Source organism: Mustela putorius, unplaced genomic scaffold (assembly GCF_011764305.1).
Source record: "Mustela putorius furo isolate JIRA1106 unplaced genomic scaffold, ASM1176430v1.1 tig00003836_pilon_pilon_pilon, whole genome shotgun sequence".
NCBI classification, from domain to species: Eukaryota; Metazoa; Chordata; class Mammalia; order Carnivora; family Mustelidae; genus Mustela; species Mustela putorius.
In genome coordinates this window covers 1,942,066-2,086,244 of record NW_025421989.1, presented here as the reverse complement: position 1 = coordinate 2,086,244, position 144,179 = coordinate 1,942,066, and the positions used below count along the sequence as shown (strand labels likewise).

At 46.6% G+C, this 144,179-nt stretch overlaps 1 protein-coding gene across 1 annotated transcript; it reads left to right on the top strand.

Annotated features, from left to right (window-relative positions):
• The first annotated feature begins 38,125 nt into the window (after window positions 1-38,125).
• PRKX (protein kinase X-linked) lies at window positions 38,126-115,492 on the top strand. The gene is made up of 9 exons (XM_004768294.3): window positions 38,126-38,568; window positions 66,307-66,475; window positions 80,486-80,749; window positions 94,702-94,821; window positions 100,856-100,951; window positions 104,052-104,109; window positions 106,368-106,445; window positions 108,232-108,380; window positions 110,942-115,492. Exons 1-8 carry the CDS (start codon window positions 38,394-38,396, stop codon window positions 108,355-108,357), a joined length of 1,086 nt encoding a protein of 361 aa, XP_004768351.1. The 5' UTR covers window positions 38,126-38,393; the 3' UTR covers window positions 108,358-108,380; window positions 110,942-115,492.
• Window positions 115,493-144,179: the final 28,687 nt, after the last annotated feature.

Genomic DNA, 144,179 nt, shown 5'->3' with positions numbered 1-144,179 from the left:
TTGGGGAAAAAGACCCAGAGATAATATTGAAGGAGGGTCTCCATAGGCTAGACTCATATGTTCCAAGTTGTTCTCCTCTGCTCAAAAACATGTGGCTGCCTCCTGCAGGTCTATGAGCTCAGAGGGCTGGCGCCTGGGGTGTACTCAGGAAGCATTCCTTAAGCACCACCTACCATTATCATCATCATTATCATCTCCATCATCATCATTTATTACAACCGGTCTCCCAGGATGGACGGCACATGGGGACTGCACACTGGACCATGATTCTTCGAACAGGGAAACAGCTTTTACATTCATTCCACTGACATGGAACCCATAACCCATAACTCACCCCAAGGAAGGTAAGTTTCTTTCTTTTCTTTTCTTTTTCTTTTTTTTTTTTTTTTAAGATCTTATTTATTTGGGTGGGGGAGACACACAATCAGGAGCAGAGAAAGAAGGAGAAGGGACCCCAATACAGGATTTGATCCCAGGACCCTGGGATCATGACCCACGCTGAAGGCAGATGCTTTACCAACTGAGCCACTCAGGCAGCCCAAAAAGGTAAATTTCTAAGCCTAGAGGACTCTAGGACTCTAGAGGACTCCATACATCTCGCCACATTCAGCATATCCAAGCAGAGACCCATGACTACCTTTCCAAGACTGTCCCATTTTTGTGCTTATTAACTTGAAGCATTTTATTCCTTCACACTCCCTGGGATGTAGTACACATGGACAGTAAATGCATCTCATCATCTTTTCTTAGTGTCTCTATGAAACTCCCACCGCAAATGTCTCCAATGCATTTTAGCTCAAAGGTGGGGAATAAAATCGCATGGCTTCTCTTCACGACCTTAGCATATCTGTCTCTGAGACGAAGTGAAACACTTAAAATCAGGGAGCACCAAAAGCAGGCTAGGCATGAGTCCTCATGAAAACCATGTTCATCATGCAGGAGTGGGCCAAGAACAATTCATTGTGTTTGGCAACAAATGAGGGGAAAATAAGTGAGTTACTATTTATCTGTATAGAGTCATGATAATTTCCCTCCCCCATGGGATCCATTCTTGGTAAAATTGAGAGTATTGTACTATATATTTGAATTTTCTGTTGAAGGAAGGAAGGAAGGAAGAAAGGAAGGAAGGAAGGAGATGGAGAGGGAATAAGTCACCACACACTGAGACGTCAATGTGAAGAACTAAGTACACTTTTCACAGTGCGTGACTCTGCTCTCTCCTCCTGGAACCTTTGTCAAACAGACATCAGCATTCCTGGATGTGTCCTTAGAATCTCCATTTTCATCAAGTTCTTGCCGTCTAAGGTCCCCTTGTGGAGCAATCAGAGGGAGCTGGGCACCTGACCTACAGACCCCTGTGTTCACACTCGCCTACAATGTCCACTCACAGAGGCACTTGGAAAGCTTTCTTGTTCACCTACAATTTGCCTCCTTTTACTCTTAAACTTGAGTTTTATTCTTAGCAAAGGGACACATGTACCAAAAGTAAAGAAGACACCAATGGATGTCTTCTTTGTAGGCAACTTCTCCTTTAATTGTTTTCCTCATCTTTATCTTAGGTGCTGAAAAACATATTTACTCAGACATCTCTTGTTTTTGTGAAATATAGCTGGTGTTGATTCGCTTCCTGTTTGGTAGAGGATGGCTTTTGGTTTCTTACCCAAATGCTATTTTATCTAGCCTTGGCGTGCAGCACATACACGTACACACACACTTCGTAGCCACCTTCCTGATAGAACTGATTACAACCTTTACTAAACTAATACTCAATAGTTTTTTTTTTCTTTTTGCTCTTAGTACTTTTGCTTTTATTTATTTAGTTTTTTAAAATTAATTTATTTATTTTCAGAAAAACAGTATTCATTATTTTTTCACCACACCCAGAGCACCATGCAATCCGTGCCCTCTATAATACCCACCACCTGGTACCCCGACCTCCCACCCCCCCGCCACTTCAAACCCCTCAGATTGTTTTTCAGAGTCCATAGTCTCTTGTGATTCACCTCCGCTTCCAATTTCCCTCAACTCCCTTCTCCTCTCTAACACACCTTGTCCTCCATGATATTTGTTATGCTCCACAAATAAGTGAGACCATATGATAACTGACTCTCTCTGCTTGACTTATTTCACTCACCATCATCTCTTCCAGTCCTGTCCATGCTGCTACAAAAGTTGGGTATTCATCCTTTCTGATGGAGGCATCATACTCCATAGTGTCTATGGACCACATCTTCCTTATCCATTCTTCCGTTGAAGGGCATCTTGGTTCTTTCCATAGTTTGGCGACCGTGGCCATTGCTGCTATAAACATTGGGGTACAGATGGCCCTTCTTTTCACGACATCTGTATCTTTGGGGTAAATCCCCAGTAGTGCAATTGCATGGTCATAGGGAAGTTGTATTTTTAATTTCTTGAGGAATATCCACACTGTTCTCCAAAGAGGCTGCACCAACTTGCATTCCCACCAACAGTGGAAGAGGGTTCCCCTTTCTCCACATCCTCTCCAACACATGCTGTATTTATTTAGTTTTTTAAGTAGGCTCTGTGCCTAGCCTGGAGCTTAGACACACGACCCTGAGATCAAGAGTTGCAGGCTTCACCAATGGAACCAGCCAGGGTCAGTACTTTTGGTTTTAATTGCTACTCTTAGTAATTGCATCTTTTTTTGTTGTTGTCACTTGCCTCTCGCACCATCACCCCAGCTTACTATAACACTGAAAATCCCTTCTGAAGACACAAGCACATCAGGACCCCTGTGGGTCCCCACCGCTGGCCTTTTGGGAACTTCCATCCTCCAACTGCGTGGGCCTCGGTCTTGGCTGCCCATTGTGAGAGATCAGACACGTGACGGTCTCTCTGTTGCTCACTTCCCGGGCTGGAAAAAGGGAATATGTTACTATAATGTAATATATTGTTCTATATTATGTTATGTAGTGTATTATATTACACAGCCATATGCATTATGAAATCCCCCATTCATTGGGTATCAGTATTAGCTTTGTCATCCTGAGAATTCCAAGAACCTACCGATCTCTCTCCCCCAGTGGCCACCCTGTTTCCTCACTCCTGTATTGTTATGCATGTTCTAGTACATTCTGCATCTGAGAGAATGCCAACCTCTGAATCATATTGAGCCCCTCATGCGCGATCATTGGTCTGATGGTTCAGCCCTGCACATTTCCCCCCAAAATGCTGACAACATGTAAGGTTGACTTGGGATTTCCTTGTCTCCATGACCAAGCACAATCCCCTTTTCAATTCTTGACCCTTTGCATGAGTCTTTGTCTATCTCTGTCTTTTATTGAAGTCTTCTTCTCTGCATTCTTTGTGCTCTGAGATGCCCTTCCCCTTCTCCCCGTGATGCAGACCCTTGGATGTTCTCCTTGGCAACAGTTCCAAGACGTTCCCCTGCAATGTCACTTATCCCCTCTTCTCTCACATGTGCAGACAACTTGGCTTTACTTTCTCTTATTTTCTCTGCAGTGTGTCTGAGGCCAGGAGCAGTATTTGGGCTTCTGGATGCTAACAAACTCTGATACTGATGGATGAGGCCCACCCCCCTCAGAAGCATGTTCTGATTATCAATATTGTGATACACTGGCCTTGGTGATGCCAGGGTGTGTGGAACCTTGGTGGTGCCCTTGTCCACTTCAACTATGGGAAGTTATTGGAAATGCAGGTTTATAAACAGAAAAATGGGGAGTTGCTGTTGAATATGGATGGTTTAAGACAGTCATTTATTCTGTCTCTCTTCCTTCATCTGTCTGCCTCCATCTTCCAAGACCTACGTACTCTGGAATAAAGAGGAAACCAAGGATGGAAAGAATGTGTAAGGAAATAATGGATAATACATGACTTTTGGAAAGCCTATGGCTGATGAGCTGAAAGTAACAACATTGGTGGCTGGAAGGAAATGAGAAGAAGGAACATCTAGTGACAGGCAGGGGAGCCAAGGAAAAACAAGATCTACAACTCTGGAAAATCACACAAATCACAGACAGACCCTGGGCAGAAAGCAGGAGATTTGCCAAAAAATCCCACCATGTTCCTTGCAGCCAGGTGAACACATTCTTCCTAGCTTTGGCAAACTCCGTAGAATGGGTTTCTTTAGAATCAAGGACAAACAGGTAGGACATGGATTCATGGATGCCAGGAAGAGTTGAGGACAAATGAAAGATATTCTGCTGGAGAAAATTATAAGTAATGAAAGCCCACCATTCCTGGGTTGATACCCTCAAAGGATTGGAAACAGGGACTCAATCAAATACATATATACCCATATTCAGAGCAACATTATACACAAGATGCTCAAGATGGAAGCAACCCAAGTGTCTGTCAATGGAAGAAAGGATAAATGCAATGTGGTCCATCCATGGATACCATAGGACTCAGCCATGGAAAGGAACAACACTCTGACACCTGCTACCCCATAGAGGGACCTTGAAAACGTCATCCTCAGTGTGAGAATCCAGACACACAGATGCAGAGTACATGATGCCATTTATGTGAAACACCAAGATGGACGTCTTGGTGGCTCATTTGGTTTACTGTCTGACTCTTGATTTTGGCTCAAGTCATGCTTTCTGGTTCTTGAAACTGAGCTCCAAGTCAACTTCACACTCAACGGGAAGTCTGCTCTTTTCCCTCTGCCCCTGCTCCCACTTGTGCTCTCTATCTCTCTGTAAACCAAATAAATAAATCTTAAAAAAAAATAAAAAGAAAGATCTAGAAAATTCATACAGCAAGAAAGTAATGAGTCAGTTGGCAGGATCTGGGGAACAGGGAACACTTAAATGAGCTTAAAACCCCAGATTTGTAGATGGAAAAAAATTTCTGCGGGGAACAATTACTTAAATGAGCTTAAAAACCCGGATTTGTAGAGGAATAAAAATTTTCTGGAGCTACATAAAGGTGGTAGTTGCCCAATGCTGTGATTATACTAAATCCCCACTGAATTGTTCACTTTATAATAGTTTTCTGTTATGAATTTCCCCTAATAAAAGAAAAAGAAAGAAAGGCTGCATACAAAATGTTGTAATGCCCCTTCCCCTGCTCCTACTGGGCGTCCAGAAAACATTTCTGTTATGACTTCCTCCACAAGGAAGTAACTGACCCAAGAGAAAAGTTCCAGAGAGAAGAAAATATGGAAGACACAGAGACACACGTCAGCAACAGAAAGAAGCTTCCAGTAAAACATGAAATTCTCAGAGAACTAAAAACACCCATTCACTACAAAATATACTATGAAGTATTTTTTTTTTTTAAATGGAGTAAAGAAAGAACTCTTGGAATTTACAAGGCATGGTGAAAATCAGGATTGATACAATGTCTAGGATGATAAATCATGACAAATAAGCAACTCATCCAGAAAAGAAAAAAAAAAAAGGAAAGTAATAACTCAGAGAAAGAAAACAGAAAACAAGATAAATCCCGTCAGCCTGACATCTGAAAAATAAGTTTTAGAAAAGAAAAAAGAAAGATGAGTTGCTTTTTTGCCAGGGAATCTCCATCTTTCCAAAGGGTGACCAACGTAAAGCGTTCCGTGTGGCGTTTGAAGAAGCTTCCTGAGAGGCATGCGTCCGTCTCCAGCTGCACGGAGGCAAGGAGGTGCCGTCTTTCTGGGAGAAAAGTCTCTGCCCACCACCGCGTTGGTGTCTTCAGCTCCTCCGTTCCGCTCTTTTGTGCATGTGCCTTTGTAGATTAAATCTGAGGACAGCCACTGTCTGCGGGCATTAATGCCAACACGGATGCCACCTTCCAAAGACAGCCCGTGGATACACAAGCGGGTCCTGGTCACAGGCTCTGTTCCAAGCTGGAGACACGTCTGTATCTTAATGTGATTTCTGAAGCCCATGCTGGAAAATGGAGACACACGCATTGTAGACTTGCCTCATTGGCTGCTTGGCTGGTTGGCATTCCTCCAAAGACTCAACACTGCCAGGTCATACTGGCTGGGGTTCTGCTGGCTCAGCCATGACTGGTTGGAACCCCACTGAGTGTTTGGGTCTAAAACCCATGTGGATCTTAAGATGTGGGCAGGAACTTGTCCTTTGGTCCTCAAAAGGGTTTTGCCTCATATATGGCCATAGAATAGAAACACAGTCACCATCCTTAATATCAGTAATACAAATCCATAAAAATAACGGGACCTCACCCCTCCAAGGACAGTAAGAGTAGTGGGGTTCACCTGCTGAGCTGATTTGTGGTAGTGACTTAAAGTACTGGACTCAGAGCCAAAACAAACAGGGTGAGCCCATTCGCGGAGGATTCCAGATGCACCCAGTGATAGACTGAGGCTGAGGTAGCATGGGCCACCTTATGGACACTTTCTTCTGGGTCTGTGGTCCTTTCTGCCATGTGTATGGTGCTCATTCTGATCTTTTATGAGGATACTCTTTAAGAATCATCATATCTCACAGAACCAGCACAGAATTCCAAGTAAGGCCGCTCTGGACTAAGCTGTGTCCCTCCAAAGACATATGGTGAAGCCTCAACCCCCTGTGTGTCTCTGTTTGGAGATGAAGCCTTTAGGGAGTACGGAAGGTTAAGTGGGGACATAAGGAAGGCACCCTGATCCCATAGGACTGTAGCCTTATAACAAGAAGAAGGCACAACTTTCTCCCTGTCCCCTCTGGCCTGTGCAGAGAATTGGCCACACAAGAACACAGGGAGAAGACAGTACCTACACTCCAGGGAAAGAGTCCTCCCCAGGAACTAGGCCAGCCACACCTAGATCTCGCACTCCCAGCCTCCAGAACTGTGAGAGAATCAAGGGGTTGTGTAAGCTGCCCCATGTGCGGTACTGTTTGTGTCTTTTTTTTAAAAGATTTTTTAAAAAAGATTTTTATTTATTTATTTGACAGAGAGAGATCACAAGTAGGTAGAGAGGCAGGCAGAGAGAGAGGAAGAAGCAGGCTTCCCACTGAGCAGAGAGCCCGATGCAGGGCTCAATCCCAGGACCCTGAGACCATGACCTGAGTCGAAGGCAGAGGCTTTAACCCACTGAACCACCCAGGCGCCCCTACCTGTTTTTGTCTTTAAGACCAACACCGACCCTTACACACCATAAGCCCACTGGGCATGGGGGGTCTATTTAAAAAAAAAAAAATAGTGTTGTGACATGGTGGGAGAATATATTTGCAAATGACACTACAGACAAAGGACTGGTATCCAAGATCTAAAAAAAAGAACTTCTCAAACTCAGCATCCAAAAAACAAATAATCAAGTCAAAAAATGGGCAAAAAAAAAAAAAAAAAAAAAAAAAACATGAGCAGACACTTCTCCAAAGAAGACATACAAATGGCTAACAGACACAAGAAAAGGTGTTCATCATCACTAGCCATCAGGGAGATTCAAATCAAAACCACATTGAGATACCACCTTACACCAGTTAGAATGGCCAAAATTAATAAGACAGTGAACAACGTGTGTTGGAGAGGATGTGGAGAAAGGGGAACCCTCTTACACTGTTGGTGGGAATGCACGTTGGTGCAGCCACTTTGGAAAACAGTGTGGAGATTCCTCAAGAAATTAAAAATAGAACTTCCCTATGACCCTGCAATTGTACTACTGGGTGTTTACCCCAAAGATACAGACGTAGTGAAAAGAAGGGCCATCTGTACCCCAATGTTTATAGCAGCAATGGCCACAGCAAATTGTGGAAAGAACCAAGATGTCCTTCAATGGACAAATGGATAAGGAAGATGTGGTCCATATACACTATGTAGTATGATGTCTCCATCAGAAAGGATGAATCCCCAACTTTTGTAGCAACATGGACGGGACTGGAAGAGATGATGCTGAGTGAAATAAGTCAAGCAGAGAGAGTCAATTATCATATGGTTTCACTTATTTGCGGAGCATAAGGAAGAGCATGGAGGACATTAGGAGAAGGAAAGGAAAAGTGAATTGGGGGAAATTGGAAGGGGAGATGAACCATGAGAGACTGTGGACTCCGACAAACAAACTGAGGGTTTTGGAGGGGAGAGGGGTGGGGGGATGGGTTGGCCCAGTGCTGGGTATTAAGGAAGGCATGGATTTCATGGAACACTGGGTGTTATACGTAAACAGTGTATCATGGAACGTTGCATCAAATACTAATGACGTACTGTATGGTGACCAACATAACATAATAAAAAAAATTGGTGGGTATGTGTGTTTAACCTCCTCTCTGAAGTGCCCACAAACCATTTGGGGAGAAAAAAAAGTGATAGATACAGAAAGAGAAAACAAAACAAAACAAAACCAGAACAGGTGTATTGCAAGGGAAGTGAATGATAACCATCTTTGTTAGAGCTCCTGGTAGTGTCTGAAATGGCCACCGTGATCATGCCTCCTGGGGACACAGACAGGGCAGGTGTTGGCTGGAAACAGGTACAATCCATCACATTCTGCATCTGATGAAACCCTCACTGTACTCTCTGAAGGGAGTACTGTTACTCTGTTCTGTCCTGGCCGTAGTACTCACTACAGAGGGATAGAATGGTATTACTCCCCCCTTCCCCACCCTCAGTGCAGGTGGTGAACCCCATGAGCACAAGAGCCAGGTGTGTCTACATCACAGGTCAACACTTTTGTTGTCAAGGGCAGATTGTGAATACAGGGGAGCATATGCGTCCAGAACAGGATCAGAACAGGATGCCCTGTAGGTATGTTTTCACTGATGGAAACAGACTCTTTTGTCGCATGAACATATTCCCAATATCTAAGAAAAAAGATTGTGCATGCTATGGTCAGGGCATGTTAAGGTCCAAGGAGAAACCCAGGGGACCGTCATGGTGATGAGTGAGCACAGGGGTGGGAACCTGATGCTGTCCCGCCTGGAAGATTGAAGGCAGAGATTCAAATTCAAAATTCAAAAATCAGAAAGATCTGATAAAGGCAAAGTCAACAGGATGTGGTAGTAACTGTCTTCCAAAAAAACGGAAGTAAGGTAGTGATCACTTCTGAGTTAGGACTCAAGAGGGTTGAACAGAAATGTGCTTTTTTTTTTTTTTTTGATACTGAGAGTGGGAATTAGATTGGGGAGGAGAAGTGAAGTAGAAATGAAATCTCTTTTTTATTATTTTTACTGAATAAAAATCAAGTTTAGGTGCTAAACATGTATAAAGAAATAAGAATTAGTGCAATCTTCCAATGACCTTTTTAAAATCATATGCTCTTGGAAGCACATCTACTTGCTTTAATGTCCAAGACTTGTGCTCCACCAAGACCACCCAATATGCCCTGTTTGGGGAATTAGTTGAATTTTAGTTTACCTTATTAACACGTGAAACTAATGGAAATGCACACTTATCAAACGAACCATGAATTGTTTTTCACAGTCACAGAGTTGAGATATTTTTAGAAGAGCTTTGCATGACATGAAGTCGAGTTGACATCTTGCCTAGAGAAAGACCAAACTCCACACACTTGTCCAGTCCCATGTGGGATATGTTCCTTTGACAATGACAGAAAGAGAAAAAAAAGCTGCCTCTCAACCTCTTCTGTCATGAAGAGTCTTTCTCCATGCATTTTTCTCCACACCTGGGGTCCTCTCTAGTTCTGGAGTTCTGGTTGACCTCATGCTGCATGGCCATGATGTCATAATCTCTGCCAAATGCTTGGCCACGTGATAGAAATGAATCAGTTGATAGAATTATTTTCTTTTCATGCACCACTGAGTAGACAGTATTTCAGAGAGTCCAAGATTTGTAAAAGGAATGCACACATCCAACACCACAGAAAGAAAACACACATCCTACATACATTGTAAGCTTCTTGTGTCCCTCCGATCCCTCAAGGATGATAGACCTAAAATTCACATTAATCATTAATTTGTCTTATGTACAGTTTTGTCACTGGGCCATCATCTTGGATCTGCAAATTATATTATGCATATGCTTTTTATCTTCAAATATACATCATTATGTTGCATTTTCTCTTGCAACATGATTATCTCTATAATATTGTCTGTGAGCATTATATTGTTGAAGGACTTGGCCATATTCCTTTAATTTCATTTTTTGTCTTAAATTGTCCTTAACTTCATGACTTGTCTTTACAGTCTATGACTCCAAAGTCTGGATATCCTGTGATTTACTTATGCATTCTTTTTCCTCTCCATGACCCTTTGGATGGTTTTCCATTTTTTGCTATTATAGACATCAACGCCATAAGCATTTTTGCATAGGGTTCCTTTGTAAGACTTTTTTATGGGAAGTCTTCAGCAGAATGGCTCCTGTTTCCTAAGTAATGCCACATGGTTTCCCCCAAGTAGTTGTACCAATGCCCACATCTACAGACAGAGTATGAGAACCCCCCTGCCTCCACATGTGTGCCCTGCTTTCACTCTTTGATGGCAAACGTGCTTTTAATTTTGTATCCCTTGACTAGGGCTTAGCAAGCCACTTCCCTCTGTTTAATTCTGATTCAGATCTCCTCTTCTTTGAAATGCCACTGGAGACTCTTACCCATTTTTCTACAACCACGTGGTCTTTCCAAGTTGACCTGGAGGAGGTGTTTACGTACAATGAACACTAAGCTTCTGTTGATTTTTTATAGGAAATGTGTTCTGCCACTCTTTGCAATGTGTTCTCACTCTTTTATTGGCGTCTTGACACAAAGAACTTCTTGGTTTTCATGGAGTCGACCACATTGGTCTTTGCTCAATGGTTTCTGCTTGGGTTGTGTCTTGGGTGAAGAAATCCTGCCTTCACACGAGGTCATAAATGCATGCATTCATGTTTTTTTTTCTAAAAGGGGTTAAGTTGGGACGCCTGAGAGGCTCAGTTGGTTAAATGGCTGTCTTCGGCTCAGATCATGATCCCAGGGTCCTAGAATCGAGTCCTACTTTGAGCTCCATGCTCAGGGGGAAGCCTTCTTCTCCCTCTGCCTCTTTGCCTGCTGCTCCCCCTGCTTGTGCTCTCTCTGACAAATAAATAAATAACATCTTTAAAAGGGTTCAAGTTTACCCTTTCATATGTAACTGCTTAACTTGGATAGTGTTGAGTATTAAAGCTGGGGTTTACTCCCTCTGGACAACCCATTTTCTGACCACCATATTAAACATTACTTTCCGACGGACGGTCACAGACGAAATGCCTCCCTTCAATGGTCTTCAATCCCAGTGTCCATGCTACCAGACTAGGGCTTCTTGGAAGGAAACTCAATATTGGCAGAGATAGGCTCCACCTGATTTTTCTTCCTCAAACTTATTTCATCACCATTCCCCTATTTTCATACAAATTTATTTTATTTTTAATTTTTTTTTAATTTTTTAAGTAATGTCTGTACCCAATGTGGAGCTCGAACTCACGGCCCTGAATTGGGACAGTTATCCATAGTATACCCGCATTTTCCTTGTAAACAAGCCTATACCTGAAGCTATGTGTCCTATTCTTGGTATGATCCATGGACACATTCTATATTCTTTTTTTGTGTGTGTTTTTTGGTAAGATTTTATTTAGTCATTCGAGAGTGAGGAAGAAAGAGAGAGAATGAGAGCATAAGCATGGGGAGGGGCAGAGGCAGAGAGATAAGTAGACTCCCCTTAGAAAAGGGGACCAAAGTAGGGCTCCATCCCAGGACCCTGGGATCATGACCCACGGTGAAGACGACACTTAACCAACAAAGCCTCCAAGGCGTCCCTCCCTTTTTTTTTTTTTTTCCAAATATCACCAAAATTTTGTTGATTCCACTCTTTCTATGTTATTCAATATATTTTAAGTTTTACTACAAATTAAATTTTTCTGTAAAAAAAGAAAAAAAAAACCCTGATTGGTTAAAAGTATAATGTAAAAGAAAGCCAATTTTCTAAAACTAAATCTTAATTGAAAGTAAAATTAACGTCACTAAAATTTTTTTAAGTGATGTTAATTTGGGCCACATTGACTCTTTGTGTTTCATTTTGCTTCTTAAGGTAACAACTCACGTAGGAAATAATGTTAAGGTTCAAAGCCGAGGGCCAAGAAAGAATTATTGAGACGTCTTTGGTGCAAAAAGGTGGTTTTATTAAAGCACGGGGACAGGACCCATGGTTGGAAAGAGCCGCGCCGGGTCATGAGGGGCCCATTACATACTTCCAAGTTGGGAGTGTCTTAGGAATTTTGGAGGCAAGTTTTCCAGGACCTTGAGGAGCTGGCTGTTGTTGGGAAAAGGTCATTTATTACTGTCTAATAAAACCCTAATCATGAGACCCTTCAATGTCTATCGGTGGGCCCTATGCTTGGGATGACTGTCCATATCTATCTTGGAGGGTTTAGAGATAAAGGGAGTTTCCAAAGGAATTTTTTGTATCCTAAAGTAGACTTACAAGGTCCTGGGGGTTGGGCTAAGATTGCCTTTTGCCCTTAGGAAACCATTAACATCAAGACAGCTGAGTCCCTAGAGGGAGGTCACTGGGCTGGTTTCAAGGACTTGTCAGTGGGCGGTAGGAAATGTAGTAATGTTTCTTCTGCCTTCGTGTCCCACATCAATAATCTCTGCGGCTTCCCATTGCTGTGTGTGTGTTCTGTTGGTCTTCTTTTGTCCTCTTAAGTCAGGGGCTGAGCTCATTTCTCTGTGCCGTTTTCCCTTCTCTGCCATAAACATTGGGCGGCTTTGCAGAGGAATCTGTCATGGGACCCCAGGTGCACACACACAGGTCCCGGGCCTCTGATGTGTGTACCAAGTAGCCAAAAGTGGAACTTGAAAATGTTTTCTTGAGGGACTGTGATGATCTCTGCCAACACAAGGGCACGTGGGGCATAAAAGGTAAAACATTTGCCCCATGTGAAGGCCACTATGTTCTACCTTCTCCGCGGTGCATTTGGGGAGAAGGGGCACTTTGTTATGCTTCCAGGAAAAGATCCAGGCGTGGGCTCCGGAAGCAGGAACAAGATGTCCCATGTCCCTTCATGCGGAGTGTCTGTCGTTCCGGGACAGAGAAGCAAGCAGATGGAAATCAGCGCTCCAAAGATCTGTCACCCCAGGGCTAAGTGACCCAAAATAACACCGGCAGGACCCAAGTGGGAAAACACCACAGAAGGGAATTAGCCCTTTTCTGTCCTTTGGAACGTGGCTTACTGGGCTCCTGGGAGAGGCTCCATGACTGTCCGCTTCCTCTGGGTGGAGGACAGGATGCGGGCTCCGTGCTGGCTTGAAAGGGAGACCCCGGGGGCAGAGGGCAGGGGGCAGCGGGAAGGGAACTCAGCAGAGATTTTGGAAGGGAAGCGGGACTCAGTGTCCCTGGGACGTTCCTGGGCTGACACAGCAGGAGGAAGGGAGAGCTTCTCTGACCCTGTGTCTCTCTCTCGGAAGCGTGGACTTTTTGTTATCATGCATCTGCTTCTCCCTCTGCCGCACCCCCTCATGGAAATAAATAAAGACCAAACAGGAGTCCCGTTGGATCCCATACAGCCCCAAGCCAGCAGTCAGGTTTATTTTAGCTGAGAAGTAGCACCGCACCTGCTACGTTCCCGCCCCTCGAGCCCAGCTTCCCGTCCACCATTGGCCCTCCGTGAACACAGGACACCCAAGCCAAAACACAAAACCCAAACCACACAAAAGCCTCTCCTCACCCCCCCCAACACACAAACCGTCCTAACAACACTGTAATTCCTTTGTTAGTGCAGAGAAACACCACCCATTCCTTTCCTTGCAAAGAATGTGCTCCCTTTATCTGGAAAAAAAATTCTGATTATATACTCATCAGACGAGTAATGGCACTTTTATTATGCGCTGGATTACACAGTTAGCATAATTATAGCAACCGCGGAAATCTGTATTAAAACCGTGTAATTGCTTGGCAGGGTGACACAGAACACAGCCCATTCTCTGGAAGAACGTAGAGACTAAATAAACCTACCCCCCTGATCTGTATTCGCTCACCCCAAACACGGTCCTTTCAAAATAAAGGAAGTTCCCCAGCAGTGACATGCTACTCCGAAAAGCGTATCCCAATAAAAATGTGGAGCAGGAAAAAAAAAAAAAATCGGCAGAGGGGAGACTTCTGTATGAGCATCTGGGATGTTTGGTTGGTTGCAAATAGACAAATTGTCAAGAAGGACAATTTGATCTGGGTCTGTCTGAAGAAAGTATTCTTGGAGTTTCCTCTTTAATAGAAATGCACGTTGTCAGAAAACGTCTGTGCGTCCTTGTCAGCAGAAACATCGGGGAGAGTCCATGTGCTCTGCAGAGTTCTGGGATGGTGCCATGGGGCAGGTTGAATGGGTGGCCCCCAAAATGTGTGTCCACCTGGAACTCAGGAGTAGAACCTTATTTGGAAGGAGGATCGTTGGTAGATGTGACTAGAGAAGGAGCTGAGATGAGACCATCCTAAATCAAGGTGGCCCTAAATCCACCTTATTTGGAAACAGCATCATTGCAGATGTGAATAACGGAAGGATCTGGGATGAGCCCATCCTGGATCAGGATGTCCCTAAATTCAATGACAGGAGTCCTTCTAAGAGATAGGAGAGAGGACACAGATGCAGAGGAGAAGCCATCAGAAGACAGAGATGGGAGGGATGTGGTCACAAGCCCAAGGAAGCCTGGAGCCCCATAAGCTAGAAGAACCAGGAAGGAACCCCCATCCCCAGAGCCTCAGGAGAGACCATGGACCTCCCCGCCTGGATCTCAGGGACCCTGCCCCACCTGGATCTCAGACTTCTGGTCTCCACACCTGACACAGGGTCTATGTCCAACTGACCATCTTCCTTCTAGTCATCTTCACATGGAGAAGCCCCTACCCCCAGTTCTAAAAACCAATCAAAGCACCTGCTTCTGCACAAATAAGCCGTATTCATCTGTTGGGCTGCCATGATACAATCCCACACACTGGGTGGGTTAAACCCAGAAATTCCCTGCTTCCTGGTACAAGTCCAAAGTCAAGATGTGAGTAGGGTTGGTTCTTTGTGGAGGCTTTAGGACAGACCCTGTTCCAAGGCTTTCCCCAGCTTCTTTGGGTTCACCAACAATCTTTTGCAGGTGCATTCCCCCCACCAACGTCCTCCATCTCCACATGGGCTTCTTCCTGTGTCTGTCCCTTTATGCACTGCCCCCCTTTTGTTAAGGACACCAGTCCCATGGCATCAGAGGGTGCCCCCAATTACTTCATCTTAATTTACTCCATCTGTCACCACCCTCTTTCCAAATAAGGTCATCCTCTGAGTTATTGCAGGCTGGGACTTCAACATACAGAATTTGGGGGCAGGAGGGACGCAATTCAGCCTATAACATACCCTTGATAAAGAAACCCTCAACATTCAAGTAAACAGGATGTCAGGGACCCATGGACAAACCCTATTCCAAGAGCTCTTTCCATGGTGAAGGATCCCAAAACGGAAACCCAAAGCAGCACAGCAGATGGCCTCATTTGGCGGGTTTCTAATCCTTCTGTGTGTGTGTGTGTGTGTGTGTGTGTGTGTGTGTGTGTGTAAGAGTCGTCCAGGGAGCTTGTTAAACACAGCAGCCTGGAGCTCACCCCAATTCTTTGGAATTTGACTCGCCTGGGGTGTGGTTATCTTTAAGAGTCTGCCAGGTGTTTGCCTGCAGCAGGAACACTGGCAAGTCCCAAGATACTCACGGCCCTGTGTGCCCCACCCAGGTGGCCCCGACTTCAAGCAGGAGCCCCATTAATTGGGTGCATGACCCAGAACTGGAGACACCTGGGGTCATTGCGTGGAGGTGTGGTCACAAATGTGCCTTGCTTCGGCCAATGGGTTTAATTAGTGACTCCTTTGTAGACAAGACAAGAAACAAAAATTGTTTCCAGATAAATCCAATAAAACCTCATGGATTAAAGACTGCACGGGCTTAGGAATTCCTCCTAGGTGGGATGTGACGTTATAACCTGTTTCTGTTCACTGAATGCTGTTTTGAAGTTGGAAAGACAGGACCGGGAGCTTTCACGTGCTCTGCTGTTGACTGTGCATGTAAGCATCCACTCCCCGCTCATCGACAGGAACGTGACAATGAATCACAGTCTCCTCCAGGCCTGTGGACCCCACAAAGCCCAGAATTCCTTCAAAGCACTCAGGGCCTGATCAACAAGGGTTTGTTCCTCAATTGTGAGCTTTACCACAATAGACCCTGCATCCCTTCTCTGTCTATGAGAATCCCTGAGGCCATGCATTCCGAGAGTGGGACTCTTTTTGAATTTGATGGAAAGCGGGAGGAGAAGGATGAAGCCCATGTCAGCTCCTGTCAGTCCTGAAGAGCAGCCTTTTTTATTCAGACACATCTGTTCTGGACCATAATCATGAAGAAAGGCAGAATTGCTATGATGTATATACAGAGGCAGAAATGGAAACGCAGGCATATTGAAAGTTTGCCCAAATGGACAGCTTCTTGATTTCTGAGTTGCCTTTTGGTGAACTGTTGGCAAATCCCTTTGCGTAATGGCACGGCACCTACACCTGGAACCATGCCTACAACCCACACCTGGAACCCACACCTGGAACCCACACCTGGAACCCACACCTGGAATCACACATTTAACTCACACCTGTGGCCCACACCTGCAACCTACAACAATTACTGGCACCTGGAATTACACCTAGAATCCCCCCACCTGGAATTACATCTAGAACCCACACCTGGAACCACATCTAGAACCTGCACCTGGAACCACATCTAGAACCTGCACCTGGAACCAGAATTTGTCTTGATGTCTTCTCCTTAAAAGGGTCATGCCAACAGCCACCAGACAGCAGGTAAAAACACACTCCTACCTGACTTACAGCCAAGCTCTCTTCTGGATGCTAGTACCCTGGCCTTTTTCACTTCACTTGGATTGTTCTACTTTTTCCTCATGACTGGTGCAGGCTAGCCCCTGGCACTGGGTGGGCTTTTCTTCCATACCCCCTACTTCCCTTCCTGGATGGCCTGCCCCATGCCTCCCTGACTTTCCCCTTCTCATTCTCCACAAACTCGACACCTGCTTTTTTCTTCTTCCTCCCTTGACACACTGCCTGGCACAAAATGAAAGGAACCAGACATTTCATTAAATGCTCCTCCAAGAACACCATTTCTTCCAGACAAGAGAATCAGTCCTTTGCAGAAGACAACCTGGGCTGGAACCCGGCAACCCCCAGTTGCCACCGAGATATATTTTATCCACATCCCTTCTTGACATCTTCCTCTTCCAGTTCTGCAAGGGACAAAAGGTCATAGAAACCCTCCCAGAACGTCATGGAAAAGATTCCTAATCTATCAGTCTATCCAATCTACCCACGTGTCCCAACAATTCTACTCCCAGGTAGAAAGAAACCCAACAGAAATGGAAATACAGGGGCGCCTGGGTGGCTCAGTGGGTTGGGCCGCTGCCTTCGGCTCGGGTCGTGATCTCGGGGTCCTGGGATCGAGCCCCGCATCGGACTCTCTGCTCTGCAGGGAGCCTACTTCCTCCTCTCTCTCTCTCTCTCTGCCTGTCTCTCTGCCTGCTTGTGATGTCTCTCTGTCAAATAAATAAATAAAATCTTTAAAAAAAAAAAAAAAAGAAATGGAAATACAGGTTCATGCAGAAACTCGTCCACACATGTTCACAGCAGCGTGATTCACAAGAGCCAAAGGGAGGGAACCACCCAAGCGTTTGTCAACAGATGGATAGATAAGCAACCTGTGGTCCATGCACACAGGGGAATGTGACTCAGCCGTAAGAAGGAATAAAGTTCTGACACCTGCTACAAATGTGGATCAACCCTGAACCCACGATGCCCAGCGAAAAACAGCAAATCACAAGATACCACACCTGATAGGTGTGTATTCGTTAGAAAGCTTGGGATAGGAAAATCTATTCAAGTAGAATGCAGACTAACAGTTTCATAGGGTTTGTGGGACTTGGAGTTCTAGGGCGTAGGGCTTCTTTTTGAGGGATTCTGGATCAGGCTGTGGTCATGGCTGCTCACCTCTGTGCAAGGACTAAAAAACTGTTCCCTGGTTCCCTTGGAACAGGTGCATCAAATGCTATGTCATCTCTATCTTGATAAAGCTGTTTTTTTTCTTTTTAAAGAAAGCTTTAAGAGGGCTAAAAGATAACACAGGACCAACCAGCATGGGGCAGAAAGGTGCCTTTTGTGATATAACATAACTGTTTCCCCCAGAGTTCATACCTCCTCCACTCACTCCTGAATTTTGGTCTTCATCGATTTTTATTTGTGTCCAATCACTTGCTACTGGGTGCTACCAGGTGACAAGCTGAGGCTTGATTATGGCTCCCAATTCTTGGCTCCTTTCATTTTATAGAATCACAGGAGTGTAACGGCCACCATGGTAGGATCTTGCTGGAGCTCCCGTAAAAGCAGGTGTACTATTGTGATTTGTGAGGAATATATATATATATATATATATATATATATATATATATATATATTTGGGACTTCCTTCCCCACTTCTGCTCCTTTCTGGCAAAGAGTTGCTAAAATCCTTGGAATCACTAAGCGATAAGATAGGAATGTGTCTTTTGTTACGTGAATAATGTGACTTTTGGAATGCCCAGAAGGGTGGGGGCTGGTTGCCATCATAACCAATGGTAGGATTAAAGGGACAGAAATTTATGTCCCGCAGAGAGCAAAGGGGCAGGAGGGTGAATAAACTACCAGTGGCCAACGATTTAATCAATTCTAACTACAAAATGAAACCTCCATAAAATCCCAAAAGGATGGGGTTTGGAGAGCTTCCAGGCTGGTGAAACGGGACACTTCCACCTTCCTCTGTGCCCGACCCCAAGCTCCCAGAGGACACACACTCCTTTGTGCCAGATCTCACTCAATATGAGTCCCTTCCCCCAATTGATTCTTTATCCTAATAATGTTTGTTCCTTTGCAATAAACTGATGGGTAATCTCCTGAGTCAACGAGGTTTCCTGTGTCACTCTGAAAATTAATGGAACCCAAGGAAGGGGTCAGGGAAACCTCTAGTCTAGAGCTGGTTCAGGGGCTGACACAGACTGGAGCTTGGCCTCGGAGGTGGAGGAGCGGCCTTGCAGGACTGAGCCCTAACCGTGCGGGACCTGATTCCATCTCCAGGCAGACACTGCTGGAAACAAGGTGCCTTGTAGACAGCCAGCTGCTTATCTGCGGAAACCCCCACCCCACACACTTGGGAAATGGCACCAGAATTATTTGAGCAGGTGCAGACCACACTCTTGTGCTATGATACGGGGTTCGAACACGTCCCTGGTCACGGCCAAAGAAACACAAACAGGTGATACAGCACAGGCTATCCGTGTGGCCGTCGGGTTGGCTTGTTTCCTTTGCCTCCACTCATGGCCCCAAGCGAGGTGTTGCAGAACACAAATTCAATGAAGCAAACATTGGCGTCAGGAAGCTATTCACCGACGGTGTAGCGTCCCATCCAGCAGGTATAGCGAGGCCCAAGATAGAAGGTTTTTGTAGGGAGGAGGTGAAATATGAACAGTATTACCAAAATAAAGGAAAGGTATTGTCCTGGCAAGGTCACCTTCCCTTGTGTGGGGAAGGGCAGGAGGCATTAGCAGGTGCATAAAGTCATCTTGCTTTGGTGAGGGAATGTAGACCATCTCCAGGACAGATACCCATATTGCTGTGTATCACAAAATTCATACCTGACTGACCAGTTCAGATTTAATTTATCTCTTTTCCTTCCTTCCTTCCTTTTTTTTTTTTTAAGGCTTTTTATTTATTTGAGAAAGAACACAAGTGGAGGAGAAGCAGAGGGAGAAGGAGAAGCAAACTCCTCGCTGAGCAGGGAGCCCATTGTGAGGCACGATCCCACCACTGTGGGATCAGGACCTGAGCCAAAGGCACAATCGCTGACTGAGCCACCACGGGGTCCCCCACACTGAATCTCTAGGACAAGTTGAAACTGCATTTGACTTAGGTATTAAGCTCCATTTGCTTTGGTGACTTGACCTAAGCATCGCCATTTGGAGCCTGTGGTTTTCTTTGCATGACCCCAATATCCACTACCCCTTTCCCCCACTTGGGAGACACATGCAGGAGACATAAGCCCACCTAGAAACTTAGAACCCCACCACCTGTAACCCAGCAAACATCAGAGCGGTATTTCCAGACACTTGGTTTCCAGTGTTCGTGTCTCCAGAGGAACCTGGGGCCATGTTGTTCCCAGGGACAGCGGCCAGGTCTGGAGATACTTGGGTGGTCAGAGTTATGGGGGAGGGAGTGTTTCTGGAACCCAGGCGGTGGAGACCAGAGATGCTTCTCAGCCCTGTACCGTACACAGGATGCTGCATAGCACAGTCTTCTAGCTTCCGCTGTTCCTAGAGCTGAGGCTAGCAGTCATTTTACATGCAGTAAAATTGGCGTCATTTCTGGGGAAATGAGCCGTCTGCAATTTACTTGAGCTCACTTCTGGCTAAGTGCTGTGCCTTAGACCTTCTCATCCAGAGATAAAACGTTCATGCAATTTTCTCTACCCCTTCCCGGAGAACAAAAGACCACACGGCACTCATAAGATGCCTTCCAAACGGAGCGTACAAAAACACTTAAAACGCTTAATGCTTAAGCATGCACAATTTAGACCTTTTTTCTTCCCCGTCACTTGATTTGTTGGAAACATTTGATTCCACTCAAACATCCAAACTGTATTTTAGGAAATGCATTTGGGTTTGCAAATATGTTTCTGTAATATGGGGTAAGTGCGTCTGGGCAGAACTCACAGAACTCTGGGCATTTCTCAGTGTAAAAATAGATAGTCATGCCGCTTGGCGAAATCACAGAATTTTTCCCTAAATAGTCTTCCGCCTATTAAATAATTTAAATGCGTTTTGAAAATTCCCAGAAATAAAATATTAGTTCCAGACAGTAGAGCAAATACACTTTCAAGAAAAAAAGATATCGTTTCAATATGTGGAGAATATTTTCATCAAAGTCAAAATTACTTTATGGATATCATTCTTAGCAAGCTCAGAGTGGGAAGGGCACTCTTGGTCTGGTGATCCAGTTTTTTAAAATTATTTTTGTGGCTGGTAATCTAGTGTTTAAAGATGCAATTATTTTCCTTGATGGGAGGGTCATTAATGCTGATTCTGTTTAACGATACTGAACCGGAGGGCTGGGCTGAGACCCCATCTCTGTGTCACCTGCACACATTACCTAGAACACAGTCTCCTTGGGGCTACCAACGTTTCTTCAAGTTAACCAAAAAATAAATAAATAAACAAAAAGAGAGAGAGATAGAGAGACAATGTCTTAAGAATATTGAAGAAATGATAGAATGAATACCAAAGTTCCAATAATTTCATTAAAATGGAGAGGATAAAGCCTCCACTTGGGGTTAAAATCACAGCATGTCTCCATTTAATCTTGAATCAAGGAAGGAGTGTTAATTATTTAGAGGTCAATACCACAATGACCACACCATGCACCTCACTTACCCACGTCTTAATAAAAGTCCACTGAAATAGCACCGACTTCAGTCACACACTGTTTCACAATCGAAAAGTGCTTTATTACAAGGGTCAACATAATAACCACTATTCAGTGCCGAACTTGGAATGTTTGGGCTTCTTCCTTTAAAAAAAAATATGTCTAAGCAAAATATTAAACGAATGTAGGCAGCAATGTCGCTTTGGCTAGAGCATTTGGGGCTGCTTTTTCAATCTGTTTCATGTCCGTGTGTTGGAAGGACCTCCACGGTCAATAAAAGGCAGACCAATGAGAATGAGTAAATATTTCCACCTGTGTCACGTTGAGATAAGTAATCCTGTGAGTAGTGGTCAAGGCTGCAGACACAAACTATATGAACACCCAGGACATGGGCCCTGTATGAATGATCCAGTTGGAGTCTGTGTCTACAGACAAGCCCAGAATTCCATGGGATAAATTTGACTTTCCCTCTCAGTGAAGTCCCTCCACTCATACCCATTCAACCATCCATCCATCTATCCATCATATCTATCTCCTATCCATCCATCCATCCATCCATCCATCCATCCATCCATCATGTCCATCTATTCATCCATCATATCTATTATCTACCTACCTATCTATTGATCCATCCATCCACTAACCTATCTATCCACTAACCCATCCATCCACTAAATTATCCATCCATCCATCCATCCATCCATCCATCCATCCATCCATCCAACCATCCATCCATCCAACCATCCAACAATCCATCCATCCATCCATCCATCCATCCATCCATCCATCCATCCACTAACCTATCTGTCCACTAACCCATCCATTCACTAAACTATCCATCCATCCATCCATCCATCCATCCATCATGTCCATCTATTCATCCATCATATCTATTATCTACCTACCTATCTATTGATCCATCCATCCACTAACCTATCTATCCACTAACCCATCCATCCACTAAATTATCCATCCATCCATCCATCCATCCATCCATCCAACCATCCATCCATCCATCCATCCAACCATCCATCCAACCATCCATCCATCCAACCATCCAACAATCCATCCATCCATCCATCCATCCATCCATCCACTAACCTATCTGTCCACTAACCCATCCATTCACTAAACTATCCATCCATCCATCCATCCATCCATCCATCCAGTAGCCTCTCCATCCATCCATCCATCCATCCATCCATCCATCATGGCTATCTGTCCATCTTATCTACCTATCATCTACATACCTATCTATTGATCCATCATCCATCCACCCCTACATCTATTTATCTACCTATCATCTATGCAAACATATATACACATACCCACACATGTAAATTGTACCTATGATGCGTTGAATATAAATAATACATTGTGCTAAGACAGTGGTCCTCAGTTTATAAACACACACACACACACACACACACACACACTGAAGAACATGGATGTGTCCATGGGTGCAACAGGGTGATCAGGTCACATGTTTCTAAATGCTAAGCACACAATCTCAGCCTCAACATCGAAACAGTCTAAAGCCTATTATTATCTTGCTTCCACTTAATGTTAAGGTGTTCATTTACACAAACTAGTTTCACCATGGAGGCAACATATATTTGCAGCAAATGCTTAGGTTGGAAAGAGGACGTTTGAGGTTTTCTACCTGCTTTTCCTGGAGAAAAGCCGCATTTGGGGATTCCTTTTAAAGATGTGTTTTTAGTTTCTGCATGACTCTAGGGACATTTTAAGGAATTATTGATATGAGCTTGAGATCATAGAGGAATAGATCATACACAGATTATAAAAGAATCAGCCCCCAAAGTTTCTGCAACTTCTCTAAAAACATCACACAAATGCAAGAAATTCACATAGATGCAATGTTGTAATCATGCTATGTGCATGGATAGGTAAACAAAAATACCTGAAAATTTCAAAAAAGAGCTCCTTATGCTTAAGAGCATGTTGCAAATGTGACATGATTTTTTTTTTCTTCTCATCACTGTGATGTCTGCATTGGACTTCTCGCTATCCTATTTTCTATGCAAATGTAATCTCACCTTCCCAGAATGGGGTTTTCTTCATGGAGCTGGTCTGAGTTACCAACTACACACTTGAACTGTAAATTGCTTGATTGGGAATTCTGCCATAGGACGGATAACTGGCTACTTGCTAACGTCCTAAGATTATTATTTCTTTTAAGATTAAATGGAGGGCAATCAACCCGAGGGGTGTTTTCTTTCAATGGAAATGGTGGCCAAATTAAAAAAATAATAATAATAAATTTGAGACTATCTATGAGGTTATGCCTACTATATAATTAGATTAGAATTTTCCATCGACCCATTATCTATCTTATCTATTTACTTGTCATCTACCTATCAATCATGTATCATCTATCCATCCATTCATCCATCCATCCCTCCCTCCATACATTTATCTGTATCTCCCTGTCTAGGTATCTATTTCTATCATATCTGTCTACCATCTCTCTCTCTCTCTCATCTACCTATCATCTATCTATATCTATCTATCACCTATCTATCTATCCAAACACATATATACTCACCCACCCATATAAATTACGAGTATGATCTGTGTTGAATTTACAAATGGTGCTAAGATGGGTCCTCAACCAGAAATAATATCCTTTCCATCCAGAGCCCACTGGGTAAGGTGGAGACATTTTTTGGTTGTTACAATGGGCTGGGTAGGGAGATGGTATTGGCATCTGCTGAGCGGACATGGAAGATGATGCTCAAACCCTACAACGTGCAGGTCAGCCCCTACAGCAAATGTCACTAATGTCAAGGATGAGGGACCCTGGGGCAAAGATTAGGGAGGAACTATTCAGCAAGATGCAGTAAACATGCATTGATAATAAGCTAATCTACTACCGACCCAACGTGAGAAACAACATGGGAAGTCCCTAGACAACTTTTAATGACATTTTCAATAAGCGAATGCATTTTCTTTAAAACTGTGTTTGTAAAGCCTACACACAATGAATCCCCTCCCCAACCCCGAAACCTCAAACCACGCCTTGTTTACACATCAAGGTCGGGCCGAACATGCATCTGGCTTTGTCTGCAGTCCTAAGCAGGAAGTGTTAGGGGTGGGGTTGGCTACTGGTTGGCAGAAGTCCGGGCGTCGGTGGCTTTCAGAAGTCTGGGAGGTGACGTTCGGGAAAGTGGGTGAAGCGAAAGTTCTTCTTGCTTCCCTTGTGCAAACTTTACATGGATTCACTGACTGAACACAGTTTGGGGCAGAGTCAGAGTACTGCAAAGGAACCCAGACCCGTCTCTCCACTGTCCCCTGGAAAAGGGAATGTGAAAGACAGAACAGCTGGCCCTATTTCTTAGAGAGGACCTGTCATGTCCCAGGACACACACTTATCCTGCTGCTCCTCATTAAGAAGGGGTCTACATGCCTTCCCCTGGAAGTTCAGATGGACGTACCCTGACCCCATGTTTTTGTTTGCTAGGGCTGCTGAAACAGAACACCACGAGCCAGGGGCTTAAACACAGGGAATTCATTCTCTCTCCTAGTTCTGGAGGCCAGAAGTCCAAAGTCAAGGTGTGGACAGGTTCCTTCTGTCTTCTCCTCCACAGTCTTCCTCTGTGTGCATCTCCCATTTTCCCCCCTATAAGGACATGCATCACTGCCTTTAGGCCCCACCTGGTTAATCCACCATGATCTCATTCCAACATCTACAAAGACCCTCTTTTCCAAGTAAGGTCCTATGACCACTTCCCAGGTGGGCACATCTTTTGGGGCACTGGGAGTAGGCTAGGGGTGTGTCACCCTTCAACCAAGTACATGGTCCATGAGACACGAGACCCAGACCTTACTTATGTCCAATGGCCTTGCAGCAAAATATAGCGGAATCTCAACACTTTGGCCAAGGATTGGCGAATCCCTGTCCCGGGAATTCAGATTTGTCCAGATACCTTCAGATTCCCTCATGGTGACATCTTTGGAACTGTAGACCTTCCAGATGCATTTTCCAATCCTGCTTCTTAGAGCTACTCCTCCCCTGTTGAGATGGCTGCGTGCTCTGCATGAAAAAGGTCTCCTGTCCCCCCATGGAAGGGTGGATCCATTGACAGGTGAGTTTCCCCTAAACTCTGCAGCTCACTGCACCAAATATTCTTGTCCATCTTTGGGAAATCTGAGTGTCTTTTCACTTCTTCTGGACCAATCCACAGAGACCCGCACTTTTAACAGCTAAAGCCCTACCACACAGTGTATACTGAATTTTGGTTCCACATATCTCTGCACAGCACCCTAAATTCATTCCTAAAAGTGTTTTGAGGTCTGTATTCTTCAAGGATGGATTTCACACCACAGCATGTCCCTAACCCATGAAGGTCTTTTATCTTTGTATTTACCCAAGCTTATCTGCAACGCTTACATCATCTTTCTTCCAACACACTCAGCAGAATGCCAAACAAATGATACCCGACACTCATCTTTTACCAAGAGCTGCTGTTTATTCTGTTCATGCAGCATCTTGTTGGGAGTGCTGGTGGCCTCGAGTAAACCCAGCCAACGGGTGCAGGAAGCACCCTTTGGGTTCCATATCTGAGTCTGATTCCAGGTTTGAGCTACAGATGGTCTTTTTCCTCAAGCTGTGTGGGCTCTCTCTGTTCTTCAGTCATGTCTGCCTCTACCCAGAACTATGACCATATCACCTAAAGCTGTTCTGAACGGGACTTCTTGGGTGTCATACTGCTGGCCTCACTATGGGGCACAACTACACCTCAACAGAAAACAAAGCAAACCACTTCTGTATCTTCTTCCCAAGGACCTTCTCTCTGTAGCCTTCAGAGTAGAACAATATTTCAGACACGGGGGCATCTTCCAAGATGTGCTCAGGGTCTCAGCCTCCCATGGAGAGCTTAGTCTGGACCCTTGTAGGAATGGTGACATACACAAGTTACCTCATGCAACCACGTGCATGCTGTTGGAAGGGTGTCCTTGCTGGGCATGGAGATTGCCCTACTTTGGGGGTCATTGGGCTATTGGACCACCTCCTTCATCTGGGACAACTGAACTCTTCCTGCAGGCTCTCAAAACAAAATCATGCATGTTCCATTCTCTCTTCCCAGACCAATGTCTGGGGGAATTCGGCCCCCAATGGGCATCTCAAGAGTTACATTTCTGCAGTCCTGAAGAAGCTCTGACTGGCCCGCTTCAACCGAGTCATCGCAACTCCAGCATGAAGCAACAAACGTCCACACATCAGAGGATGCCAGGAGACCTCTGTGTCCCTAGATCACTCAGCCCCAGATCCCATCTAGCAGAAACCCAGTGTTTCCTCCTTTGCACTCTTGCCCAAGAGCAAAGCTGGGTACGAACTCTAAAACCAGCCAAGAACGTTCTTTAGGCATACATCACCGGCACGGCTTCTTTTTGCTCTCCCTTACGTATCTCAAGGCATCGGACGGTGAGAACTGTTCTTACAAATTCAAAAATAAATAAACAGTAATTAGTGGCATGAGAGATTCATAGCCCATCATTTTTAGCCCCACGTGGGTTGCTCTAATTATACCCATGAAGCCACAATCAATTGGAGTGGGGAGATCTTTCCCTCCATCCAACGTAGGGATACACAGTTTTCTCAGAGACTTTGTTTCTGGATTTCGTTTTCCCTTCATGTTTGGCCTCCATCAACTCTGTAAATATGGACTGAACTGTAGGAGAAATTCTTGCCGGGATGTGCTGTTGGCTCTGTTGGGCACCATGACCCAGAGACCATCTCTCTGGAGAAACAGGTTGTTTCAGGATTTGTGTCCCCCGAGCGCCCGGGTTCTTGCTCACGACACTTTGAAGTGGGAAGAGGTAGACCAAACGGAGAGTGGTGGGCCACCAAGCAACGTTTATTGAGCAAAGGTGCAAAGCTCCCAGAGACGAAGGTGGATGCTGGTCGGTTGACCTTGAAGTTTCCAAGTTTAGGGGGTTTTTATGAGCTCTTGTGCAGAACTTTCTTAAACAATCATGGTGTGCTGAGTCATGCCAATCAGGGCTTGCATTATGAATCTGTCTACCTGTGAGGTTCATGTCCACATGCTGATGGTCTTTTTTTTTTTTTTTTTTTTGGCTCATATCTGGGGGCTTAGGTCTTAACTGTCCCATGCCCATGACACTGACCCATGCTCTTATGGTTCATTGTCTTATTTTAGGACACTTTGCAGAAGTCACTTCTGCAGAGGTTGCCAAGCAGAAGGTCAGCACTGTTTGACCTCAACTGTCCTGACTCCATATTTCCTTGTTGGGGACCCTGGTCCCGTCTCTCTAACTGCCCAGCTCACAGCTAACCAGGTGTCTGTCCCAGTTACCAGGGTGGGAGGCCCTCTGAGCTGCTTTTCCACCGAAGATTCTGTGTTCCTACATCACCTGCCTGAGTCCCCATCGACCATATGACCTTTAGCATGTCTTGGTGATGGCCACAGAGGGGCCAACACATGACCTTCATAGTCCTGGCAGCCAACACAATTAACATATTCTACTTTATTTTATTTTATTCTGTTTTGTTTTGTTTTATTTTATTTTACTGATGTATTTTGTTTTCTTTTGTTTCCTTTCCTTATTTTATTTTTTTTGTTTTTATTTTATTGTTTTCTTTTGCTTTATTTTCTTCGCTTTATCTTACTTTTTGCTTTTTTGTTTTTATTTTATTTTGTTTTCTTTGCTTTATTTTACTTTTTTTAATTTTGTTTTGTTTTGCTCTATTTTGTAATATTTCATTTCATTTAGCTTTATTTTGTCTTGTTTTACTTACCTTTGGTTTGTTTTATTTAGTTCTGTTTTAGTTTAGTTTTATTTTATTGCATCCTATTGTATTTTTTCTATTAACATAATTTAACCCCTGATATCAAGGAACATCTCCTGTCCAGGAAGTCAAACCGAACACAAGCCACGTAATGTCATCCTTCCCATCACCGTGAATCGATTCACCCTCCTCGTTGCAAAGCCATGTGTCTCTGGGCTCCCTTCCGGATGGTCTGCGGAGAGGGCTCCCAAGCCCCCAGAATGGCATCTGGTTTCCCGTCACATGACTACATCCTACAAAGTAAGGTGCTCCTTATCCACATTACTCTGAGATCTTTCCCACAAATACACGTGCACAGATCCCCTTCCTTTATCATTCTTTTAGGGCGATGATATAGTCTCTTGGAAGGGCATGCCCCAGTTTACTGTTTATTTTGTCGACTTAATGGACGCCATTGCCTGGAGCCATTTCGGGTTCACAGAAGCACACGACACCACCTGCCGACGCGTCCCACGTCCGCCTGGCCCTACACCCCGTTTCCCCTCCTACAAATACCTGTCACTCCTGGGTACATGCCTTCCCGGTACTGGACCAGGATCAGCACATCCACACCCCGAGCCCACAGCGTCCAGCAGGGTCCAGTCTGCAGGTGCACAGCCTCTGGGTTTGCCACAACTCATGGACCCAGCAAGAGGGCATCGTGCAGAGCCTTCCCATTGCCCGACCCCTCGTTCATTTCTGGTGCCACCACTATTTGCCTCTGCAGAACCCCAGAAGCCTCCCCGTGGGGCTCTCGGGCCTCTGCAGAACCCCTCGAGGAAATAGGAAACGTGTTTGCGTCTGGGGGTCTGAGCTGCTGCCCGGCCCAAAACAGGCATCAGAGGTTTTCTGCTGGAGCCCATGCCCTGTGGGGTTTTCCAACATTTCATATACACTTTATACTAATATGTATATATTAAATATATATATATATTCACTCTAGGCATATTTATATATTATATATACATTATCTGAAATTCAAATTTATCTTGGTGTTTAGCCTCAGTATGTTCCAAATATTACATGGGGACATATTTTATACTAATATATACACACTTACATATTCTGTACAAATATATATATATAAATAAGTTAATATAAATATGTATATATGTGTGTATATTTGTATAAAAATTTGTATAGATTTGTATAAATTTGTATAAATTTTTATACAAATATACACACATTATATATACCATATACAAATATACAGATAACAAAATTAGTATAAATATGTATATATGTGTGCATATTTGTATAAAAATTATAAGTTTATAAGTTTATATTATAAATTAAAATTTATAAATTTTATACAAATATACACACATATATACATATTTATATGTATATAAATATACATAAAAATAATAAAATAATAAATAATAAATAAAATAAAAATAAAAAATATAAATAAATAAATGAACAAAAATTTATAATTTTTATACAAATATGCACACATATATACATATTTATACTATTTCATACTAATTTATACTAATATATACACATATATTTTACTAATATATACACATATACATATTTTATACTACTATGCATGTATTAAATTATTCATATAGTATATCATATGTTTTTTATAATATATTACAGTATATATTAAAATATACTATATGTGTACTATATGTATATTATACATATTTATATATACATTGTTTATCTGAAATTCCAATTCACCTTGGCATTTGCCTAAGTGTGTCCCAAACACTATATGGGGACATATTTTATAGTGATATATATTATATCAATTTCTATATATATACTACTCTTATAGTATATATATTTGTATATATAAATGCACACAGACATTGTTTATCTGAAATTCAAATTTCACTGGGCATCCTGCGTTTTTTTTTTTTTTTTTGGTAAAGATTTTATTTTTAAGTACTCGTATCTCCACAGCCAGGGTGGGGTTGGGCCTCAACCCCGAGATCAGGAGTCTCACGGTCCACCGACGGAGCCCGCCGGGCGCCCCTCATCCTGCATGTTTATTTGCTCAACCTGGGGACCTGCCTGGAGGAAGAGGCAAAGTCATCCTAAGGGCGGCTAGGGCCACACCCCGGGCAGCTGGGCTTGCTTGGCTCAGGACACGCTGTCCCCTGTCCCCTCCCTTGACACGGGCTCACCGGCTTCCTCCCTCATTCGGGTTCAAATCTCACCCCCTCCCCCCGACCTAGTAGATATGCCCAGACATGGCCATTTGCATAGGCCAATCATGTACATCTCTGCACGCACACGTATATGGTATGCACAACGGGTTAATGCATACTTATACCCATGTAATTACACGCATAGCAGGAAAACAGATAATTACGGCGATCCCAACGCGCCCCTCCCGCTTGGCTATTTCTCTCTCTCCAGCCAGCAGGTCACATCCTCCGCCGACTGCCTGGGCTCATCATCCTTTGACCCCCCAGTGGGATCTGAGCCCCAGGAGATGGGGATCTCGGTCTGCTCACCCCGGTTTCATCCAAATGCTCACATCCTGAGTGCCTGGCACTTGGTAGGGTCTCCACCACACCCCGGCTTCACGGCTATGCAGTGCTGGCAGCCTGTGCTGTTTCAAGCTCGGGTGCAAAGAGCCGTCTTCCCCAAATGCCTTCATAGGTCGGGGCACGGTTCCCCAAATGCAGCCACATCAAGCAGGTGCATGTGACCACGGGGACGGTCCCTTCCTGATAATCCTCTACAGCATCTGCATGCACTCAGACTCTCCTTTTCAGGGTGCTGCGGTGTATGTTGCCTGGAAAGCCAGCCAACGTGGGGTACTGTGTAGGGCTCCCATCACGTGGGGGGACCGGACACCCAGCTTTGAGCGAAGCTGCCTGACTCCAGTGGGAGACAGTGAGTGACTTTTCTCAGGGGTTGGCACACCGGACAGCCCCATCGCCCTACCCTGAGGACCGGCTTGGGTGCACAGACTCAAGCCCTGACGACAGCCCTCCCACGGAGCATAATAGGAACACCAGCCCCAACACGACAGCCGACAGCCAACACCCAGGGCACAAAGCCTACATAGATACTTTGCACGCTAACATTTGCCTTTAAAATTAGCTTCTGGGGGCACCTGGGTGGCTCAGTCAGCAAAGCATCTGCCTTGGGCTTAGGTCATGATCCCAGGTCCTGGGATCGAGTCCCGAGTCAGATTCCCTGCTCAGAGGAAAGTCTGCTTCTCCCTCTCCCTCTGCCTGCTGCTCCCCTGCTTGTGCTCTCTGTCAAATAAATAAATATATGAAATCTTAAAAAAAATAAAAAATTAAAATTACCTTACGTACTTGTAAATTATGCGTGCTTTAAATGATCATAAATGCACAGGTAAGTCTATATATACAGGCAAGCTTGTGTACAGGTGGCTTAATACATATTAGGTTTGCATATTTATATATATGTTTATATACATTTCTATACAATGTATACATATGTTACATTGTAACATATATATTTGTATATAGACACACATATGTCTATATAAAAACATATATATTTTTTTCCTTTATGGTTTCTTAGAAAACTTTCCCTCTCCCCAAATGGTGTATATATTTTTTTATAAATTATGTAGAGTATACATTAATATATTTTATTGTCTAATTTTTATTTTTTAAAAGATTTTATTTCTTTCAGAGGGAGAGAGAGCCCGTGCACAAGCAGGAGGAGCCGCAGAGGGAGAGGGGAAAGCGGTCTTTTCTGCCGCAATAAACAAACCATTTCTGAAATCTGGGCCCTGTCGCGGGAAACCCGAGTTCCCGTGTTGTGACAAGTCCCCTTTCTCAGAATTTTGGAATCTGGGCTGTGATGCTGGTTCTTTTACATCAACTGTTCACCCCCTTGGGGTCAGGCTGGGACATGACCTTTGGTGGGCTGGTGCTAACCCATTCCTGAGGAATCCCACCAGCCAAGTTCTTTCTTCCAAGGTCAGGGCATGAGTCCGGCTTTGCTCACACCTCCATTGTGTCCTTCACGATGCATCAAGTTTCCTCCTTACGAATCTCGCCCTGATAAGTCTGGTATGTAGTCTGGTATGACTAAATCTGGTTTGCAGATAAGACCCCGTAGATGTTCTCTGTTCCTCTGCCCTGGAAATGAGGGTGAAACACACTACTGTGGCTTCCTAGCAAGACCTGACATCACTCTCAGTCCAATCTGTCACGTCCCGGAAACCAGTTTCCAGACCTCTCCATCTGGATCTCCTACGATATCATTTCTTGTGTTCTGAAGTCGGCTTCCTCACTATAGGAAAATGCGGAAACCCTGAAAAAAAACGTGGGGAAGATTCTCAAAATCCACGTACAACCTTTTTGACACGTTCCTGGCTTGAGAGGGTCACCATAATAGTGCTCAGTAGACACGCATTCACTCTCTCACTGTCCTGGAGGCTAGAAGTCTGAGGTCCAGGTGGAACTGATGCTCTTTCCTTCTGAGGCCTCTCTCCTTGCCGTGGAGACCCCGTGATCTCCTTGTGTCCACATGTGGTCGTCCCTCTGGGCGTGTCTGTGTCCTCATACCTTCTTCTTCTAAGGATCCCAGTTCCATGGGTTCAGGGCCCATCCCGCTGCCCTCGTCTTACCTTAATCCCCTTTAAAGAGCCCATCTCTGAATACAGTCCCATTCCAAGGTCCTGGGGAGGCCTCAACCTGCAAATTTTGGGGGACGCTATTCAGCCCCTAACCAGGGCTAACCTTGACCACAAAGCTGTTGCTATTCTCCAAAATTTAATCTTGAAAAACAAATTCACAGACATAAAAGGAAGAGAGCGAAATGCGTGATGGCTTCTAAGACGGTAATACTTCCCCGAACGGACATAACCACCAAAAGCGTGTAAGAATTCTCTCTTCCCTGCACACTAGCTCATCTTTCTAAAGTTAGCTGGATTTAAAACAAACAGCCACCACTTTTGTTCTTCGATACATTTTGATTGTTACTTATTAGCAACATTTTTCTTTCTCCCTACGTCAATGACCCTCAGTATGACTTTTCTGGGAAGGGCATTAATGCCCTTTGGCCAGATATCCATTTGGTTTTATATACCATGAATGCTTCCCATCAATGTATTTTAACTTTGCTTATATTTCCATAACTTTCTCACAGTTTTGAATTTTGGTTCTGTTCATCTATTTGCCCTTGTGGTTCTATTTCTGACGAGTTTAGAATGTCCTTCCAGAACCATGCAGGGATTTGAAAGCTGACCCCGAGATTTTCTTCTGGTTTCGTTGTTTGGATTTTACCTCCTCTCGACACCTAATATTCCTGGAATTTTAATTTTCTCTTCTCCTGATGCCCTCCAGGTATTTTTAGAGACCAAACAAGGAGAGCATCTAAGTAGCATTTAATCCCAAACAAGGTAACAATTTGAAACTAATGTATCCTTTATAATGGCTGGAGAAACACACAGCTCGGTTGGAGACAATTTTTCTCTTGTTACTTTGTCAGACTCTTGATTCCTTGGAAGTCAGGGCTCCATGCATGAAAAAGCCCATCCTTCTTCGGCCTTCGGGATGTGTCCTGATTTTCAAACTTTAATCTGGAGAGACGGAGCGCCTCAGGGTTCTGCTTGATTTTATCGATTCATGACTCACTAATGTTGCTGAAATCTGCAATTATTTGAGGACTCCTGTTTCCACCCTGCAATGACTTAATTGCTCGGAGCCTATCTGGAACCCATGACCTGGCCACCCAGGGAACCCTGTGTGGTGTTTTCATGGTGAAGACGGCCTTTGCCTCCCTGGACAGGGCATTTTGAAGTCAGCTTCGCCTGGTTTGAACACATGGGTTGGAGTCTTTATTGGGATCTCTTTTGGGAGGGGGTGGATGAGGGCATCTGTAAGATAAATGAGGTTGAAGCAGTTTGGAAAATGAGTTCCATTTGCATGGAAATAGGGCACCTGGGTGCCCACACAGGCCGATCCATCCGCACTGGGGTGGCTCGGCAGGGCTCACACTGGAGCGAGGCTTGGATTCCTGTGGCTACGCATATAATTGTAAAAGAAGTTTCATCACCTCTGATGACTCACGATGGGCCTGGCTGCCTCTGCGGAGGCCCAAGGGCCCAGCATTGTCACAGGACGTAACCCACAAAGTAGGTTACTGTGAGTTCCCAACACATTCAACCCACGCAGACCCCCCGCAGGGCTGACCTGCAGGACGAAATGAGAACCAAAAGCCTGCACAGCTAGAACAGTCAGTGCTGCCCCAACTTGGGATCCCTTCTTGCTGAGAAAACATTCATTGGCGATCGACCAGAACATCCAAGCCCCATTAACTGCCCTTGCAACAGCAGGTCTGAGAAACGGGAGCAGATATACCAACCATGGAAAGCCACTCTGTTCTATTCCTATGGCACAGGGGGCACCTGGTGGAGGCCCTTGTCTGCCTTAGGGGCAGAGCTAAGGAGCGGAGTCTAAAACCCTAATCCTGCCGAAATTTTCTGCCTGCCTCCAAAGACCAAATCCTAAGCAGACAAGTCTCTTGGCATCCATGATAAAAAAAGCAAACAAGCAAAAAACAACAACAAAAAACAACAACTCCCATCCGTGGCTGAGTCCAGATTCAATGCACGGCTGTACTGTTTTGTAGGATCGCTTTCCAGAAGCCCTGGGAAGGCCTCTTTTAACAAATACTGAAACCATCACATATGTATCCAAAGTATGGGTTTATCTGACTGAGTGGCAATACACAGATATACCGAACTCAAAATACACAGGGACGCGTGGGTCGGTTAAGCAATCTGCCTTCGGCTCAGGTCATGATCCCAAGGTCTTAGGATGGAGTCCCGCGTCTGCCTCCCTGCTCAGCGGGGAGACTGCTTCCTCGTTCCTCCTCTCCTCCCCATGCTTGTACTGTCTCTCATAAATAAATAAAATCTTAAAAAAATATATATGTGTATACTTTTCCATAATATAAGTTTATAATATATTTATAATTATAACCATACACTCTATAGAATATTAATATAATATATATAATACGCACATAATATAAGTTTATAAATATAAACTTAAAAATTGTAACGTCTGTAAACACAGCTGAATATGTTTTTTAGGATACATGCTTTACAATTTATAATGAAATGTATTGGAATATGCATTATAGAATGTTAGAATATACTCTATCATATACGTCTAATATATGCATACATTGTAAAGTCTGAAGGCAGCTGAACATGTCTTTTAGGATATGCAAGTTAGAATTTATTTATTTACTTATTAAAAGATTTTATTTACTTATTTGACAGAGATCACAAGTAGGCAGAGAGGCAGGCAGAGAAAGAGGAGGAAGCAGCCTCCCCGGTGAGCAGAAAACCCAATGCAGGCTCGATCCCAGGACCCTGGGATCATGACCTGAGCCAAAGGCAGAGGCGTTAACCCACTGGGCCACCCAGGTGCCCCTGCAAGTTAGAATTTATAATAAAACAAAATAAAATATATAATAGAATACATTAGAGTATATTATAGAATGCCACAATATATATAATATGTAGCATTTTATGTATCTCTATGTTGCAAAGTCTGTGAAGGCAGGTGCACATGTCTTTTAGAATATAGAGAATAAAATATATTAGAGTAGATATTCTAGGATACAGTAGAACATAATGTCTATGATATATAATGTAATTTGTATACATAGTAAAGCCTGAGAAGGGAACAGTATACTCTTTACCCAATATATATGTATCTATATATAATATATACTTCTATATATGTATCTATATACATGCATCTACATATAATATATATTTTTATATATGCATGTGTTTGTATTTACGTATGTATGTATTTACATGTTGTATGTACATATGTATTTGTGCATACAACACACACACACATGCATATATACAAACACATAAACATTTGTCCCAAATGAGGAATACATGCATAGTCCAGCTTCCTTAACTGACCACAGCTTTCTTTCTCTGGAGCTCATGGACACCTGCACAGGTGAGGGGGCTGACCTTCCGGTCCCCTCCGGGTGGACGCAGGGACTCTTCTTTCCGCATTCCCGAGCTCAGCACATCCTGCGTGCACCCCGAGGGAAGGCGGCTGCCTAAATGCAGTAATGACCCCACAGCACCTAACCTACCGGGGTTGCTCTGTGTCGTCTCCCGAGTCCTGCGCTGTGGTTTCTGAAGAATTTTTATGACCCCTCCACATGAAAGCCGCTTTGTACAGCAACATGTTGCAAAGCCTGCCCAGGATATTTATAGGAAGATGTGGGTCTTTGGCCAGTCTCACGGGCAGGAGAGGAAGGAGTCACACCAACTCTGCAACCCAGAGTGCAATTCCGAAACTTGGTCTGGAATCCTTTTCTGCCCGGGTGCAGCTGGAAGGGAAAAGCATGTCCCTAACTGACCTAGCCTTGACCACCAACCCTAGTCACCCAGGAGCATCAATCACAGTAGCCAGGGACATGGGGACCTGCCCCGGAGGCCCGTCCTGGGTCCCCTGAATCGCTCCGCAGGGCCTGGTGGCCAGAGGGCCTCCTGGTTCCAACCCGGTGCGCGGGGCCTGCTCAGGGCATGCATTTTTTGAATTCCAGCTCAAGATTTGGCAACAAGCAAAGACAGCAGGCCTCATGCCCGGGGAAAATGCCACCCACAATGTGCAGATGAGGGTTGGGCCCAAGCTGACAGCCAGGGGCCGGCAAGGCACACCCAGAGACCGCATCTGATTTCCTGTGGCCCCCTCCCAGTTGGCCGAGCCTGGCAGACAGGGCCTGGTGTCCCTAAGAACGCCCCGTCCCCGACCCCAGGACAACCCCCTCCAAGGGCGGAATGATTGAGATGCCTCCAAACCAGGTGGGGGGCGGTATGGTCTCCTTCGGGGCAGCTCAAAGTGCGCGTCCTCGGGGCCGCAGCTGGGGACTGCCCTTTCTGGGCCGCGTTTGAACCGGATGCCCCGGGACAGAGTGGCCCGATGAAGGACAGGACGACCAGTTACATTCCAGTTTCAGAGACGCCCGTGTCGTTTACTGCGCTCAGTACATCCAAATGAGGCCCGGGACATACTTACACTTCGGGGGTGTGTTGGGGGGGCGGGGGACTCTGTGTCCGTCTCAAATACAAACGCATTCGGGGCACCCTGCGTTTCTTTTCCAAAGTGGTGCCAGGTGTGTTTCAAACATCGACCCACCAAGCTGCGTGCGCTGCGTGGTTTTTTGGGGGGCGGGTACGAGGGGGACAAAGCGGTAGGGCTCGTCCTAGCTCTGAAACCTGGGTCTCCTTGTTTTTGTTTTAAAAGAAAGGTACTTTGGATATAATCATGGATTCTTAGGAATGTGCCCAGAAACGAGCGGGGACAGTGGGGAGCCCGGCGCCCTTACGCGCCAGCCCCCCGCCCGCCAGCTCGCATTTTGCATCACCATGGTCCCCCCGAGAAACCGCGAAGCTGACACGGGCCGGGTTTTTATTCGCTAGACCCGGCAGCCGCCCTCGGGGACGCGCGGGCACCGAGCGGCCGCCCGCTCGAGCGCCCCAAGCGCCTTTCGCTCGGGTTCAGTTTGATTTTTTAACTTTACTTTTGTTGCAGCCACGCCCTCGCGGTCCCCCCAGCGCGGCCCGCCTCCCACCCTTCCGGGCTGGGGCGCGGCGAGCCGCCCGCGCGTCCCCCGGGGGAGCTCGGCTGGGGATCTCAGCCCCCGGGGACGCCTCCCGCGGCGCAGCGGGCGCGGCCACCTCTCGGATCCCGGACTGGGGCGCGGCGGGGGCGGAGCGCAGGGACCTGAACGGCCCTCCCGTGGGCGGGCCGAGCCCGGGCGGGCTCCGGGGCGGGTTGGAGAGCGCGCGGCCCCGCCCAGGCCGCTTCCGCCCGGCCCCCGACCAGCGCGCACGCAGCGCCCGCGCGGGTGGCGGCCGGCGCGGGCCCCCAGGAATGAACAGGGAGTCGGGCGCCCGCGGCCGGGACCCCGCCTCGCCCCAGCCAGCCCGGGCCGCCGCGCCCCCAGCCTCTGCCGCGCCGCCGCCCCCGCCCCCGCCGCCGCCGCCCGGGCCCCCGGGCCCGCCCCCCGAGGCCGCGGGCTACTCCCACCAGCTGCTGCTGCTGCTGCTGCAGTGAGCGCCGCCCCGCGCCCCGCCATTGTCCCCGCCGCTCCGCCTGTCGCGCCGGGCCGCGGACCGGGAGGCGGGGGACGCGCATGGGTGGGCGCCGCTGATGCCGCCGCCGCCGCGCCGCCCTCCGAGGCTGCGACTCGGGAAGCCCGGACCTCCGCGCTCCCCGGCCCGGCCCCGCGCCGCGGACTGGAGCGCGCCCCCATGGAGGCGCCCGGGCTGGCCAAGGCGGCCAAGGGGGCCGCGACGGACTCCGAACCTCAGGAGAGCCGCGGGGAGACCCCCGACGGGGCGCCCGCGCTCTGCCCCAGCCCCGAGGCGCCCTCGCCCGAGCCGCCAGCCTACCGCCTGCAGGACTTCGACACGCTGGCCACCGTGGGTGAGTAGCGCGCGCGGGGACCCAGCCCGCAGGGTCGCTTGGCGCCGCCCGGGACGCTGGCGTCAGACAAAGGGCCGGTGTGCCGTCGCCGGGCCGCCTCCCTCAGCCGGCCCTGCCCGGTCCCGTCCGCTCGGGGTCTCCGCGAGGGCTGGCGGGGCGCCCTTGGACCCTCGGGCGCTCCCAGAGTTGGAGGGTGGCTCCCTACGAGCTCCCGCGGGCCTCCCCGAGTGTCCGTGCCCTGCCCCGCGCGCCAGGAGTGTCCGGACTTACAAGTCCTTTCCTCCTTCCCCAAACACCCTGGTATCTGTGCCACGCGACGTCACAAAACTTGCTAGGGGTCATCTCCTATGGGGGACCTCGCCCGCCCTCCCAGCCAGGGGCCCCTAGGGACACAGGCGGCGCCCAGAGGCAGCTATGGAACTCCGGCCAGCCTCCCTGTGCCCAGCGGCGGGATGCTCCGGCGCAGACTTGGGACCTTACCCGGGACTTGGCGGACGGAGGACAGGTGTCCTGGGGCGGAACGGGGGCGGGCGTGGGGTGGGCGTTTAGGACGGATTACCCGTGCCCCCCTCCCCGCGCCTGCTTTTTATCTTGTTGATACCAAAGTTGGCATTCCGGGGCAGACGCTGATTTCCTTTTGTCTTGTGCGGGGAAAGGCGCTGGTAGATCCTGGGGCCGCCCTGACTGGGCTAGAAGATCCCCCCTCCGGGCTGGGGCTGGGTGCGAAGGGTGCGCACAGGCCGCTGTGGCTTCTTAGCCACTCTTTGTTGCTCCCGGGGCTTGGGAGATGGGTTTCTTGTAGGAGACCTGCATGGAGAAGGCGGCAAGCCACAGGTCACCAAGGGGCTGGGGGTGTTCAGGGGCTTTTCCGGGGTCCCCTGCCCGTCTTGTGAAAAGGAGGAAGCTGGCCAGGGCTCAAGGTCACGGCCTCAGAGTTTAATTAGAGACGGACAGGCACGGCCACACTGGGGGACGGGTCTCCAGGGAAGCTGATTCGGGAAGGAGGGGTTGGCGGGCACCTTCTCTGCCGTGTGCCTCTCTGCGTCTCTCGCTGTTTACCTCCTTCCGTCTGTCTGTCCGTCCCTCCCTCCCTCCCTGTGCCCCCGCCCCAGGGGGAAGCTGGCACTGATGGGAAAGCGGGCTGTGTTTTGCAGGGCTGCAGGGTAGGACAGAAACCCAGCCCGGGCGGTCACACCGGCCGTCGGTGGAAATAGAGACAACAATGGAAAGTTGGTGGAGCACGGACTCTCCGGGCCTCGGCACCCAGCGCCAACAATCGCATTTCGTCTGGGCACATGCGCGGGGCTTGTCAGTGATGCCAGGGCTGGAGGACAGGGTAGCCCGCAGCATGTGGGCAGGCTCGTGGGCTGTTGCCGCGACCTGTTCTGGTGCCGTCCGTCCCGTGGGGCCCTGGGAGCCCTACCTAGTGGGCACAGGGCAGCCAGCCAGTCTTCTTGTCCTTAAAAATAGAACATGACCGCCTCTGGGGACTGAGAGGGGCGTGCACGGGAGGGTGATTTCTTCCACAGGCCCTTGCCTCTTCGTGAAGAGGGCGCTTCTTCTCTGAAGATAACTTCTGTGGTTCCCCCCGGGTGTGATGGACACAGGATGGGGACAGCTCGGGGCAGCTGGGGATTCCTTCAGGTTTGGCCTCTGTGTCTCGCATACAGACCCACCAGCTGGAGGTCCCGTCCTGACGTGCGGTGGGTCCCACAGAGGGGCCAGGCTGAGCTCTGCCCGAGCCGCTACAACCTCGCCTCCTCGCTGTCCTCCTGTGCCCATCAGGCACCCGCGGGTCCTGCGTGGTCCTGTGCCGTTTGTATGCACTTTTCCAGTTGAGGAACGCGTCCCACCGGGACGGGAACCCAGCCCCCACGCACAGCAAACCCACAACACAGCGACGCCCCAGACCTCTCTTTGCTTTCCTTCAGCGGCATCTTGGAACCTTCTATTCGGAAGGAGTCAGGAGGCTGCCGAGCTCTGTCCTCGCCGTACACATTTCGTCCGTGTGTTTTGCTCTTTTCCTGACCCACGTGTGGGTCCTGTGATTTCCATGCCTCACGCCTGCCTGCGAGGTGGGCCCGGACAGGCGGCTCCCTGAGGGGCAGAAATGCTGAGTCACACTCGCAGACACACGGTGTGTGGGTCTCTGGGTCTGTCCGTGTGGGTAGGACGCCCTGGGTTCTATCCGAGTTTGTTGGGCACGCCTGCCGTGGCTCTTAGACAGTCCCCGTGTCCTCAGCTCTGGACCCAAAAGGATGGATGTCCCCTGCAGGTAGATGGAGAGCAGGACGCTGGGACTATGGGCATTTCAGACCAGCTGATTGCCCAGAAATCTGGAGAGCCGGGAAGAAATCTCAGCTCGTGCTGCTGCGACATCTGGCGAGCAGGGAGGCAACCTTGGGGCGTGTCTGGGCCCCACCGTGATTTCCAAGCTTGAGAAACCGGGGTGGGAGCAGCCAGGCGGCCGCCCGGACGGGACGTGCGTGGCGTGCAAGCCCGGGTCTCCGCACTTCAGGTCCCCACGAGGACGCTTGCTTGATTCCCGTGGTGACAGACAACATGCTATGAAAACAGAATCACAGGTTTGGAAATAATTATAGACTCCCGGGGCTTTCCGGAGTCCGAGCCCGGCGTCCGTCTCGTGCAGGCTTCATGAAGCTTCCCTCCGCGGGGACGTCATTGGGGACCCGGCGTGAGGAGGAGGAGGTCGGCGTTGGTACCGTCGTGCTCAGAGGGCACAGATCGTGCGCTGTGCTCCTTGTTGTGCAGGCTCTGCTGCCGTTTTCACAAGTTTTATTTCGTACCTTTATCTGTCAGCTGACACCCCCCAAATCGAGGACAGAAATGATGCGCTCGGCACAGCGTGGTGCGTTCTCCTCCCCTGTTACCGTTGGACATAACAGCCCTGGGCGGGTTGTGTTTCCTTAAGACGAAGGAGACCTTCCTTCATGAGGGTTTTCTAAAATTAGACGAACTGTTAGAAAAGAGTATCCCCAAGGGCAGAAGTCCTACACGTTGTTCCCCTTCATTTTTTTTAAAAACAGGCATAAAATTCATAAATTTTAACATAAAGTGAACCCTTTTCCCAGGGAGCCATCCAGCTGCGTTTCGTACATTGAGAAAGTTGCACGACCAGCACGTCGGTCTGCTTCCAAGACGTTCTTGTCCCCAGACGAGACCCCCGTCCCCGTGAGCTGTCCCTCCTCAGCCCCCTTCCCCCGGCCCCCGGTGACCAGGAGTCTGTGCTCTGTCTCCATGGACTTTCTGGTTCTCCGTGCTTGATTCTGTTACCTCTTTTTTTCCCCCTTGTCTTCTCCAAGGGGGTGAGGGTCCAGTGGGAGGAGAACATGGCGAGATGCAGAGCCCAAATTTCCCCGCTCAAGTGGGAGAGAAAAATGCACCCATGAGACCAGATGAAGACAAACTGGGAATAAGAAATGGGCAGCGGGAGTGAGCCCATGATGAGCAAACACAGGCACACAACCTCCGCTGTCCTGGGGTGAATCAAGTCCCACCCCCATCCCAAATCCATGTCCTCCCCTCAGAACTGCAAGGGGACCCTTATTTAGAAGTAGGCTCTTTGCAGGTACAGTTAGTTAAGGACCGTGATGAAGTCCATTGTACTAGGGTGGTCTTAAATGCAATGACTGGGGTCCTTATAAGAAACATAGGAGGAGACACAGACGCAGAGGAGAAGCCATGTGAGGAGGGAGGAAGGGATGGAAGGGATGCGACCACTAGTCCAGGGACGCCTGGAGCTCCAGAACCTGGAAGAATGAGGAAGGACCCTCTCCTGGAGCCTCAGAAAGGAGCATGACCCTGTCCCACCTGTCAGTAGCCGCGCCCACCTTGATCTCAGTGGTCCTGCCCCACCTGGATCTCAGTGGTCCTACCCCATCTAGATCTCAGTGGTCCTACCCCATCTGGATCTCAGTGGTCCTACCCCATCTGGATCTCAGTGGTCCTACCCCATCTAGATCTCAGTGGTCCTGCCCCATCTGGATCTCAGTGGTCCTGTCCCACCTGGATCTCAGTGGTCCTACCCCATCTAGATCTCAGTGGTCCTGTCCCACCTGGATCTCAGTGGTCCTACCCCATCTAGATCTCAGTGGTCCTGTCCCTGCCTGGATCTCACACATCTGGTCTCCAGAACTAGGAGGGCATGAATTCTCATTGTTTTAAGCCACCACGTGGTGGCAGCCCCAAGACAATTAAAAAATGAGTACCCCTGCCAGAGAGGATCGCAGAGCTGACTTCTAGGCTGCTTTAGACCATGGTGCCTTAGGTCCGTGCACTGGTTTCCCCAGATCCTTGGAGGGGCACACCATCTAGCTCCAAGCTGGACGATGGCTTACATGGGTGACCTAATCCAAGCGATGGTGTTCAGAGAGCCACGTGTCCATCTCAGAAGACGGGGCATCCGTAACCCGCTGCTTGAGGAAGGTCATCCCCAAAACTAGATGCAACAGAGCCAGGGACTTGCTCACCGTCTGCCTCTGCTGCTCCCTTGTAGCCATCCTCTCCCTCCCCAGAGAGCAGTCAGGTGACTCCCACATGTACTGTCTACTTCATCTTTTTTTTTTTTTTAAAGATTTTATTTATTTACTTGAGAGAGAGAGACAGTGAGAGAGAGCATGAATGAGGAGAAGGTCAGGGAGAGAAGCAGACTCCCCATGGAGCTGGGAGTCCGATGTGGGACTCGATCCCGGGACTCCAGGATTATGACCTGAGCCGAAGGCAGTCATCCAACCAACTGAGCTACCCAGGCGTCCCCTGTCTACTTCATCTTGTCACTCGTTTTAAGATCCGCGGCTTTCCCACATGGCCAGACACCAAGGGGCGCCATCTTGAATCACGTCTGACCTTGGGCTGCTGTGACAAAGTACCGTCCACCAGGTGGCTTATAACGACCCAACTTTAGCTTTCACAGCTCTGGAGGCCAGAAACTGAGGTCAGGATGCCAGAGTGTGGATGGTTTCTGGTGAGGGCTCCCCCTAGCTTGTAGATGGCCACCACCTTGCTGTGTGGAAGGGAGGCAGGGGATGCAAGCTTCCTGGCGTCTGCTGTAAGGGAAATAAGGTCATCATAAGGGACCCCATTCTCATCTGATCTTAATTACGCCCCGGAACCTGCTTGCAGATATAAATAGTGTTATATTGGGAGCTAGTGATTCATCATGGGAAACTGGGGGTTGGAGTTGGTGCACAAACATTTGGTTCATAATACTCTCTTTTACTCCTCGTTATGTGTTGTCCTGACTTCCTTCTCCTGAACTTCTACCTTTGGGGTACAGGTGGCTGCCCCAGCACCACGCTTCCTTCATCTCATCCTGGAATTCCCAGGGGGAGGACACCCCACTCTCCATGTCTGTCTAGGACAACCCTCCTTGTCCCTGCTTGCATTACCCACATGGGTGGGGACATGGCTGATGGTCTCAGATCCCTTTCCTGGGTGAGTTCCTCTTCAGCTGGGGACACCCTGGGAGGGTGTCTTTGTCACTGGGAGAAATGGGCAGAGGCAGCACATGCTGCCTGGGTTCAGCAGTGAGGACACTTCTGACCACAGTGTTCTTTTCTGAGAGATTAACGTGTTACGATTTCTCTGAAAACCACTTTCAGTCTCTGGGAAGGACATCGTGGGGCTCTCTCTGTATTTCCCCCAAGGTTTTTTCAAGACCACAGTGTCACGACCTTCACCACCCTTTGGAGACTCATCTTTTCTTTTTTTTTTTTTTCTTGGAGACTCTGTATGTGCTGCTTCTTGCAGGGACGGGGAGGAAAGTACTGGGTAACCCAGGCTGATGATGTCGTGATGATAGACGGGGCCAGTCATCTCCCGTGATCTCACAAGGATGTCCACGAGGGGAGCTGGCCGCTGCCTCAGGGGGTTTCTGCCACCCTTCTCTGTTTGCACCATCTGGTAACTGTTGGTGGCCCAGCAGTCCCCTGCCCTGTGTCCTCCTCCTCTCCCATGGCGCCCATGTCTCTTGCCCTGCTTCAGTGAGGCAGCCAAGTGGGGACAGAGACTCTCTGGGGCTGTTTGCTGGCTCCATGTCTAGGGCAGGGATTGTCCCTTCTCCCGGGAGCATGTGGCTCATGGTGACATCATAGCACCCTGCTGCAGAGCTGTTGGGTTGTATTGTGGTGTTCAGCATGGCCTGTGTGCTGAGGGCAATGGCCCAGGAGCTGTTTATTTATTCCCTCTTACATAGGCCAGTTGGCATGTCCGTATTGGGCAGGGACCTTCTTGGAAAGCCTGAAAGTCCCCCATGTTGGGAAGTCCCTGGGTCCAGGCTCCTCAGGATGGTAGCTATCCCTGCTCACGCTGGACCCTGGATGGCGCAGGTCATAGGGAGCTCAACACAGGGGGCCCTGCTTGTTGAGTTTATGTTATCCTGAGAGCGGTGGGCAGTGACACCTGCATTTGGTGGTTTATTGGAAGTCCCCGTCTGAAGTGTGGGGGAGAACAGATCAGTGGCACCAGGATTGGAGAAGCAGTGTGCAGAGGAGGGGTAGGGGCACACTGCCCTGCATGGGAGGTCCTGCGGTCTGCCTTTTCCAGCATGAGAGGTTTGCTCAAATCCTGGAAGGTGAGGAGGCTTAGCCGTGGGGACACCCTGGGAAGACCATGGGCACAGAGGCTGGTTCTTCACCTTGAGCGGCAGCAGAATCCCCTGGAGCAGGTGGCTGGCCCCACGCAATAGATCTTCTGATACCCCAAGATGGAGGGCGCCTGAAACTCAGCATTTCTAACAAGTTTCAGTGGTGGTGCTGCTGCTGTTCTCTGCAGTGTGCTTTGGAGCTACAGGGCGACCTCAGAGCCCACCGGGCATGTTCTTGAAGCTCTCAGAGGGTTACTGTGGCCCATGTGGGACGGGACAAGCAGAGACGTGAAGGTGCAGAGCTTCTCTGTGGGACCTGTAGTGTGTGTCCTCACGTGGGTTTTCCTGGCTGCGTGTGCGAGGAGAAGGGTGTGGGTGTGTCTCTTATAAGGACACTTACACATGGTCTGTAGGATGAAGGCCCCACCCTGATGACCTTGTTTCTCCTTTGTTACTTCTTGGAGGTTCATCTCTAAATACGTTGCGATTTAGGCCTTCAAGGCATGAATTTTTGTTGGGGTTGGGGGTGGTTGGACACCAACATTCAGTCTGTAATAGTGACTTACAGAAGAATCATGGGTAACTCCATGGTTTTTGGGTGAAATATATTTTGGGGGTGAAATAATTAGAAAACTGGCACTGCCATTGGGCCACATTGGGGGAGGGTTCTGGATGGAGCGTGTTGGGGAGAGAAGATCTCTGTATCATCACCATCACCTTTATCAGTGCCTCCCCCTTCCACCTGCTGACGTTCTACCTTCTCCACCATATTGATCATTTCAACCATCATCACCATCATCATGACCACTGTCACCATCACCATCAAACTCCTCATCATCACCACCTTCATTCATCACACCTTCCAGTCAGCACCTACCCACATCCTATCACTTTCTACCATCTTTCTCACCAGTACCATCATCATCATGGCCGTCATGACCACCATCACCATCGTCACCAGCCTCATCATCGTTGTCATTATCACCACGATCACCACCTTCCCTTCAACTCCTGTCCACATCCTACCACTTTTCTCCTATCTTCAGTATTATGTCTGCCATCATTGCCACTTCTGACACTCGTGAAACTTTTCTTTGAAATCCACAGAACACCAAATTGTTTTACAGTGAACATCTCAGGTGCATTTACCACATCTACAGTTTGGGTCATCCCTTCCATCTACTTCGTAAACACGTCCATCAGCCCCAAAAGAACACCCTCTACCCACTACTAAGCAGTCACTCCCTATTCCCCTTGCCCGTGGCTCCCACCAGTCTACTTTCTGTCTCTGTGGATTTGCCCATTCTGGACATTTCATAAGCATGGAATCATACAGTGTGGAGCCTTTTTTAACTGGTTTCTTTCATTTCCAGTGGTATTTTTGAGTTTAGTCCGTACAGTTAGTATGGGTCAGTATAGTTCATTCTTTCTCGTGACTAATATTTCATGGAATGGATAAGAGTACATTTTGTTTCTCTTTTTGTGAGTTTGCTTAGAGAAACAAAGTACCAGAGATGGGACAGCTTCTACAATAGACATTTATTCTCTCTCTCCCAGTCCTGGAGGCTGGAAGTCAAGATCCAGGCGCGGCCAGGGCTGGTTCCTCCTGACGCCTCTCTACCTTGTGTGTAGACTCCGTCTTCTCCCTGTGTCCTTGCGTAGTCTTCCCTCTGTGCATGTCTAAGTCTTTTTTTTTTTTTTTTTTTAATTTATTTGACAGAGAGAGATCACAAGTAGGCAGAGAGGCAGGCAGAGAGAGAGAGAGAGAGAGAGGAGGAAGCAGGCTCCCTGCTGAGCAGAGAGCCCGATGCGGGACTCGATCCCAGGACCCTGAGATCATGACCTGAGCCGAAGGCAGTGACTTAACCCACTGAGCCACCCAGGAGCTCTATGTCTTAATCTTCTCTTCTTATGAGGCACACCTGCGGGATCCGGCCACACACCTCAATGACCTCCTTTTACCTTAATCACTTTTAAAGGCCCTGTCTCCAAAGATAGACGCATTCTGAGGTCATGGAGATTGGGACATAAATAAAAATTTTCTGTGTGGGAGGGACAAAGTTCAGCCCATTCCACCTGTGAAACTTTGCATCAGAGATACTGTGTCCTCTTGGGGGTCCCATAATGGGATAGGGTAGTGTCACCCCAGGTGGATTTGGCTCATCAGCTTACAGGGCCGAAAGCAGGATCCATTCATAAGAGAAGGCTAGAAGACTCTGGTAGTAGAGTGAAGACCCTCTCTCTGCCCTTCTCGGCAGCACCTGTCCTTCGCATCGTGGCGTGCATCCACACCCACCCATCATCACTCGTTCTTTCTCTCCGGTCACTTATAACCGTCCCAGAAAGGTGTTGGGTCTTCCATTTAAGCGATGCCCCCCAGAACCCATCAACTCAAAAGGTTCTTTGTTCATTCAAGTAGCACCTTTCCCAGACCACTGCATGGCTGGTGGGCATTCTTTCTTCCTTGAAAAGGGAGAGCCCTTTCAGATGAGAGGTGTTGCTCATTCCCAAGGTTGGTGTGTGTAGGTCCTGCTGCCTGAATGCCCCATGTTCTGGTGGCTTTCCTGGGGCGCTGTGTGAATCTCCTTCATGCTCCATTGAGAATGGCGACCCTCCAGCCCATCTGCTGTGATGTCTGTGTGACTGGGTGTATGCAACCGGGTCCCTCTGTGTGTTGGGAAGTCACCTTGGGTGACCACTCTGGATGGTCAGGTGGCCTCACCAACTTTCTAATTCTTTCTTTTTTTTTTTTTTTATATACAAATTTTTTAATGTTAATGATACCATGTGGAATTCACCATTCTAACCAATTTTGAGTGTACACCTCAGTGGCATTAAACAAGTCACACTTTTGTGTGACCATCACACATGGAATGGATAAGACTACATTGTGTTTATCTTCTTATGAGTTTGCTTAGAGAAACAAAGTACCAGAGATGGGATGGCTTCCACAATAGACATTTATTCTCTCTCTCCCAGTCCTGGAGGCTGGAAGTCCTAGACTTGCCGGCCTCCAACACTTCTCCATCCGCCCAAACTGAAACCCCGCACCCATGTAGAAGTTACTTCTGGAGAGACTGGTGCCCTTGAAGCTTTTTTTCTGGGTCTGTAGCTCATCCCTGTTTCATGACCTGCCTTTTTTATTCTTTTGCTCCTGGGGGCTGCTCCCCCCATTCTTGCTGAGGAGGAGGGGTCTGGGCAGTCGAGAACCAACCCAGTGCATGGGGTTGGTGCTCAGCTTCTTGGATTGGGTGATTGGGACAGAAACCCTGCCTCGTGGCCTCTTTGGCTCTGATCTCGGTGTTCCCTAAATGGAGCATGGTTTCATGATGCCTGCAGACCTGGCTCTCCATCCCACCATGTGCCCCACACAGTCCTTGAGGTGGCGTCCATGAAGGGCTCAGACCCTCTGTGGTGGAGGTGGTCCTTGTCCACGTACCTGGTCAGGTTTGTGTTGTGTTTTATTCCATCGTTTGATGAGGAGTGTGGACCTTCAGCCTGGAGCACCTGTGTCTCCTGTCCTCTGTGCATTAACCAGGAAGTAAGCACGGCTCACTAAAGCAGGCATCACGATTGCGGTCATCATCATCATCATCATCATCGTGATGACCATCCATTCCCAAGCATAGTGGAGGTTCATCATTTCAGGCATGGGTGCTGGTGACATTTGCCTGGATTTGGAGCTTCTTCCGTTCAGTGCACCTGCAGTCTCTGGCCAGGCTTGTCCTGAGGCTGCTGAGAGCCATCACCCTCTACCCACCCCTGCACAGGACACTGCTGTGTGATAGCTCTGGGGTTAGGGAATTGGGGCACAGGGCAGGGTCCCAGGGGCAGCCCCACTGCAAGGTCCTCTTCCCTTGTTCTCCTTCTGTAATCTCGCTCATGGACCTTCTCCCCGTATTGCTCTTCTGCAGCTGCTCCCAACAAATGACCCCATGCCTAGTGGCTTGAAACACCACATATTTTTTCAGTCTCACAGCTCTGCAGGTTAGGGTGGTGGGTGTTAGTGGGTTCATATCAAGGGACAGCGGGGCTGTGTTCCCTTCCAGAAACTCTGGGGGAGAGTCCGTTTTCCTGCTTCTTATAGCTTCTAGATGCTGTAGTCCTTCTTTGGCTTATGATGCCTTCATCCATCTGCTCAGACCAGCTGAGTTGGGTCAGATCTTCTCACGATGCTGTGTCTCTGTCTCTGGTCTTTCTCCCCTTCCTCTCTCATAACACTTGGAAGGACTCACCCGCATCACTGAGGATGTCTCCCTATTTTAGGTCAACTAGTTAGCATCTGTAAGGAACACCTGGAAACTCAGTTCTCCCTTAAACTCTCGTAGGCACAGGATCTGGGGATTAGGATGTTGATGCCTTTTTCAGGGCAGGGGGTGTTATTCTGTTTACCTCCTGTCATGTGCTCGCCTTAGAAATGGCTTCTAAGAGTGGGCTTCAGAGAGTGGGGTTGGGTGGAGTGGAGTTGGGTGGAGTGGGTTGGGTGGAGGCCACTGTGCCCTGTCCATCTGCGCTGACTTCCGCCAACGGACAAACCACATTAACAGTAAAATGCTTCCATTAGGAGGAGAGATGCTGGCTCTGATTAGCTATGCGTGTGGCTCTAAGTTGTGTGTGTGTATGTGTGAGAGAGAGAGAGACAGAGACAGAGACAAAGACAGAGACAGAGAGAGGTGGGAAGACAATGGATTCATTGGGTTAACCCACCAGTTTACACCTGTCCCCTCCTGTACCTGACTGGACCCTGACAAGGACTCATTGCGCCCCTCCCCTGGGACTCGTCCCCTTCGCTGGGCACGCCCAACCCGTTCTCATGTGACAAAGAGCCCCGGCGATGGGATGGCCCAAAGCTGGGATGAGACAGCCTTACCTTCCAGAAGCTTGTGCCCGGCCCCAGATGCATGGTCAGATGGGGGGCTCTGAACCAGGCACCAAGTTTGGTAAAGTTGGCCAGTTCTTTGTTCTGAGTGAGCTCATGCGAGGATAATAAAACCAACACAATGAGAGCTTCTAGGCAGCTAATTCCAGGAGGTTCCCCTTGCTTCTTGCGGGTAGGGGTCTCCAGTTGTACGCTGGGCGGGGTGGACCGGGATGGTATGTTAGTGTTCTTTGGACGACATCTGAATGACACACAACGTGATAGTACATTGATACCAGTGCACTTGAAGTTGTTCAGTGATCTGTCCATGGATGGATCCTGAGTGTCCAAGGCTCGCCCCAGCAGAGCGTCCTGTGTCAAGGATGGAAGTGCGTGTGTGTTCCATGGCTCGCTCTTGCTCCCCGTGCTCCCCAAGGAGGCCAAGTGGAGATATTTCAGGGTGGGAGCCTGCTACAGCCCTCAGCATCCCAGGTCCCCATGTAGGAGTTTTCTGTAGGATGCATCGGGGTAGTCCTTCCAGTCCCTTAGCTCAGCTCAGGAGTCCACTGGACCCCATCAACATCTGTTTACACCTTCCCAACCTGCTCGGTGCAGACAGCCTGCCCAGGCTATGGCCTGGGCGCCCTGGGACTCTGCCTAAGTGGACAGTTCCACGTTTGAAGGACTCATGCACCTTGGGCGTGGTGTGTTTCGTATTGACCTTCGTTCATCCCTTTCCCCACTTGGAAATCCCTACTGGTTTCTCCAGGAGGTCACCGAAGAAGACTACTGTCCCACAGACTCCCTGCGGAAATGCACGCGGTCCCACCAGGCAGGCACACCCAGCATCACGAGAGCCCGTGTCCTGGGCAGGCACAAGAGACCCTGTGTTGAGGTGGTTGGTTTGCAGTTTGCTCCGATGAAGCAGCTCTTGGAGGAGGTTCCCCAGGCAGCCTCCAGGGAGTTCTTCTGAAGTGGTTGACAATTAATTTGGTGGATGATTTCATCCCGCTGGATCATTATCCTGGGAGCCACTCCACAGAACAAAGGGCCGGGGCAGATGTGGGGCTGGGTGTGTCTGGGTAACAGCCGGGGCTCCGGAGAAAGAAGGTCTTTGTCATGCCCGGGGGGGTGGGGGGGGCCCGGGGATCTGAGCTGGGAGGGTAGCCAGAAGCGGGCAGGCTGTGCGGGGCGGGAGTGCTCACGTTGGAGGCGTGTCCCTGGGCGGTCCCCGTTGACCCTACGGAGCCAGCCGGGACGTTTGGGGACAACTCCCGAGGAGGAAATCGTTCTGCAGAGATGGCACAATCCAGGAAGGGCATGGAGCAGCCAGTCTGCCCAGATTGTCCTCTTCTCCGGGGCTGGATCCCACGGTCTTTCCACCTTCAGAAAAAAGCAACGCGTGTAGGAAGATGAGATCAGGAATGACTCCCTACGTCCTGGACGCTCGGGCGTCGTTCTTGTCGGGTGATTGGACTTAGGAAGAGTTTTCTTTGCTCCGTTTGTGCACAATTCCGTATTTTATTTTGGTGACAGATACCGGAGGGTCCATTGTGTGGATCTTTTCCAAGAACCAGAGTTTCCTCTCTTTGATTTTTTTTTTTTTCCTTCTTCTTCTTCTGTCGATTTCCTGTTCTTCATTGCACGGATTTCTTCTTTGGTGTTTGGTCTTTCTTCTGCTTCCGGATGTGCTCGCCCTTTCCCTGACTTTTCTTTCTACGGTGTCGGAAAAACACAGGTTGGCAGCCAAGGGATACAGAAGCTTGTCCCCGGAACGCGCCGCATTTCAGGACAGCGGCTCTGAGATCCGGGGGCTTGTGTTTCTTGGAAAAGAAAACCTGGGGGCGCCTCGGGGGGCTCCGTCGGCGAAGCGACTGCCTTCGGCTCAGGTCGTGATCCCAGGGTCATGGGATCGTGTTCTGCTTCAGGCTTCCATTGTTCCTCTGGAATGTTCCAGAAACAATGCCACACACTGCAGTTGGGGTCCCAGGCTCCTTAATTTATTTTTTCTGGCATTGATCTTCAAGTCCCAAAGGGGTGGTGTGTAGTTGTTCGAAACGGGTCTGACTTTCACTGCCCTGCCATGATGGGGTTCGCATGGGAATGTGCCTTAGGTCAAAATCGTGGTCTGTGGCTCCTGCCCCTGCCGGGTGAGAGTCAGGCCCGGGATGTAGCAGACGGACCCTTCCCTCGGTTTCTTGGTTCACGATGGGATCCCAACGTGCTTGCCGTCTACCTGGCTCACCTGCCTCTTGAGAAGGTGAAGATGGATTGATTGTTACCCTAATGTAGGGACTCGGCTGGGGAATAGTTTCCGGTGTCTGTCTTGGACCCTCAGGCCCCTTCCCTCCTGAAGCCTCCTGGGGGATGATGTGGGAGCCCCGTAGTCATTGGGGAAGCAGGATTGAGCTATGGGAACTGGATATCCCTGGAGATGGGGAAGGAAGGTTGGAGGGAGATGGTTGGGGGCAAGCAGAGTCTCATCATGTTGTCCAGGAGCGCCTTTGATCCTAGAGGCTGTGGCTTGAAGTGGGAACCCTTAGCAGCAGTGAATGGAAGACTTTCTACATCTGGCTGTGATTTCTCCAAGAACATGTTCTTTGGTCAAGACTTTCAGGATGCCCGGATTTCGTATACGGCATGTCTTCCCTGCATTTGCAGTTCATTGAACACCTCTTGAGTGAACTCGTTGGTTGCATGATGGCTCGCTACTATGAGCTCATCACCAAGACCAAAGTGGTTCTCCAGGTGGGGTGTGGAGAGCCTTCTGGTGACTCCATGAGTCCAGGGTCCTTTCATGGTACCATGAAGATATTTTTCATCTTTTTCTCTCTTTCTCTCTCTCTTGCCTGGGCGTGTGGCTGTTTCCGGAGGCTCCCCGACCTTGGGACGGTATCACCTGTGACCATCAGAAGACTATCATCCTTGCTGCTCTTGTGTTTTAGACATTTCTGCTTTGCTTGCTGATATGGTTACTATCTCCAGAGAGCGACGCCCACAAGCAAGCAGACATGGGTTACAGTCCCCGATCTGTTTCTGAAGGTCTTTGCCAAAGAATCTTGAGATCGGGGAGCTTGAAAACTCTTGTTTTAAACCAGTGCCCCAGTCTAAGGGGTTCTTGACGGACCACCAGCAGGGACTGACTGATGCGGAATCTTATGTCCAGAGAGCCTTCAGGGAATGAAACGCCTCACTGTGCCCCAATTATGTGGCTTGAATTCTCGTTTTTCATCTTGCGCCACCGAAGGGAACGGGTCGCTTGGTTCAGAATCGAATGCTACCAATTGCATTGCTTCTTAGGAACTCTGGGTGTCCCCATCGTGATGTAGGTTTGGGTTATCTTTGCAAAGGCATCATTTAGGCTGTTCTGAAAGTGATAATTAGCGTGTCCCCTGGGCAAGGAACTGCAGAGTTTATTTGGGGGACATTAAAAGATAGGGTGTAGTTCACATTTCCAAGAAGCTTACTAATACTGATAACTGAGAAAAGGTCATTGTGTTCAGGGTTGTAATCAAGGTGCCAAGAAGGAACTGGGATCTGATAGCAGATGTTCAGGGCTGAGTAGGGTTTCGGGTAAACACAAGTGGCGAGGAAGCACACAGCTTGTGAGGCGCTCCAGGACCAAGTTCTCCTAATGCTTTTGCTCTCCGCACCCCCAGCCTCCCTCACACATGGAAACTTTCTGAGTCACTCTTCCTGGTGTCCGTCTTCTTCTTCAGTGGGAAGAGACCGCAAACCCGGTGTTTATCAGGAGGTTACCCTGTGTGAGGCATCGAGATAAGTAAAGACATGTGATCCGAGGAAACGCAGATAATTCAGGGCACCTAAGAGAAGACTGATGAAAACAAAAAGAGGAACACAGGAGACCTTTTTAGAGTCCTGTTTTCAGGGAAGTTGGAGAAGATACTGTTCCCATCAGCGAAAATAGGATGTAACAGCGAAAGAGAAACCATTGTGAATGGGATTGCGGAAAGTTTAAATAATTAAAACAGTAAATTCCCCCAGATCAAAGGGTGTCTTGGTCCTGATTGCTTCATGTCTACTCACCATGGAGGTGTTGGCTGCCAGAGGCACAGCTCTGATCTACACCTTTCTCTTGAGTGAGCATGGGGGGCATGTCTCTGAAGCAGTATCTGTTGGGAGTCCACGTCTCCCCAAAACCAGGAAGCCCATTGTTGTACATTCCTGGGGCTGTTCTGACAAATCCCTGCAAACCTGGTGGCTTACAAGAACAGACATTTATGCGCCCCCAGCTCTGGAGACCAGAGTCTGAGATCCAGGTGGGGAGGGCCATGTTCCTCCTCAGGTCTGCAGGGAGGGTCCTTCCTGCCTCTTCCAGCTTCTGGGGCTCCAGGCACTTCTGGGCTGGTGGCCACGTGTTTCCATCTCTGCCTCCATCTTCATGTGGCTTCTTCTCTGTATCTGTGTCCCTGCTCTTCTGTGTCTTACCCTTATCATTGGATTTAGGGCCATCCTAAAGCAGAATGACCTCTTCTGGAAATCTTCAACTTCATTCCATCTGCAAAGACCCTGTTTCCAAATAACACCACATTCGCATGTACTAGGGGTCAGGACATGGACCTGCCTCTCTGGGTGGACACAATTCAGCCCACGACACCCTTCATCCTTGACATGTCCACAGGATGGTGCCATGTGGAATTGTGGACCTTCTTCCCCCAAACCAAACCACTCAGCAGATCCCTGAACACCTGCCAAGGCTTCTAGTAGATGACCGCAGCTTCTCATGCTGACACCATCCCCTGGAGTCTTGTCCACCCTCCCTCTGCTGCCCACCACCCCCCTCCACCGCCGCCATCTTGGCTCTGCATCTCCCCGTCACCCCTGCTCTTCACCCTTGGCTCTAGCCTCTGTCCTGATTGGTATCACAGCCCCCACACTGCCCTGGCTCTTCCTCTCAGTGGCTTCTATCATGACAAGGACATCTTTAAAACAAAACAAAAGCACACAGAACCCAAAGCCACCCCCACAAGCACTTCCTGTCATTGGGTGATTTCCTGCTGCCCTTGGCATGAAGAGCTCACTCAAGGGGTTTCACAGTCCCTCCCTTCTCTTGCTGTGCTCTCTAGTGCTCCTCCGAAATTCCAGTGCTCTGTGTAGCTCCCGCCTCCTTCCCTTTACTTCTTCCCAGTGACCCTCCAACGTAGTCTTCAGTCTGCTCCACTCTCCAGTTTCCATTCGAAACTTCCTCAAAAGGAAAAGTCTTGGGTGCCCGGGGGGCTTAGTTGGATAACCCTCTGCCTTCAGCTCACAGCGTGATCCCAGGGTCCTGGGATCGAGCCCAGCATCATGCTCTCTGCTCAGTGGGGAGTTTGCTCTCCCTCTACCCTTCCCTGAGCTCATGGTCTCTCTCAGACACATTCTCTCTCAAATAAATAAAATCCTTAAAAAAAAAAAAAAAAGTCTTTTCTGACCCTTACATTAATATAAGGTCCATTTGTTTCTTCCTCTACACACCTGTCGTATGGAGTCATCAAACCTGAGCAAGCTCATTAAACCCAAATGAGCTCATCAGTGTTGTCACAGCTATTACAATTGATGGTTACTGTCCATCTTTCTGGCCTGATTGTAACTAACCCCAGTGAACGTGGAAACCAGACTTAAGTTGCTCCTTGCTGCTTTGCAGTCGTGTTGAACACCTGGCACACAGTCAGACCAATGGTGGGGGAAAATGCCGGACCTCACTGTGTTGACTGGATCTTTGTTCAGAAAGTGAGGTTAGACCCTTGGGATGAATATTTTCACCCCAGGGACTGCCTAACTCATTTGTGGTCAACAGTGGAGTTTTCTAAATATTTCTAACCTGGTAGTTAACCCTTGATAACAGGAACTGAGCGTGAGCCCAATGGTAGAACTTTAAAGCTGTCTAATATGGCAGCCGTTAGCCCCATGGAACACGGTAAGAGTATTGTCTCATTAACCAGTCCGTATTTCAGATCCTCAGGAGCCCCCTTCAGTGCGTGCCTACTGGCAGCAGACAGCAGGATGGAGAAGCTTCCTGCCCTGTGGCAAGTTCTACTGGGCAGTGGGTCTTAATGGGGGACAATTCTACCCCTACTGGACACTTTGCCGTGTCTCAGCTGCAGTTTGGGGGGCTGAGATGTGGGCATCAAATGGAGGAAGCTGCCTTAGTGAGAGAGATTCTGTCTGATTTGTCTGTCCGTCCATCCATCCCCTCCTCCATTAGTCTATCGGTCGTCCATCCATTCATCCATCCATCTGTATATCTGTCCATCCATCCATCCAATTATCCATTATTGATCCAGTTATCCATCCGACCATCATCCATCTGTCCATCCATTCATCCATCTGTCTGTCCATCCATCCGTCCTTCCACCATTGATTCATTTATCCATCTGTCCATCTTCCATCTGTCCATCCATCTGTCTGTCCATCCGTCCATCCGTCCATCTATCTGTCTGTCCATCCATTCATCCATCCATCCATTTATCCATCATTGATCCTTTTATCCATCCGTCCATCATCCATCCACCCATCTGTCCACCCATCTGTCCGTCCATTATCTGTCTATCCTCTATCATCTATCAGTCCTCTATCTGGCTGTGTAATTATCCTCTAGCAATCACTTGGCAGTGGTTTTCAACGAGTGGTGTTTCTGCTCCTCTGTGGACACCTGACAAGGTCAGGGGACAATTTTGTTTGATACAGCTGGGTGTAGGGTTGCTCCAGGCATATGGTGGATGGAGACCAGAGACGCTGACGCCCCGCCCGGGAGAGTCATGCAGTCCCAAATGTCCACAGTGCTGAGGTTGAGAAACCCTGATCTAAAGGGCTGTAGTACATTTTGGAGCATTTCAGGGGTGACTATGACATTCCATCCCATCCTGGAACCAGCGTTGGGCTGCATCTAGGGCTGCCTAGCTTTTAAATTGGGAACGTGTGAAGACCCACCTTTGTTCTTCTTGGTGAAGATTCATCCAAGTGACATTCAGAGCTCAAAGCTGCAGATACCGTGCTTATAGGAACACCACAGCCGAGCCAGGAATTCCAGGCATTTCCCTTGTGGGACATTTGCTCCTTTTGGGGGCGGGTGGAAACTTCCTGTGTGTGTGTGTGTGTGTGTGTGTGTGTTTCCTTCCTGATTATCCGTTCTGTATCTCTGATAGGGGAGAGGATAATTTAGTAAATAACTTGTAGAATTGTGCTTTCAAAATGGCTGTTCTATTTTTATCTTTTGAAATAGGACAGTGTGAAATCGAATGTCAGTTGACTCAGCAAAATTCTGAGGGAGTTACTTGTTTAAAAAAAAACAAAACAAAACAAAACACAAAGCTGTCTAAATTCACACAACCCACCTCCCACCCAGAGTTGAGATGAATTAGTCCAGTCTTTTCACCTGATATTTGAAATAAATATTCTAAGTTTAAAAAAAAAAAAAAGAATCTTCATGAGATTATCCAAAACCTCTTCTGTAAATTTTGCTTATTGAGGTACAATTCACAGGCCATATGTTTCACCCTTTCAAAGTGTCCAGTTCTGTGTTTTAAGTTCAGTCACAGAATTAGCACACATTTTTTTTCAAGGACCTTGTCCCCCAAAAACAGAAGTCTGATTATAGTTGTGTACAGCAAGAATTTTATTTTTATTTATTTTTTAAAGATTTTATTTATTTACTTGACAGAGTGAGCGAGCGAGCGAGAGAGAGCACAAGCAGGTAGAGCAGCAGAGGGAGAGGGAGAAGCAGACTCCCTACTGATCAGGGAGCCCAATGTGGGGCTTGATCCCAAGACCCTGAGATCATGACCAGAGCCGAAGGCAGATTCTTTTTTTTTTTTTTTTTAAGATTTTTTTTAAAGATTTATTTATTTATTTGACAGAGATCACAAGTAGGCAGAGAGGCAGGCAGAGAGAGATGGGGAGGTAGGCTGAGCAGAGAGCTCGATGTGGGGCTTGATCCCAAGACTCTGAGAGCATGACCTGAGGTGAAGGCAGTTGCTTAACCCATTGAGCCACCCTGGTGCCCCCAACAAGAATTTTAAAAAGTGGGTTTTTGAAGGAAGATTGCATGTGTTAGATGCTATTTCATATATTATAGCTTATAACCTTTTCTGAGATTACCAGGAGGGGGAAATACCCCCTTCAAAAAAAAGTCAAAACAAAAACAAAACAGGAGAGTTTTGCAGTAATAAATTCATGCATTGTGTTATAGTAGTGAACTCTTAACACTGTGGGTTTGAACTGGGAGGGGTCACTTATATATGATTTTTATTTTATTCTAATTTTTTTAACAATAAATGCAGTACAGTACTGTAAATGTATTTCCCGTAGCATTTTATTAATCACATTTTCTTTTCTGTAGTTCACTTTATTGTAAAAGTACAGTAAATAATGCATAGAACATGCACATTGTGTGGGAGTCAGCTGTCCTGAGGTAGGCTTCTGGTCAACCATGGGCTATCAGTAGTTGTGTTTTACGGCAGTCAGAAGTCGCATGCATTGTTTGGCTGCATAGGGGTCGGCATAGCTAATCCTCGTGTTCCTGAAGGGTCAGCTGTCTGGGTCACTCATGGAGTCCGAGAGCCTTCCTGCTGGGTACCAGTCTTGCTAAATTCCTTCAGACCACATCAAGCACCTGCTCAATGAATGTGTCATTTTCCCACCAAGTCATGTACTGTTAGTGCATCTTGGGCCACGGCAGGGGAGGAGGACAGGGGTGTCCCATCCTCAGACAGTCTTTGGATCTGAAGCACGGTCCAGACCCTTCAGTAGCTTCTTGGGGGGTGCCACCCGGGAAGGGTTGTGGTCAGTACTGCTCGCTGTAGACTCCCTCTGTCACCCTCTGTACCTTAATGTACCACACACACCAAGTTGAAGGAGAAGGAAGGAACGTGTTCCCTGGAAATGCAGGGCAGGGCACAGTGGCTGGCCAAGCAATGGGCAGGGAGGTGAGGGGTGCTCTGTTCACTCCTGGAGACACCGCCTTTGAAGCGTGCTTCTCTGCAGTATGCGTAGGGAAAGCATGCACCCCAACATTTCCTTCCCACGTCTCTGCAGCCCTGCTGGGAAGCTGTCCTGTAGATTTCCCATCCGCCGTTGGCCTGTTGACCACCCCCCCCGTTTCAGCGGCGCAGGGTCTCCTGCACCCTCCTTCCCTCCCGTGGAAGGTGCCTGCCCTGTTTCCTTAGCATCTGGGATGCCCGTTCGATAGTGCACGGAGCGTCCTGATTGAGGGGACACTGCATATTATGTAACAATGCAGGATGCGGGTGATGGTGAGACCTACATGGGTCTTTAACTCAGACATGGCTGTGCCGTCCCTCCTGCGTGTCAGGAGCGACTCTCACTTCCCTTCCTAGCAGTCGCAGCTGGTGTGTTTAAGTGCCGTCGTCCGCGTGTTACTGTTCTACTCACGCATGGCGTGCTGGGTGTAGGCTCTTCCAGGATGGGGGGCGGACACGGGCTCGGTCTTGTGCTGGTTTCTTGTTTTTTTCTCTCTGTGCTTGAAGCTCTTGCGTAGTTTTGAGTGTCCCAACCTTGTGTGGCCTATTATTATGTGAAGCAGGAAGTTAAGTGTTAATGCCAAGTGGGTTTTGGTGAAGTTTTCTTTTCTGTTTGGGGAATATGCTTAAAAAGTGAATTAGTATCTGTCTGTCTGTTTATAAGCTGGTGTCATTCTGTCCATCTGTCCGTTCACCCATCTCTTACCTATCTCATTGTTGTTCTCCCTCATCTATCAATGTATGTATCAACCACCTGTTAATTTGTCTATATCTCTCTTTATCGACTAGCTGTCTAATCTTTTTGTCTCTGCGTCCATCCACCCCATCCATCCATTATTGATCTCCTCTCTCTTACTTATATCAACTGTCTGTCAATCATCTGCCTGTGATCTGTGTGTCTGTCTGTGCTGATCTAGGAGCTTCTATTATCTTCTCCTCCATGCTTCTGTCCATCCATTATCTGTCTCATATATCTTTTCAATCACTCAATGTCTCTGTCCATCCATCCACCCACCCACCCATGTATTCGTCTGTCTGTCCATCCATCCATCTGTCCATCCATCCATCCACCACCATCCATCCATCCATCCATCCATCTATCCATCTAACTATCCATCATCCATCCATCTATCCATCTAACTATCCATCATCCATCCAACCATCCATCCATCCATCCATCCAACCATCCATCCATCCATCCAACCATTCATCCATCCATCCATCCATCCATCCATCCATGTGTCCATCCATCCATCCATCCATCCACCCATTATCTGTCACATGACTGTGCATCTCTCCATCTTTAACGCCTTCTGTGACTCTTCTTACCCTGGGATCAGGGAACACAGTTTCTCTGTAACCCAGTCAGAGTCCATTCCATGGCACAGAATAAAGCCCTATAGTCATAGCCAGATTAAATAAATAAATGAAGTGGCATTTAATTTTGACTGTGCCTTTGCGGAGGAGGAAGGAGTCCTGAATATAGGCACATTCAAATCAAACCCAGTATCCATGTCTGTCTTTGTGTTTACTTTTTCTTCTTTCTTTCTTTCTTTTTTTTTTTTTTTTTTTAAGCAGGCACCACACCCAGCATGGAGCCCAGTGTAGGGCTTGAACTCATGACCCTGAGATCACGACCTGAGCTGAAATCAGGAGTCAGACGCTTAACCGACTCAACCACCCAGGCACCTCTGTCTTTGTCTTTGTTTAAATAGAAATGCCTTTGTAATTATTTGTGTACATGTGAATACTTTTATGTGATTGCAGCTGGTGGTGGTTCACTCTGACCTGTCCGGGCTGGCTGCCAGGGGCTCTTTCGTTGGGATCAATTGCTACCTTTTCCTTATTCTCCTCTTGTTCTTTTCCACAGCGTGTAAACAGCGAGGTCGTGGGTTAGGTATTTTAACTCCTGTGCTCAGTTTGAATGCTCTTTTGGACCTGTGCTGTGTTGTGGTTCTTGTGTGTCTGTTTGATTATGAGCTCCTTGGGAGCTGAGAGCATGTCCCGCTTGTAGTTAGTTTTATGTTTATAGTGGAAGAACTCATGGGGCGCCCATCTGTGGGGGAACTCTGCTTGAAGGGAGGCCAGCAAGACGCATGGTTCTATCTCTGGGAGTGTCAGGGGGGACAGAATTTCATTTCATTCTCATTTCTTCATTTCTGCAGTTACCAGCAGTCAGGCTCAGGGCCACAGGCTAGGATGGACTCATCAATTAGTGGCACTTGCTTAAAAACTTACAGGGACAGCGGGAAGAACATCACGAGGAGTCTTTTATAGGAAACTACAGGAAATGCTTCTTTTCACTGCTGTCAAAAAACAGTGAAATCATTGAACTAAATTTAGCAGTAGACTAAATGTGTGGTGGGAAAAAAAAAAAAAAAAAAAAGTAACCTAAAAGGAACTATCCAGGAGGGAAAGATTCTTAGCAGCTGGCTCGGGATGTTGTCCCTCCTAATTTTTTTTTTGTTTGTTTCTTTGTTTTTATGGTAGCAAAGGAAGGTCCACTCAGATAAGAGAGAAGGCGGCAGGTGACCTGCTCCAGTCACTGGACTTCCAGCTAATCAGACTGAACAGATGTTCTTGGAGCAAGAGACTTTATGGATTCCTTTTGCAAAATATCTGTAGTCAGATCCTGCATCTGTGGCCTTAGGTGATAGGGTTACTTTCTTTCCTTTTTTTTTTTTTTTTAAGATTCAATTTATTTATTTTTAGATAGTGTGCATGAGTGAGGAGAAGGGCAGAGGGAGACAGAGAAAGAATCCTAAGCAGACTGCGTGCTAAACCCAGAGCCTGATGTGGGGTGAGACCTCACCACCCTGAGATCAAGACTTGAGCTGAAACCAAAAGTTGGGTGCTTAATGGACTGAGCCACCCTGGTGCCATGTAATAGGGCTTTTCGAAGATGACAACCTAGGGTTCCCATCTAGGGTATAATGATCGAGATGACTTTTTCTAAAACTGTTTAAGTAAAATATATGACTATTCATAATTTAAGAATCACAAGATGTTGTAAACTACAAGATGGGAGAGTCCCCATGTGCCCTCACTCCCAGAGGTAATATCTTCCATAATCAAAGAGTGTCCACGAAACTAGGAACTGGCTTCTCTTGATCCCATTAACACCTGTCTGGACCTTACTTGGATTACAGTGGAGATATTTTTTTTTTCTTTTTACAAATATATGGAGATGCTTTAAATGCTCTATGGTGCATTCTTTGTGAAATCTGAGGTATTTAGGGCGAAAGGTGTTTATGCCATACAGGAACATAGGACCGAGATGCCACCCTGGGATCTAACCTCCTCCTCTCTCCTGCTTCTCTATCTATGTGGGTTCCTCTGACTTTGCCCACATTTGCAAAAGGACCTCCATTGGTTTAGGCAAGAGATATTCTGCTGCTCCTTCCATTAAATGGTTTCCTCCGTTGGCGTATCCATGAATTCAGTCATCTGCACATTTATCCAACTAACATGTGCCCAGGGATTAATCACACGGGTATGGAAAACGTGAGCCTACTGCCCCAAGTTACAGTCCAATCCCAACATGGACCCCCCCCCCACACACACACACACAAAATGGTGGTCTCTGATATTTTGGAAGTTGGTGTGTTGACTGGAGCATTTTTATCGTGGCTAAACTTACAGTAATGTTTTTCCCATGATTCTCTAAGTAAGAGCACTTCTCACACCCTGGGCATTTCTAGTTCTTGTTGGTCCTAGTTGGTCCTCCCAGAGCCATGGGTACTGTATGGTGAGTTGATATCCCAGGTGGACTTCCGTTCCCCAATATTACAGATGTGGTGTAGAGAATCTGCCTCAGAAGGTGAGCAACACCATAACATCTCTTTTCAGATGACATTTCTTCAGCTGCATGTTTGCGGAAACTTCTTCGGAAGTGTTTTGCACATGTCAGACTTTGGAATTATGATAATGTGGAAGTGGGAATATCAGCCCTTCTCTCTTTTGCCCTGTAGCAGGAGATTTGTCTCCAGTCCCCATAGTCCGGTGTAGGATCCTTTTCCCATAGGGTATGTTCTGTCATTCAGTCAATGGTTGATAGATGTCGGCATCTCCTACCCCAAAGAATAAGGAATAGAAATAAATGCCAGTTATGTTTAATGGAGCTTATTTAAAAAAACCTATATCACCCTAAATTTTTTTGGTGGGGGGACGATTAATGTTCTTGATATAATATACACACAACAAAATTCATGCATTTTAAGTGTCTCCATTGATGACTTGTTGACAAATGCATAGAGTTACATAACCGCCATCACACAGAACATTTACAAAGCTGACTTCATTTTATGCTGATGGAAGATTCATTTATTACCTCCACTGAGATGCCGTGTGGTGGGCTTTGCATGTGTTATTTTATTTAAAGCCTGTTGGGCGTAAAGACTTTTTCTTTCCAGTTTTATTGAGATATTATCGACAGCACTGTGTGAGTGTAAGGTGTAACAGCATAATGAGTAGACAAATACATATTTTGAAATGATTACCTCAATGTAGTTAACATCCATCTCCTCATGTAGCTAAAGAAAGTTATTTTTCTTATTGTGAGGACTTCTAGGTTACTCTCTTAGCAGCTTTGACATATATCCTATAGCAGTGTTAACTGTGGTCATCAGGTTGTATGGTAATGTCCCGGGACTTAGTTATCTTACAGTTGGAACTTTGCACCTTTTGACCATCTTTATCCAATGTCTCTACTCCTGTACCCCACTTCCAATAACTCCAAATCTGAACTCTTTTCTATGAGTTTTTTTTTTCTTTTTTAGAATCCACATATAAGTGAGATCATTCTCTCTTTGCCTTTGACTTATTTCACTCAGCATAGTGTCCTCAAGGTCCATCCATGTTATTGCAAATGGTAGGAATCTTTCTTTCTTTCTTTCTAATGGCTGACTGCTATTCCATTGTGTATCTTACTGGGCAGAGGCAGATCCTGTGGCCATCCTTACCTGCAACAAAGCTAAAAAAATGGACTTTTCTACTTTCTGAAGGGAGTTATTGAGACCTGGGGGTATATACTGGTGAGGCTCCCAACACCAAGTGGAGAAATCTCTGCCCATTTTCTTTCCACCACCTTTATGCCTTACAACCAACACCATTAATGTTGTCTTGTGTTCTGTGCATTTAAGCTGGCCGAGCTGAAAATTGTAGAGTGCTAGTTTCATCCACCTTGAACGAGACTCCTATCCTGTGTGGTCTGGTCACCTGACTGTGGCGTCCAGGGACTCCTGCATCCCCCAGGGTAGCTCAGGCTCCAGCTGCCTGAGTGCATTAGTAACCCGTTTGGAGTTCTGTGTGCTTTCAGCTGACCCTGCTCAGACAGAGTTTGAAAGATGTTGCCTCCAGCTTCGTTGTTTCCACGTTGCTGTGGAAAAATCTGAGTCATAGTTGGTGTTGTCTTTCACGTAGGCACAGGGAACGTCCAGATGCAGGTCAGACACTAGGGCTGAAAACGCAAAATATGATCCAATAAATGCAAACCCAGTGATGAAGGGGCTCCTTCCCCGGGGGTGGTGAGAAAGGTGATCAGGAGGAATGGTACCAGAGAGAGAAAGGAGGGGGAAGCCACATGGTCTTCTTTCTACCATAAAAATGAGACAACATGGCAGGACTTACAGGCTGCACTATGCTCTGTCCTGTTGGAGAGAGGGACCGTAGAAGCCCAAGGATTCATGTGTTTGCCCCAGTTCACAGATCAAACAAAGGGCAAATCTTTCAGCAGATGCTGGTGTCCCCAGCTATGTGCACCTAGCCCAACAGAAACCTCAGTGTCTTCCTAAAGACCTCTAAGCTCTGCCGGTTCATTCTCTTTACAGCCTACCCCCCCATAGCCCGCCCCACCCCACCTCCCATTTGGGACTCCATTCCACAGCATCTTACCCCATGTGACTGCCTTACCCTGTTTCAATTCTGTGTTCACTTCCCAGTGACCTTCCAATGAGCACACGCCTCATCATTCGCTGCTCCTTACACAACACTTGCTTTCCTGGGTTTTCACCGCTCCCTCTCTGCTCCTCCTAGGGTAAAATATTCATGATCGGAAACTCTGCCTAAAAGCCAAGGTTACTCATCGTGGGCCCCGCCCCTCCCCGCCACCAAGGAGGCAAGGAGATATATTTCACAGCCTGGCAATGCTCATTTATAGAAAACGCTAAAACAAAATGTTTTTGCTTGAGTGTGACTCTGTGCTCTTGCTCATGTTACCGTACGTAGGTCCTAACCCTGTGCAAGAAGAAAGGATGTCTGCCGCTGTGTGGTTGTGTTGGGAGGGAGGAGAGAGTCCTTTGTCTTCCCCACAGATCTTTCTTCCTTTCTCCCTCTTAGGTTAATTGCCATTTTTCCAACCAGAGAGCCTTCTTGTTCACCGTTCCCCAGACTTTCTTCCCCAGAAAGACCCCTTCCCGTGCCTCATTGCTTAGACACACGGTGATGGAAAACCCAGCCGACATGGATAAGCTCACTGGGCACCATGGAACCCAACGTTCACACGTACCAATTTACATTTTTCTGCCCCTCTACTTTACCTTTGCTCTAGTCACAGAAAGAATTCCTTTGGATCTTTGATCTCATGTTTGCATTAAGTGGTTGCCCACCGGTTTGACGGGTGGACACCATGCCCCACACTGAGGCACAGAGGAACAGGACAGCTTGACGGTGGAGAAAGAAGGTGCATTTGGGTTGGAAATGTCCCACCAGGGTACAAACGAGTGTCAGATTTCCTTGCATAGTTGTATTTTAAAATTTCACCCCAATCTCAGCCCTCTCTCTCTTTATATCCTACCCAAGTAGCCATCTTTTCCCCTATCATGTTGATATCTATCCCATTTTCCAGTCCTTAGCAAATTCTAAAATAAAGACCAAGTGCTTTGAGCAGGCATTAATTAACGTGTTCAAGAGCCTTCTTCATGAGCATCACGTGCCTAATACCTTTGCCTTAATCAAGAAATCCCAAAGAGAAATGCCACAACACACCTTTACCACACTTCTGCATCCCACCTGTCCTGTATGAGTGTGTGCTTATGCACATAGTCTCCACAGTGGCCCATATGTAGAGGGGATGGCCAGCTTTCCCTCTAATTCAAGAACATTTCCAAGGCAGATCTTTGTTAACCTGCCTTTGATATGTCTTTGTTGACGTGTGTGTCGTACATGCCCTCACCTGAAAGTTCCAGAATGGAGCTTCTTGGAAATACTCTCACCTGCCATATACCACGGTTGGGAGCTGCAAAAGCTGATGGATTCTCTTAAGGTCCTGATGCAGCCTGGTGTGCTGTCTCCCCCTCCAGGCACCGGGACATTTGGACGGGTGCAGCTGGTCAAGGACAAGACAGCCAAGCATTTCTTTGCTCTGAAGGTCATGAGCATCCCCGACGTCATCCGCCTAAAGCAGGAGCAACATGTACACAACGAGAAGTCGGTGCTGAAGGAAGTCAGCCACCCCTTCCTGGTCAAGCTGTGAGTCTCCCCCACCCCCTCCACTGCCTTCTCTGGGTCCTCTCCCTCTCTGAGATGCCGGGTCGGGGGTGGGTGTGTGAAGTGAGGTCACAGCTGGCCCTCTGGCTGTCTGGGACCAGAGCCTCTGCCTGGGCCTTGCTCCCATTCTGGGTGAGCAGTAGGAGTGTGGGTGGTCCCACCAGACACTCCATTCCCCTCATCCCCTTCTGGGTCACCATCACCAGTTCAGCCTCATTCATGCAGGTCACTCCTTGGGTTTCTCGAGGACGACTGTATCTCCATTTGGACACACCACAGATGTGCCCAGTTGAGGGTTCCCTGCACTAAACAAATAAATCTCTGTTCTCCCACCCTGTTTCCTAATACAGGATAAGACGATTCTGCACCCAGGTGCCAGAGATGGGAGGCCCAGATAGGGCTCTCTTTTTCCCCATCCACATTGTGGGTGCCTTCCAACCAGGGTCCATGTCTCCCCTCCACCATGTTCTTCTTGTTCCTTCTCATTCCCAACCCACAGCCCCTGCTTGAGCTGGGGCCCCCTGTCTCTGCCCTGATGTCCAATACTGGCCTCTCACCTGGTTTTGCCCTAGCATCCTTTCTTCCTTCCTTCCAAGGCATTCTTCATCTTCCAGCCATGGTGATCCTCCCCAGATGTCTGTCTGGTGACCTTCATTGGTACCTACAGATCCACGGGGAATAGTGACCCCGGAATCTGACCCGAGCCACTTAGGGCTCATCATGGACTGACCTCTGGGTTTACCTTCTGCTTGCTATCTCTTTCCCTCCACCCTGCTACCCGTGGTCCCATCTCGGAAAGCCACCTGCAGTAGGGGGGAAGTGCCACCTGCAGAAGGAGGCAGGTGCCATCCTTGTGGTCATTCCCTGCCTCTGGCAGGCCACCCCTCCCCTGCAGTGCCTCCTTTCTGTGTGTCTCCCCACCAAGCATCCCTCCCATTGGACCAACTCCTATCTTTCTTCTCTGATACACCTGTCCTCACACAGAGACAGCTCTTGGTTACAGCTCTGGAACATCTCCCGTGTATGCAGACTCTGAGAAGGACGTCTGTAAATGCACAGCTGCCCCAGCTTCCCATCCTCCAAGACCAAAGCAGCGTGTTGCCCAGAGTCCCTACTGTGTTGCATGTTTAATGAGGAGGAGAAACGAATAGGCTGAATTTTTGTTTTGTTTTGTTTTACTTTCCTTTTATGGAGCTGTGGGTGATCTTGTGCTGATAAAGAGGGGTCAGGTGCATCTCAGGGTTTCAAGTCCTGGAAACAGAAATAGCCAGCGATTCGGGGACTCAGCGTTGCTCACTCACCACGTGTGAATTCTCCCGTCCGGTCCACGGTGGAACAGCCATTATAAAAACGAGTGCGTTAGATCTTCTTCTGGAATTAAGGAAAGCGTCTAGTTATGTCTCTTGGAGGAACTGAAGTAGTGATTCTAGGGAGGATCATTAGCTCGCTAGGGTTTTAAATAAATATCTTCTGGAGACCTGGGCTCCGTTATGATATTGCCAGATTGCGGTCACGTGTCTAGGTCTTCCTTCCCAAGACAGGGAGTCTCAAGCCAACCACTTCATGGTTGAGAAGACACAACGACCATATGTTGACACATGATGGACTCTGGATGGGCTTTGTGATTGCAAAACTGGAGTGCAGGTCACAGTCAAATGTCGTCTTCTTATATGTCAAGTTTAGTGAAGGGTGTGGTTGAGGAATAGGAATGTCTCCTCATCATTAAATGAACATGGAATTTGAGGAACAATTCACTAGTCTTCTCAGAAGGGTTATCCTCATTGGCAGAATGTGGTAGGACGTCATTTAAAAATTTGTCTACCAATCCTGATCCATTTTTGGTTTCTCCCCAACAGTACTGAGATACTGCACAAAATGAGGCACGTTGTCGTGTCTGCTCAGTCCTGAAATGCTCAGATTCTGGAGAAATTATTATCAACAACAGATCCTTTGAAGATGTAAAGTGATGTGAAGTGATAAACATTTCCAGGTGACCGTTACGTGAAAATTATGGAAAATGAAAGTATCAGTCCACTTGGGCTACCATAACTCAATACCATGGAGTAGGGCACCTAAACAACACACATTTATTTCCCATAGTCCTGGAGGCTGGGAGTATGAGATCCAGGCAGAACTGAGGCAGATTCCCCCTGATGCCTCTCTCCTGGGTGTGTAGACCCCGTGTTCTCATTGTGTCCCTACATGGTCATCCCTCTGTGCATGTTTTGTCTTCCCCTTTTCTTTTTCTTCTTTTCTTTAAGAAGATTTTAAGATTTTATTTATTTATTTTTTTTATTTGAGAGAGGGACAGCACAAGGAGGGGAAGAGGCAATGGGAGAGTCCTATGGGATCTTGGTGTACCCTTCTGACCTCATTATACCTTAATCCCCTCTTTAAAGACCCCATATCCAAATATGGTCCCATTCTGAGGTCCTGGAGTTAGGGCTTCAACATGTGAATTTGGAGAGAGGGGATATAATTCAGCTATAACACCTACTTAGTGACTTGCCAAGAGTAGACCTCTCAGAGCACGTGGATCATATTACGATATTCTTCTAGTGCTTGCTTTTTTCTGTGTGTTCTCACTGGAGTGACATCAGGTGTGTCTACACACTGGGTATGAGTTGAGCTAGTGAAATCAGACTCTGGAAATTCTCTGAACATAGCACGGAGATCATGCTATGGATGGGATCCACGTTTATGGATGGGAGCCACAGAGTGTCCAGGTCCATGTGATGAGGGACACGTACTAGTGGGGAAAGACCATCCATGAAGAATGTATTTAGTCCCCCAGCTGCACAGGTTGTCTTGTGAATGGAGGTCACTTCACCCGACATCCTGCATCCCAGACTGTCTGAAAACATGGAGCAGGTTTTGCTTGCATTTCTTGAGGCCACGTGGAATGCTGCTGATTCTGGGTATCAAGCTGGTTATTTGGGCTTTGAAGTTGGGGTTGAGTGACTTGGCAAGTCCGCCGGCGGCATTGTCCGAGCTCAGTATGAGAACCGCTCCTCTAGTATTTTTGAGAAGATGTCAGGGGATTCATTAAATGCACATTTGAGAATAAGTTATGTTTGGGGATAAAGTCGTTCCAAAGGCCAGCTCAGCCCATGGCGATAATTTTAGAAGAGCTGAGTAACTTACATTCTGGGGTGCAAAATCCAGATTTCTGTGGGACAGAGGCTTGGGGTCTGCTCTTTGCCCTTTTGGGGGCATAGAAATTGCTGGTGTCCTAAAGTTGTTTGACTCCAGAATAGGGTTTTCTGCCTTGGCACCATTGACATCAGGGAACGAGATCATTCTCTGTGGTGGGCTGCTCTGTGTAATGTAGGAGCGTAAACAGCCTATCCGCACTCCTCCAACTCAGGCCAGTAGCATGCCATGTACATGTAGAGAGGAACCTTCCCCAGACCCTCCTCCTCCTCTCTCTTTGTGAGCATGTGTCCTGCTTGCCTGTCTCCTGGTAGAACCTAAAGCCACAGAGTTCAGATCTCACTGTCTGCACAGAAACGTGTCAGCACATGGCAGGTGTGCCAGCTCAAGGATGCCGAGTGCAGGGATGGGGAGGAAACACCCTGGGTACAGTACCCACCACACTCCAGACAAGGAGAGCAAAGAGATGGAGTTTTGGGAGCAGACTCCCGTGATTGTAGGGGCTGCCAAGTCTGAAATCCATGGGATTGGCCAAGTGATTTGAAACAAAGGTAAGAGTTGATGTTTATGTCTTGAATCTGAACTCGGCAGAGCCACCTTGGAAGCTGCTGACTCAGGCACAATTTTTATATAGCCGTCAGATCCAGAAGCAGAATACCCTCTTCAGTGGGAAACCTCATATTTTTTTGTTGTTGTTCTTTTTAAAAATATTTTATTTATTGACACAGGGAGCAACAGAGCACAAGTTGGGGAGGGAGGAAGAGGGAGTTGAAGAAGCAGACTCCCCACTGAGCAGGGAGTCTGACTCGGGGCTTGATACTAGCACCCTGGGATCATGACCTGAGCCGAAGGCAGACACTCAACCGACTGAGCTGCCCAGGCACTGACACTTTTTTCCTCGTAAAGCTGTCAGCTGATTAGATGAGGCCGACCCATCTTATGGAGAGTCATGTATTTCTCCTAATGTCTGCTGACAGTACATGTTAATCACACCACGAAAAAAAAAATTGTCTACACAGCAACATCAAGATTCCTGTTAGATCACATGTCTGGGCACCAGGGCCTCTTGGAAATGATCCACTCAAGTAGCCATCACAAAGGGCAAAAGCAAGAAAGCTTGAGTAGAAGAGCAGAGCCGTTCCCTCATCGGGCACTTGAAGTGCCCACTGTAGCGGACGGGTCGGGGGCTGCTCACCCAGACTGGATAAGGAAGTAGGACACATAACCTACAACCGCAGTGTCCAGATCTTGAGCAACACTGTGGCGAGAAACCCTGTTGCACGAGCCTCCCATCTCTGGCCTCCAGGGACCGTGTTCCCATGGAAGTCCGTGTGGATTCCCAAGCCTTTGCTTACACTTTCGCAGGACTGGGGAGTTTTACCCTCTTCTGTCCTCCGGGAGGGCAGCTCCTCCATCTTCCCTCCCTGGTTGGTGTTCTTCATGCCCCCTTTCCTGTACCTCTGGGTGACAAGGGCTTATTCTTCTCACTGCCTTGTCTTGGACATCTCGTGGTCAACTATGTTGATGCCACAGTCTTTATCGAACCCTCTGCACCGTGGGTTGGTTGGTCCCCATGGACTCAGAGGGGCTGCAGGAGGTCAAGGACAGGTCCATCTGTCCCAGGAACTAACTTGCAACCCCCTACACCTCTGTCTGACCTCCTCCCGTGTCCCGCTGAGTGTCTGCTTCCAGTCCCTCAACCCCCATCTCAGTCCTCTCTTATTTCTCCTTTCTCCTAACCATGCCAGGTTGGTTTTTGTTTGTTTTTCCAAGATGAGAAAATAACCACGTGTCTCCTGGATGCTTGTGACTGGTTGTTCCCATCATTCTGAAGGACGTACGAGAGTGTTTCTTGACCAGCAGCTTGTTCTCTTTCAGTGTTTGCATGTGTGCTTGCAAACTCTGGAGATGGAGATGGCCTTGCTTGCAAGCAGCTATTCCCATGTGGTGACGGCTCTTCAGGAAACGGGCGCCTTGCGTCTTTTGCTAAGGTGTCCCCCACCGCCCTGCCCACGGTGTGACCAGTTGATAGGCTTTCAAAGCAGAGCCCAGTGACTTTACCTTGGGTCTTGGTGGATGGGGGCGGTGGCCCCTCTTTCTGAGCCGCAAAGATGTGGGACCAGTATCGCTGGCCGCCGAGCAGCAACATTTGGCGTAGGACCTCTTGGTGTGCTCCGGGTGAGCTGTGCTGCCTGCCGTAGGGCGGAATCAGTCAAGCTTCTGGTGCAGGTAATGACAGTCGTGGATGGTGATTATGCTTCACCAGGGCTATTCTGGAAGCCTGCTTGTCGTGCTGATGTGATCTCCATCGGGATGGGAAGAATGATTCGCACGCCTGCATGGTTCCGGCCACCTTTACCTCTTCTTACCATGGGTTCCAGCGCTCAGACTTTACCTGATGGAAGTTGCTGCTTCCAGATTTCTCAGCCTGGGTGCACCTGACATTTGGGGGTGGATGTCTCTGTGACGTGGGGCGTCCCAGGCATTGTAGGACGCTGAGTAGCATCCCTGGTCTCCACCCTTAGATGCCAGGACTTCTGTCCTTTCCCAATTTTGACCATCCACATAGCTCTGAGCACCTCCAGCAATCCATTGGGGGGACAGAGCTGTGCCAGCTGAAAAAGCCAGTGCTGAAGACAGAGATGCAAGACAGTAAGTGGGCATGCATGGGGACCCACTCTCCGTTCCTGGACCCAGCCGCTGAGCCAGGAGTTCCATCACTGCGTCTGTGGTGACCAGCCTGTGGACCCCATCACGTTCCCTAACCTGGTACACCGCCTTGCATATGAGCAGAGCCAGGCTAGGGCTGATGTTGCCTAAAGCAACAATCTCTCCATGTCCACCAGCTTGGGTCTGCTCTCCGTGTCTCTTAGTCTGGAGTCAGGTAGTTGGCAAAGCTGTTCCTTTGTTGCCCATGTAGTCACAGGGGAAAGAAGACCCTGTTCTGACTCTCTATGCACTTCTGTCCATTTGAAGCTTAAAAATGCTGACAATGTGTCTTTGAGTTTTGGAGGTTCTGGGAGTGGCTGGAAGGGCAGCATCTGTGCCAGTGAGCAGTGGGGAAAAGCGGATGGGAAACAGGGCAGTCTGCATGCTGTGGGGGTACAGGTGGGAACATGTGTGCCCAGGTGCATTTGCTGGGCTCCTGTGCACTTGCCGGGGGTGGGGGTTTCCAGAAGCATGAGGAGGAGGACACGCTGTCCCCACATGGCCCAGTAATATACTGGGTATGGCATACTCTCAGCAGCCTGGGTGGGGGGTGAAGTGGAGCCTGTTTACAGAGGGGCAAGAGGTAGCTATCTCTGGAGAGAGTGGTGCACAGCCACCAGCTAGGGGCCATCAGAACCACTGGTTGTAGGCAGGGGACCCTTGAGGTCAGGAGCCAGAGGACACCCTGGAATGGGGGATGGAGCAAGCCAAAGGTACCTTGGGGCAGATCTGGTTGCCATGGTGACAGGTCAGAAAGTAGAAGAAACTTTCCAGAGCCTCAGGTTGCACAGAGAGGTGAGCAAGAACAGATAGTGTGACATCCACGGGAGGTGTCTCCTCATCTTATATAAGGGCAGAAGTCCTCTGCAGCATCACAAGCCATTACGATAGACTCTTTAAAGGAACGAGGCTTGGCTTTTGGGTCAGTTAACACCTTCAGGTAGGAGCCCTGCCACAGACTTTGCACATAGAACACTGTAGTCAGTGTTAACAGCGGAAGGCGCTGCTCTGAGCTGAGGTCAGGGACAGGCTGGGGGCCCAGAGTCAGAACGTCCTGTGTGTTCCTTGTCACTGTAAACTACAGCCTATATTTTTTTTTTTTTTTTTTTTTGCTCTTCATAGGTTCACATCTACTCTTGAATATACTTAAAAATTTTAATTTCTCATTGCTGTAAAATGCACCTAAACATGAAGTTGGCCACTTTACCTATCTTTAAGTGCACAGCTCAGTGGCATCGAGCACATTCACGCTATTGCATCCCCCCTGTCATCTCCAGAACTTTCCATCTTTCCAAACTGAACCTCTGCCTCCATGAAGCAGTCACTCCCCGTCCCTGTATTCCAGTCCCTGGCCCCACCATCTCTCTGTCTCTATGGATGGGACTCCACTAGGGACCCCATATACACGGAATCAGGTAGGATGTGTCCTTTTGTGTCTGGCTCCTGTTACTCGCCACCATGGTCTCAAGGTCCATCCACGTCATAGCTGGTGCAGGAAACGTGCTTTTCAAGGCTGAGTCATATTCTATTCTGTTCATGGACCTCATGCTGTTTATCCACCCATCCCTCCATCCACCCACCTACCCCTCCATACATCCATCCAGTCATCCACCTATACACCAGCTCATCCACCCATCCATCCATCCATCCATCCACACATCCATCCATCCATCCACACATCCATCCGTCCATCCACACATCCACCCATCCATCCATCCATCCATCCACACATCCATCCATCCATCCACACATCCATCCGTCCATCCACACATCCACCCATCCATCCATCCATCCATCCACCCCCCCATCCACACATCTATCCATCCATCCATCCATCCATCCATCCACCCCCCCATCCACATCTATCCATCCATCCATCCATCCATCCATCCATCCACACATCCATCCATCCATCCATCCATCCAACCATCCACACATCCATCCATCCATCCACACATCCATCCGTCCATCCACACATCCACCCATCCATCCATCCATCCATCCACCCCCCCATCCACACATCTATCCATCCATCCATCCATCCATCCATCCATCCAACCATCCATCCAACCATCCATCCATCCATCCATCCATCATATCCATCATCCATCCATCCATCCACACATCCATCCATCCATCCATCCAACCAACCATCCATCCATCCAGGAACACTTGGATGGCTTCCACATTCTGGCTCATAAATAATGCTGCTAGGAACCTGCTGTGTACACGTGTCTGTTCCAGTCCCTGCTTTAACTGCTTGAATGCATTTTCAGTTTCTAATTCTATCTCCTTCCTCTTGGTAGAGAGATTTAAGATTTTCTCTTTTCGGGTTTTCTTTTCTTCAGGTTGCCGTGCGCAGGGCTTTCCTATCTGCTTCCCACCCTCCCTCATCACCAGGTCATCCCATGGGCAGTCTGATATGGATCTTTTGTGTCCTTCAAGTGCATGTGCACACACAAACACACACACTGGGTTTGGGCATTATCGCAGTATATTATACACACCCTTCCCTCTATTTCTATCTTACCTTTGTGGGGATCCCTTGTGGGGGGTTTTGGGAGAACACATTTGGGACGTTTCCATCGGGACAGGTGTGTATGTGGGTGTGCATGTGCTCCAGAAATCCCCACATGACCCCTTTGCTCTGGATTTTGTACTTAACGATTCCAGCCAAGCCATGCTCTTTCTTCCATCCCAGCTTCCCCCTGAGCTGGATGTTTGAGTCCTCCTTATTCCCAGCCTGCTCTGCTCAGATGCCTCCCAGACAATTGAGAGTCCCTCTGTCCAAACATGAATTGTTGACTTTGCTCCTGGCCTCCTATCCCCAATCAGTACTTCCTTTTGGTTTCCCCAAATGGCCCTTCCAGCCCTCCGGGCACCATTTTGGATCCTCTTTTCTTTGCCTCCATGGACACTCCAGCCTGGGATCCTGCCCTTTCCTGTTGTAAATCACATCACCACATCCATCCAGATCTGTCCAGTTCAGTAGCATCTTCACAGAAGCTACTATACACAGTGTAGTGTGAATGAGCTACTACTACAGCTCACCCATATCCCTTTCTTTCTCCTGAGCGTCCACTCCAGATCCTAGGCTAAGGCTTCCTTTTGGTGTAACTGTTGACCTGGGCAATTCTCTGCAGTCAAATCCCATGGGAGAGGGAGGTTCCCTGTGTGCATACGATAGAATTCAAGCTCTTTGGCACAGAGTTGTCCCAGTGTTGTCCTTGTGCCTCAGTTTCCAGGCTTTTTGGATGTCCATTGGATAGTCTCTTTTGCCAGAGGTTCATCCTGCCTGCGGGTCCCTCCTTCCACCCACTCTTGACTCCCTCCTGCCATCCTGTGTTTCCTATTTACACTCAGCTCCCCAGTTAGCCTGCACGGCTCAAGACCGTCAACACTAGACCTGCCCTTTCCATTGCTCTGTATCCAGATTGTTGCCTGACGCACAATGAGGTCCTTGGTCAGAATTTACCCAGTAAGGGTGCCTGGGTGGCTCAGTCCATGAAGCGTCTGCCTTCGGCTTAGGTTATGATCCCAGGGTCCTGGGTTTGAGTCCCATGTTGGGTTCCCTGCTCAGTGGGGTGTCTGCTTCTCCCTCTACCTGCTGCCTACTGCTTGTGATCTCTCTCTCTCTTTTGGATCTATAAAATCTTAAAAAAAAAAAAAAAGAAATTACCCAGTAAATGAAACAAAGAGCAAGTTGAATGTGGAGGTGAATAGAGTTGTGTTTCAGGAGTTGTTGATCCACAGTGCTCATGCAAGACTCTTAATATATACCAAACTTTAGATCCACAAATGCCTCTTTCTCTCATACCACTGGTGACAAACCTGCTTATGTCTTTTTGCCCTTGAGTTTTGTTGTTTACAGACTCCATACAAGGGGCCAAGTCCTACAAGCAATGGGAATGAATTAACCACTGCTTTGGCTGATGCCCTTAGTACTGTTTCTCAATTTCTAAAACCAGATTTGAATTCATGTAGTGCCACCCGGACTCCTCCTCCCTTCCCACAAGCCCCAAGTGATGACCTAATGCTTGTCAATGTTTTTGGAATAGTAATGTCAGCATCTCCTAAAATATTTTGGTTCTTACTCATAATGCCCAATGTTAACCATTCTCTCCATATAAGAGAAGTCTAATTCATGCAAATATGAGGAAAAGATGCCTGTGGAATTTTTTTCCCCCCTTTAAGATATTTATTGGACTTGAGGAAAGACAGGGAGGGGAGCTTGGGCCCCCACACATTTATTTTTTCCCCACAGTCTGTTTTTGAGTCTTCATGGAGTACGTTTATTTGAGAGCTGTTACTTCTCAAGGATACTGGAGATGGATTGCGCTGGACTGTGATGTGTGTAGGTAGGATTGGCTGTCCACTTAAGATAGAGTGCCCTTTTTTGGGTTGTAGTTGGTACTTTGTTGGATTTTATTGAGAAATTTGTGCAACAAATGGGCTACAAATGTCTACAGGGCTAGTTCTCCCCACTCAGTCATTTGTCTGTGATTTTTGTCACTGTGATAATCTGATTGTAGACATTTGGTCTTTGTCCCTGCCACTGAGCTCTTAAAACCCTTGGAATTTCCTCGGTGATAAGAGTGACAAAGGTGGTTTTTGTTATGTGAAGAAGTGACTTTGGGAAACACCCTAGAGGCAGGGGCTGGTTGCCTGGGAACCAATCCTATAATTGGAGGGTTAGAATTCTTGGTCCTTTTGCAGAGGGGCGGAGGGGCTAGAGGCTGAGTTAATCCCCAGTGGGCGGTCATTTAATCCTGAAGCTTTCCTTGAAACCACAGAAGTACAGTGTTTGGGAGCTTCCAGGATGGGGAGCTTGGGGAGATTTGGGGGGAGTGGATCACTTGGAGAAGACCAGATGGCTAGTTCTCAACCTTCCCAACACCTGGTGCTCTGCGTCTCCACCATCTGGCTTTTCCCAAGTTTTATCTCTGTATAGTAAACCCATGACCCAGTGAGGAACATGTTTTTCTGAGCTCTAGGAGCCCCTTTGCCAGATTATTGGGACCCAAGGAGGAGAGTTTGGAACCTCTAACCTATAGCAGCTCTACCAGACACACAGGACCTGGACTGCGATTGGCATCAGAATTGTGTGTGCTGGGGGAGTATTGAAGGGTGCACCCTTCCCCCTGTGAGATCTCCTGCTGTCTCCAGGTGTAGACAGCGCCAGAATGGAGTCGAAGTGTAGGACACACAGCTAGTGTCATAGAATTGCTCGGTGGTGTGGGGAAAAGAACAACAATGCATCTTGGAATTGGGAGCAGAATGATAGACACCAGGTCCCAATTTTTGTATAAATAAACCTACCGGTGGATGAGATGCAACTCCCCTGGAGCCCAGTTGATGGACTCCAAGATCATCAGCCCCACTCCTTCTGCCCGAATCTCCTGATCTCCACCCATCCTGTCTTGGGGATTGACGCATTCCACTTGGTTGATTAATCCCCACTCCCCTGGCCCATTGTCATCTCCCCCATGGTGAGTTATCTCCCATGCCGTGGAAGGGTGAAATTAGGTTGCATTCCAACATGGCTGATGCATTGTTCTCAAGCGTTGAGAAAGGATCAGAGTAGATTATTATTTGGGCTGTGGATCAGTAGGAGTGGCTGTAGAATATATCCAGAAAATGGGTGCATACTAATTTGTGAGTGTGCGTGTGTGTGTGTGTGTGTGTGTGTGAGCACATGCATGTACCTAATGTATTTGAGTGGATTCTGCAGGATTCTGCATATTTTCCTACCTTTCCAGTGAAATTCGACAAAACTGCAGAAGACGGTAGTTCTTTGACTTAGTTTTGACCATTGGGGGTCATTTCCAGGGCTCCATGCTGCCCCCAAATTCTGGAACACCAGGCCTTTTCTGGGCAGTTCTAGCTCAATTTGGCACTCCTCCTGTTCAGCAGTAATCTAGAACGTTCCCCAGCCTCCAGAAAGGTTCATTCTATAAGTTCACCACTCCCGTGCTATTTGGACCCTAGAACATAATTCCCCACCAGAGTGGTGAAGTCCTTGTTGGATTCCAAGCTCCCCCAGGAGAGCAGAGTATGGCCACCGTATGCTTTTGAAGTACTGGGCATTTATATGGAAGCATTGCGGGAAGGAAACGTTCCTGCCCTACTAATTAAGAAGCTGAGCCTGGGGCAGAAAGGAAACACCCCTCCGGGCTTGAAATGGTCGGAAGCCTGTGGCTGGTCACAGAGGCTGTGTAACTGTAAAAGATTTGTCCAGGAAGTGGCAGTAGCAACCAAAACCCCCAAAGCAGCGTTCCTGCTTCCTGTATCCATTCGTGCCTCCAGACCGCAAATCTTGAGCGTTTGGAGCTGCCAGAAGCAAGAAGGGGAAGCAGGACACAGATGCAAAGCCTTCGGTAACCGAAAACAGGGACCTCCGGCTGCTTAGTAGGTTGGAGAGACGATGATGTTTGTGCAAAAAGCCCATTGGTGGGTACGTGTCTTCCCAAACAGCAACCCCGAATGAGTTCCACGTGCATTTCATGAAAGCCTCTTGCACATCTGACCGGTGTTTTGCTGATACATGGAAACACCGTGATTAGCAAACCAAACATCCTTTTTTTAACTGATTTCCTTGAGCGGAGCAGAGTTTTTCATTTCTGTGGTGGGGATTTTTTTCCTCTTGTTCGTCATGTTTTTATTACTTACCCTTACCTGACATGCCTCTTGATCACTGGATAGGCTTACCCCTTTATGGTTTCCCTTCCAGTTAATAGTCATGTCGTGGCAAGCTGTCCCTCTCCCCCCACCCCATTTTACTTTATTTTATTCGAATGGCCCATCCCGGCAGGTGAGACCCTCTGGTAGAGCAGGTGCCATGACCATCCTCCTACAGGGATGGCTGGTTCTCTGGGCATAATTGTATTTTTTGGTGAAAGCTTATGGGGAGTCAACTCTGCAGGGAAGAACCCTAATGTCCTGATCCCAGAAGACACCAGCAGGAGCCTTACAGTATAGACACGCTAGCATGGCCATGGTTAGCGTCCTGTGCGTCCCCCATCCCATGGGGCGGCTTTTACTGGGGGACACCTACGTCCTCTCCATAATGCAGAGCGTAGTAGCAGACCTCGTTTCTCTTCTCCCCAGCTCTCCTGTATGAGAAAGTATTCCTCCTCCATCACCGCTGGCCTTCCTGCAATGTGTTTTTTACTGTTTCCTTTGGCCAAGACTTCTCAAAAGCAGACAGGACCTGGTGTCTCTGTCACACTGCCCCCCCCCTCCCCACCACCGCTTCTCCTGACTGTAACAGAGCTCTGAGTGTCTTTGCAAGGGCAAATCGCCTCTCCTGACTCTCTGGGACATTACCCAGGCCGGTGTTTGGGTGGCGGTCTGTTCATATACTGGATATTTCCAGTCTCGATGACAGGGTTGGGTTGCTGAACCAGGGGTGATTCCCCAAGATGTGCATGAATTTTCTTGCTACCGAACAAATCCCACAGACTGAGGGGCTTGAACAACACACATTTATCTCCTGTAGTCTTGGAGGCTGGGAGTCTGCGTTCCAGGTGCGGCCGAGGGCTGGTTCCTCCTGAGACTTTCCTTCGAGGCATGTAGACCCTGTGTTCGCCTTGTGTCTTCACAGGGTCATCTATCTGTGCATGTCTGTCCATCTCCTCTTTTTATAAGGACCCCAGTCCTGTGGCATCAGAGCCCACCCTGCTGACCTCATTTTACCTCCGTCCCCTCTTCAAAGACCTTATCCCCTTGTATGTTCCCATTCTGAAGTCCTACAGAGTAGGGCTTCCACGCATCATCTTGGGGTGAACCATTCAGCCTATGGGCTGAGATTTTTTTTTTTTTTAAGATTTTCTTTATTTGAGAGAGAGTGCAAACCCAAGCCCATGGGAGGGGCCAAGGGAGAAGCAGGCTCCATCCCAGGACGCTGAGATCATGGCCTGAGCCCAAGGCAGACCCTTCACCAACCGAGTCCCCCAGGAGCCCTCTTGGTTTTCTTGCTGCTGTCTATTAACCTCTATCTCTAGCAGATTTTAACATCCGCTTGCTTGCATACTTTAGCGTCCAGAGCTCAGCGTGGACACCCTGGCCCGTGTGGAGGACATCATTAATGCCTGTGGGGCTCACTCCCATGCTGCTGCTGTTCCCCCGCAGGTTCTGGACGTGCCACGACGACCGCTTCCTCTACATGCTCATGGAGTTCGTGCCCGGGGGTGAGCTCTTCAGCTACCTGCGCAACCGAGGCCGCTTCTCCAGCAGCACGGGGCTCTTCTACTCCGCGGAGATCGTCTGTGCCATCGAGTACCTGCACTCCCGGGAGATCGTCTACAGGGACCTGAAGCCCGAGAACATCCTGCTGGACCGCGAGGGGCACATCAAGCTCACCGACTTCGGCTTCGCCAAGAAGCTGGTCGACAAGTAAGCCGCCATTTTTCCTCCATTCCCACTTGTGTTGGGGTTCCATGGGGACGTTCACTTGTGTTGGACGCCCAACTTATCTACCTCAGCATAATGGCCTGGAGGTCCTTCCACATGGTTGCAAATGGTGGGATGTCCTTTTCCAAGCACAAATAATAGCCCTTGGTCCGTGTAGACCTCGTTTCCTTTCTCCGCTCATGTGTCAGTGGACACGTGGGTTTCTGCCAGGGCCTGGCTGCTGTCGGTAACGCTGTGGTGAGCACGGGGGGGCCAGATGTCTTTATGATACTGTTTGCATTTTCTTCACGTCAGTATCCACTTGTGCCGTTGCTGGTCGTAGGGTCCTTCCCTTTTCAGCCTCTTGAGGACCCTCCAAGCCGTGGTCTGCATTTTTGACTGCCCCAGTTGGCATTCCCGCCAACGTCACGAGTGTTCCCTTTTTCTCCACGTCCTCGCCGTCACCAGTCTTGTCTTGCCTTTTTGATCATCGCCGTTGGCGGGTGTGTGGTGCTGTCGCTCAGATGACTTCCTCTTTTTATCAGAATTAAATACCTGCTTACACTGCGTCAAGGAGCTCTCTCCCCTCTCCTCCTAACCCATTTCCACTCTCAGCAGAAGACCCCTTCCAGCACTTGGGTTGGATTGTTCCATTTTTTGGGATCCAGCTCCTGGGATAGCTTCCAACATTTTGTCCTGCTGTCTGCTTGCCCCTTCTGAATCCTCATGTCTTATTTATTTATGTATGTATTTTTAAAGTTTTTTGTTGTTGTTGTTGTTTTTTGTTAGAGGCAGAGAGCAAGGCAGAGAGGAAGACAGAGAGCAGGAGAGGAAGGGGAAGATTGAGAGAGGGAAACAGATTCTTCGCTGAGTAGAGAGTCCAAATCAGGGCTTAATCCCAGGACCCATGGATGGGGACTTGAGCCAATGGCAGGTGCTTAACCAACTAAGCCACCCAGGTGCCCCATGCTTTATGCTTCATAAAAACTTCTTCCTGGGGAGTCTGGGTGGCTCAGTGGGTTAAGCTGCTGCCTCCGGCTCAGGTCATGATCTCAGGGTCCTGGGATCGAGCCCCGCATCGGGCTCTCTGCTCAGCAGGGAGCCTGCTTCCCTTCCTCTCTCCCTGCCTGCCTCTCTGCCTACTTGTGATCTCTCTCTCTCTCTGTCAAATAAATTAAATCTTAAAAAACAAAAAACCAAAAAACCAAAAAAAAAAAAACTTCTTCCTGTTGTTCCTCATTGCCTTTTGGGAGGGGTCCAAGGTGGACATGACCCTTTCACCATCTTTGACAAGAAGAAATTATGCATGAGGTCGTCTTGGTGGGCTCATCTTGGGGGACTCAGTCGGTAGAGTGTGCACGTCTTCATCACGGGGTTGGGAGTTTGAGTCCCACGTTGGGCATACAGCTGACCTCAAAATCTTGAGAAAAGAAAGTAGACTTTTAATAAGACAGCCTACCTCATTCAGCATATGTCACTTTAAGATAATGTCCCATCTTGGTTTTTATTTCTTAGAGTGACAAAACACTGAAAATGTCTTCTTGCCAACCAAGTAGATTATCCGTTTACTGTTTTTCTCTATCACTGAAGGCAGGGTCCATACCCCGTGCCCACAGATTTCTATATCAGCTGGGTTCTCTAATGTCAATTGGTAACCCTGGGCTCACGGGAACAGATGTTCTCACCATCATTTGCCCTGGTGGATCTCATCACGAATAGTCCTATAAAATGAAATCTTAACGGCGTTGGGGCATAAAACGTCTTCTTCATGTCCTTTGTCCAGTAGTCCAGACTGCCCTTGGACTCTGGGAGAATGTTTCCAGGGAATGTGTATGATTTAAAATACGTAACCTTCAGCTTCAGTGAGGCTGATGCAAAGTTGTTAAGTGTTGATGTCTATGGGTCTTCCAATATCATGGTCTATAGGGGACGTCTCCCTACATTAGGAACAGTTTGGCCTTTGTGTAGAGAATACACGGAAAATTTAAGATTGTAAATCCCATGCATTGAAGCCCAGAGTGCCCATGAAGCCCTGGGCGCTTGTCTTGGGTCGAAAAGTTGGCTTTTTGAATGGAGTTCTTCATTTTTTAGTCCAAAGACATGACCTACGGGAAGAAGAGGATAAAGATGGGTTTCAAAACTGTCTCATATGCTGTAGAGACCTCTCATCACGTCCTATGTTAGTTTTCTAGGCTTTTGTTTCTTTTGTTTTTTTAATTATTTTGCTGTGTTGTTTTATTATTATTATTTTTTTCTCCTCCACTAAAATGTGAGTCTTCTTTCCTGTATTCACCGTTGGCTCATCGGTCGCTTGGTACAATTAGGTGGGGAAGAGAGTCACACACCCAGACAGAGACAGAGGGAGACAGGGCTGTCTTTCGCTGATACCATTACACCTACACGTCCTAAAATATTCCACGGAAAAGGCTCAAGACACATATTCTGTTCCCCTGAACACACTGAGTAATTTATGGTCGTAAAATTAACCGTAGAGCAGTGCCATCCTGTGCAATTACAATACACACCTCATGTAGGATTTAAACTCCTCACGAAGCCGTGTTTTAAAAAGTAAATATGTCAGGGCACGTGGGGGGCTCAGTCGGTAGAGTGTGCACGTCTTCATCACGGGGTTGGGAGTTTGAGTCCCACGTTGGGCATACAGCTGACCTCAAAATAAGATCTTGAGAAACGAAAGGAGACATTTAATAACCTAGCCTACCTCATTCAGCATAGGTACGATACAAGTATTTCCACATATAATTCCTACGAAAATTGAGAGGATTTACATGAATTTCTGCTGCTAAGTGCTTGAAATCCTTTGTGCATTTTATCTGTATGGTGCATCCCTATTAGGGTCCAATAATTTCATCAGAAATACTTCATCTTATTTGCATGTCCATAATATTTACAGCCGGAAAAACAAGACTCACATGCCCAGGCTCTCCGAAAATACCGGAAGCTTTCTCCGTAACTGCAACAAGTATTGGGTTTTAAATGTAATTTTAAATTAAGTGCAGGTTAAAATTTTAATTCCTTAGTACATTGTAAATGTTCCAAAAGTACATACGGCTGGTGGCTCCCATGCTGGACAGGACGATCTAGAAAATACACTTGTTTGGGGCACCAGGCTGGCTCCGTCCACAAAGCGTGTGACTTTTCATCTTGGGGTTGTGATTTCTAGCCCCACACTGCGTGTAGAGATACTTAGTAAAAACAGAAGTTTTAGGGATTCCCGGGTGACTCATGGGTTAAGCAACCAACTCTTTTTATTTTTATTTTTTTTTAAGATTTTATTTATTTGACAGGCACAGCGAGAGAGGGAACAGAAGCCAGGGCAGAGGGAGAGGGAAAAGCAGGTTCACCACTGAGCTGGGAGCCCGATGGGGTCTCCATCCCAGGACCCTGAGATCTTGACCTGAGCTGAAACCAGACACTTAACCCACTAGGCCACCTAGGCGCTCCAAGCATCCAACTGTTGATCTCAGCTTAGGGCTTGGTCTCAGGAACATGAGTTTGAGCCCCACACTGGGTATGGGGATTACTTAAAAATAAAAACTAAAAAAAATAAATTTTTTTTTTTGATGACATGCGCTTGGCCAAGGTGATAATTGTATTTCTCGTATTATGGAAACGTCTGCATTAATGAGAAACTTGATTGTGTGGGTGAGCAGTTTTACACAAAGTGACTCATGTCTCTGATGGTTTTTAAGAAAGCGGCCATCCTAGGGATGCTTTGTGAGGCAGTTAAATTCAGTCTGGTTTTGACCTATAGGATGTCATCTATTACCCTTTCTAAGAATAAAGCACGTAAAAATGAAGTGGTTTTCCATGACCTTAGGAAGGAAGACCTTATTAACACAGAATAATGGGTTTATAATGTCGAGGCTGCCCCCTATTGGCAGCACATGGAATATGGTACGTCTTTTTTTTTTTTTTTTTTTTTTTTTTTTTAAGTCCTTTCAGTTTGAAAGTCTGATTCAAACCCACCAGATGTAAAATATTTCACAAATTCACATGAGGGTAAGTTTGGGGATCTGTGTTCCTCTGCACTGAATCTGGTATGTGGATTTAAGATGCAGTGCATGATGCAGAGTTTGTACAAAGCATCAAACAATTAATGAACTTAAGACGTTGAACTTTGGGACATCTGGGTGGCTCAGTCGGTGAAATGTCTGCTCAGGTCATAAACCCAGGGTCCTGGAATCAAGTTCTGCATTGGGCTCCCTGTTCAGTGAGGAGTCTGCTTCTCCTTCTGCCTCTGCCCTTGCTTGTACTCCCTCTGTGTCTCTCAAATAAATATGTGGAATCTTTAAAAAAAAAAGATGTTAAACTTTGGAAAAGAGGCCCCATTAGCATGTTGATATCTTGCTTTTTAAAAATTTTTTGTTTTAATTTTTGACCTATTACTTTTAGAAAGAACTTCATTTTTTCACCGTTTTGTCAGTTGCAAAAACAATTCCCTCTTTCTTTTTGTGTATTTTTCTTGGTTTGCTTGATGAGGTCTCTCCGTTCTGGGCCAGTGCAGGTGACGTGATGCCCGTGGGTACGTATGCCCGGCCTCCTGTCCAGTTCAGGATTCCAACAACTGACATGACATTTCCATAAACATGGAAAGAAAACGTCCCCAGAAAACATATGGAACCAAACAGAGCTTCATCTCCAGTAATATTTTTGAACACATAATTGACATAATTGAGAAAAGCACATTTTTTTTTTTTTTAAACAGCAGGGCACACAATGTGGTTAAACACCTTAAAATTCTGTATTCTTCCCTCTACCAATCATACTCATTTGCTCATGGTAACTCCAAATGTCATGTTTTCCCTAGGTTCTGGATAACGGATGGATTTTTCCTCATCCAACATCATCCTGTGGAACTCTTGTTTAATTACAGTGACTGCTCCTTTTCTTGTACAGAAGTATTTGGCACACACACGTGCTATTGTGCACCTAGCCTGCATAACAGAGTAAGGGACACACTGGGGTTATTTTTCATTTTCTAAAATGATTAAAACAAAAGCAGCAATACATTTAATTTAGTTATTCTGTTGTTTTTTTTTTTTTAATTTAAATGAGACATTGAATGCTATCCTTTAGATTCTCATACCTGGCCTCTCGCCAGGGATAAACAACATTGCACCCCATCTTTGACGACTGTTACTTAATGTTCTCAAACATCCACAAAAGCAGAGGATAGTTTACCTGAAATCCTGTGTGCTCATCACCCAGATTCAGTAGACATCAAAGCTCTGGCACCTTACCTGACTCTTTATGTCTCCCAAATTTCCATCCTTGGTATTATTTTAAAGCAAGTGCCCACCGTGCTCTCATGGATAATGATTTAAAGAAGTAATAATAACATCAGTGCCATGATTGCATCTTACAGAATATGAGAAAAAAATTCCTTAAGATCATCCAACATCCAGTCAATACTCGGATTTCCCCCAGATCTCAAAAATGTCTTTTTCTTCCCCATAAACAAAGATTTAAGCAAGGTGTCTATGTTGCATTTGGCCGGTTTGTCTCCAAGCTCCATTAAATCCATTAACTACCATTTCAGCTTTCCCACTGGACCAATGCCATTTATTTGTGAAATAACTGGAGTTGAGCCCCATAGGAAGCCCCGTGATCTAGATTGGGTGGGGTTGCTTCTTCATGGTGTGCTTTGCCTTGTTCCTCTGTCCTCGGTGTTTCTTGTGAGCTAGTGGTTAGATCTTTGAACTAGATTAAATTCAAACTCATTGGATCCTTCCTTCTGTTCCTTCCTTTCTTTTTTTTTTTTTTTTAAAGATTTTATTTATTTATTTGTCAGAGAGAGAGACAGCAAGCACAGGCAGACAGAGTGGCAGGCAGAGTCAAAGGGAGAAGCAGGCTCCCCGCTGAGCAAGGATCCCGATGTGGGACTCGATCCCAGGACGCTGGGATCATGACCTGAGCCGAAGGCAGCCGCTTAACCAACTGAGCCACCCAGGTGTCCCATGTTCCTTCCTTTCTTTTTGGCTTTTGAGAAACAGACGGTGATGGGTTTCTTGTTGTTCCTTTTGCCTGATAGCAAGAAGCATATAGTAGGTGCTTGTCCTTTTGTATGTGGGTCCAAGGGTTGTTCCCTGCCCACCCTCCCTCCCCACTGTCCACTCTGTCAGCATCACCGGGTGATCTGTGGTCTTATCTTAGGTTCCACCAGAGGCACTGCTTGTGCCCCCATTCTGAAAGAAATGACAAAATGCTGATGCTGTCTCTTGGCTAGTCCTTTTGCATTTCTCAGGTGGAAGTTGTCTATAAAGAGCCCCTTCCCCTCATCACTCATTGGGTGACCTTCCAACACTGCCCTTCATGAGAGCAGGGAGGCTGTCCTGCATTCATTCAGCTTATTTAAGGGTTTCCGGAGTAATGACCTTGGCCCTTAGTGACCTCAAATGGGGCGATTGCATTTTTTTAAAAATACTGTTACCACTCAGAAAACACACAATCGCATGAGTTTTTAATTCAAAGTAATCTTTTTTTTTTCCCCTCCATGTTTAAATTGCCCTCCTCTTAATAGGGAGTGACCCCATAACGGCTGACTCTCCTTTTGGGTCAATGAAAAGGTTTTTGATCGATCGAGACAGGTTGTGCAACATTCTCAATGCACCAAATGCCCCCAAATGGCTTGCTTTAACATGGCAAATTTGGGGGGTGCCTGGCTGACTTAGAAGAGTACTCTTCCAATCAGTCATGGCTCTTGGTCTCAGGAATCATGAGTCCGAGCCCACGTTGGTTGTAGAGATTAGTAAAAAAAAACAAAAAAAAACCAAAAAAAAATCTTCAGAAAGTTAATAAAATGGCACATTTTATGTCCTGCCAATTTTGCTTTGATTAAAAAGGCAACAACAGGAGCCCCTGGACCCTTTTGCTAGCATCCCATTGGCTTTGACAACTTACTCGCTTTCATTGAGTAGAGGAAGCCCCGGGTTGCTGTATGTGCATCTCCTCTGTCCTGGAGTCACCACTTCTTTAAGGAACTCTGGGCACTGTTGGTGGGAAATAGTATTTAAAGACCCCACAAGAGGTGCTCCTCACTGTGGGGGTTTCATTGCTTCTAAGAATTCCTGGGGGACAAAATTAAAAACCAATTTTTTTTATTTTTTTAAATTTTCAAGAGAAAAGCAAACGATGAGTCCAGACTTCAGCAGTTGTATTTAAGGCCATGGGTTTTTACTTAGTTTTTATGAATTATTCTTGTACCTCTTTGCTTACCTGGAAACCCTCCCTACCCACGACATTTATCACAGAAGCAAGTCCTTACAGTACTGCACATAGCTGACCTTGGTATGCACCCCTGCAGTTGAAATGTTCCAACCCAAGATGTGGGTTCCGATGTTTTAATCCCTTTGTTAGGAAACCAGCCAGAGAACCGAGCCCAAGTTAAGTCGTGGAACTGGTGAGGGACTTTGTTTCATGAAAACAAAAACCAAACCTATAAAAGATTGAGTGTTAGATGAGAGCCAGGCTTTGAAATCCAACCCTTTCTCTCCCCCTCATTCATTCCTCTGCCCCAGGGCTCAGCAAAGAACAGGTCATGGGATCTGGCCCACCACTTGTGTTTTGTAAATAAAGTTTTATTAGCACACACTCACACAGTTTGTTTACGTCTTGTCTACAGCAGTCCTCATGCTGCAGGAGCAGGGTTCTGTGAGCTCTGCCGAGACAGATGGCTAGAGATAATATGTAAACAGATGAATGTGGCTGTGTGCCAATAATACTTTATTTGTAAAGTAAATGAGGGGCTTGGGAGTAAATAGAACAAGACAGCATCCCTTGGCAGACCATGCCATTTAAAAAAAATTACTTTATTTAAATTAAATTAGTTAGCATAGAGTGTATTATTAGTTTCAGATGTCGAGTTTAGCGATTCATCAGTCGCATCTAACACCCAGGGCTCATCACATCACGTGCCTTCCTTCATGCCTGTTCCCCAGATACAGCCCCTCCCCCCACCCCCTTCCCTCCAGCAACCCTCTCGGTTTGTGCCCTAGAGTCTCTTCATGGTTTGTCTCCCTCTCTGATTTCGCCTTACTTTATTTTTCCTTCCTTCCTCTGCGTTCATCTGTTTTGTTTCTTAAATTCCACCTATGAGTAAAACCATATGATAACCATCTTTTTCTGATTGACTTATTTCGATCAGCACAATACCCTCTAGTTCCATCCACGTTGTTGCAAATGGTGAGATTTCATTCTTTCTGATGGCTGAGTAATAATTCCATTGTGTGTAGGTGTGTGTGTATGGTTATATATGTATAATATATACATATTATATATATATATACACACACATATGCATATATAAATACACACACATACACACTCACCACATCTTCTTTATTCATCTGTTGATGGACATCTGGGCTCTTGACATAGTTTGGCTCCTGTAGACAGCAGTGTATGCCTTTTATATTTATTTATTTATTAAAGATTTTATTTATTTATATGTTAGAGGGAGAGAGGGAGAGAAAGCACAAAAGCAGGGGGAGCAGCAGAGGGAGAGAGAGGAGCTCACTCCTGGCTGAGCAGGGAGCCCGATTCGGGACTTGTTCCCAGGACCCTGGGATCATGACCTGAGCCAAAGGCAGATGCCCAATGGACCGAGCCACCCAGGTGTCCCAGTGCATACCTCTTAATACCGTTATAGTCTCTGTGCAGTAAAAATATATCATCGGCTCAATATATTCACCATCTGGCCATTTCCAGACACAGTTTGGACTGCAACCCCCAAACTAGACCGTTTGTTGTGTGAGCTGGTTAAAACCAACCAGAAGGTATATTCATCCCACGGATGGTTATGCAGGCACGAAAAGTAACAAAGCCACAAGATCCGTGAACCTGGAAAGCAGTTACCACAAGTGAAATGAGCTGGACACAAAAGGCCATGTAGTGTGTGAGTTCACATATATGAGCTACCTTGTGTTGTCAAAGTGTAGAGCCTGAAGGCAGGATAGATGGATCCAGGGCCATGTCCCCATACTGTCCTGAGCCCTGCCTTTCTGCTCGTGCTGCCTCATGGTGTTCTTGCCTCCCCTCGCACCGGTGTCAGAAACCACCAGTTTACTCCCAGATGCTACGTAGACGCAGCAGGGGTGGGACATGCTCAGAATTGGTCAGACTGTCTGCTTCTCTCACACGAGCGTGCATGCACATACACACATACACACTATTTTAGAGCTTATCCACCCCACGTCTTCATCGTATGGATGAGAAAACAGAAGCGCTGAGGGGAAGATGACTTGCCCACATTCCCACAACTGCCGGGTGATGGTACCTTGTGACTGCCAGCTCCGATTTCTTTCTGATGTAATGGGAGCATCACATCAGAGCAGGGATGAAGAATGAAGAGGGGAGCTGTGGGGATACTTGCTGCACTAGGGCCGCGATACTGTTGGGCTACTCAGGTCAGGCATATAACTGCCTCTGTTTGTCTTTTTTTTTTTTTTTTTTTTAAATATTATTTGTTTGTCAGAGAGAGACACACAGAGAGAGTACACGTGGGGGGAGAGACAGGCAGAGAGAGAAGCAGACTCCCTGCTGAGCCAGGAGCCTGATGCAGGGATTATGACCGGAGCCAAAAGCAGTTGCTTAACCACTGAGCCACCCAGGTGTCTCGCACCTCTGTATGCCTTGCTTTGCTCATCTGGGAGGTGTGCATTGTTCCCACTTTGTAGGATTGTTGCTAAGAATGGGTGGATCCGCTAATTGGAAAGAAATCCTTCCAGCAGCTCCCTGGCACATACTAAGCATTGAGTAGACATAAGGTGCTTCTAACTGTATCATCCCCATGATTAGTATCACCTTCGTCACCACCTTTACCACCACCATCATCCCCATCACCACTGCCATCACTGCCTATACCATGATTATCTCCACCACCACCATCACCGCCTAAACCATCATCATCACCACCACCACCATCATCACCACCTACACCATCATCACTACCATCACTATCACCATCATTGCTATGGACTGAATGATGTCCCTCCAGAATTCATGTATGAAACCTTTAACCCTCCCAAGGCCACTGTATTTGGAGATAGGGCTTTTAGGAGGTAATTACGGTTAAACGAGGTCAAGAGAGTGGGGTCCTAATCTGAAAGGATTGACTACCTTATAGGAAATTGATTTGTCACAGTTCTGGAGGCTGGCAGTCCAAGCTCAGGGTGCTGGGCAGCTTGGTTGCTGGTGAGGACTCTTGCTGGTTTTTAGATGACTGCCCGCTCACTGTGGGGTAGGGATCTCAGAGAGATCTCTCTGTCTCTCCCTCTTCTCACAAGCACACCACTTACTGAGTTAGTTCATCATGGTCCAATGTGACTTCATCTTAACTTGATTACATCTGCAAGACCCTATTTCCAAATAAGATCACATTCACAGGCTGTGGCATTGAGGACTTTTGGGGGAACAGGGTTTGCCCCTGTATAGATGCCCTGGCAGACCGATAAAAAGTTAAGAACACACGAGCAGTTCGACACACATACCTTGCAGAGAATCCGCTCTTTCTTTCGTTAACACAGTCTCCCACCCCTGCCACGGTGGAACTGATAACAGTGAGCACTGAGAACATCAGGTGTAACCTTGCCTGCTCTCTAGACTGGGGACATGGATAATTCACAGCCTGGACCCGCGGCCTCTGAATAACAACAGGGCTCTTTGTCTTATCTTTCCATGTTGACCGCCGTCCGAAGCTCTCTAGATGTTTATGCCTCTGTGTACACCCATGATGCACCGGGGCCGTTTGCAGGAGGGCCTTCCTCTGGACAAGTCTTGGGCTATGTAGGGAAGCTCAGAAGCTAGAAGGTTCCACAAGCCTTCCCCCGGTGCCTCTTATGCTAGGACGGAGCCAGAAAGAAACGCACCTTTCCAGATGCAAGGGGAGACGCTGTACCTGATGCATATATAATAACCTGCGGCCACCTCAACCTGCTCTTAACATGAGCCCAGAGCTCGATTTCCAGCTAGCTTCAGGCAGCCTTGGGCGTGCCACCAGCCTGGGAGTCCAGCATGAAGGACCTACCCCATACATTGGCATAAAGGGCGCATGTCTGCCCTCGAGCTCAAGGTCTCAGTCACTAAGTGGAGAACCCCTCGCAACATTCTCCGTGGCAGGGGAGTGCCAACCGGACACAGCCGTCTCTCTAGGGTGACAGATTCCTACGCCCTCTCCAAACCCAGCCTTTGTCCTGCCTCTGCCAAGGTCCTGCTTCCCTTCCCTTAACTTTGTTCATCAGACACTTGTCTTTGCATCTTCCCTCCTTGGAGGACACCCTGCTCTGCCTGGCCTCTTCTGCCTCTGCACTTTTTAATAAAGATCGTTGCAGAGTGTACTTAGGATAAAGTTGACCATCTTCCCCATTTTGAAGGACACAGTTCAGTGCAATCAGATGCATTTGTGGTATCCTGCAACATTCCCGCCATCCCTCTGCACAATTTTGCACCCTTCCCTGGTGAAGCTCTGTCCCCAAGAAATACTTACTCCCTATCCCCTCCCCTAGCCCCTGGCACCACCATCTCCTTTCTGTCTGTGCATTTCCCTGCTCTGGGGACCCCGTACACATGACATCGTACAATATTTATCTTTCTGAGTCTGGCTGAGGTCGCTCAGCAGCATGTCCTCCAGGTTCATCCACGTTGTTAGCAGGGGTCTGTGTCATGGCTTTTTGAGGCTGAATCACATTCCGTGGTGTGACTGGACCCCGTCTTCTTGATCCATTCATCCACTGATGGGCGCTTGGTTGGCACCTGCCTTTGGGCCACCGTGATGAGTCACGCTGGTCTGAACATGGGTGTGCAAGTATGTCTTCAACATTCTTGCCCTTGTTTCCTTCGGGTGTACACTGGAAGGCGTCACGGATCATATGACGATGCTGGGTTTCAATTCGCAGGCGCCCGCCATACTGTTCTCCACAGTGGCTGCACCAGTTTGCCTGGGGGATCCCTGTTCCCCACATCTTCGCTGGCCCTTATGGGTCCCATCCCAATGGGCATTACATGGTTTCCATTTTGGACTCTTTTCTTCCTGTCTACCAAGGAGCAAAGGCACAAGGAGGACCTGAACTCCATAAATGCGGAAGCCCCATACCTTCCTCTTCCCGAGCCACCACTGCCCACTTTAGAGACGGGCTCTCATCTGTCAGAGTCTTACAGGGCGAGGGCTGGTCAGCTGTTCAGAAACAGACGTGGAAATCAGTTCGGCCATCTTGAGCTCCGAAGTGGTATTTTCCAATGTCTGCCTTTCCCCGCCATCAGACAACACAGTGTGCCAGATAGAGCGTGCGGGGACAAGCCCGCAGGTGCTTTGGAGGGAGGGTAAAGTGTGTGCATGGACAGTGTGGTGGGGAATGCGTTCCTTCCCCGGGGCTGCCATTACAGCTCCCCGACTGATGGGCTTCGGTCAACGGTACTCTCCCGCGGTTCTAGAAGTTGGGAGTTCTGGAATGAAGGTGTCTGCAGAGCCGTGGTCCCACATTGGCTCCCAAGAAAAGGGTCTATTCTGAGCCTCTGTCCTGGTTTCAGGTCACCTCATGTGGTTCCTAGACTGTAGGCACCGTCCCTGGGTCACCAGTGGTCTTCCCTCTGTGTGTGTCCATGTCCTCATCTCTTTTTTTCCTCCTCCATCTTTAATGAGGTATGATCGGCAAATTGTACATATTGACATTATACAATATGGTTTTTCGAAAGGTACCTAGTGTGATTTAATACCGATTGTAAAGGGATTACCACACTCGAGGTTGTAATCACATCTGATCATCTCACCTGGTTACCACTTTTTTGCGGTGGTGGGAACACACATAAGTTCTGTCTTCTTGGTAAATTTCAGATGTGAAACAGGTCTTATTAGACAGTCAACATGCCGTTCGTTACATCTCAGGGCTTATTTATATGATACTCAGAATTTTACCTTTTTTTTTAAAAAAAAAGTCTTTTTTACAGGTGAGTTCTGGTTCACCTCCATGCTGAGGCATGTGAACTGGGAGAAAATGAAGACAGTCGGTCTTGTGTTTTCCATAGAGCACAAAATTTAGAGATCTCGGCAGAAAGGTGACACACCTGTGACATATCTATGTTTTAATGAAACATAGTGCCTCTTTTTAAGTATAAGGAGAATTCTCTTGTAAGGACAAGAGGAAAGGAGCTCCATTTTTACCTTTTGGGGAAAAGAGAGATCTGAGACCGCACAGGGGAGCGGTGACCAGAGTAAAACCCAACACACCTGACCAGGAGAAGCTGCACTGTCTGGGCTGGGTCCAGTTTTGGTGGTGGTGGGAGGGGTCAGCATCCCTTTTTTTCTAGCCCACAGTCCCCGAGGTGAGGCTAGAAGCTAAATTTTTGGCAAGTATCTGCCCTTCTGCAGAGACAGTCCTTTCAAAAAGCCCCCTATCCTGTTTAAATCCTAAATATACCAGTGTTCCTTAACCTAAGGATTTCTAGAAGCCACTGGTGAGGTGAAAATGACCTTGAACCCACAGAAATGTTGAAAACACTTCATAGGTTTTTGGGAGCAGGTGGAAAGGGCCATTAGCGATGGGTTTGCCTTTCCTCTGGAGGTGAGCACTAGCTCGTTGATGGAGCAGACGTGTAGGTTCATGACGGTGTAGTGAGTGAATTCTTGACTTTTTCCCCATATCATTTCATGGGAAAACAGGTACCGTGGCATTTCTGTGTTTGAGTAAACCACGGTAAGTGTCAGCCACCACATGAGGTTGGGACACCAAGGATGTTCCTTCGGTTATGTGTGGGTTAATGAGTGTTTGTAAGGGAACAAGTCCTCTTAGACAATGGTGGCATCTCTGGCCAGCACGGTGTGTCCACGGGGTGGGCATAGGGCATCGTGTAATCACCAATGTCATTGTCACATTCAGTCCTTCTGAGATACACGCAGTCACCCGGCACTCCTAAGTCTCCATTATGCCGTTCTCTGTCCTCAGGACGTGGACCCTTTGTGGAACGCCCGAGTATCTGGCTCCTGAAGTCATCCAGAGCAAAGGCCACGGGAGAGCCGTGGACTGGTGGGCACTCGGCATCCTGATCTTTGAGATGCACTCCGGGTGAGTAGGAGGGTCAGCATGTCCTCTCTAGTGCTTTCCTCCCCTGCTGCTGGACATCTAGTGCTTTTGGTGGCAGATACTCGTGGTGTCTTCCCGTGCTGGCTTCCCCGTGCCAGCACAGCAGTGGGGGACACACGGGAAGCCCCAGCATTTGGAACCTTTCTCCTGTCTAAATGTCCCTGCCTCCCATGACTATAATATTAAGTCTTCTGCATGGGCTCTTTTGGAGCAAGGCAGAGAGCTCAGGTAATGACTGTACGTGTTGATAAAGATACATAAATTACATATGGTTTAGGACGTTATGAATGAGTCACATGCCGGAAAGGAGAGCGTGTGCCCGTACTTGAGTCTAGCAAGGTTCTGCTTTCCCCACATCTGGACAGCAGAGGTGTTGAATGGGCATCACGGTATCACCATGATTGAGGAGTCCAGCTTGGCTGAGGCACGAGGCAGGTGTGATGTTCCTCTACCAGAAATGTAAAGCATGCATCCCCTGCTTAGAGATCCTAGAAGTGGGGATTCCTCCGGGTTCCAAGGAGGAAGGGCTCTTCTCTGATGATGCAGCTCACAGCCAGCTGGTCTACGAGGTGCCAAGACAGTGGTTGGGGGCCCTTGGACGTACGGCCCCTCTGCCTCCTTCCGCCCTCCCTGCCCTGTCCTTTGTCCTCCTTCTTCAGGCCAGTTTCCTGCTGGGGTGCTTAGCACGTGCTCAGAGTTTACCCCCAGTTGAACCCGAAGCCCATCTGACTTCCACGTCTGATTCCCTGCAGGGCAAGACCAGAGCTTTTTGCCTGGAAACCTTCCCTTTCAGTTGGAAAGAATGATAGAAAGAGGTGTATTTCTGCACTGAGGGTATGGCCAGAGTGGAGTCTTGTGAAAACCTGTATTTCTCTATTATCTGTTTATCAACTATCTACTCATCTATCTATCTGTTATCATCTATGTGTCTGTCATCTCTTGTCACCCCTCTGTATCACATCTATCTGTCCATTTGTCTGTCTCTCCATTTGTCCATCTACCAATCTGTCCGTCCATCCATCACTTGTCTATTCTGTCTGCCTGTCTAGCCATCCATCCGTCTGTCCATCTGCTCTCTGTCATCCATCCATCCATCTATCATCTCTGCCTATTCATCCATCCATTCATCCATCCACCATCTCTGTCTATCCATCCATCCATCTGTCCTTCTGCTCTCTGTCATCCATCCATCCATCATCTCTGCCCATCCATCCATCCATCCATCCATCTATCCAACCATCCATCCAACCATTCATCCATCCATCCATCCAACCATCCATCCATCCATCCATCATCTCTGTCTGTCCATCCATCCATCTGTCCATGTGCTCTCTGTCATCCATCCATCCATCATCTGTCCATCCATCATCCATCCATCATCTCTGTCTGTCCATCCATCATCCATCCATCCATCCATCCATCCATCCATCCATCCTTCTGCCTGTCCATCCATCCATACTCCCTGTCTATCTGTACATCCATCCATCCATCCTCCCTGTCTATCCATCTGTCCATCCATCCATCCATCCATCGGTCTGTCTGTGTGTCTATGTGTCTGTCATCTGTTTATCTGTCTGTCCTTCCTATCCATCAATCTATCCATCCATCCATCATCTGTTCTGTTCACCCAGATGTGTCCAGCAAATCACACAGAACTGAATTTCTTGACAGACACCCCCAGCCCGTGAAGTCCCAAGCTGAGCAGAAGGTTAGCATGAATCACACACGGAGCCCATCCATCCAGACCATAACAACGGTTGGGAATGTGGATGTGCCCGTCTTCGTCAGATTCCCCCTCAGACGCTCTGCAACCCATCTCCCTTCCTTCATATTACTGACCACTAGAGGTCAGCATTGTTTAATGATAAATGAACCCCCGGTGGCCAGAGCTTCATAGATGAAATTCTTGAGCTCTGTTTTTTTCCATAGTCCAACCGTACATTCAAGTAGGATGTCTTCTACATAGAGAATATACTACTGTGAGCTATTATTAGTAAACACAGTTTGTTTACTAATTGTTTGGAAAACAATATTGATGGAATATAAGGAAAGTATTGGAATTAAAATAGAATTAAAATTGAATAAAATTAGAATATAATATTGGGATGTATTAGAGTAAATATATTAGGATTATTATGTAAAAATACTTATTGGAATGATTAGAATATTATACTATAGTTCATTCAAATATTAGAATATGCTCTATTAGGATAGTAGAAGTAGAATGTTCCTAATATTCTCATCGTGTATTTGTAATATAATACGCTACAATATAAGGTATAGAACAGAAAGTAGTGAAGTAAGATCTAATACATTATGAGGCTCTGACTAGAATAATTGATGATGAATCGTTAAAACCCCACATCCCAGCCAAAACGCTGAATGTATTAACATTTACCCATTCCTCGTTGGAAGGGGTCAAGGCTTTCCGGAGGGATTTCTTGCGGGACACAAGTCCGTGCACATACCACAAGATGCGCCAGTCCCTCGTGGTTCCCTCTGCAGTTCTGTCAGACTCAACCTTCCACCTTCCCCTGGACCACCTCTGAATTTTCCTCACTGTCCCCTCCAGCTGCTTCCACTCCTGCCCATGTTTCCCTGGTGGCAGGTGGAAGTATCCCGCGTGCGCACGCACACACACACACACACACACACACACACACAATCAGGCCACGGTTGCTGGAGGTGCATGAAGAAAATGCATCCACATTCAGAGCTGCATTCTGGGAGGGAGGGAAAAGCCCTCCCAGAGCTCATGAACGAGACCCGTGGAACCCCAGGGTTCCGTGGGACCCCACATGGAGAATCATGGCCGCCATACTTAAGACAAGGTGTCCCTGGGACTCATTCCTACCCTACACTCTGCCGTCCATCCTTGCACAGCCTGGCTCTTTGTGCTTGTCCCTTTTGGTGAACGACACAGGCTCTATGTTTTCTAGGCACGTACCACAGCAGGGGGTCTTTGAGGAAGACGTCAAAAACAGTGAACCAGTAGCATGTCCCCATTCTGTGTTCTGTCCAGAAACTCTTCCTTCTTTTGTCTTGAGTCCGTGTCCAAATTGCCCGCCTTGACCACCGCTAGGGCGCCTCTTTCTGGACAATCCATTCTCCTGGAAGGTGTGGGTGGGTCAAGCAGTTATGTCCAAGTCATCATGAGGATGGAAGCAGCAGCCAAGTTGGCGTGATGCTGGGAGAGGAAACTCTTGACCTTCCTACGTGCCCACGGGCAAGTCATCCTTTGGCACGCCGCTGGCTCCATTGATCTCTTTAGCTCACTTACGTAACGAGCGCTCGGTGCTTGTTGGAGAACTGGAAGGATTCTGTTGGATAAAAGACAGATTTGAAGATTTCTTAGGGTACTTTCCACATGCCTGGGGCACGGCTCATTCTCAGATCCCTGTTCTCTCTGCTTCTTCCTTCGGGCAAGATCTGGTCCTGCTCATTTATTACCATTTTTTCCCGCTCGTTAAACCACGGCTAACATACCTTCCCCATGATACAGACCCGTAATGCCTGCTTCCTGAGAACACTTTGTTTAAGGATTGTCCAATAAAGGCTGTTAGGTATGTAGGACACGTTTTCTCCTGGTGTTTAACGGGCCGTTTGTCAATGTGTGCCTTAGCCCTGATGAAATCCTGAGACAGGGCTGCCACCCAAGAAAGCAGTCCGACCCCTCTAACCATTGTTAGAGCATCTGGCCGACCAGAAACAGCCGACTCGGGAGCTATGAACTGGAAGGCGTAGTCAGCGGGTGCATATAGACCTTTCCTCCGAGCCTGGCCTGGGCAGTGTCTCAGGATGGAGAAGCTCGTAACACTAGAAGCCAACAGTGGCCAAAGTAGTTGGAGTAACGGAACCCAAATAACCAGCGGCTCAGAGATTCTGCTGTGGCCTTCCCAGCACGGGGCCTCTGCTCTCTCCAGAGCGTCTCCATGAATAGCTAAAATGTCACAAAGAAAAAAAGCTTTTCCACGCCTTTGTCATGCATGGCTACACGTTCACGTTGACCCAGTGTCTTCCATTATTCTTATTCAGCTCCCTCTTCTTCCTCAGCTTTCCCCTTAATGTCCTTTTGTGGAACTTTATATTCTACAGTATTCCAGTTTTTCACTTCTCTGTAACGTAAATGCAGAGTTAATGGGTCTCTTCTGTATATCGGTCCTGGGCAGGACAAATGGCTAAACACATGGTGGCTTACAACGGAAATCCACCCTCTCCCACCTCTGAAGATCGGAAGTCTGAGATCCAGGTGAGGCAGGGCTGCTGAGATCCAGGCGGGCCAGAGTCATGCTCCATCCCCAGCCTCCAAGGAGGGTCCTTCTTGCCTCTTCCAGCTTCTGGGGCCCCAGGAATCCCTGGGCTGATGGCCACGTCCCTCGTTGTCTCTGCCTCTGTCCCCACGTGGCTTCTCCTCTCTGAATCTCTCTCCTTCTGTTGCTTGTAAAGACCGTATCATTGGATTTAGGGTCCACCATAAACCAAAATGGCACCCGCAGTCCCATTTCCAAACAGGTGCCCAGTCTTTCTTCATCCAGAAGTGATGCCTGCGTAAAGAGAACAAAGAAATGGGTGTCGCTGAAAACTTAGAAGCCAAGAGATCCAGGAAGTATCCGTAGGAGTGTCCTGGGGCAGCTGCAACAAATGACCAGAGACGAGGTGTCTTAAAACCATAGGAATTCATCCTCCTCCAGCTCTGGAGACCAGAACTCTGAGATCCCGGCAGGGCAGGACCCCTGAGATCCAGGTGGGGTAGGACCTCTGAGATCCAGGTGGGGTCGGACCTCTGAGATCCAGGTAGGACACGGCTGTGCTCCCTCCAGAGGCTCCAAGAAGGGTCCTCCTGCTCCTTCCAGCTTCTGGAAGAAGTCCAAGAGTCGCTGAATTTATGCCCATGTCCCTCCCTTCTCTGCCTCCGTCCTCATGTGGCTTCTCCTATGTTTGTCTTTCCTCTTCTGTCTCTCACAGGGACACCTGTAAACTGAGCCACCCCTTGAAAACGCCATTTTTTAAAAAAGATTTTATTTATTTATTTGACAGACAGAGATCACAAGTAGGCAGAGAGGCAGGCAGAGAGAGAGGAGGAAGCAGGCTCTCCGTTGAGCAGAGAGCCCGATGCGGGGCTTGATCCCAGGACCCTGACTTCACGACCTGCGCCGAAGCCAGAGGCTTTAATCCACTGAGCCCCCGAGGCACCCCTGAAAATGCCATTTTATAAGCTATGGCCAGTGGTTCTTTCAGGGAATTAGATGTTCTCCTTCTAAAGGATGCAGTTACCAGTGGATAAGAGTTAAGGGTCTTTGCCTTCCGCATTCTGAGCAGATACCAGAAGTACAGCTTGTGCCTTGGGCATATGGGTGGGTATCTGGCCCATGTTTATTAACTTCTGTGTTTTCTTTGATTTTTCTAGCTCTTTGCCCTTTTCAGTATGTTCTTGTGTTACTTATTTCAGATTTTTTCCCTCCTGTTTCAAGGTATTAGAGAAGACATGTCTGTGAGTTTCTTTGCTAGGACGACAGTCTTTCCTTCTGATAACTATGCCATAGATGGTAAGACTTAAGTGAGTGAGCAGGCCCTCGTTGCCAATAAAACTTTATTTATAAAAACAGACTGCCGGCTGTGATGCGCTACATCTTTGTGGCCCAGAGTACACGTTAGGAACCAGCCTTGCTCTCGTCCAGCTCCGTACGTGTGACCTACGGGAATTCATCTAATATGGAGGTTCAGATGCTGGCTGCTTACAGACGTATGGTCTACCTGGACCAAAGGGAAAAGAATAGGACACAGTGTTACACGTCCTCCTCCATTTGCCCTGCTCACATTTATTGAGCACCTACTGCGTGCCACATAGTACCCTATGTTTGAAGAGTGCAAAGAACTTCCCTCCTGCTCTGATGGGGGGTGACCTCGTGAACGTCCTGACTGCGTCGAGCTTCTAGAAACACCGTTCGCTACAAAGCACAGATTTTTTTTTGTGTGCCTGCTCTCCGCTAAAAATAGCTGTTTATTTTTCTTACAGGTTCCCTCCGTTTTTCGATGACAACCCGTTTGGCATTTATCAAAAAATCCTTGCAGGCAAAATAGATTTCCCCAGACATTTGGATTTCAGTGTAAAGTAAGTAAACCGTTCCCCTCCTCGTCGGGGCGGGGCGGGGAGGGGTGTTTATTTTTAAAGTCACAGACAAGAAATCACAGAGCAGGCATCCGCTGAGCAGGACGACATACTGTGTTCTTACCAGGCTGTGCTCCGTGTCCTCTGGACAGTCCGCTTTTCCACCAGACAGGAAAAGGTGGTCGTCATTCTGCTGTCATGATACTTAACCTTTTCATGACTCTTGGTCAGATTTTATGGGCCTTGAGAGAAATGACATTTACAATTAGCCAATACAGGCATTTGTGAATCACCGCGAGTAGGAGAACCATTGGGGTATTGGACCAAAAGCCCTTCACCTCCTCTAGCTGGTTTTGCCGTTGGCAGGACTATTGATGGCTTGAGCAGACTGTCTCTTTTTCCTCCTGCTTAAATTACTTTCATTCTGAAATTCCTTTTTCATGCTGATATTAAGGCTGATGAACCTCTTCTAGGAGGACTTCTCTACAGCTTCAGTGTTGGTGACTTTGGGTGTGCAGGTCATTCAATTTCTGGTGACGGCGGGGAGAAAACTGAAGTTTTTAAAAATCTCAGACCACTTGTGGCATTCCAGTTACCTTCGTCCATCTGGTCACCTAGGAGACATTTTTGTATCGTGACTTGTAGTTCTTTCTCTGCATTTCCCAAGTGAACCAAGCCTGGCTGATCACAAGGTAGTTAAGTGAGTTTAGTCAAGAACTAAACTTTTCTCTCTTTCTGCTATTTTTTTTAAGTAGCCCATGGGCAGGGAGTACAGAGAAAACTGATTTCATGACACTGGGACAGCTGCCAGTTGCTTTTCTCACTGTTGAAGATCATCTTACTCTCCCACAGAGGCTCTCCTTCCAAGTAGAAGACAGTGTTTCCCCGGGCTGGTTGGGCCTCAGAGGTGGTGGTGTGTTTGACACACCAGGCAAGTTTTAGAAGATAAGCAAGAAAACTAGATTCCGTGAAAAATAGTCATCTAGAAGGCGGGCACTCTGTCCTCTGAATGGTAAGACAGTGAGGCACGAAGGGAGATTGAGCCGTCAGAACTTTCTTTTCTCTAGAAAGAAATGGAAAATACTACATAGAGCTTCTCCCCCCGGGTCCAACTCCCATTAGACTTGAGTGACATTATGTCACATGGTTATGCCAACATTTGCCAGTGGTTGCCTTTGATTGAAATCTACTCACGCCCATTGGCCGATCAGCTGGTTGGTGGTGACCGTAGACCATTGACATTCCTAAGGGGTGTGGGTATCCATTGTCTTGTGTGGATGCACACTGGCAGAGTCCATGCTGAGGTATACAGCTGTGGCTTTGCTGTTGCTCCCCATCAATAGAGTGTGGACTGTCTCTTGCATTCTCCAAGTCAGCCCTTGTGGAACCCTCTGACGGTCTTAGGCTGGGCAAAACCTTGGGGGATATATTCCCTTCCTCTTGCAAGCAATGACGTAAACTCTTCCAAAAGCTGGCTGGTTCTTGGTTTCCCCAGAGAACGGACAACGCATAAAATCATAGGTCATTTCTTCCTTCATTGGTGGGAAGGGCTCAGGTTGGTCATGAACATTTTACGTTTATACTGTCCCATGGAAAAAAAGGGACTACAACAAATATTAAGTTTAATCTACATTTGGTGTCTTAACTCCCTATGCCTCTTTTCCTTGTAGTCTATTCTGAGAGAGACCCATCAGGGTCTGCCCTGCTGTCCTTTGCTCTAGAATGCTCCTCGTTGAGCAGGCTCCTCTTCTCTCTTGCCTGGGACCCCTGTGTCCCCAGCATGGGCGCTCAGCCAGAGCAGGAACCTGGGATCCTTTGGTGCAGTTGCTGATTGCAGATGGTGGTTGAGAAGAACTTCACTTCTTCCCATTATTATCTAGATCTTCCCAAGTTGGATGAGAAGCAGGACCCTAATGAGTCTTGCGTATCCAAACCACTGCCATTGGGTGCCATGACGGTCGGATTTTTACTTTCAAGTTCTCAAGGCCTTCTGTTGTTGTTGGTTCATACAACCTCGGCATTTGACTGTGTTACCTTCCTGCCTGGGCACATGTGTCTTTGGATTGTCACTAGGATTCCTTGTAGGATCTTAGGCAGCTGAAAGGACATCGGAGCTCTGGGGCGTGTTGCCAACGTGGCAGTCCAAACACCTTCCCAGTGTTTCTTCCTGTCTCAGAGTGGTCAGAGAGAAGCCAGGCAGGATAGAATCAAGGGTTTGCCACAGAGCCTGTCCCAGGATTGCAGGCAGCTCCAGAGTTCCTACACGGCTTTGCCGTATTGGACAGCCCCTTTATATCCGTACCCCTTGCTTTTGGGACTGTGCTGTTCTGTAAGTCTTCAATTTTATATTTTATTTTTAATTTTTTTTTTTTAATTGGTGTTCTAAATAAGGCATTCAGGGATTTTGGTACCCTGGACCTTCCCATATATTGCCACAGGCCTTGGGATTCCAGAGTCTGTGGCGTGAGTCTGGGGGTGTGCTCCTTAACCCAGGGCACAAGGTTCCTTTCAGTTTTGCCAAGTTGTGTCATGGGTTTTTTGAAGCTGGACCGTAGGTCTTTTGATTTGTCTGGGGTATTTCAATTTATATTTGAAGTCTCTAGATATTACTGTCCATAACGTATTCTATGTGTTATGTGCAGAGACACACACAAGCACAAATTTTATTTCCTTACCTTGCATTTCTAGAGCTAGCCTGTCTTCGGAATGTCTTGACATAAACTATCAGATCGTAATGGCCCTGTATTCTGAAGTGGGTGGGGAAGCAGCGTTTAAGAAACTCCCAGAAGTCTGTGTGTTATGGGAGAGCAGGTAACATACAACCAGAATCCCATAAATAAGTAGCTCTTTAGGGCAAACCGTGGCCATTCATTTTGGTAAAAGCCGGTGTCTTCTCTTGGGCAAGGACAGACTCAACAGGTACATTTTAAGTGAAACTCACATCGGTGAAGAAACAAATTGTGAGAAAATGTGGAGGCAAAATGGAAATGGATCCTCCCTCCACGGCATGATGATGTGGGCGGATTTTATCGCCCTTGACCGGCCGTGTTTGCTTGGGTCCGTATCAAGATGCATCTTCTTTTTGTCTCCTTCCCGCATGTAGAGACCTCATTAGGAAATTGCTGGTCGTTGACAGAACCCGACGCCTCGGAAACATGAAGGTCAGTGTTTGTTTTCCTACGTCTTACGCACGAGACACTCCCATCACGTGGCACCATACATACGTTTCTATTTATAGAGACAGTGATCGTGTTTAATTGTTGGCTGAAGTTCAGATCTGGGTGTCTGGGCATGCGAAATCCACCTGGGTCTATACTGCATCTCTTCTTCCCTCCAGACGCGTAAATGACTCAACCGTCATCTCCAAGATGTCCGTATTTTCCTTAGTTATTTCGACGTTTCAAATAACGTAATGGACCTAGAACTCACGTACCATACATGCCTCCCCATTCTGAGTGTGCAGTGCAGCACCGTCTACTATGTTTGCAGAGTTGGGGAACCATCCCCAAAGTCAGTGTCCAAGAACGTTTCCTCCTTCTCGGAAAGAAACCCCATACCCTGTGCTGTTGTTACTCAATCCTTTCATCCATCCTGCCATTTCAATTTCCCTGTTCTGGGCTCTCCTGTAAATGAATCACAGCATAAGTGATGTATTGTGTCGGGCTCCTCCCATGTTTTCAGGGAGATGCTAGCAGGTGTCAGTGCTTTGTTCCTAAGGACAAATCACACTCCATTCATGGATGGACCCCGCTGTGTGTACTCATCCCTCCACTGAGGGACAGTTGGGTTGTTTTCTGCCTTTTAGCTCTTCTGAATAGTGCCATAACCGTGGACATGCATGTCTGTGTGGGAATTAATCATTTGAGAAAGTGTACCTCCTGTGTGGTTTTCACAAACTTTTCATGTGGAGGGGAATATATTTAAGAGATGATTGTGTAAATGGTATAATATCTTATATGCTCATTTTGGTTCTGTTGTGGCACCACTGAGTCTAAGAGAATCTGGGAACATCTTCTCAGCTATTTCTGGTTCTGGATATCCATGGAGGAACTTAATCATGGGTCCATACCTTGGTCTTGTCTGCCGTAGTCTTGGGAGACACAGTAGACCTGTGCGTGAGGCTTGATTCACACCAAGCTCTCAGGACCATCTGTTGATGTGGGTATATTTGTGTCCAGTGGCTGCTGTAACAAAGGAGCAGAGTCTGAGATCCAGGCAGGGCCGGACCACTGAGATCCAGGCGGGGCAGGACCACTGAGATCCAGGTGGGGAAGGGAGCTCCCTCCAGAGGCTCCGAGGGGAGGGTCCTCCCTGCTTCTTCCAGATTCTGGGGTTCCAAGCATCCCTGGGCTTGTGGCCACATCCCTCCCATCTGTGTCTTTGTCTTCATGTGGCTTCTCCTCTGTGTCTGTGTCTCGCCTACTCTGTCTCTTGCAAAGACACCTGCCATTGGATTTAGGGCCACCCTGATTCGGGATGAGCTCTTCTCAGATCCTTCACTTAATCAGATGTGCCAAGACTCTATGTCCAAATAAGTTATTCTGCATAGGTACCAGGTGACATTTCACAAACTTTATGTTATGTTCAGATCTACTGGCTTCTTCCTATGTCACAGAATTCATGTGTTTCTGTCTTAACAATTCCCGACATTTAGTGAATTAAAAAAGTTGCTCCAAGGGCCATAAAAAGGAATGAGATGGGTAGGGTCAAAGGCTGAACACCTGGGAGGGATTAGGGTTAGGGATAGGGTAGGCGATGAGGTTGGGGTTAGGGTTAGGGTTAGGTTTAGGTTAGGGTTAGGATTTTCAAAGACCATGATGCCATTGACATCTGCAAGTTGGCCATTGGTGTTAGCCTTGAGAGTGAAGCAGACAGATCATAAGAAACCATTACTATTACACAAACATGGATAGTGTAATTGGAAAGTCCCGCTGCGTAGCTGTTAAGATATCTGACGTGGACATGACGGGTTTGAGCCCTAGTCATGTGACTTACTAGCATTGCAGTATTGAGCCAATGACACCATTTAGTCTGTATGATCACACCATCTAGGTCTGTATGATGAAGATGCTAAATTCTGAAGAAAACCATTGGGATAAAAACAGGCGGCAGACTCAGAAATGTCCTTCTGTCTGTCTTGTATCTCAGGAGTCTGAGCCAAAGTCCTACTTCTGTGTGTAGTCCAGACTGGTCCTGACAGGATTTCTTTCTACTCTGAATGAAAGTGAACAGAACACAACACCTTTATGTATATATTTTCCCTCCTAGGTCACAGTCCAGGGACAATGACTCAAAACATAGCACACTTTTTACATTTAATTTTACTTTTTAATTCTCTACTAAGTAGAGATTCTCTGGACTGTTTTCTTCCCTGTCCTGTCAAAATTCTGTCTACTGACGGTGCCTGTTTCTTTTGAAGAATGGAGCGGATGACGTAAAGCGACACCGGTGGTTTCGAACGGTGGATTGGGAGGCGGTCCCACAAAGGAAACTGAAGGTACAACATATGTATGAGGGTGACTGTTGGCTCGGAATTGTTACCTGTCCTCAGCAAGGGGCAGAGTCTGATTATGACTTGTTTACTTATAGCTGATACATTATTTATTTGTATACTACAGCTGATCAGCTCAAATCATTAATAAGCCAAGATCCCTTTTCAGTGAAAATCTTACTGCTACAGAGACACGTAGAGGTAACGGGTTAAGACCCCACATTTTACAATTGGGTTTTTTGAGACCTGGCTTTGTCCCTCACTTGAACTATGACTAGGATGAGTCCTATCCCACCAATTTCTAATTGGGAATGATAAATGTTGTAACACAGATCACATGTTTGTCCAACATTTATGGATATTATACAGTGACGGTGGTAGTATTTTCTAGGTCACCTTTCTTTGAACTGAATATATACATGTGCATACACACATAGCACACACGCACACACATTTTTTTTTAAATTATTTATTTTAGAGGAAGAAAGAGAGCATACACATGTGAGGGGGGACAGAGGGGGAGGGAAAATCTTAGCCTGACTCCTAGAGCTGCTGGGGGACTTGAGCTCACTGCCTTGAGATCGTGTCCTGAGCCAAAATCTACAGCTGGACACTTGACCGAGAATCGAAATGTATTTTTTTCTTTTCTTTTTTTTTTAATTTTAAAAAATATTTTAAGGATTTTATTTATCTATTGACAGAGACATAGTGAGAGAGGGACTACAAGCAGGGGGAGTGGGAGAGGGAAAAGCAGGCTCCCAGCTGAGCAGGGAGCCCGATGTGGGGCTTGACCCCAGGATCCCAGGATCATGACCCGAGCCAAAGGCAGTTGCTTAACAGTGGAGCCACCCAGATGCCCCTGAAATGTATTTTTGACAGGAATATTCAATATTGACATTCTCAACCTTGGACTTTTAGAGTCAATGGAAGGACTTTAAAAATGCTGATGCCTGGCCCCCAACCCAGAATGTAGGGTTCAGCCCAGACCACCAGTGTCTCCATGAACTGTTTTTAAGTGTTTTAATGTATTCAGTGACTAATTTGTTAAAATTAAGTAAACAACATATTTTCATCATTCAAAAACCAAATCAGTATTAGAAGATGTGCATTACTGAGTGTTATTCTCTTGCTCTATTTCCTCCCAAAGCCCATTATTTTTATAAATAAAGTTTTATTATTAGCACACAGCCACCTGCATTCATTTACATGTCGTCTGTGGCTGATTTTCCCCCACCAGGGCAGAGCTGAGCATTAAGCAAAGAGATTCCTCTGCCTGCGAGACCAAAAATATTTACTGACTGGCTCTCTACGGGAACCTTTGGTTGACCTTTTCAGTGCCAGTGACCTCATTTTCTTGATGCTGGATTGAGGCTTGGCATTGGTGATACTATCAGTGGAGCCTGCTCTTGTTGACTTCTTTCTGGGATTTTCCAAATTCTGGCCACTGGACCAGCTACTTCAGTATCACTCAGACCTGGGCAGGCCTGGGGATCTGCGTGAACAAGGAATCTGGGTGGTTCTCCAGTCTCAAATTTAAGAAGCAAGGGCTGGCTACCATCTTTTCTCCCTTTGTTCCTCATAATGCACCATTGGTGGACACCTTACTCACAGTATTTCTGGTTCAGAACTTTCCATGTTCATAAATAATGCAAGGCCAACTTTGGTTTTTCTGGGTTTTCCCAAGTCATGTCTGTTGATATGTTAAGTTGTAGACAAAAAGGGATGCACGTCCCATCCAGGTGCCTAATGTTTCCTCTTGACTTTGCCTCTGTGTTTCCCCCTGGTCACTTAGCCTCCCATTGTGCCGAAGCTATGCGGTGAGGGTGATACCTCGAACTTTGAAGCGTACCCCGAGAATGACTGGAACACGGCCCCTCCAGTGTCGCCAAAAGATTTGGAAGTCTTCAAGAATTTCTGAGGATGGGAATCCTCATCTGGAAGGTGTATCTTTAGATATACTAATTATGCATCAGTGAAGATGGTGTGTCCCCCTATCAAGGGGATGTTGGCGTTGGCCAAGCAGGGCTTCCCTTGTCCCCGGGGACTTGAGCAGTGAGGCAGAGCTAGATGGAGTCCTTCTAGCATCAGCTTAGTCAATGCCCAGGGTTTGTTACACAAGACATGCGGTGGTGTGGCCCAGAGACAGCGTTGCCTTCCAATGTCCCACTCCCCAGACACTCCTGTTGGGGCAGAATCCATATCCAGCTAAGACCCCTGTGAAATCTGTGTGTACCTGCACATCCCAAGGCACAGCCCCTTTGGTAAAAAAAAAAAAAAAAAAAAAAAAATTAAATCTCTGAGTCCTTGTGTTCTAGAAACCCTGAGTTCCAGACCAGCTTCCTCCCAGATACCAACTAAATATTTTCGGAAGGGTTTTTTTTAGACCCCCTTTCTCTAAAAACTGTTGACGGCAGTGAACACCTCGATGGAATTGGCTAAACTCCATTTGACCATTAAAAGAATGGATTTTTGAGTCATTTCTTGGAACCTTTAAGGTCTGTGACTCTGTGTGGAAGTGATGGCTTTGAAGGATCTTTTGAACATGGGTAGTGAAGACCTTTCAGTTACTCCCAGATCTGTGAGGAGCTTGGTGATGTATAGCACTTGGTTTTTTCTTCTCATGACATGCAGGCAAGAAAAATGGCAGGAAGAGAAGCAAGATACAACCAATGAGAGGTCTCCTCCTTGACTTTCCTTGGTTCTTTTTTGGGGCTCTGTTTATCCCCCCAACAGTACTTATGCAGAATGGGAGAAATAACTGGTCAATACAACATCCAAGTTGACACTGTTCTAGAACCCTTGCAAGGAGGGACACGTTGTGTACCAGAGACCTCTACTCTCTGCTGGTCTTGCCACGCAGATCCTGAGGAGAAACCTGCCTCAATGTTAAAATGTGAAACAAAAATTCAGTGAGAGAGAAGACAGGTGTCCCTGTGGATGAGAAGGGAACATGTCTGCTTGATGGGTTTTAGTGTTTTCAGCACGTCGTGACCATTCTCCTGAGGTTCTCTTAAAAAAGATTCTCTTTAGCTTTAACAGCTTCTGCAAAGCTCGTGAAGGCCAGTTAATGAGTTTTAAAGGTAGGAGGTGTTTCTAAATTGGGGTTTTGCTTTCTCTTCTGTTCATTTGCTTCAATTTTGAACGATTTGCCTGTAATATTTTGTGAATGATTTTTATCCAGTCGTCCTTAAATGGAAGGCGTGATCCATCTTCCATCTTGATGGAAGACGTGCTTTGTTTTCTAGTGCACGACACTTAGTTGATAAGCCAGAGGACTGCAGCCTAAATTTACTTAAGGAGACACAAATCTGACATCTGATGGGGTCTATCGTGTACTTGGGGGAGTTTTCTATTCATGGTTGGCAGTTGTTAACCCCAGCAGCCCCAGATAGGTTTTTAACAGATTCTGGAGACAGGAATAACTTTCTCAAGGCAGGGCATATCCTGGGGAATATACGCGTAAATGGCATTTTTTTGTGTGCCTGGAGTCATCCTTGATGGACTTCGGCCAGTGGTGGGGACGCTGTTTGATGACCTTCTCGATGAATCTAGGGAAATCAAGAAATCATGTCATGATCACATGACTTTGTGTTTATTCCACAACCTTGGATTTTGGTCTCTTGCTGGAGCAGCTAGACATCTTAACATTTGACTCTCTTTCCCCGATTTTGCACAAAGGATGGGGCAGAGATCCGGCGTTTTCAGTGCCGAGTAAACAGGCGTGACCATCCGTGAGGGAAGGTTATTTCTTCGTGAAGCAAAATGGTCTCCCATTGATGATGCCCAAGCTCAGCTTAATGCCCACTCTCCAGAGCCACTTAACAGCTGTATGACTAACCCACTCACCTTTGGAAAGTAAAGTCTCCCATCTCTTTAGCTCATGGAGGGGACAGTTAGGACGCCTGGCAGGGAGAGACCTTCCATTTGGGTTTTTATTTGACTTTAGCGTTTGACTTGAGATATTTTCTCTCTAGCTGGAAAGTTCTGCTGTGAACACATTGAGACAAGACCTGGTTTTGCTTGTGGAATCACTGTCCTCTCTTTGCGTAGATGAACATGGATAATTCTATGTGTGAAGCCATCATATCCTATTTGAGATTCACCGTTAAAATACTGCTTAGCCTTTTTTTTTTTTTTTAAAGACTTATATACTTAGAGATAGCATTGGCAGGAGGGGCAGAGGGAGGAGAATCAAGCAGACTCCACGCTGAGCAGAGCCAAACATGGGGCTCAATCTCACGACCCTGAGAGCAGGACCTGAGCTGAAACCAAGACTCAGATGCTTAACTGACTAAGCCACCCGGGCATCCCACAGCTTACTGATTTTATTAATAAACATTCATAGAATTCATGCTTGTGGATCTTTGCAAGAAGAATTGCAAAGGAATGTTTGTTCTTGTGTATTATGGAGTTATTTTTGAGTTGTTAGTACGATGATTATAAAACTTACCCAGTTATTCTGAAAACGAACAAAGCCCTTTTTTAATTTGTGTCTCAACTAGGATGATTTGAACTTGCTGGGAACAAAGAGCTGCACATCCGCTGTGAAGAAGGGTCGCGTCCATGGGATAAGGACATTTCCGTATTCTAGAAGTCCAGATGTACATAAAGAGACTGCATATCCGTACAAAGTCACGGATCTGGCATTATTTAAGCAACTGGAAATTAAGCATCATTAAGCAACTGGAAATCTACTGCACAGTAGGACCTTTCGGAAAATTGTTTGGTTGTAGATTTTTATCTTATCTCTCCGTGTGATGACCCTACTGTGATGTCTTGGTTTTCCTCGTAGACTTAACTTTATGAGTTTGAACTGAACGTGTTTGGTTATAACCACAGATGGCGCGTGCGTGTGTGTGTGTGTGCTGCATGCGTGTGTGCGTGTGTAAAAAGACCGTGGGACTGGTGCACAGGAATTGCACCGTGATGTTCATCTTCATACTTGGGCAGAGACTGTGGTTTTGTAGCTTGTGAGGAAACCTGTTGTGGTGGTCCATGTCCCGTATCTTTCGTGCTTCCTGTCTGGTGACTTTAGGTCTTGAAACCAGAAGGGAAGACAAGGATGCGTCCATTTGAGTTTGAGTCTGAGAATACCAGTGGCCATGAACGTTGTTCAAGGCATGGAATGCCGTCCAGAAATTTCCTGCATCACATCCGGAAATTCCGTAGTCCATTGTGGTGGTGATGGGGGAAGTGGCAGGTGTCTACCTGATAATATCCCATTTGAGCTCTATGTCCAGCCAGATGCAGAGCTAACAAGTGACTTTCCACATTGGCTCAGTTGCACAGGTGACTTTCATGCAAGCGTGTTTTTATTTTAACTTCCATTGTGGGAAGTGTAAGATGCAAATGAGCTATAGGGTGTCCGTGTTCAATGTAGTAGAAATTAATCCCTCTTGGTTCTTCTGTTTGGGTGTGTCCAGCACACTCTTGTCTCGTAGGCAGGACGGGCTTGTACAGACTTATTAGTGGGTGAGATTTTGTCTTTTCCTGTTTGGACCTGATTGTGAAAGTACCATGAAGAGAGCACCCTGCCCATGCTTTCCCCTTGGGATTGACGTTAATGCAGGGTGGGTGCAGAATGGGCTCCAGTGGGAGTATGGCTAGGTGTGGGTCTTTCCAGAAAACGAGGCATGCAAAGAGGCCCTGGGCGTCTGTACTCTCTGTGATGCATTGCCTTGTCTCTCTGCTGGCCGTGACTCAGCTGGACAAACAGAGTTGCTCACATCTGCATTGTGTCTGCTCATAGGGCTCAACCATGACCTTCTGCAGGGATGTCTGTGCACTTAACTAGTAGGTGCCAGAGCCTTTGTGACCACAGAGGGACATCCACATAGAACTCCCAAGACCCAAAAAATTCCACCTCCTTGGGTACTGGCTGTGGGAGCAGCACCTGCCCTGGGCGATGTGTTCCTGTAATGGGTGCGGGGAAGAGGCAAATATGGGCACCCTCTCAAGGCTTCTCCAGCTCATGTGTTCTCCAGTCTCCTTGTGGATTCTTGGCTGTCGTAGACATTATTATTCTCCAGTGCTGTGCCTGGAAAGACCTTTTCTGTCCGTGTAACCATTTGTACCTCTCCTCTGTGATCACATATGTAGACGTGGAGAGCCGCCGTGTGGGAAAGTCATACATTTCGTTGAGCAGCAGAATGTCAAAGGCTACATAGTCGCCTACCAGATTTGGCCAGATCCCACTCACAAGTCAGAAGGCTGGGGTTCTGTGTGCTGCAAGGTGGATTGAAGAACATGTGCACCCACCCGAGCTTTAAAAGACCCTGAAATCAAAGCCACGCCATATTTCCCCCTTTCTCATACATCACCTGCTCTTCAAATACAAATCCAATGAGTAAGGTCAGGGTGACTCCAAGATTTAGTAAAATAAATGGTTTGCAATGAGTAACTCAAAGGAAAATTATTTTTAAAGGGCGAGCTGTAAGGCTATCCCAACAGAAACAGTGTTTTCAGTCTGGACTGAGCAAACCCCGTGCTGGTTTGCATTAAGTAGGGAGCCAGAATGGGCATCGCTTTCAGCACAAAGTGTCTCATCATGGGCTGTTACAAGTCTGACGCTGACAATTAACTGCCTCCTCATCGACTGTTACAAGCCTAAATCGGCAAAGGGATGGTGCACCCACGTGGGGAAAGCAAATATCTCACGTCCCCTGACTTATAAAAATAAATTATTATTTTGGAGCCCTGTGCTTAAAAAAATAAAAATAAATGAAACACCTTTCTTGAACGTGATAAAGCATTGTATTAGACACTTTGACCCTTATGCATGTTTTCAGGTTTAGTTCTCACTGTCCCGGAATTAATATAGGATGTGAAAATAGCCTGAAGAAAGCATGAAATGAGATGCCTTAATATTGGACAGATATGCACACACATACACACACATGCACACACGCCAACATTGGAATGCACGGATCACATGGTTCTTTAAAAACATGGTCATCGGCCGTGAGCCATGCAAAACAAATTAAAAACTAAAAGGAATTCCAAGAATACCAGATGGTGTTAAACTCAGTCTTGCCATTTCAATATTCAAGGTGGCACACGCCATGTGTTAACGGCCCGTGGCTGGACTGTTAAATTAAGCAGGGTGACGTAATGCAAAGACTGATTTAATCAAAATGAGTCCCAAACACATGGGACACTCATGGTATATCCTTGAAAAGTAGTCTGCTCGGCGGGGGCTCTCTGAAAATTTCAGGTATCTGATCGGATATCTGCGTGCAAAAGTCACAAGAAGAAATGTCATGGAACTACTCGCAAAATCTGCATCAGAAAAAAAAAAAAAAAGATAAACTCCTTTTCGTTCTATGCAATTTTATGAGTTGGCAATATTTTCTTAAATACAGATACCATAAAAAAAATAAATAATTCCTCAGGAAACGCGTGTTTTGCAAAGAAATGTGTTGGGGCGGTTGCTGTTTTTCTAAGGGGATTATCACCAGCCTGCTTGAACACACAACTGTAAAGCTCAGAAGGAAATTGAGTCACAGCTGGCCATCCAACAGATCCTACGTTGGGGCCAGCCAACTTTTCATTTCTTGCAGAACACATGCGAGAACCTTGCTTGGCGTAAACGTATCTGCTGTGGCGATGGGCACTTTGTGATTTCTGCTGTTGACATGATGGTGGGTCAAAAGAAAGCCCGGCAAGAAGACTCATGTGCCGAGCTCATGTCCTTGTGATGGCTTCACACTCCTCGTCCCATTCCTGCCCACCCACCTGTCCGTCTGGTACAGGGCACTGTTTCATTCTGTGCTCTCTGCCTAAGAACTCCCTTGGTACCAACGACAGAAACACCAGTACCACTAGACAGTCCTGTGACGTGCGATGCGTTTGCCATTTCTTTGTATGACTTCAGCTGCCTCTAGATTTTGGACCATTTTAACTGTGAAAATAGGGCTCTGTGCCATCAACTAAAAAGACCCCAGTGCCCTCCAGTCTCCAAGCACCGAGAGCTACCCAACCCCGGGGAGGGCTTCAGGCTGCATCAAATCCCAAGACCACATCAAAATTCTCATTCTAGCCACTTGGTTATTGTAGTGCAGGAAAAAAAAAAACTTGGTTGGATTTTTCCCCCAAGCAATAGATTTTATACCCCAAAATGAATACATTCACAGAAGCCCCTGAGGGCTCCGTGGTGGAGACTGAGAAGATGATGCCGAAGTTGCTCTTTTTCTGGAGGCCCATCCACCGAGACTATGGGTTTTTATCTGCGTTGGGCAAGTCCTGTGTACCTATACTGTGTGTCCCTATGTCTTATGGAGGTGAGAAGGCCTTCTCTTCACTTCACTTCCAGTGGACGAAGTCCACTTACCAAAAACAAGAAGATAAGCACATGAACTGTTGTGTTAATCATGTATTTGGGTAGTTTGGGGTATGTGCGTGCGCGTGTGTGTATGTCTTGGTGGCGAAGGATGTGGGAGACGTGTTTTCTCCAAGTATCATGTTTCCCTATCAAGTTGACTTTGCAGACCCCGTGGGCTTAACGGTCCTTCGTAGTAACAGGGAAACGCTCGGTCATGCTTTCCTATAAATTATTGTGTTGTGATGCATTCTGTTGTGCTTTCCTTGGCTTTTCCGTGGTGGACAACTGTCTTAATTTAAAAGTCATTATGTGTTTGTTAGCAGATGGGATTTCAAGCCTTTTGACACTCAGGGCATCTTGTCCTCTGAGATGGGTCTTCAGCTCTGCAGAACGGTCATAGCTTCCTTCTTCCTTGCGCCGTGCTATGGGCAGCCTGGCCGGGGGGCCCCGGGTTGGCCGTGGGATGCCGCAGACACGAGACGGAGTGCCTTTGCGGGTGCGGTGAGCCCCGGCGAGCCAGCACTGGGATCCCTGTGGGGTCATCCCAGCTTCTCATGTGGGAAAAAAAAAAAAAAAAAAAAAAAAAAAAAGTCTGTTGCTAATTCTTTCAATTCTTGCACAATGAAAATCACTGTGATTTGTATATATACCCTAGGAAAATTTTACTGCTGCCTAATTTATGTAATAATACTATTCATTCCAGGTTTGTTTAATAAAACTTTGTATCTTTTAAGACGCCTGATTATGGTCTGCTCCTTTGGTTATGGGACAAGTTTGTCTGTGTTCAATGAGTTCAAGGAGTCAGCATTGTCTCTTGTTAATTTTTAATTTTTTTATTGAGGTATCATTGACCTATGGTATGAGTTTCGGGTGAACCACATAATGATTTTGTCTCTATAAATTGCAGAATGGTCAACACCACCAGTGTAGTTAATATCCATCACCACACATGGTTGTGAACTTATTTTTCTTGTGACAAGAACTTTTAAATTCTTTCTTCTGGGCAAGTTTCAAGTATATGATACAGTATTACTGTATTTCTTTCTGCAAAGGGCAGGATGGTAGATATTTCAATATTGCTGGATACACTGTGTCTGTCAGGAGCACAAAAGCTTCCCTAGACAGTATATAAACAAATAGGCTGTGTTCCAATAAAGTTTTATTAAAACAAAAGCACAGTTCAGAGGCCGGATCTGTTGCCCAGGCCACACTTTACCAGGTTCTAATCCCGTGCCAGAGGATGAATTTGCACATCACTTTTGCAGCTTGTTAAAAATGTGCCATCTTCATCATTATAAATAAATAAGTTATTTGATTGCGTATTGTCTTTACTCACATAGCTCGACCCTCAGCTTTCCAAGTCACCTTCTGCTGGCTAAAACCACGCTGCCTCATCACTCAGGTCAACCCCTGCCATCGGTAACACTGACAGCACCTGCTAGAGCCGGGTAGCAGAACATCCCAGCAGACTGAGGGTCCCACCGGAGCCTGTTAACCTGGCGAGCAAGCTTGTCCAGTTCTCCTCCTGGAAATCCCTTGCAAGAAGGAATCTTACGGGGACAAGCAAGGCAACTTGGGATCTGGTTCCAAACCTGGGCAGGGACTGTTCCAGAATTCCTGTAGAGTAGGTGCTCACATGGTGACATTCTGCTTTGGGAGAGGGAGTGATGTGTGTGTATGTGTGTGTGTATGTGCATATACATTTTGGAGGAAAGCCAGAAGGTTCTTGAAGGATGGATAGAGATTATCCAGGGAACATGTTCTTGATGTTTTTGGATACCCTCATAGGGTTTTTTCTTTTTCCTTGTATTTATTTTTTTTCTTTTCTAAACCACACATTATTTTTATGCAGGTCTCACTTCCCTGGAAGCCATGGTCATTTTGCATTTTCATTCAAGGGATCAGATAACCTTGTCCCCAAAACCTTAAGGAAAAGATTTGAGTGGATGTAACATTTTTTTTTGTTTAAACCACTCATTCATTGTTTCCATATCGTAGCTGTTGGAAATAGTGGTATTGTGGACATGGGAGTGTGCAGATCTTTTTGAAAGACAAATTGAAACCACAGTGAGATGTCATGTTACCCTTGTTAGACTGGTTGTCATTGAAGATGAGAGATAAGCATTGGCGAGGATGTCTGAGAGACTGGAGCCCTCGTGCGCTGTTGGTGGCCATGGACGCTGCTGCAGCCACTGTGAAGCACGGTGTGGCGGTTCCTCAAGGTACTAAAGATGGAGCTTTCATGGGATTCAGCAGTTCCATTATCATCTAGTATTTAAAAATAACGCCAAGCATAGGCTGTCTGCCCACTTGAAAGGTAGCAGAATGGAGCCCCAGAAATTTGAGAGCTCACAGTTCATCTATCACAGAGCTCAGATTTCAGCACCCTGTGGTTCCTGCTCATTCCAGCGAACCATGTGACGATGTTTCACACTAAAACTAACAAGATGCTCATTAAACCAAGAACCAGATTCTCTGTGTTCTTCTGATGAGAACATCGGACACCGGATAAAAGTCAAAATGCTGAAGACCTACGGTGACTGTATTCATGGGAGAATTTGGGATTTGATGCTTTGCTTTGGGCAGAAAACTATGATCTACTTAAACTCCGCTTAGTCAGCTGATCTGAGGTCTATATTAACAGGCAAGTTGCCTTCCAAAAGTTCATGCAAGAAACCATCTTATGAGCTGTGAAGTTACAAGCGGAGATAAACTTTTTTTGTTTTGGTGGTAAAGGACACGTAATATGAAATCTACGTTCAACAAAATGTTCAGTGCACTCTACGGTGTAGCTAACTGTAGGCAAGGTGTGGGACGACACATCTCTGAAACACAGTCACCTTGCAGAACCCAGATGTCGTGCTCGTTGAACAACAACAACCCGTTTCTCAGTCTCTCCCCCAGCCAACAGTTGGCCAACGCAGGGAGCTGCCCGCCTGGGTCTTGACTTCCACCCGAAATAAATCTTAGTTCTCAAGGACATCATGGAGAAAAGACTCAGGCTTTAGTGTCTCGTTACAAGCATCTGGCTTTGAGCCCGGTGCAAAACCAGCTCTTACGGCGCCCTTGGGAGCAACGTCTCGGAAAGCGACTGGCCAAAAAACAAATCTTCGTAATGAATCAGAATTTGTGTGCAGGCTTCTTAAAACCAGTGCCTTAGAAAAAGGGCAGGGGGTGCCCCACAAAAGGCAAAGATTAAAAAGTGAGGTCAGTCCAGTAAGTGAAAACTGCACAAAGGTCACCTGCCTGGCAGAGATGTGAGTTGTTTGGTCATTCTGCACCATGCTGAGTTTTGAGGATGAGTAATGACCCAGATGTCTGAAAGGCCAGGATGGGGAAATTTGGCATGATGACCGATCCATTAGAGTGCTCCCAAATACCCATTTCACTGTCAACAGATGGTTAGACATGTTTTCTTTCTCTTGGTTCCTTTGTCTCTCCTACCGAACTCTACACTGTCCCTTGTCTTAAGGGGAGCAGACACTGAGGTTCAGATTTGGGAAATCTGTGCCACTTTTGGATGTATTTTTTTTTTTTCACATTTATTTGATGGACGCCAGGTTGCCTCAGTTGGTTAAGTGTCTGCCTTCAGGTTGGGTCATAATCTCAGGGTCTTGGGATGGAGCCCTGCCTCAGGCTCTCTGATCAGTGGGGACTCTGCTTTTCCTTCTGTCTCTGTGATCTCTCTCACTTTCACTCTCTCCAATAAATAAATGGAAATCTTCAAAAAAAAAATGTAAAAAGTTGAGTCTAGTTGACGACAGAGTGTTACACTACATTCAAGTGTACCATATAGTAATTCTGTATGGTTTTCTGTACGTTAATGCTGTCCTCACCATTGTGTGTCCGCCATCTTTCCCCATACAACGCTGTCACAATACCTTTGACTGCATTTCCTACGCTTTGCCTTTCATCCCCGTGACTCACTCCATAACTGGGCGCCTGTGTCTCCCACACGCTTCTCTCAGTTTATCCACCTCCCCACCTTCCTCTTTGGTAACCACCACGGTGTTCTCTGCATTTGTGGGTCTCTTTCTGCTTTTTGTTTGTGTCTTTGTTCACTTGTTTAAGATTCCACATATGGGTGAAATGGTATTTGTGCTTCTCTGAGTTATTTCAGTTAACATAAGCGAAATGGATTTCTAGGTCCATCCGTGTTCTCTGAAAGGGCAACGCCTCATCCCTTTTTAGGGCTGAGTAATATTCCCGTGTATTTAGACATCGCATTTTCTTCATCCGTTCCTCTATGAATGGATACTTGGTTTGCTTCTTAGCTTACATCTTGGCTGCTGCAAACATAGGCATGCACACATCTTTTTGAATTAGTGCTTTTCTTTGGTTAAATCTCCAGTAGTGGGATTACTGGATTATATGGTAACTTTATTTTTAACTTTTTGAGGAACCTCCATTCTGGAATGGCTGCCCCAGTCTGCATTCCCACCAACAGTGCCCGAGGGTTCTTCTTCTTCTTCCCCATCCTTGCCAACACTTGCTGTTTCTTTTCTTTTCTTTTTTTCTTTTTTTTTTTTAAATTTTAGGGGCACCTGAGTGGGTCAGTGGGTTAAGCCTCTGCCTTCAGCCCAGGTCATGATCTCAGGGTACCGGGATTGAGCCCTGCATTGGACTCTCTGCTTTGCGGGCAGCCTGCTTCCCCCTCTCTCTCTGCCTGCCTCTCTGCCTACTTGTGATCGGTGTCTGTCAAATAAATAAATAAAATCTTTTAAAAAAACTATAAGAAATAAATTTTAGCCACAGAATATAATCTTAAACATCATTGGGGCTTAACACCAGATCCTGCAAGCCGTGATTTGCAAACCCTCTCTGTGACATGTTGGGCAGAACTATCCAGAATCCCTCCCCCACAGATACACCTGAGACAAAAGTTGAGAAGACACTTCTAACGTATGACAGGAATAACGTACAAAGAGTGTTCTCAGATACGGCTTTATTAATGTCTAAATGCAGCAGCATTTCATTTCAAGTTATTATTTTCGGTACTAGTGGGGAGTCACTGGATTGAATGTGTGACCTACTCTTGCATCTTGCGTAGTGTTAGAAGAGCAGTTGTTTTGTGCAGACCCTCATTGCCTGCCTTGAATCTCGTTACTTTTCTCTGGGTTAGATTGGAACTCAGTATTGCTGATTTGATTGATTGATTGATTGATTGATTGATTTGAGAGGCAGGAATCACAAGTAGGCAGAAAAGCAGTCAGAGAGAGAGGGAAGCAGGCTCCCCGTTGAGCAGAGAGCCCGATGCGGGACTCGATCCCAGGACCCTGGGACCATGACCCAAGCTGAAGGTAGAGGCTTTAACCCACCGAACCACCCCGGCGCCTTTAGTATTACTCATTTAAGGAAGGATTGAAAGCCAGCTGGGGTCGAAAAGAAACCGTTTGCCATCTTTCCCATGATGTCTGTGACTCGAAAACTGGAATCCTTTTTTTATTTTTGTTTCTTCATTCCCACTTTCCCACAGGCACACACCAGCCCTCCGTGCAGTACATGAGCATTTATTTTACAGGGCCGTATTAATGGGCCGTCACTATGTCATGTTTTCTTTTCTGTAGTTCCTACTCCAATCTCAGTAAATTTGTACTCCCCCCCCCACCCCCAACAACTTTGGGTCAAAATTGCCATAGTGATCGGATATTGCATTGTGTTTTACAGTCTGCTTTGGGAATCCAGTTGGATGGATTTCCCTTCCTAACGGTGGTGGGATATTTTGGTCAGCCCTTGGCAACTGGTGATGGGGCCACCAGCCCCTCAGTACTAACCTTCCCTGATCCTCCTTGAGGACCTCATAGGCACTGGACTTCTCGAGACACTGGTGTGTTCTCTTTTCCAAGGAGAAAGAGGTGCTTGCGGGTTTCTTTGTGTTTGTCTTATTATTTGAAGATAGAGGTTTGGCTTCTACGGCCAAAGAATCCAGCCTGTCCTTATCAGGATGGGGGACCTCGAAATACTATCCATCTCCTTGTGTCTGAACCCCACGTGTGTATTTTCCTTCTTTTGGTGATTCCTCTCTTCTGTGCCTTGGTCTTCACTGAAAGTTGGCTTCTGACCTCGAGAAACTATTCTTTGAGAGGCGTCTGGGTGGCTCAGTGAGTTGGGCGTCTGACTCCTGATTTCGGATCGGGTCATGATCTCACCGTGTTGGGCGCTGTACTCAGCGGGGTGTCTGCTTGGGAAGCTCTGACTCCCTCTGCCTCTCCCCTTTCTCTAAAATACATAAATAAATAAATAAATAAATAATAAAGAAATAATAAAGAAATCTTCAAAAATTCTTCAAAAAATTAAAATAAAAAAAACATTGTTTAAGTAATGATCAGTAAACCTCCTGGTAGGGTTCCAATACAGTAGTAGATGTAGTTTCTAGCCAGGCAAGATATATGTGGATAACCCACTTTTAAAAATCAATCTTTCTTATTTCTTTCTCTTCCTTCCTTCTTTCTCTCGGCACATGGTTCACTCCTCACACTGGTAATATTGAATAGTTAAAGTTAATTATTGAAAAACTGTTTTAAGTATTAAAATATGTAGATAGCATTGTATTTAATTAATATTGTACATATTGTACTATTAAGGAGTAATTTAGGAAATTTTAACGGTGCACCTGCATCTTAAACATAGCATGGAAACAAGACCTACTTAACCACGTAGAGAGTCACACTACTATCAGTATCTTTGTTGAGCTCTCTTCCATGTGTCTGTGAACCATTTGCCTGTCTTCTTTGGGGAAATATCTCTTCAGGTGTTATGCCCATTTCTTGACTGCATTTCTTGGAAAACGATGGCCTTAAAGACTATTTTGACATTGGGGAGCATTTGAGGGTCGCTCACACAGCAAAGCGATGAGAGAAACAAGCTTTTTCAACGTGGATGACAAGATTGATCTTGGTGCCAGGGTGAGATCCTGAGTCATCACACGGTGAAAGCTAGGACAGGTGGTGCCAATGCACCAAAGCAAGAGTGTGAGCTTGACTTGTGCGGCCTTCCAGTTGCGTGGAATGGGAGAAACCATGTAGAGAAAATGGCAAACCAGTTCATACAATGAGAGCCCCCAATGCACAGATAGACAGAACGTGTCCCTGGGCGCAGAACTCAGTAGGAGAGAAAAGAGATGTTGGAGACGCCCATGTGGCATCTCCATTTTGCATTTTCTGATGGGTTCTACTTCCCCCCATGATCCTGTCTTGAACTTTTCTTCTAAATGTCACCAGCGTTAGATCTTCTTCAAAGCCGAAAGTATGTACAACAGCAATGTGGGGGAGTCGTGAGCTGGAGTCAGGCTGGGTCATTGGAAGAACCCTGGACTATTAGAGACCTGGGTTTGAGTCCAGATTCTACATCTATCTGGAGCCAAGATGGTGGGCAAGTTAGCTGCTCTGCACTGCCATGTCTCCATTCGTGATGACAGCTATTCCTGTCTGTGTCTTTCTGATCCCAATGCTGGAGTGGCTTCTCCTGCCCTCCAAGCAAAAGACAATACCCTCACAATATGCACAAAGCTGTCCTGAGTCTGCTTTCCATCATACAAGACTCCCTCTTGTCAGTTCAGTTCCGGATGCCCTGGCTTCTGCTCATTGAGAACATCCCATGGTAACTCCTGCCCCAGGACCTTTGCTCTGCCTCTTCTTCTCTGCTTTTCCCTCAGTCCATCTTTTCCCTGTTTTGGTAAAAGACTCTGTGTTTTCCACATTCCAGCTTCCCACTGTTCCAGAGTCCGAGTCTGTGTTTGCTTCTGTGAGTCTGTCTGCCAGCCCGATGGTTAGCTTCTCTTTTCTTGAAATATGTACTCTCAAGTGGAGTCCCATTGTGGAGCCAGCATTATAAAGAAATCATTATAAATCACTCTTCACCGTTCCTTCCACTTCTGAACTTGGCCACGGATCCCGTCGCGAGGGTCTTGCTTGTTATTTTAGGTTATGGATGCCAAATAAAACTTTTATTAATTTCATTTTTTATTGGCGGCCACTTTATGTTGGAGTACAGTCTGTGTGTAGCAATGGGAGGTTCCTTCGCCCGTGTGGACCCAGTGTATTTCTATAGCATTTGAAAGTAAATTAGCAGAGGAGCGCCTGGGTGGTGTAGTCAGTTAAGCCTCTGATTTGGGCTCAGGTCTTGATCCCCAGGTCCTGGGATGGAGTCTTGCATCGGGCTCCCTGCTCAGCGAGGAGTCTGCTTCTCCCTTTCCCTCTGTGCTCTCTTGCTCTTTATGAAATAAATAAATAAATTCTTTAAAAAAAAAAAAAAGTAAAGAAAAGAAAGAAAGAAAGTAAATGAGCAGATCTTCTGCAAAACATTATTATCCTTCTTGGCAGTTGTTGTAAAGAACAGGGAAGTTGCAGTGGGCTGAGTTTCTGCATTGCAAATGTTCCCATTTTCAGGTTTACCCGTCTGCTTTGTGTCTAAGTAGAAGTTGGCAGCAGAAGGCATGTGTCTCCTCAATTTGTGTTTATGCTACGGGTCTACTAGCTTACTTTCAGGACGTCTTGGTAGCTCGGAATTTTTCCTAGAGGCATTCCAGATTTCCGCTGCACATTCTTCTTCACGCCTGTCACGCCCATCACCAGCACCAGCATATCCCGTACGCACCGAGAAACCCCGTTTATGGCTTGCAGACACCACACCGCCATGTGCTTTCCTTGAAACTCGGTTGCAGATGGGTTTAGGTCTCCTGCAATGGTGTGCTGGTCAGCTAGTTCCTCTCCTGGGAAAATAATGCCCAGATTTGCAGTTTTCGCCCATTTCCATGGTGTAAAGACTGAGTCCCACCATGATGGATTGCAGGGTACCAACCGTTTGGGCTCACACGATCGTGCAAATGGGCACGGTTGTGTTTTGGAGCGCTTGAACAAGTCAACACTGGAAGTAAAAGTGGAGGAAGGAGCACGGGTCCTGGTTGGGATTAGTGTCCCGTTGGAGGGACATAGAAGCATGGACAAGTCATCTGCTCTTCCTTACTTGATCCTGGTGCATGTGGTAGCTCACGGGGCTTCCTTTAGGGTCTGTGTACTTTCCCCATTGCATAGACAGTCCATCCTGCAAGGAGAAGATGGAGGAATGTGGGGCCAGCATGCACCCTGTCTCCCCACTTCTGAAGCACCCCCATGTGGCTTCCCCACCCTTCCTCCATCCCCCTGCCTCCAGCATTTTACCTTTAAACCTTCGCACATGAATACAAAATAGAGAAATGCCCACCCCTTCTCCTCCAAATGCCCTCCTTATAGATACCCGTCCAATTCGAGCCAAAACGGGCTGATGAACCTCCAGAAAATATTCCTTTTGATTCCCCTTCACGGACTATTTTCTTCAAGCTTTCCCCAGGATGTTGATAGCATAGTACACCGTACAAAGAATTTTTTTTTTTTTGCCCCATTTTGTAGACAAAAATGATTTCAGCTTAATTCGTGGTTTTTAATAAAAAACAGTGGCATTTTTAATTGAACCAACTTCACCGTCCCTTATCTGTTACTTTCTGCATGTTTTTAAACTAATTTCTTAAATTTTAGTTCTGTTACTTAACATATAAAATATTGGTTTCAGAAGTACAGGTCTGGGATTCTTCAGTCTTATATGACCCCCAGTGCCCAGCCCCCTACCCACCTCCCTTCCAGCAACCCTCAGGTCTGTTCCCTAGGATTCAGAGCTCCTTTTTGCATATGGCTTTCAAGTGTGTGAAATGTTTATTTATGGAATCTGCCCCTTCTATGGGTTCTTTCTTCGTCCTGGTTTGTATTTGCAAGGCAAGCTCCATCGAGAAGATCATGTCCACATGCCTGGGTTTTCTTGCCGTGGGCATCCATCCCTCAAAACAAGAGGGCAATGGAAGTTCCTCTGTGAGGAGATTCTCAGACCTTTGGGTTTCTTTTACTCTTTTCTATGAAACGTAGTAAGAAAGTCACCGAGACAAGAATACAGCAGCATCGGAAATAACCATCGAATTAGGGCTGGATTTGAAAATGAGCCACAGTGAGTCCAACAGACGGAAGAAGCAATAGTCATAATAAAAAAGAAAGAGAGAGAGAGAGAGAGAGAGAAAGGAAAGAAAGGAAGAAAGAAATAGAAAAGAAGAGAAAAGAAAAAAAAAAGAAACAGAAAGGAAAAACCTCATTTGGGGTCAGGGGAAGATGTCTACAACATATCGACATGTAAAAAAGTGACTCCCCTTTTGTTTAAAAAAATTTTTTAGGAAATTTAGTAAATTTGGGTTTTTTTAGAATGTTGCGTTTTTTTAAAATTTTGTAATAAAATTAGTACATTTTATGTTTTTTAGAATGTTGCCTTTTGTTCTTTTAAAAAAAATTTGTAATAATATTAGTAAATTTGGGGTTTTTTAGAATGTTGCTTTTTTTAAAAAATTGTAATAAAATTAGTAAACTTGGAGGTTTTTTTAGAATGTTGCATTTTGTTTTTTTTTTAAATTTTTGTAATAAAATTAATAAATTTGGGGTTTTTTAGAATGTTGCATTTTGTTTTTTTAAAAACATTTTTGTAATAAAATTAGTAAATTTGGGGTTTTTTAGAATGTTGCATTTTGTTTTTTTAAAAACATTTTTGTAATAAAATTAGTAAATTTGGGGTTTTTTAGAATGTTGCATTTTGTTTTTTTTAAATTTTTGTAATAAAATTAATAAATTTGGGGTTTTTTAGAATGTTGCATTTTGTTTTTTTAAAAGCATTTTTGTAATAAAATTAATAAATTGGGGGGTTTTTTAGAATGTTGCATTTTGTTTTTTTAAAAACATTTTTGTAATAAAAGTGACTCCCCAAATCCAGGGGATTTGCCTGCTTTGGGGCACAGAGGTGCCTGTGTAGAAGCTACATGTCCATCTGTGCAAACCAGCGCCCGTAAGAAGGGTCTGGAACACACGAACCAGGTGGCCGTGGAGGGAAATTGAGGCCGGTCACCAGGGACACCTTTTAACAGATTCTCAGTTACCGCTCTGTTGTTTGGGCTTTGAAGTTTAATATCCCTACCGTCCACTGGTGTGCACGGCCACCTGAGCAGACCCCTGTGTCTGGGGCGTTGGTGGAACACCCTCTCGTGCCCTGTACATCGATTGCCAACATCATGTCAGCTCCGTCTATAAACGTCATAACTGTTGACATGTGCAGGTCACACCTTCCGTGACCAAAGACTTGCAATGAATACCCCACTCCTGCCAGCTGTGTGACCCCGCGGCGAGTCAGGTGCGACATGTGGGAGGCCTTACAATCACACACGCCAAAGGAGACTGTCGGGGAACAACACATTCCACACCTCAAAAACAGGTACAGGAGTCCCCTCATGTCAGATCAACTGGAAAATGACAGGTACGCAAACATTCCGTCCGCAAAATTCTGCATCCCACGTGGGCATTACACAACACTGTTTTTCTACCAGCCAGGTAATGACCGGTTTTGGGGGAGACGTGCACTTTTCCATTTTGGCTCATTAAACGGTGAAGAGTGACCATTGTCTGTCTGTGGTTTCGTGGTTTCTGTTTCTAATAGGGCTTATCCCATCTGAAGTCTGCTCGTTATTTCATCAACGCCTCAAGCCACATCATTTCAGAGTCTATTTTGGGGTCACAGGCTGGTGTCTGTGTCATCTCACAAACTCCTATGTTTTGTTGTATTCCAGAAAGGTGCCAGGAGTGGAAAGCGCCTTTTATTTGTAAAATATATTTCAGGTTGGGGCATCCCGGCTGGCTCATTCGGTAGAACACGGGACTCTTGATCTCGGGGTCACGAGTTCAAGCCCCATGTTGGACGTGGAGCCTTTTAAAATTAAAATAATTTTATTGCCGTTGCACGGCAAGTCTTCACGCATGTGCTTAAAAGATGGGTTCTTCTGGGACGCCTGGGTGGCTCAGTGGGTTGGACGACTGCCTTCGGCTCAGGTCATGATCATGGAGTTCTGGGATCGAGTTCCACATCAGGCTCCCAGCTCCATGGAGAGTCTGCTTCTCCCTCTGACCTTCTCCTCGCTCATGCTCTCTCTCACTGTCTCTCTCTTAAATAAATAAATAAAATCTTTAAAAAAAAAAAAAAAAGATGGGTTCTTCCTTTTGTAGTATCGGGGCCACGCCACGGAGCCTGGAGGGAAAACTTGACACGCGTTCGAGATTTAGAGCATTCTGTTCTATACGTCTTCCAACAAAGGGCAGCAGCCATGATCAAGTGTTTAAAAAAAAAAAAAAAAATTCGACTCGGGAGTTAATATTTCCCGACATGCACAAATGGATATCCGTGTCCCACTAGGCCAGTGCATGTAGCTTTAGGGGAGTGGGTCCACGTTTTTCATTTTATTTGTGAGTCAGTCCCGTTGAATGCTTCCCAGCAAGGAAACCAGTTGCACAACTTGGGATGAATAATACTGAGCTGCACATAGTATAGGCGGAACTCCGTTCTGGACAGTCCTGTGACCACCAGGGCTTTGGTTTGTCCTCGATGATGATGAGGTCCGACACATTTGTCAGGGGCGTTCTCTTCCCTGTGCAGGGATCACAGATGGGTGGGAAACAGGAAAGATTGGAGATCACAGAGACCAGAGCTGTGAGTTTAGGTAGCACACCCTGTGTGTGTGTCGTCCACACAGAGAACCGCTCGGAAGTGTTCTCAGTGGTTCATGGTGGAAGTGTTAGCCATCGCCAAAGGACCAGTGGGAGGAAGGGGTTCCCCCGCCCCAGCTGCTGGGACAGCATGATGGAAATAAATCATTTCAACATCTAGGTAGGTATAGGTAGATCCTATAATTATGTATAATGTCTTAAGCTTAATGGTGGCTTCCCAGTGCTTTTGAGGTCCATATGTCTTCCATTAATGGTGATATGCTTAGCAAGTCACACACACACACACACACACACACACACACACACACACACACAGTTACGTGAAGACTAGAAAGACACATAAGCCTTGTGTCTCCTACATTATTCAAGGATCTGTGATTTCTCATCGGTTCTGGTTCCAGAAACTGGCCCTTCTCACGCCAAAAGCAATTTGCACCATTTCTGTTGAGAGCCTATTAGAAGTATCTGATTACATTTCCTTGACCCACCACAGAAGGACGTGGAAAGTAATTTAATTTCTGTTTGGATCCAAAAAGGACATTGGGAACCAACGGATAGATGTTTTATTTTTTCCTGGCTGGTGTCAAGCTGACCTCTGGCCACTTTTGTTCCTTCTATGTGTCTCCTCTGTGAATGGGTAGCAGTGCTGACTGGGGTTATGGAGACAAGGTGGTCTCCAAATCCCTCTCTCTCACATCTTCTGCAGGAACCACTCAGGGGTGTTGTCGGGTATGTTTTCCAGATTGCGTTCCTCTCAAGCTCCGGTCTACCAAACTAGCTAGAATCCAGAATTTCTCCCAGCATCCAGAGCTCCCACAATGTCCAGAGTCCAACAGGGCTCCTTGCCTGTTTAAACCCTCCCCAGTAAGTGGCCTCCGCTCTGCAAAACCCATGAGCTTCGGATGCTCATGAAGAGGCCAAACTTTACAGAACTTTATTCAATAAGAAACAGCAGACTCCTGAATAGTAGAGGAGATACAACACTTTGGTTCCCTGCTTAATTTTTTTTTTTTTTCATAACAATGTCTGTAGGCAACTCTTACAGAATCACCCCTCCATAAATGCCTCTGTGATGGCTCTGGGAACCAGATGAGCCCCTTTCTGTCCCCTCACAGAGAATCAAAGGCCAGTTCCCCAATTTGAATTGGTGGGGGTGGGACCATGTTTGTTGTTAAGCTCCCCTCTGTGAGTTCCATGAGTGTATCTTCTGGTGATGGAACATGGTGGTGTTCTGAGCCTTCTCTTGTCTGGGACCAGCTCAGACAAGCTTGGGCAAAAGCTGCCAGAGAATTACAAGGCAGGGCGATCTTAGGAAATGAGGTTGTCAGGAGTGTAGGGCTTGACCCAAGTATAAATACATGGGACATCCATTTGCTGCCTTAAGAGTTTTTTGTTGTTCCTTTTCTCTTTGTCAGCTTCATCTTGGAGAATTACAATGATTGACCGTCATAGTGCACCATGAGATGGTCACACATTTGGCGACGGGCATGGGCTTCCAGTGAAGATACCTCTGGAACAAATTGCCCCTGATGGGCAGTGGCATACAGTTAAGGCAACGTAATGTCTCCTTGTCCACAAGGAGCATCAGAAGGACAATATTTAAATGTTTCTCCCAACACCAATGTGTTGTTACTACAGTATCATCTGCTACTTTAAAAAAAAAAAAGAAAGAAAAGCTGTAGTTTCTGCTCATAAAGGTAGGTTTGCCAGATAAAATAGAGGAGGCTCAGTGAAATTTGAATATTGGATAAGTCATGAATGATTTTTTAATTTTTTTTTAAGTAAAAGTATGTCCCAACTTCAAGTTGGATTTTGGGTAAATCATGAGTAATTTTAAAGTAGAAGTCTGCCCCACATTTGCATGGGGCATACTTCTATCAGAGGATATTAGGAGAAGGAAGAGAAAAGTGAGTTGGGGGAAATCGGAGGGGGAGACGAACCGTGAAAGACTTTGGACTCTGAGAAACAAACTGAGGGTTTTGGGGCGGAGGGGAGGAGGTTGGGTGAGCCCAGTGGTGCGTATTAAGGAGGGCCACGTGTTGCATGGACCACTGGGTGTTGCACATAAACAATGAATTTTGGAACGCTACATCAAAAACTAGTGATGTATTTTAATGGTGACTAATATAACACAATAATAAATTTCTGAAAAGTTACTCATTTGAAAAATGTATTTACTTTTATTTGAAAATGATAAATATTTTTAAAGCGTAAGTATATCCCAAATTTACATGGAACATACTTATAATAACTGTAAAAATAACTCATGTTCCCCAAACTTTTATTTATACTTTGAAATCATTTATTATTCTCACCAAATTCTGATTCAACTGGTTAGTGTATTCATGGTAAGGATAAGTATGTCCCACGTCATGTTTGGGATATACTGGTACTCACGGGCATCCCGTATTCTTGGGAGCCAAACCGGCAGCAGCCCTCCACAAAGGGTATTGCTGCAAATTGTCTGGGACAAATGGGCAATCGTCCTGTGATCTCCATATGCTTTTACTCAGAAAAAAATGTCTAAATAAGATCGACTTAAGGAAAACAAATCTTAACAAATCCTATAAAATACCCCGAAGCATGACATTGTAAGTTAATCCACCCGGGATGTCCTAATCATCCTTTTGCTAACAGTGCAAAAATTTCGGGGGTTGGCTTTTATCCCAGATTTGGCAGAGTAAGTCTTAACATGGAAGGAAGAAGAAATTCATCGGACTTCTGTGTCTACGAGGGCCGGTCATTCTCAACAAGCATAGCACGCTGCCCACAGGAAACCCTAAATGTTGCTGGTCGTACATGGAGTAGCTACCGGACAAGGTACTGTGAGTGATTTCATAACTCTTTTATTATATCTCTGTCCATCGGGTTCTCACCCTTGTCCTGCCATCACCATGGATTTAAATATGAATTGATGTTGATGGTGATGGAACACCATCACCTGACCTTCTCATATTTATACAGGTGGGCTTTATTTCTCTGGGCAAAGAAAGCATTTTGAATTAATAAATTCAACGGCCTGTCGTTTGCCGTGACATTTTGATTTGGTACATCCGTGACCCAGAAGGAAAAGGCTCTATTTAATCTGAGCGTGGCCACCAAGAGAAGAGCATACCTGCTTTCAGGGAGGTAGATGTTGCTTGAGACAAACGTGTGCATCTACAGAGCATTGAGGGGACCTGAGTTTTTATTGAGATTCTAGAAAAGAGAGCGTACAAGCCAGAGTATGTGTCTTATGGTCACCATGGAGACCTCTGGATTGGGTGGCTCCAATCCACAACCATGGCTTTCGTCAACAGAAGAAGTTTGGACCAGTAATGATGGGACAGATTCCTCTTCAGGTTACCTTAGATTTACGATCTTTCAGGACCAGTGGACATGGGACTTGGGAATGTTCACTTGAAATACTTTAGTGGCAGGTGGGGCCATGAGCTGTAAAACAGAAGTGAGTTGTCAAAAGGCTCACCAGTGCGGGTTCTGGAGGAAGGGAGGTAGGAAGAAGGAAGGGAAGTGACAGGAACTAAGATGTGACCAGGTGGTTCAGGGTGCTAGAGACACAGAGAGCCGTGTGTTGGCGACAGTTGTATACACAAGACAGAAGAGGCAGAATCAGTGAGTCCTACAGAGGAGGACGTATGAGCTGTCCATGTGGGAGGGGTCACCCACCCTAGTTCAGTGGGCTTTACCTTCTACTCTGGCTTTTCTTCTGTCTGTTCTTCTTCTGGTCTTAGCTGATTACATAGCAGCCAAGGCCATGCTTAAAAAAACGAGCTACTCTAAACCTCTATGGTTAGAGGAAGGTTATAGTAAGATTACATCTTTGTGCTTTTTTGAAATAGTATAAGGGGAGAGGACACACCCTAGGCTTGTGTACTGGAGGAAGATGTGGTATGATTTCAGAGTGATTTAAAAAATTAACAAGTCATGTTTAGTAATGATGCATATTTCATGTATGGTGTGTGTGTGGGGGTGGGAGGTGATTCTACAAGAGTATGAAACGCTCCTCTTTGTATGAGAATGCAACAGTTGAGGTCCAGCAGAAGCTCATTTCCAGAACCTCAGTGTCTGTAGAGGAATGTGGGAAGAACAAGAAGTAAGAATGGATAGGCCCGTCTCTGCACTTGGGTGACTTTGGCTGAGTTGCGACGTGCGTGCTGTAGAGGAGGAAGGCATGTCTTGTTGGAGAAGAGAGGGACACTCCGGGAACTCTCACAGAATACACGGTGGTTAAGTGCAGAGGTTGGTGACGTGCGGAGTTTGTAGGAGAAAGGAACTAAAACTTCCCCAGCTCCCTGCTTGTAGGTTGGGTGGTGTGTGCCACATTCAGACTATTGCCTAGGGAACCAGATAGAGTGGGGCAAGATGCCAGGGAGCCTTTAAAAGGAGTTAATTTTCTGCCATACTTGGCAAAAAGTGTACAGTCATGGCAGAAGCCATTACATTCTTTAGAATGTTCTATCCCAAAGGGACCCGGCCATGGTGATGGGCAAACCAGAGAAGCATCCCTCTGCTGGCCCTTCCTCTTTTGCTTTGCCCCTCTGTTCTTCATGTCTGCTGTATGGGACCACATCCCACAACAGTGTGCCCACACACGGCTTGTATCTCATGCTGTCCTTTTGGGGCACCCCAAGCTACCATGAAGAAGAACATTCTTTTTCAAATGAATGTATAATACAGATGCACTACCGGGGAAGATACTGATATTTTTGAGCAATTATTAAACTAGTTTAAAGGATATGGGGGAAAAAAAAAAAAACAAACAAACCACATCTGAAACAAGCCAAGTCCATCATGGGGGATTTGTCCCACAAGGGTGGAGTTTCTAAATACCAAAGTAGCAAGAACAGGTAGGCATTGGTGGTGAGGGCAGCAAAACAAAAATGGGACACAGAGGAGTTACTCCAAATTGGTGCTTTCTTGATATGGCCTTTTGATGCTTGAAAAGTAGGACCTTGTGCATTTGTAAGGGAAGGGGAGAATTGTTGGAAAGATGGTGTTGGAGAAACTGGTTCACTCTATGACAGAAGACACAACGGGGTCCCCATCTTCTCAGTGCATACAAAGATGACCTCTAGATGAATTAAACACCTACGTATGGATGATCAAATAAAGTAAAAGGAGGCAGACTATCCTTTTGACCTTGGAGTGGGCAAAGATGTCTTAAACAGGATCCTGAAAGCAAATATCCTGAGGAATTTTACTTCTTCATTGAAATGAAGGCTTTGTGTCAAGGGCATCATGGAGAAGTTTAACGAGTGGTTGAAAGGGTAGAAGACATTATTTGTAATATCCACATATAAGAAAGAGAAATCATATCTAGAATGTAGATAGACTCTTGCAAATGAATCGGAAGAAAACAAAACAACAACAACAACAAAACATGGAACCCCCCTAGAAAAACAGGCAAAGGAAAGAATAGGGAATGCAAAAAAAAAAAAAAAAAAGTAAACTTTGGTAACAAATCCATGACCAGGGAACTGCAAATTAACGCAACAGTGAGAGGGTTTGCTTTGGAATTGCAAACTACATAAAACAAGAATATACCTGGTTGTCTCCAGAGTATGAGAAAATGGCGGATTCCCTGCTGTGATGGCGATGATCAGTGTTGGGGGTGACATTCTGAAGAGCGTTCCGGCCAGACTAGATCTTTGCTAAATGAGTAGACAGGACCTGGCAATATTCCTTGTTGGGTATATATCCCGGATAAATGCCTACAGAAGCGCACAAGCGACATATCCAGCGTGTTCCACGTGCCTTTCAGAAACCAAGGGCGGCTCAGGTAGCCGTCAGCACGTAAAGCTCATAAAACGTGGTCGACGCATGCTGCCTGGAGAGGTACAGCAGAAGAGTTGGAAACGCGGCAACATGATTAGGTCTTAAAAACATGTTGTTGAGTGTTTCAGAGACAGAATGAGATTTATGGCCCAGTGCTATTTATATAAATGAAAAACACATACTCGCAGCGGACTTTACAAGACACAGGCACTGTTCAGGGCCGATGTGAGATGGATTGCCGGGCCGGGGGCGGGGGATGTGGGTTGCTGGTCTGGGGGCAGGGATGTGGCTAAAGGGAAAGACACACATCAGCAAGGGGAGATCTTGCTGCAGGTGGTGGTGGTTGTAAGATTGGTGATTAACTCCCCTCCTGGTATGGAGGTCTAAGTAAGAATATCAACAGATTTATATAAATAACTAGAATATAGGTAGGAAAACACACAGGAGTGGGGTAACATGGAAGAACCAAAGAGATGTTGGAGGTTGGGACACCATGATGGATTTAGGTCAGGGTTTCCCCATCTTGGCACATCTGGGCACTGGGTTAGTCTTTATGGGAGGACGCTCTGCATACTGTATGGTGTGGAGCGACGTGCCTGGTGTCCACCCAGCAGATGCCAGGAGCATCCCCTGTTGTGCCATTCAAAAACCATCACTAGGCATTGTCCCTTATCCTCTGGAAGAGGAGGTCACAGTCACTCCCGTTGAGGATGGCTTATGGAAGGGAAGGCAAGATGGTGTGAGAGGAGGTTCTGAAGAGGAGAGTAGGGTTGTGAGTGGTTTACAAAACACCTGGGATCGTCTTGAAGCCATCTGCAGAGCCCTCGATGGGAGTCCCATCAGATAGGTCTTGGGAAGTCTCTTGTAGGTGCTTCGAGCTCCCCAAATGTTGGACCTCACCCTTCCCTTGAAAGGCCAGATAAAAGAACTTCAGCAATCCCATTACAACGAGGCTTCTTGGTGCTCTTCCATATGCTTCTGAGGATATCTGGAAGCACAGGTAGGTGGCGATGGTGGTTACATGCTCCAAGTTATGTCTTCTCAAGTTTCCTGCACTTGGTGCCACCCCACTGTCCTTTCTGCTTTATATTACCAGGGGACAGAGTTCCCTTTATCATGTCTGTCGTTCCTCATCACGCCTCCCGCATCAGAGCTGTGTGTGCTCTATGCATCGGCGTTTGTGAGTGACACAGGGAGATGAGGAGACAGTCCAACACTGGACCTTGGACTCACAGCAAAACCCCTTAGCCATACACACCACCAGGAGCCTCTCCCTGGCTCTTCCTCCATGACGCCTGGAATAGTGTGGAGTTCCGGTCTCCCTATTGGGGCTTATTCCCCGTTTCCCTCTCCCCTTTCTAAGACCACTGCTATCTCATGTAGCCTGGTGACAATACTCAAATTCTGTAGAGCCTTTATTTGGCACCACGTGTTAGCACCTTCCCCGTGCATTGCCTAACAGAGACAGTAGGGTGGAGATCCTAGGTTTATCACTCTGCTGGCCCTGGGCTCACCAGCTCAGGCGGTAGAGAGAGATCCAAATGGAAGAAGCCAAGGAGAGAGAGACAACACAGGAAGCAGAGAAAACAGAAGAACAAAGATAAGGCGAGGGTTGGGGTTGGGGGAGGGGTTGAGCATCCGCCAAATTTCGGGAGGCAGGAGGGTAGTTTGGGGGTTACAGTGCAGTCGTTATGTGGGACAAACAGGACTTTCCAGGCTGTGTATATGGTCTCCAGAGTGTTTAACTTTGAATTTACTGACAGATTTTGGATGACAGAAATGACAATTATGCATTCTAATTCTGTATTATTATTTTATATTATATTGGCAGTCTATTATAAGTAATAATATACATTGTAAATGATCAGACGGCCCCTGAAGCCAGCATCTCAGAGCACACAAACTCTCATTTGGAACCTATTCAGTGTGACTTAGCAGTCAACTCCAACGTCTTAATATTCAGACTCATGACTCTGTACTGCCACATGCCTCAGTCACCAACCTGCCCAACTGGACCTGGCAGGCATTCGAGTATGTGGCCTCTCAGAGATTCCCATGCACCATCCAGGTACACAGGCTTGTACATTAGGCGTACCTTACTATTTTGTACTTTAATTTTTAAAAATTTACTCATTTTTATTATTTCTAGTATTACATATATTTTGCCTATAGCCTTTTCCCTGTGATTGCTTTCGGCATTCGAATTAAGGTTTGGAATTAATGGCGTATCTGTGGTTTCTTCCAATTCAGTGAACTCCTTTCATGGGTTGACTCAGGTCTTCTGTGTTAACTCAGAAAAGTTATTTTTTGACTTTTCCTTCTGGGATTTCTTTTCGTTGGACGGGCTTGTCGGCTTGGATCCACTGAATCTTCTTCTGTGGCTTAACTGGATCTCTCCTCTGTATTAGAACAAAACAACCACCAAAGCCCATTCCCACAGCATTCAACACTTGCTCCGAGATTGGCCTCGAGGAGCTTGCTTTCTGCTTCTTGGACTTGAGGTTTTCGGGTTCTGATGCAAGATGGACCTGAGAATGTCCTGGGAACCAGCCTCATTGGCTCCTCAGCCTGGCTTTTGGTGTCTACGCACTCTGTCCTGATTTCGGAATATCTGTCGTGCTTTTGCAGTAGATGCTCTTCAGAAAGATCCATGTCTTTTCCTCTCCCAGGAGTCCCTCCCGTGGATGGGCAGTCCTTTGTCTCCTGTGTATGGAAGTGGTTGAGAAGGAAGCTCCCTAGGATGGGGTTGACTCCATTCAGAGAGTCAATGCCAAGATGGCAGCCTGAGACTGTCCTCCGTCCTCATGCCCACCTTCCCTGAGCCACCTCCACCTAACCTTTCTCTGCCAAATTTCCAGCACTATAAATTCTTCAACGTCTTGGTCAGGCTGTTGCATTCTGCCCAGTGCAGTCCTTGGAGGACCTATGGACTTACCAACCCAATCTCATGTGCTCATTTTAACCAGAACTTGGTCGCTATTTCTTTATGCCTGTCACCTTGGATATATTATAACTGATGGCACTTTTTGTCCTTGCATTTATTCCACACCGTGTCCCCAGTATGGGAAGACTCAAAACTCTTTGTCTCCAACCGCCACTTAGAGAAGGCAGCCTTCTTCCATAATCATGAACAACAGAGAAAACAAACAGGAGACAAGTCCCCTTTATCCTTGTACTAAAACGCAACATGTTTTTGATGAGATCCTTCTGGGTAAAAGTCGCTGACGCTCACAAAAACAAAGAGTAAAATTACTTCGGCAAAGACAGTTGGCTAAGGAAAGGGTGAAACCAAAGGCAGTGTTTTTTGGAAGGGTGTTCCTTTTTTTTTTTTTCCGTTCTCCAAATTGCTCCAATATAAATGTATATTTGGATGTCAAATTTAGTGACCTTTGTGCGAGTATTAAAATAAAGACTGGCCTCTCACCTTGAGAAAATCCACAGCAGGGATGGAGCTCTTGGAAGATGATTACGGACCTATCAGTGTGGTGCCTTTAACTGCAAACAGCTGTCCCTTGCGAACCGCTGGACAGTGGTCATCACTGCTATCTTAGGTGTGGTCCAGAAAGAGCCATCCTGCTGACTTCATTGTAAACTAGTCTAGGAAAAGAACGGACGTCATATGGAAAGAGAAAAACCCAGTATCTGATGCTGATTTCAAGTATTTCCTCCACTTTGCCATGTGTGGGTTTCAGCGACATTGGGTCCAGAGGATGCTTCAGGGATGGAAGGCCTTGGTGGCTTTTCAGCGGCCATGCATGGCTCGGTTCTTTCAAGAAGGCAACATTAGCCAAAGACTTTAATGAGTCAATATGTTAACTATTAAAAATATAGTGTGAAAAAGGCAATCTTAATGGAGTTTTTGCCCATCTTCTCTGTAGGGTATGCCTTTGGGGCTGGTGGTAACCGGATTGGTCTACCCAAATGAATAGGAAGGTCATGGGTCTCCAAAGGGCCAATGGAGCAGAACAGGGCTTTCTATAGGTAGAAGGGGGGAAATTCAGGTCAAACAGCATTGCTTTCCCTTAGCATTTCCATGATAGCCCAGATTGGTGTGTGGTGTGCTAAACCTTTCTCCTCTAATGCTTCCTGACACACAAGAGCCATTACGTTAAGGCCAGTAGAGACCAGAACCACAGCACAGCTGTGCCAAGACACACATTCTTAGCTCACAGAGAATACGCTATGGCTGTTTCTGTACAACCCAAGTCATGCAACATCCATCGATCACATGATGAGTAGCTCCCGATTCTAGCTATGCATGCATTGACTTATAAACCCACAAATGCGGAAGGCAATTGTGTAAACATATGGGCCAGCCTCTTGCAAGATTAGAGTAGCAACATTCTCTAGATGTTGGCATCGGGTCCAGTCTTATGGCTTTGCAAGTTGGTTTGCCCTAAAATGATAGAACCAAATATATTTGTGTAACTTTGCAGAACCACCAAAAAAACCAAGAAGAAGCTTGGTAAAAGGTCTTCTCCCTAACTGTCTAGGAATATAGTCATTGACCACTAACGCTTGGAACTTCACAATGTCATAATGATGACAGTTGCCTGCCATTTTGCATGTGAACCTGGATGTGTGCTCACCCTATGGTCCTTTCACACCATGTCTCGTGCATCCAGAATGATCCAGCAGACATCAAAACACAAGCCCAAACAAAAACCCCTCTACTATATGTGAACATCCAGTGTAGAATTCATTGTTAAAAACATGTTAGCTGCAAGAAACATTGGAAAGAGATTAATTTTTTAGACATTCACACAGTCACATTAAGGTTTCTGTTGATAAATGCTTTGATGCCTTCTGGGTTTTTTGGGTTTTTTGTTTGTTTGTTTGGTAAGATAATTTGTTTGGAATTCAAATTCTCTGTTAAACAATCATGCCATTTTTCTCCTTGCCTTTTTTCCCCCTAGTCCTGTTACTTCTTTTTCTTTATTTTTTTACATTTTTTAAAAATCTTTATTTTTTCAGTGTACAGTATTCATTGTTTTTGCACTACACCCAGTGCTCCATGCAATCCGTGCCCTCTTTAATACCCACTACCTGGTTCCCCCAACCTCCCACCTCCCGCCCCTTTAAAACCTTCAGGTTGTTTTTCAGAGTCCATAGTCTCTCATGGTTCACCTCCCCTTCCAATTTCCCCCAACTCCCTTCTCCTCTCCATCTCCCCATGTCCTCCATGCTATTTGTTATGCTCCACAAATAAGTAAAACCATATGATAATGGACTCTCTCTGCTTGACTTATTTCACTCAGCATAATCTCTTCCAGTCCCGTCCATGTTGCTACAAAAGTTGGGTATTCATTCTTTCTGATGGAGGCATCATACTCCATAGTATATATGGACCACATCTTCCTTATCCATTCGTCCGTTGAAGGGCATCTTGGTTCTTTCCATAGTTTGGCGACCGTGGCCATTGCTGCTATAAACATCAGGGTACAGATGGCCCTTCTTTTCACCACATCTGTATCTTTGGGGTAAATACCCAGGAGTGCAATGGCAAGGTCATGGGAAGCTCTATTTTTAATTTCTTGAGGAATCTCCACACTACTCTCCAAAGAGGCTGCACCAACTTGCATCCCCACCAACAGTGGAAGAGGGTTCCCCTTTCTCCACATCCCTTCCAACACACGTTATTTTCTGTCTTGCTAATTTTGGCCATTCTAACTGGTATAAGGTGGTATCTCAATGTGTTTTTAATTTGAATCTCCCTGAGGGCTAGTGATGATGAACATTTTTTCATGTGTCTGATAGCCATTTGTATGTCTTCATTGGAGAAGTGTCTGTCCATATCTTCTGCCCATTTTTTGATATGATTGTGTTTTGTGTGTTTTGAGTTTGAGGAGTTCATTATAGATCCTGGATATCAACCTTTTGTCTGTAGTGTCATTTGCAAATATCTTCTCCCATTCCGTGGGTTGCCTCTTTGTTTTCTTGACTGTTTCCTTTGCTGTGCAGAAGCCTTTCATTTTTAACAGAATTGAGCACGTACCTCTTAGGTCTCTTGATGACAGAGACCTTACATATGGGTCCCTTCCTACAGGAATTATATTTATCGTTATGGACTGATTGTTCCAGTACCTACCGTCTGCACAATTAAGTGGTTGGCTTTTCTGTGCACCTGTGTCATGCCTTGGTTGGTTCACAACATGAATTCATGCATACTGTTGGTTCTCCACGTCTTTTTGGACAAATAAAACCCAATTTCAGCACTGGACATCATGGCGTTTCTTGGGTTCTCGTTCCAGGAAACCCTCTCTTTAGCCGCCATTATGTGTCCCGCATATCACCTACCAGCTTGGAGCAGCCTTTCTGCCTCTTTCCCTATAGACTGTGAAACCCTATGTATGCACAAGGAACAGGACAGCCCTGCAAGTGACACGCACCGAAGCCATTTATGACATAGCCCGTATCTAAGAACATTCTTCTAGACACGTGGTGCCCAGATGCATCTGTCCCTTACACTTCCATTTTTAAGACTTGCTTCCACGGCAGAAATTAATTCTCACATGGTGGAACCTTGTGGGTAGCCTGTTTATAGCCCACAACATGGGTCCAACTATAGACACGGATGACCTAATTCATTAAACATATGCACATTCCCCCCAACACATGAGCCTGGACAGGGAATAGCGTGTGTGGCAACCACTGGATCGTGCCCTGCCATGTGGACGCTCTTTCCTGGACAGCCTCACTTCTACCCTCTTAGAGAGAAATCCCTGTTTATGTCGACAACATGCAAAATATTCCTTCTCTTTTCTCTTTCAAAAACTCCATGGAGGGTTTTTGTTGGTTTTATTATGGGATTCCCCCCACCCGCCGCCCATTTGTGGCATAATGCATGTAAGAGTTAAGAAAAAGATTTACTGAAGAACACACTAAAATCTAGATTAGAATGTGTGTGTGTGTGTGTGTGTGTGTGTCTTGAGCAAAATCTAATTCTTCATCTTGAACCACTCCACCTTCCTATTCCTGACAATGGTAAATCTAATAGAGTTGGTGTGATTAGAACTGTTTAAATTTTGATGGAAAAACCACAAAATTCAATTGTGACTTTAGTGAGATTTCTTCCACCAAACTACCCAGGCAGGGCTAGAAGCCTCCCTTTGATTTTTTTTTTTTTTTTTTTCAAAAACTCCTACCTTTCTGATAAAACTTTTCTCTCAAAACAATGTTCTCCCAGTCTTCTTATCCCTGGTTATTCATTCTGCCCCTTTACTTTTGTTGTAGGCAGAATGATGGTTTCCCCAGCAAAGGGGCCCACATCCTAATTCCCAGGACCTGTGAATGTTTTGGTTTCAGAACAAAAGGGGTATTTAAAATTGCAGGTGGGGTTAAGGTGGTTCATCTATTGACCCATCACTTTGGGAGAGGATCCTGGGTTATCCAGGTGGGTCCAATGTGACCACATGGATTTTTAGACATCTAAGAGGGTAGCAGAGATCAGACTAACTCTGTCTGAGAAGGAATTAATCCATCATTGCTGGGTTTTGAGGATCAAGAGAGGAACCATGAGCCGACAGATGCAGGCACCTCCAGGAGCAAGGGAATGGATTCTGTATCAGAGCTCTCCAGGATGAACACAACCCTAGACACACCTTGATTTTAGCACAGGGAGATCTTCCCCAGACTCCTAACCTCTGGAAGTGAAAGAGAGTCTTTGGCTATGGCAACCCCAAGAGATGACCACTGTTTGCTCTATGGGTGGTGGCAGGCCATTTCCTTGAAACTGCAGACCACCAAATTCTTCACGTAAAGGTGGCACCTTCTACACTCATGGCCGCTGAACTGAGTCTACCTGGCAGAAGTCAGGAAGGCTGCTAAAAATCCTCAGCCACTGATGACAGAATTTTCAGACCCCAGATGTCAAGAGTGCTCAGGTTAAAAAAACCCTACCTTCTCCAAAGCTGAGATGATTAGGCATATCTTTACCTTCGAATTTCCTGCAGGCTACTGTTGTGTTCTCTCTTCACCACGTACCATAGGTGATCATTTGTTTGTCTAGCTTCCAGGAGCCATTTCAGTACTATCTTCCCAAACTCTGTGCATCACTCAGTTTCTAAACCAATAGGATGTTTTTAGCTCTTGTTATAGGAATGGCCTCTCCCAGGTGACACTTTCTGGACCAGTTACTGCTACATGTAAAATCAACTCTTAAGTTTGATGTTTCACTGTAACAAACACTGTATTTGCTCATAATTATTTTTAAGATATATTTATTTTGAGAGACCACGAGCAGGGGGAGGGTTAGAGGGAGAGAGAGAGTCCTCAAGTAGACTCCACCCTGAGCACAGAGCCCAATGTTGGGCTCAGCCCCAGGACCCTGAGATCATGACCTGAGTCAAAATCAAGGGTCAGACACTTAACCGACTGAGCCACCCGGGTGCCCCTGCTAATAATTCTATGAATCAGCTGCTTGTGCTAGTCTCCATTGGAAAGTCCTTCTGTTGGTCTTTTCTGGGGTCACCCATGTGACTGCTGTCATCACGATGGTTTTGATGAGAGTGGATGGTCTCAAGCCAGTTCACTCCCATGCCTACCGGGTGGTCATGGCCTTTACCCTAGAGCCCTGAGGTTACATTCCCATATGAAGAAGCCAAGGTAGCTTCTTTGAGATGAGCAGCCATGAGAGAGATGTTCAGGTGACAGCAGTTTCACTAAGCAGGCATGTGAGTGGGTCCCAGCTGGCCTCATCCGTCCATCCTCCGTTAAACTGCCAGCTGACTGCTGCCACATGACAAATCCTAGACTAGACCAGCAGAAGAACCATCCAGTGGAACCCAAGCTAAATTGCTGGCCCACAGAAATGTGAGCAAACAAGATGGTAGTCGTTTGTAGCTACTAAGTATTGGGATTGTTTGTTACACAGCGATGCCTAACGGACATGGGTCTTTAACAAGCAAACCGTTTATTTCATGGAGATGGAAAACCTTTTGTGTCTATTTTATAATGAATTCTAACGTGGAAAATAAGCTTATCATTGGTTCTGTGGAGCTAGAAGGGACATGATGGAATGGGGAGCTTGTGGGCAGGGGGTAGTGGGTTTTGGCTGCAACAGGCTCCTGGTGAAGCGTGTTCTTCCTACAAGGGTTACATCGCAGTCATGGGCCAAGGTCAGCTTGGATTGCCTAAACCCAAGAGGAAAATTCTTCCTTAGAATAGAATAGACTAGGAAATCCCCTTAGAGTTGGACCCCATGAGAGGAATTTATCTGTTTCAGACAGCATTTTGTTTGCTGGTCACTTGACTTGAACACAGTACAGTGTCCTTACTGCCTAATCCATAACCCACTCCATTCAACCATTACCCCTTATTTCCAACAAAGCCTTGAAAACGTACATGACCATAGTCTACCTTGGGTGCAGACATGATGTCATTTGCACAAAATACTTTGACTTTCATTGGGAGTATCAGTAGCAACTCTGAACTATAATTGAGATCTTTAAATGATTCTGTTTGGGTAATCAATATTTTTTTTCATTGATCTGGTTTTTATCCCTCATCTTCTTAATGCTCCAGTGCTTGTGTAATCTAAGGGTGAATCGGCCTATCTGTTTCTGATTTATTTTATATTAACTCAGTGAATATTTTTTATATGTACAAGAAGTCTTCTGAGAGTATTTAATATACTATTTTGATCTTTCTGTGCTAAAAGCATGGAGCCATATTTTTTTTTTTTTTTTCCTAAGGGTAGAAATCTGGAAGAGATTTAAATTATGATCAAAACAGCAAACTCATGAAGTTTGAATGGTTTCTAAACTTGGAAAAAAGAACTTCTCAAACCTCTTTCCTTTTAGGAGAAAATCAGTTTTGAGCTCCTTGGCTTTGCACAAAATGTCCCTCCCTTCTGTTTTTTTTTTTTTGATCAGTGTACATAAGATTCAATTGTATGCGAATCACTGATCTTTCTGCCAATCCTATTGTCATTCTTCACGTCATTAAAACATTTCAAAAACAGCTAAAGAATCAATTGATAAGGCTAACCTTTTTGGCGTAAGGAGGAGGTACTTGCAAGACGTCTATTTTTAAAACGTGGTCATGATTTTTCAGGAACATTTAGTCACATTGCTTTGAGTAAGAAGGTAGGAAGTGGTGATTTAAGGAGAACACAGGGTGGTGTACAGAGTTCTTTCTACATACATCGGTGCAGGGAGCTGCTGGATGGGAGATGCAGCACGGTTTCCCCCCACCACGGGCAAATATCAGGAAATTCTCCCGGGGCACCCGAGTGTCTGCAGATGTGCACCCTGCAGCATCAGATTGAAATCCATTTAACTTCCCTTGCCCTGAAACAGAACCAGAGGCATTGGAACGGCAGTGGGGAAAAAAGCTAGCCGTAGTAACTCTCCAGGAAATCAGTTTTATTGCCCATGGTGCGAAAGGGGGTTTCAGGAATAAGTCGCCTTTCACCATGTCTTTTCAGCTTCTTCCTGCAGCTGGACACACACTCCCCTCCTATTGTTTATGGGATCTCTGGAGTTAAAAATCAGCAGTCGGAGTTGTAGAATTCTTCCCAAGGATCATAAGAGAAACTGAGGCATCCATTCAGTTACTGACTATGTGTATCGCTTAGTTCTGATTCCAGCACAGCTTAGGGTTGGGAGAAATGGGGCAAGGAGGACCTCTGGGTACCCATAGTGTGTGCATATGTGTGTGTGCATTAGACAACCGATTGCATTAGCAATCACAGGGGACGTGGTAAATCATAGGAGCTGCTGGGGCATGGACAAGGGGTCTCTGTGCTTCTGGGGATGCAGAAGCGGGTGGAGAGTGTCCCCACAAATGACCCTACATGTACTTCGATGTGAAGAGTCAATACATAGGGAATCAGGCCCATCAATGAATGCTAATTCCTGGGGAGAGAGCAATTTCTGTATTTACCAAGGTGCGCATTGTTTTAACTCCCCCAAAGTGTTTCATTTTAAATACTTGTGTTTTTATAAGTATCTGTCTACCTGTTTGTCTATCATCTACGCATCTATTAGTATATATACTAATAAGTACATAAGAATAAATAGAATAGATTATAATATAAAATATAAATTAATTAAAATAGGTAAATAGTCGGTAGACAGGTATAGGTGC

Coding starts and splice junctions, on each gene's coding strand:
- PRKX (XM_004768294.3), top strand. CDS start 38,394: ATGGAGGCGCCCGGGCTGGCCAAGGCGGCCAAGGGGGCCGCGACGGAC. Junction 104,110..106,367: donor GACGCCTCGGAAACATGAAG/GTCAGTGTTTGT, acceptor TTTCTTTTGAAG/AATGGAGCGGATGACGTAAA. Junction 106,446..108,231: donor TCCCACAAAGGAAACTGAAG/GTACAACATATG, acceptor CTGGTCACTTAG/CCTCCCATTGTGCCGAAGCT.